A 144179-nucleotide genomic window follows, 5' to 3' on the forward strand; every position below is an offset into this window, starting at 1 on the left:
GGAAGGGAGCTAATCTCGTTTTCCTAATGGTTTGCTCTCGGGCTGGTTCATTGCACATTTGTTAGGGTGCTCTTACCTCCCTCTTTGTATTCTTTGCTCTCATTCCTCCCACAGCCTCACTGGCTGAGGTGGCAGGTCTGGTTTGCTGGCGGGTAGTTTGGATTGCCTGCTCTTTTTCCCCCCACCTGGAAAGCTCTGCATATGTGATTTCTCAGCCCTTATCCCAAAGCTGCGGGCAGTCAGCTGCTTGAGACATCTTGGTGATGATATAGTCCTCCCTGGTGCATACTGCTTCCTAAGGTCAACAGCCTAAGTCAGTCGGAAGGAACTATAAATAGCTGAAAATGCTGTAGCTAGTCATTCCCAAGTAGCTGGGCCATATGAGGAACCATGAGAGAATCATGAGACCTGATGTACAGCTCCAAGGATTGGAGCCTTGTGTGATTTTGGCAGCAGAAGAGCAATATATGGACACACAGTCACACACACTCATGCACACTAGACACTGTACGCATACAGTGACCATGCACTGCAGAACCTCATGGAAAAATAAAGTGCTAGTTATATATCTAGAGGATGACTGAATAGTGGTTTTGTGGAGGGACCTTGCAGGAGGAAGTCTTAATAATGCCAGGTCTGCAGAGAGATGCCATCTGTGGACAGACACAAGGGAAAAGGGTAATAGGGAAGGGCGCTTCTCTGGGGCTGGTGCTGTGTAGCCAGGAAGATGAGCACGGTGGCCTCTGGAGTTGCACAGCCCTGGCAGATCTCACCTTCTTCCTTACTAGCTGTGTGACCGTAGGCATATTACTTTCTGTCTGTGCTCATTAGTTTTTTCATTTCTAAAGTGTGGATGATGCTTACTGTAGAGAGTTGTTGAAGGGGTGAAGGAAGGTCATTCGTGCAGAAAAACCAACATCCCTCGCAGAGCTGGCAAGCACAACAGTGAGGTCAGTTCGCTCGTTACATTCCTGAAGCTCCTCTGGTTATGTGGTTAAGTTTGGCTCCAGAGCCCACTTGCCGTTCGGCTCCCGGGAAAGCTGTGACCTTGTGAATACAAGACCAGGTGGGGGACGCTGTCCCGGGGTCAGTTTAGGTCAGTGTTTTTCAGCTGCAGGTCGTGACCACTAGTGGCTCAAGAATCAGCTCTGTGGGCTAGAAGCAACATTAAAAAAGTAAAGAGTAGACGAGACTAGAAGCAAACAGAACCGATGAAGCACTAAGTAGGTCTGTGACGTGCGCGTGGGTGGTTGGGCTGCCAGGAGAAATGTGTTTCTTAAGGTTGTGGTCAAGAAGTAAAAACAAACAAGCAAAAATCATCTGGAGGATCAGAGATTTGTTTAGGGAGTTCTGAGTACCATGGGAGTTGAGGGCTTTTGAATGTGGAATTCCTGCTGAAGTCTTCATACCACTCGCAGTAGTTTTGGGGGTCTGTTGGGGAAATTACTTAATGTGACCTTTCTGGATAAAGTGGATGGAAATGCTAGCCTGGAATTCCCCATAAGTGCAGATGAATGAGGGCTACCTGTTGACCAGTTCCCTTTCTGTGCCTTAAAAAGTGCTAGTGTTGGTTCAGGGTAAGGAGGACGTGGGTGATATGGAGGCGGTGAGGCAGGTGGGGAGTGGGATGTAGCTGGACCATGGGGGGGTTGTGTGAGGTACAAGTGAGAGTTGTAGGGTTATGAGACTTCTTTCGCTTAACATGTAATCCTTGAATGTCTGCTGGGGACCAGGCCCTCACTTAGGCCTTAGGAATGCAGTTCAGTAGGTCAGGCATTGTTCTTGCCCTCACAGAGCATCTGGTGGTGGAAACAGAGAAGGACCTGCCAAAGAAGTTTACCCAGTGAGTCACAGTTTTCGCTTATCAAGGTTTAAGGTGTCCCTGGGCATAATATGGGATTGAAATAGCTTACTATTTGTGGTACATATATTGGCTATTTTGTTCTTTGTTCCTAGTTTCAAAGCTAGCTGAGAGGTAGAGGAATGAGGCATTTGTGTGTGTATGTGTGTGTGTGCGCACACACACCCATATATGTATACACACATATGTATCCATACACATACACAATGATGCTAACTTACGTTACTTTTTAAATTAACTTGGTCCTCAGTTTTTTCAATGAAAAAAGCTCACCCACCTCCAACAGTTGGAAAAACTCATTTCCAGAGGAGTCTTGGGCACCCCATTCTCTTAAGAGGCCAGCACTTGTAATTCCATTTACCAAAGATGCTTGTCATCTTTTTTTTTTAAGAATACGAATCATACTTTAATTGAATACAGTCCTTACTCTTGGGATTATACACATTCCATAGATATCAACCTATTTTGTGCTCTTGTCATTTCTTGCCCCTTGTAGAAAATACAGATAACAGAAAAGTATGTACCTGTAACTTATATACAAGGAAATTGTTGGTAAAAGCCTCCTTAGTTTATTTTTCCAAGTTATGGTGTGTGAGGAGAGGAACGGCCATGTTTTGACATGTTAATAATTTGCAGAGCCTGGAAATGATATGAACTATGTCCTTTTCCCAGAGTTAAGTCATTCTCTGCTTCCTGTAAGAAAAATACTGTGACCTTTCTTTCCTCCCTCAGGCTAGCTAGGATGACGCCAAGCTGTATAAAGCTCACAGAACCATTCTGGCTTCACTGTGCCTTGCTCCTGAAACAGAAGGGAGGCCACTGCTGAAAAAGGTTTAGAATGGAGGTGATGTGGCTTATGAAGTACTTTGGCATGAGGTCCTGAACCAGTATTGTGAAGGGTTTTATATATAGTGGTTTCCCACCCGCAATGATGTGTGTTGAAGAATTCTTTGGTGGTTTATTCAGACAACACATGCCCTTTCCGTTGCCATATCCTGGCATGTATCCTATATTCAGTAGTAAATGTATGTGGTTCAGAAAAGCCCCTCAGCTAGTTCTCATCCTGTTCCTCTCCTACCCCACCTACTGATACCCAAGGGTAATGCCCAACACGCTGCTCAAAGGGACCAAGAATGCATGTGACAAATACACACACCTTGTGTACTGGGAGCAAGAGCGTCCAGAAAAAGAATCATCAGCAGGCAGTTTCTCAGAATGCATCTTTCCTGCCCTTCCATGTCCTCTGGCATTCTTAAATGTGGTTTCCTGGACATCACCCCATCTGAGGGGAGGCAGAGAGCTCTTTGCCTGGGGAACACAGTATCCCAAAAGCTGGGTAAATAAAGCTACAAGCATGGGGCTGGAATGTTCTGTGCTCTTGTTGGCACTGTGCTGGAGCCCAGTGACACAATGTTGTCTCAGCCTGCTTGGTCAGGAACCCTGAGCAAATGAATCATCTGATTTAAAGGAAAATGGCAATTATTTTCAGCAAATTGCTAACTTAAAAGTATTTTCATCTCCTTTTTTAGATATGTCTCTTGTAAACAGCAAAGTTGGATTAAAAACCCCAACCATTTCAAATGTTTCTAAGTATGTGTGTATAGGGTATGTGTATGTATTAGTCACTATGTGTTTTTTATATAATGTATCTTTATTTTCTGCTATTTGTCCCTCTTGTTTTCTTCTCTGATTCTTGGCTTCACCTTGAAAAATTTTAACCTTTTCCTGTCAACTTGGTAGTAACATACTTTGTCCCTATTCCTATTAGTTCAACATACATACTTGCCAAAGCCTGAAATTAGTAAGTTTAACCTCCTTTTGACAATTCAAGTGCCTTAGAACATGTTTCATTCTGTTTATCTTGCTCCTGACTTAGGCTATAGCTGTAGATTTTAAGATGTTTCATTTAAATCCCTAAGACATTATTGTTTCATATAGTCAAGTTTTGTTTGCTCATACACACACACAAGTACTACTTTGATGGCTCTTTATTCTTTCATCTTTGAGAATTTCCTTTATGAAGGTATGTTAGAGCAAACTTTAAGTGTGTGTACAGTGGTCTGAAAATATCTCTATATAACCCTCATTCTTGGAAAATACTTTTAGTGGAATAGGGTTCTTTGTTGGCAATTATTTTGTTTTAGGACATTGCATTGTTTTCTGGCTTTCAGCTTCCATTGTTGAGGTTCAGTTGTCAGTGTCTTTCCTTAGAATTCGATCCTTTTTTTTCTGGCTACTTTTAAGATACTTTCATCGCTATTGTTGATTTGGAGTTTCACTGTATCTGGGTGTGGATTTTTAAATTTACCTTGCTTGGGATTCATCAAGCTCCTTAATCTTTAGGATGTTGCATCTTCAAGTTCAGGTAAGTCCTGAGCACTTTTATTTTGGAACACAGCCTCTATCCCATTTTCTCTTTCCTCTGCCTCTATAGCTGATTAGACACATAGGGTAGGTAGGCCCTTTGATGTTTCCATGTCGCTTTTGACTTTGTCCATGTTTTGTGCTGGATTCTGAAAAATTCCTTCTGATCTCTTTCCTTTGGTTCCTTCTACCGGTCTAATCTGTTTAATTTGTGTCTGTATTTTTTATTTCTCTAAGTATTTATTCCTTTTTCAAATCTGTTAGGTCATTAAAAAATTTTCCTATTCCTTGCAGATATTTTCAAGCCATTTTCTTTTCTAAAAACATGGTAAGTGTATTTTGTAATGTCTGACAATTTCCATACCTCAACCTTGTACGGGTCTTTTTTCTGCTACTCCCATTCCTGGTATCTTGTTTTCTTGTGTGATTAGTTATTTTGACTGTGAGTTGCTCATTTCCCTTAGAAAATTATTTGGGGAGTTCTTAAAGGCTTAGGATGAAAGAACATCATTTTAGAAAGGATTTACATTCTGTTAGGCATTTAGGAACTCTACTGGTCTGGTTTACTCTAAATGTATAGCTTGAGGCTTTTGTAACATGTAAGGGGTGGAATTTGGACTGCAAATGTAGGTAGCTTGCAATGGCCTCTTAGAAGAGATTTTTCTGAACTTGGTCTGCCCAGAGCTTTCCTTGCAGTGCCCTAGCAGCATGTCGATGGGTTTACTACTAGTTCATCCTCAAACTGAGTTGTAGCTCTTTGCAGGGCTTGCTTTATAGTGGAAGTATCTTTGATTTCATGTCCTGTCAGGTGCTAAAGACTGAAGTTCATAAACCCCAGGTTTGGTAAATGCAGGACAAAAGCTTGGTTCTCCCCCAACAGTCCCATATTCACTTGGATTTTGGCCTAGTAAGTTATTACTGTCCTATTAGTTTAATACTTAAAATAAGTTACACAATTAGTTTTTGCCATTTTTCAGTGGGAAGATGATCACGATAACTTAGCCAGCATTCACTGCAGGAAACAGAATCTTCTAGTTACAAAAATACAAATAATGGTTTTGTCAGATGTTTGGTGTCGCTGGTTCACACAGGAAGAGTCCTGATTTTCTTCTTGATCGCCCCACATCACATGGTCAGATTTCTGAATTTTATGTCCTAAGCTTGATTTCCATCTAAAAAAGGCATTTAAAATAACCACCCATTTTGGAATCTGCATCGGTGAAGTCTGTAGAAACATTACAAAGGAGACAGCAGGCCTAAGATGGAGTCCCTTGTGTTAAACCCCAACCTGCAAACCAAGAATGCCTAACATAACTGCAGTTCCCATCCCCAGGAATGTAACCTTTAACCAGTCAACCTAGATTTTCCTGGTCAGCACTAGTGAGGCTATCTGCTCAATCTTCCACTTCTCTTAGAAGGATAACTTTGCCTGAAACAATGCATTCTTTGGTAATACTTTCCTCTCTGACTTTACACCTTTTCCCTTTCTACAGCTTGGCAGTACTCCTACTGCTAAATGGGACGTTGTCCAACTCATGAACCATTGAAAAAAGCCAACGTCATCTTTAAATGTAGTTGAATTTTTATTTCACAACCCCTTGAGTTGAATTAAAATGGTATTTATTTACTTTTCATTGTTCCAAAGCAATTAAAGGTGATTAACATTAAAATCCCACTCTAAATTCAGAGAAGGAAGGTTATTTGGTAGAGACTGAGCATCCTGAATTCTGATCTCTGCTCTGCATTTTATCTAGAGTACTCATGTGGAGTCTGTGGAATAGACTTGCTACATGCAAAATAAACTTTTATTTGCAAACGAGAACCTTTCTATGAATAGTTTTCAGCAAATTCTCAGAAGTCTAAGACTCAAAGAGAATTATGAAGTAGTAAACTTTATACAAGGTAACCTTCCACAAATAATTTATCCTCTTTGTACCTTATTTTCCTAATCTCTATTTTGATGAGACACCTTACACTTCAGTTTACTGTTGAGACTTTTCAAAGACAGTAATAAGTGAACATGCTTTGAAAAAGCTATCCATTAAAAAAAAGTTTAGTAACTATATTTAACACTTATAAAATGTTTAGGGTATTAGCATTACAGAGAATACCAAGATACTATTGAAGTGGTTATCTTAATGACATTCAATCAACAAACATGTGAATGTCTACTGTGTGTTGAATGCAGGAGATAGAGATGAATAAAACACCATCCTCTACTGCCTTGTACAGGCTAAAGATCCACGGGTTTTAAGCTATTTTAGAAATACAGTCAATAATGGAGGCCAGAAGAATGGCATGTGGTGTGGAAATGGCAGAGGTGAGTCACTGAATGCTTCTTGGAGGTGTTATTGCCTAATCACCTAAAATGAGCTGGCTAAATCTAGGCATTCCTGGCTAAGGTGTAGCATAAGCAAAAGTGGAGAAACTGGAGAAAGTGGTGTAATGTGGGTATGTGTGCATAAGTTGTGTGTAAGGTAGAGCAAGTTGGTACTGCGAGCATAGGAAATAAAAAAGCAACACATGAGGCTATCTGCATAGCATGGGCCAGATCAAGGAGGATTTAATGGGTTAGGCTGGTTTCTGAGCATTAACCTATAGGCTAGAGAGCACCAAATGCTCTGAGCAGGGGACTGGAACTGAGGTAGGGCAGGGACATGGGACAAGCATCAATTAATTTTTCTTGCCTATGATGAAAATGCCAAGATATAAAAAGGCTATTAAGAACAGCAGGAACTCCATCTTAAGTCTACACTGCTTGATCTCTTAGAGGCTCACACGCCTCCTTGTTGCTACCTCCTGCTGACCTCCTGGTCTTTTCCCTTCATTCACAAACACTTTAGCACCTGATTTAGCTTTCCTCTGCACTGTTACCTTCTGTCATCTTCCTGGATGATTTTAATGTCCACCTGTCCAACCCACTTGTCCTTTCAGGTTTCTTATTGTTTTTGTCTATCATGATCTTCTTTACTCCATTTAGTCACTCAAGGTCACACCTTAGACTACACTGCATCACAGTGCTCTCAGATCACTAAACCAAGCATCCTTGCCTTGGACTAGCATTTTCTGTCCTTCCAAACCTGCTTGGTCAACAACTCCCCATACATCAGAGCTGTGATCAGACTGTCCGTTCAGCTATCTTTCCAATGCTTTTTAAATTCGCATCCTTACCTAGCCAGTTTGGATACTGTAGGACCACTATTTTAGCAACTTAATTATTACAATTATTATTCAATTGGCATCCCTTTATGAAATTTATCTGGCAAAACCTGGAACAGCTCCATTTTCTCTGTGCCCAGGCATCAGTGTGCCATTGGGGATGGTGAGGGAACACAAAAGGCAGATTTTTCCTGTAAGTTATCAATCACCAAATTGATACAAGCTGGGTCCTCCACATTGTTCTACAGTCCTGCTTTACCTCTGGTCACTTTATTCTCCACAATAACTCTTTTAAAGCCTCCATTTTCAAAACTCCAATCCCATATTGTCTCTGACTTCACAGAGAAAACCAAAGCCTGTGTATGTACCTACTCCTTTTTGTAAAATAAAAGCATCCCTCCAATCCATCTAAACTCCAGTCCCTTCACCAGCACTTTGGACCCCACCCTCTTCCGCCTTGTTATGACCCAGTACTGTCACTGATCTCTTTTGGCTCTTCACCTTCTGCCTCTTTCCTGTATCCTTTACAGAGATAAAATGGCAGTTAAAAAGGGAAAGGAAGACACGTTATTGCCTCAACCTCTCTTAACATCTAAAATTCAGAGTTGTCCAAGGTACTTCTGACATCTGCCTCCTCCACACAACCTGGAGAGGAATGCCTCTAAAATACCAGTTATTTCCAGGTGATTAAATCCAATCAATGTTTTTAATCCCTCAGTTCTTGCTTTCAGCAGCATTCCACACATGGGCAGAAAAACTCCCTTTGGCTTTCACTTTACTCCTCATGGTTTACCTTCCATCTCTTTAGCTACTGCTCTTCAGTCTCCTTTGCTCACCTTCGGCCATGTTACATAAGAGTTTCTGTGTGGCTTTGCCCTGGGTCCTCTTTTCTTTATACTCTATAGCAGAGATTGGCATATTTTTTTTAAAGGACCAAATAGTAAATTATTTTAAGACTTTGAAGGCTGTACTGAATTCTGCTGTTGTAGCATGAAAGCAGCTATAGACAATAATCAAATAATTGGGCATGGCTGTATTGCAATAAAACTTCACTGACAGAAACATGGTGGGCTGAATTTGGCTTAGAGTTTACCAGGCCATATTCTACACTCTCCCTAAAGAGTACCCTCTTTTCTATCTCCAGCCATCATCTGCACAACAAATTCACCTCTTGAGATCCTTCTGTCCCCAAATCTATATATCCATCTGCCTGATATCCACATGTAAATATCTCAAAGGCACCTCAGATCTTACCCTAGGAATTGTGCCCTTCTCCCTGCATCTGCTCTCTCCAGTATTCTTAGTAAGAGGCACTGCCGTTCACATAACTGCACAAGACAGAAAATAGAGGAGTTAACCTTGATGCCTCTTCCTCTCTCATTCTTTGATTCATTGAACTGGAGAATGCTAAGTTTGGTAATGCCATTATTTGAAGCACACAGTCAAATTTAACATTTTGCTAATAGAGCTAAAGCTTTATTTCCATGTTTATTACATGTTTATCTTTGATGTTGTATACATATTAGAATTGCATTAACATACAACTTGGGAGAAAAGCTGGACATTCTCCACTGAATGGGTAAAAAAGAATGTAGAACTATAAAATATTTGTTTAAGTGTGGATTCTAATTGTGGCAAACAGAACAATTAACTACCTTGCCATTTTTTTCTCTTTCTAGTTTCCCAAGATGGAGTTCATTATCTTTTTCATAACAGTTTATTTCAGGAAAGGAAATTAGGGATAATCATGAAAACCACTTTACTTTAACTATGGAGTACAAATAAAGAGTCTTAACACAGAACTCATATCTCCTATTTAAAACACATATACTTCATATTATGAATTGAGAGATTAACTGAGGTCAGCTGTAAATCTAGTGACTTATGCAAACCCTGCATGCCATCTGCCTTTGTCTGGAAGACTTACGCTGATTTAAGGGTGACAGCAGAGTTCTACTTGACATGTGTTAACCATTTGCTACTCAGAAAGGGGATGGCCAAATACTAAGTGCTTAGTGATGGAAATTCAGAGTTAATGAGTTCCAAGTGGCTAAGAGCTAACAGAAAGCATCTTTCCACAACCCCCTTTCCCATTGTACAGCCATGTCCAAATTTACAGACTTTTAGCATTAATAGAGCTCCTCTAGATACTCTGAAACTGCTTAAATTCACAGTACACAAAGAATATTGTCTGTAGAATTCCAATGTTTAAACAAAATCAAAATTATGGATGCTTATCAAAGTTGTTATTAATATAGTTTCTTTTAATTCTTTATAAACTCCTTAGCACATGTTGTGAAGAGGTGTGTTCTTGTTAATACTAATAATCTTTACTTAGATATATTTAAAAGAAAATCAATTACTTTTCACCAGGGATTACAGGATCAAAACTTACTAAAAGTGAATAATGCTTATGGTTTTCATTAAACAACTGTTTAAAATCTGCAAAAACATTTTTTAATGATGCTTATAAAAGATTTAATAAAGGCAGCTCAACTCTAAGATTATTCTGATAAATACTTTCTTATGTAACTGTTTAGGACAGATGAGTTATGGCTTTTCAATTTTTAAAATTTCACACTTATTGTCATGTTAAACCTTTTCTAAATCAATCCTTCACTATCAGATTCTTAAATGAGAAAAGAACAGACAAGAGAGACAAACTCCCTATCAACTTAGCCTACCCCTTCCCTGGAAATCAACATTTTCCTTAAAATTCAAGGCACACTCCTTTTCTTAGAACAGAGGCTGGCAAACTTTCTGTAAAGGGCCAGATAATAAACATTTCAGGCCATACGGCCACTATCACTACTCAGTTTCTATGGTTGTCCTGAGAAAGCAGCCATACACACAAAAAGTTTTTACAAAAAAAAAGAAAAGACCAGTCTGAATTTGGCCTGTGGGCCACTGTTGGCCACCGCCCATCTTAGAATAACAGACCTAAATATAATAGAATCATCTAAAAACAAAAAAACTTAGTCTCAAGTCTATGTGATGACTGACTCAGAATTTAGCAGTTAATCACTCCAGAACGTTTTGATGTTGAACACTCTGAACTCAGCCAACTTCTGCTTTTGGTTAAGATTCTCTACTCAGACTTGTATCATCATCCGTTTCACTGGGGATAATTTATCTTAATTTAAGAACTTGAGTATTTACTGAGAGATTCAATTTAAAATTAATAAATAATGTCCATACAATTTAATATTCAATTTAATTTTTAAAAAACTTAATGAAAAATATAACAGAATCAGAACATTTAAAATAAGCACACTCACTACCCATTCCAGTAATTCATTTAAGTCATATCAACTACAGAATAGGAAAAATAAATTCAGAAGTGTAATTACTTTAAAATACACTACTTCCACTTATGTCAGTATTTTACACTTATGTATATATTCTATAGTGGAAGCAGAAATTCTCTCTAAAAACATCTTCTCCTTAAAATCTTGAGGTGCATATTAGAGCCACCACAGGCAATATCTGACATACAAAAACTGCAGTTTCAGGCCTTTTAAATTTGGCTTTTCACTGGTACAATACAATGACCGATGTATATCATCACTGTACAGTGCCTAGACATTCCATTCCAGTAAGAACCGTTATTTTCTTTAATGTAGAATGATTAATACATTTTCTACAAGGGGCAGTGAGGTTAGTAATTCTATAGGGTATGTCCCGACATAATTTCCAAATTGTACAATAACACAAACAACTTTAAGGCCATGTTTTATTTGCTGATTAATGGACACAAGGCAATGTAATTTATTTTCAAGTGTTTTCTTGAAAGTCTGTACTCATAAAAATCAGGAAAAGTTGGAAAGACTGTTAAATCACTGAAACCTTGTATCTTACACAATCTTATTTGTACAAAAATACAAGTTAAATATAAACATAAAGCAATGATAATTTTATGCAAATCTGTTTTATGTGATCTTCAGTTATATATAAAAGTTTCTTGGTTTGATTGTGAAAATATCAATACCAGATTGAATTACTATCTATTGGCAAAGAGCCCTAAAAAGCTTACTTTACCATTAATCTTTTACATGGTTAACTGCATTTCCTATTTTGAGGTCACCTAAACACTGGAAAAAAAGAAAGAAAAGGGCAGTATGTCCATAAACCAACAAATAATTTGGCTGTCATGTATCATAAAACACAACCCCCACACACCTGTACAATAAACATTATGCATTACATACACACATGGGCGTACGTGTGCATGCATGTAAATGCATACACAAGCACGTACCCACAGCCAGTCATAAAACAAAGCCTAATGACGGGCTACTTCCAGTTCGATACTCAGCTTTGCATTTTTTCTTACTTCATCAAATGAATAATTTTTTGTCACCTTCCCATTCTTGAAAACAGTATGGAGAAGATCCTGTACAAATATAACAATACTAAAATTTAGTGGTTATATTAGATTATCAAGCAAAATTATGTAATGCTGTGTTGAATTCGACTAATACAGAAGTGTTGATGGTATCCTAATTAGGAAATGATTTTGCATACAAAGAATGCTGGTGGAGCAAGAAGACAGCAAGGCACTATCTAAAGTGGCTCTGCAGGAATAGTAATGATCTAAATATTACATTATTAAAATAGTTTTCCTTAAAGGACAAACATAAACGCCTAGCTGACTCTTTTTTTCATGTGGGAGATACCTGCTGTTTGATCACCCAGGAGAACTGTGCTGTGGCTGATAATCATGACAGTGCAGCACGAAAGGCTGCCACACTTCCTGGCTCCTAGCCAACAGACTCAGCACTGATTATACTTATCAACCCTGGAATTTAATAAATTTGCTAGTCACTGAGTTTTGGCCTTAAAAACAACCCCTAAAAAAATAAGAAATCAAACTCAAAACAGGAACAAAAACCAGTACTGATTTATTGACTAATGAAGTGACCGACTTAAAAGATTGTATATTAAAGTCACTGACCCTTGTAGTCCATTGGACCCATGCAAGGGTAACACGGATAAACTGAGAATGAGGACTATTCTCTCTCAGGTCTGGAACTACCCATCTCACTAGGGATATTATCTGCCTCTAATTTCTCTCTGAAAAATCCACTGAAGTAGTAATTCACTGTGCCTAAATTTTCCATCTAGTCTGAATATTAAGGTGTGTGACATTTTCTTTCATAAAGTTAAACATAATATATCAAGGAATGGTGGTTCCTATTCTTAATCAAAATGCCTAGGTGATTATAAATTCATTACTGCCTCAAAAATTCTTTAGTAGCATTCACATACTCATTAAATCAATGCCTTTTTCTTAGTCATAGTTAGGGCTATGTCTAAAGTTACTTTACTCCTTCTGGGATAAACTAATTGAGCAGTTTTGGTAGGTATTAAGAGTTAAATAAAGGCTACTCAAAGAACTCCCTCACAGGTTATATAAAGGGATCTAATTCCAAAGGTTTGCTTAAGAATTTGTTTATATTATATAGTTAATGAAAACTATATTTCATTCTGGTTCAAAGTCTTAATATAATAAAACATAAGCAGAATATATGATATGGTATAAAGAATCTAAAGTAATGCATTCGTGTGTTTATGCTAGTGTAAACTTTCTTCCTAGCATATTAACATTCACCAGTAGTTATCCCTCTAAAAATGAGGGTTCCCCCCCCCCAATCCAGTGGCTTAAAAAAACAGGCATTTGTACTTTTTGAGTTTATAAATATGTGTACTTTATAGTTAAAGACCATTAGATCATATGGATTACTTTAACAGTTTTGATAAATTTTTCTAGTTTGGTTGATTTAAACCAGAAAACTTGGTCAAGTCTAGGTTTCACCATTTCTGGGCTGTGCAACCTGAATCAAGTCATGCTGTTTTCACATCTCACAGTAAGGGAACATAATTTGCCTTTGTTAGCCCATAGAGTTGCTACATCAACCAAATGAGACCAATGAAAATCATCTAAGTGGATTATTAACTTTAAAAAACTGGAATTATTTTTAACAACATCTTAGAATTTGGATGGCCCTTCTTTTATCTATTATTGTAATTACCACAGTTTTACTCTAACATAAATAGCTACGAGAAGCCTAAGAGAGGCATACTTTAGATATTCTTAGCCATTCTTCAGAGATCACTCCTGCTGCTGGTCACTATGTGTAAAAACTTACTTTAAATATTTATAACATTAAGAACTAGTAAATAACATAAAAGCATCCTTTCTTAATTTGGAGAGCCAACCTACTGTTAAAAAAAAAATCAACATAGATACATACTGGACCGTATTCCTCTAGGTCTCCTTTTCCTTCTTCAATTGTAACAAAATTCCCTGCTGGTGTCCTATGTAAAGATAATCGGCCTTTTTTGGACCTTTTGTTGGGATCAGCAACTGGGTCCTTAAAGACATTAACCTGGAATCCAAATAAGAGAATCAGAGAAACAGAAGACTATCAAAAATGTTCACTCCCATTTTTTTAAAAAAGCTTATACATAATTTATATATAAATTTTAAATAAAGCACTTTATAGATATGACTAAACCAATTCGCATCTGGCTCTTAGAAATGTTTAGCCTGTTTAGGAGGACAAAATTTCCTGTTACGTACAAAACCCAAATTTGGATATCCTTTCAGAATACCCAATACTCCATTTTAACATGTGACCCTTAAGGTATCTCCTTTTATGTTATGAATTGCCTTTAAACTGATCTAAGTATGGCACATACATCCAACTGGGGAGTGGGGGATCAATGCCAGTTTCTCTTATGTAATCCAAGGCAAGGGAACTAGGATTTTACTAAGATAAAGGCTTTTCCTTTTGTTAATTTTCACTCTATTACCTGGTGCTGTCAGAAGCAAAAAAGACCTAGAGAACCTGAAGAGAGCAGAATGTTTGTTTCAGGATCAGAAAGGTAGGAGGCAAAACATAATAGAAGCAACTAGTGATGGTTATGGGAGAAGAAACAGATGAGTCAAACCCAGAACTCTCCAAAGACAGATGGAGGTGAAGTAAGCCAGGAACCAATCCAGGTGTTCTCAGGAGGCCTTAGTTATTTCCAATCCCGACCCTCCGATTCACAGACTCTCAAGAGCCTAAGAGCTGCGGGATTGTTATTTAGCTGCCTACCAGCTTGGATTCCCGTTGTAAGGCTACTAATCAACTCCAAACTCATAACCCACCTTCCTAAAACACTGTTTGACAGTGTTTACAATACTTGCTTATCTTTAATATATGATGGTTAGGTTAGCTGACATTCCTGGTTCAAGGACAGTCAACTTTTTAATTCAAAACATTTATATTTATGTATACTTAATATACTGATATATACAGTATACAATATAATATACAGTATATTTAATATACTAAAGCAGTGGGAAATGACTGGCCTACATTCTCTCCCCCTAGATTATCTCTCATTTTTCCTTTTTTGAGTCTTCTTTTTACTGCAACATCGTGTCATGTTATTAAACCTAATGTTTTTCTTTCCTTTTTTCTGAGTCAGTTAGTGATACCTGACAACATATTAGTAGCTCCCTCAGGATCATATTATTTATCTTTTGACTATTGCAGTCAGTAACTGCACTCTACCTAGATTCACAAAGAAGGTACCAAACAAATTGAACGACATACCCCAAGGCCATTGGTTACAACATAACTACACTTGAAGGAACAATTCAAGAGATCTCTTGTGAACTTCTGTAGCAAACCACCACCAGAACCAAAGGCAATATTTTCAAGACTCCATTTGTTTTGCTTCATGCCTTCTACAATCTAGAAGATCAAAAAATAAGATGCAAAAACTAAGTAATCTGCAAAAAGAAGAAGGTAATTTTCTAAGAGTTGTACTGATGAATAAACCATCCTAGAGTTGTTTAATAACAGTAAATAATGAGTTAAGAATAAGGCCTACACAAAGTTATATTCCACATTTTCTCTTTTAAAAGACGTACCCAACCCCAAAAGGAGCTTGAGGTGTAAGTGTGGAAAGAGGGGATTTCAGTCAAAGTCCTGAATTTGTGGTGTTGTCATGACTGTGGTTAGGATTGGGGGAATGAAAGAAATGAGAGGAAGTGAGGAAAAACAGGCTATAAATAACTAAGATTAGTTGAGTAAACTTCCCTCTCACTGACATTATTGCCCCAATGCCAGCAGCACAAGCAATGTGGCCTAGTAGTTGTGACCCAAACTATTTACCTCCAGGATGGCTCTAATCATCACTAACTCTCAATATATGTCATTACATGTCATCATGCATGTCATACGCAATGGCACATTTAATAATCAAAGGATGTTGGTGGCACAACAATGTAAAATACTCTCTCCTATTTAATAGCTAAGCACTGGCAGAGTCATTTTACTCTGGGCTGGTGCTCCAGTGCCATAAGCAAAATTATGAACAGACAGGGTGTTAACATTTATCGTTTAATCATTTTTGTGAGAGTGACTTTAAGCCAGCTAGAAAGACCTGTATGAACATACAGTTCTGGTAGCTAAGATTTCAAGAGACACATAATTTGAAAGTTACATTAATTTATTAAGCTACATTGTTAACCATGTAATTTGTGTTTCTTTTCACTAAGTAGAATTCATTTACCTAGCTCATCTTTCTTCTTCTTTAACATATTCAATCATTTTTATGATAGATGGTGGCAAAAGAAATTTGGTAACCATTCCTTTAATTTCATGAGAATAGTCAAAAGGACTAATTGTAAACAGAACTTTCAGAAGTGATTAGAAAACCATAATCAGGTTTGGTAACTTTATGTGAATCATTAACACAATTCACCATATACTTCCAAATACTAAGAGTCTCAAACTGACTTTCTATTTTCAACATTCCAAGGTAAAAACATATGAGCTCCAAGAACTTTCATCTTTAATAAACTCATGTTTAGAAATGCAGCTTGTTTTTTAAATCCCAACCATCTAATTCTCTTGCTGTGAGGAATCAAGATGGAAAGATACACAATTAGTGCTCCCTTAGGCTATACATACTAGTGTCTCATGTATTTATTATTATACCTGAACCCCAAAGTACCCAAGAGCCCTGAATGCAAATATACTTTTCAGTGAAGTAACTGTGAACAAAGTATAACTTTAATAGTGACAAAAACCTTACAAAATACTATAAAATTAATGCATGTCCCAAGAGTGAATTTCAAAATGGAAGAAGTGCACAGCGAACAATAGAAAACTGAAGGAAAAGAAAGGGGAACAGATGGAGGGGTGAGGTGGTTTTGATAAAATATAGAGAAAACAAGTGTCAGAACTTCACCTGATTTCAGTGAATTTTTCTGTTATTAAAATGACTTATACATACCAGAAGGAAATCTGACTAGACATACATTGACAAAATATCACTCTTAGACACCACTATTCATTTTCGTATTTTGTATCCTAGGGATGAGGGATGTACCTTAACTGAGAAGAGTCAAATTATGCTATAAATATTTAAGTATTTTTTTCCATCACAACCATACATTTGAATTATGTACTATAATCCACAAGTGCTTGTACGATATATAGATAAAGTACATTTATTTGTTCCTATCATTAAGATTTAAATAAAACCAATGTCTTCTAACAAGTCTCAGAATCAAATTTTTGAGGACTGCGGAAAATTTTGTAGAAAGGTAGAGAAAAGGGTTCCAGGAAAAGAACAGACAGCTAAAGAATAAGAAAAATGTTTACGGTATGTGGGACTTAACTTGAAAAGAAATTTTCTTGCCAATTTTGAGAATTTGATACCATTTTAATGTCATTAACAAACAACCCAAAGGGGGAGGTTTCAATGATAATCAAGATGACTGAATCCCTAACTGAGATACAAACACAAAGATAGACATTTCTGTGTTTTGTCCAACACAAAGAGATTTTTGCCTCTTTTCCTAGATAGGCATATTCATTTTGGTACACAAAAACCTAGAGTGGGGTTACACTATAAATTTCCTGATGTGTCACAAGAAAGACTGACTGTGTATAGCTGACAGTCCAAGAGTGAGACTGACAGTCCATGAGATGATTCAATTGTTTGAAAATGAACAGACTTCCCATTTCGTAAAATTAGGGCATCTAATTTAGTCTGTGTGTAAAGCAAAATTGCTATATGAATTCTTTCTCCTGCTTTTAAAAACTTCCTTGACCCACCTCTACTATGAAGAACGTAGGTATTACCCTTTCGGTAAACCAACACATCTGCATTAACAAAAACCATTCTCTGACCATTCTGTTTAAGGTTTCACCAATGCCAGTATCTATCTGTCTCAATATTGAACTTCTTGTTCACAGAGTTAAAAAAAAAACACAAAACCTCAAATTTTGGGCTGATTCTCAACTTTAAAAATGCATACGCATCCTTAAAATTTATTTTAAAAAAGAAAAAGAAAGTGGAACAGCTTTGGGTTTTAAAGGCAAGTTCAAATACCTGATTGAATAACCCAACCTTCAAGAGCAACAAGCTGATGGATTTTCTGAAATCGGTACAGCACCCTGCCCGTTTCTTCACTTGAAAGGGGATTGATTATGTTGTGTGAAGGTACCTGCTACACTGCCTAAAATGTAGGTAGGGGTGGGTAGTAGTTCTTAACTGATACCAAGGGAAAAAAAACCTTTAATTCACTCAAGCTAAGGAGATGATAGCAATTAAATATTTCATCTGAATTTCTATACTCTGGTCCTCCTCTTCCTCACTGCAGACTTTTATTCTATTCCTTCCTTCCTTTTCACATGAAAGCCCCTCATGTTCCAAAACCAAATGTCTTAGAAGGGTATGGGGGAGTTTCCAATTTTTCTAGTAAGGCAGTTAGGAAGAGTTGATAGAAGAAACCTCATTTTGTTATTGCAAGCGATCTACTCAGACACCTCATTTTGGTTTCTAAATGCTTATCAACACAGAAATACTTTTTGTTATTCACAATAATTCTTACTTTTAAACACATCTTTGGAAAACAAACTTTTATAATTTGGGTACTGACCCTTACTCTAACCACACCAAACTCTCTCAAACAGAAAAATCTTTGGCAACTTGTGTTATACAGTAGATACCATCTGAGACTGGTACACATTAAAATGTCAGTGGTTATAAGAGTAGACAGTCTACATTTGTTATATAAGATATTAGTTAAAATGAAATTATAGCTCTTTAGAAACTTATCTGGAAAACAAAAAAGGTTAAAGTTTAAAGAAAATATCATGTACTATTTGGCTAAATGTAACAATAACAGTGATGAGTCAATGCTTTAATTAGAAGAGGTGGCCAACCATTCTATAATCTTAGAAAAAGCACATATTAATACTATTCAAGTTTCACACTGTTAAAGCATAGCTATTCTAATAAAACTGAGACCTATTTGAGCAGTGTCAAGAGTTTTTGTTTCATATAGAAGGAATATTCCTTGACTGGCATTTTTTTGTTTCATAGTGACACTTCTTCAGGCTCATCATTCAGAGTGGTCCATGACAACTGGGAACAATAAGTGTGGTCTGCCTGGTGCTTCTACACTTTAAGTTACTATTGTTTATAAACTTTAGGAAATTAACAGAAAGGACATACATAATTTTAAACACAAAAAGAATCACAAATGTACTTAAATTATTAATGTGTTGTTTATCAAACTAGTAAAATGGAGCTTAATTATAAAGACCACCTTACTGGAACTTTAAATATAAAACACATACCTCTTGTAAGGTATTAATATCTACTCCATCTCCTTGAATAATTCTAAGATAAGGAGGCAGCAACTTGTAGCCCTGTGAGTTCTCAGTAACAGGGAACTTCTTACCTAAAATATCCAAAACCTGTATGGAAAAATACATACCCAACACAAAATAACCAAAACAGAAAAAAGTGTAAAAGTTTTCCAAAGTTAAAAAAGTATCAAAAAGTAATCCTATTACTTAAAAACTTTATAACAAAAGAGGCAACCATTTTAAGCCTTCTAAAATTTAGCCTCAATTATGTTTGATTATGTTAGAAACAAGCATGCTATCTTCTATCAAGTCAATCAATAAGCTTTTCCCTCATATCTTTCAAATTACACAGATTTGGAAAAAATCTTTAACATTAATAGATTAAAAGAGTAAATACACTATTTTAAGGATCATTTAACGAACTTAGGAGTACACTTATGATTTAGATTTATTCTGCATGTGCCAATAATTTGTTTCTTTTGGTTTTAATTATCTAACTCAAATATAACTCCCATTTTAATTACAAGTTCAGAGTAATTATGATACGCAATGCTGGAAATGAAGCACATATAACTCATAGTTTTCCTGAAGCTCTCTTCACTTAAACATGACACCCGTTTTAAAAGCCAAACTGCATAATATGCAAATCATCCCACTCATTATTAACAAGTAAAAGTTTTACATCAGCTGAAATACCTAAACCCTGATTTAAAATTTCTCAGAAAACTTGCTAAGAGATACAGGACCTACTGGACATATTTCCCCCCACAACAATCACTCGCTTTTCCTAAATAAATAAATTTAAAGATTTTAGTAATGAGAAAATTCCATACTGAGACTCAGTTTATTCAAAATTAGGTCTGTTCAATTTTATTAGGCAAGAGGAAAAACAAACCTATCGTTTGTTAAAACCAAATCTGTTAATATTTCAGGTTATGAAAAGAACTTCATATTGGCCTATTAGTTAATAGAACAGAAGACCTCCTTGATTCTATATCTCCTTTTCTTAAGGTGTAGTTTATTGCACTTCTTAGTGTTTTTCAAAGAAAGCAAACTAAGTCCCAACCACTGAAAAAAAGTAACCATGCTATACCGAGGATCAAAAAAAAATCTCTAAAGAATCACTACTTGAATTATTTTTATTCCTCATCACCTTGTACATACTTCTTTTACACTAAAAACTTCAAAGGTATAAAAATGATTTGTGATAAAACCAACCAACCACAAACTTGGAACCAAATCACAGAATTGGTTAAAATGGCAATGTTATTAATTTTGGAGGTAAGCAGAAAAAGTATCGGTACTTAACTGTCCATTTAACAGTTTTTAAGTAACTGTAATTCTGGGTATCATTTCTCTGTTATTAATGTGTGACCTTGGGCAAATCTATTACTCTCTCTGGGCTGCAACTCCACAATAAGGGGAGTGGTCTAGACCATTCTGAAATAGGTGTGCATGAATGAAATTACAAGTAGCACTGATGCAGCTTATCTACAGGCATTTTAATAATCATGTTATATATTAAAATTTACCTTTAATACAGTGTCAAGAGGATTTCCAGAATCAGGTCTGATTATTAGTGGTGCCGCTGTACTTCTTGATAGTATTAAATGTCTTAGATCTTCACCCCATATTTTCTCACAGGCATTAAAAATGTCGTAGCTATCGCTGACCACAGATACAGGCACTGAAGAAAACTGTGTTACTACATGTTCAAAAGCATCTTTTTCATGGTCTTTCCCCCAAGCTGTTACGGTACTAGTAAACAAAATGAAAAAACAGATTTACTTAGGCTGACACATTAGCTGTTTCTAAATTGTATCTCATGTTTTCTGTCAACACTGTCAACACTGCAGAGAAGGTGACTGATTTAGTTTAAAGAAAACACAATGTAAGGTTTGCTGAATGTTTGGGCCAAACCTCCCCTTGGACAATTTTTTTAAAGACTAGAATAGAAGCAATATTACTCCTCTTCAACAGTTATTTGAGATCTGAAGTCATATTCAACCAACTATAAACCAGCTTTTTTTGGTGGGGGTGGGGAGTGGGTTATTTCTGCAGCTACCCACTTAAGTCAGTGAGCTAAAGAGCACTTGCTGAATGCCAGGACATCAGAACACAGACATACTCCTCTATTTTGCTACGCAATCCAAGAACTTGGCTCCTTTCTGTGAATTTTTAAAACCATATACCAGTAATAGCAGGGACATATACTTTCTCTTTTTTACCTTTTGAAATGTTACACATTAAGGCAATTACTGAGGCAGTTATTTATATTATACCATACATACACATAGTCAACTCTTTACCTGATGAATCTTTAAATGGCCATTAACAGTCATTTATTTCATTTATAGATTATCCACCACTAATTAATATATGCCCATGGAATAAGAATTTTAATATTTAATTTGAGCAAAACATAATTAAGATGGGAAGCACAGTGTTGAGAGCTTCTATTAGGCAAGGATGGTTATAGTGATTTTTACAGTGTCCTCAATAATGGTTCGTCTTAATAGATTAATAATATATAAAGAGTACTTATTGGTTATATAAAATAAATCATTAAAAAAATTCTTAAATAGAATTTAATAATAAATTTGAAAATTGTTACTGTTTCCTCATGCCAAGCAACTTTCCTCCTCCCTATTTCTAGTCTTTGCCTCTACCCCATTTCCTATGTTAAATAATGGAAAAATAATCTAAACTCAGACTACCTATTCATTTATTTTTTCAAATGAAATATAAATATTTTAATGACATGTAATAATAATTTTGAAATTAAATGTTCATTCATTGACAGAGAAGTTTAATTGGTGGTACTGTAAAATAAATAAAATCTATATAATTTTTCCTTTTTCATAGATCCTTCAATAATGATCACTGCTCTTTCTTGATATGACATACCGTTTGATATTTGTTTAAATCATATTCACACACCAAGAACAGACACTCAAGATGCTTAAAGGTAAAACCTTAGACCTGGCACTCTAGTAGACGAAGTTTCCAGTATTTCTTTTTTCTATCTCAAGTGGATAATTCCTATATGAATTTTCCCTCTCTTCCTTTCAATGTGTCCCTCCTCACACACTTGCTTTTTTTTTTATTAAGGTATCACTGATATACAATCTTATGTTCAGAGTTCACATGAGCAACATTGTTTCTACATTCCCATTATCAAGCTCCACCACATTACAGTCACTGTCCATCAGCATAGTAAGAGTCTACAGTCACCTCTTCTCTTCTCTGTGCTATACTGCCTTCCCTGTGCGTCCCCCTACACTATGTGTGTTAATCATAATGCCCCTTAATCCTCTTATCCCTCCCTTCCTACCCATCCTCCCCAGTCCCTTTCCCTTTGTTAACTGTTAGTCCATTCTTCGGTTCTGAGTCTGCTGCTGTTTTGTTCTTTCAGCTTTTGCTTTGTTGTTATACACCACATATGAGTGAAATCATTTGGTACTCGTCTTTCTCCGCCTGGCTTATTCCACTGAGCATAATACCCTTAAGCTCCATCCATGTTCTTGCACATGATAAGATTTGTTTTCTTCTTATGGCTGAATAATATTCCATTGTGTATAGTACCACCTCTTCTTTATCCATTAATCTACTGATAGACACTTAGGTTCTTTCCATTTCTTGGCTATTGTAAACACTGCTGTGATAAACATAGGGGTGCATCTGTCTTTTTCAAACTGGGCTGCTGCATTCTTAGGGTAAATTCCTAGAAGTGGAATTGCTGGGTCAAATAGAATTTTATTTTTAGTTTTTTGAGGAACCTCCATATTGCTTTCCACAATGGTTGAACTAGTTTACATTCCCACCAGCAGTGTAGGAGGGCTCCCCTTTCTCCACATCCTCGCCAGCATTTGCTGTTTTTGTCTTTTGGATGTTGGCCATCCTAACTGGTGTGAGGTGATATCTCACTGCGGTTATAATTTTCATTTTTCTCATGATTAGCATGTAAAGCATCTTTTCATGTGCCTGTTGGCCATATGAATTTCTTCTTTGGAGAAGTATTTATTCAGATCCTTTTCCCTTTTTTTAAATCAGGTTATTTGCTTTTTGGTTGTTGAGGTGCGATAGCTTTGGATATATTTTGGATGTCAACCCCTTATTGGATATGTCATTTATAAATATATTCCACTATATTGTAGGATGCCTTTTTGTTCTACTGGTATCCTTTGCTGTACAGAAGCTTTTTAGTTTGACGTAGTCCTACTAGTTCATTTTTGCTTTTCTTTCCTTTGCCCGAGGAGGTATGTTCATGAAAAAGTTGCTCATGTTTATATTCAAGAGTTTTGCCTATGTTTTCTTCTGAGAGTTTTATGGTTTCATGACTTACACATTCAGGTCTTTGATCCATTTTGAGTTTACTTTTGTGTATGGAGTCAGACAGTAATCCAGTTTCATTCTCTTAAATGCAGCTGTCCAATTTTGCCAATACCAGCTGTAGGAGGCTACCATTTCCCCCTTGTAAATTCATGGCTCCTTTAGCATATATTAATTGGCCATATATGTGTGGGTTAATATCTGGGCTCTCTCTTTTGCTCCATTGATCTATGGGTCTGTTCTTGTGCCAGTACCAAATTGTCTTGATTACAGTGGCTTTGTAGTAGAGCTTGAAGTTGGGGAGCATAATCCCCCCCCCACTTTACTCTTCCTTCTCAGAATTGCTTTGGCTATTTGGGGTCTTTGGTATTTCCATATGAATTTTTGAACTATTTGTTCCAGTTCATTTAAGAATGCTGTTGGTAATTTGATAGGGATTGCATCGAATCTGTATATTGCTGTGGGCAGGATGGCCATTTTGACGATATTAATTCTTCCTAGCCAAGAGCATGGGATGAGTTCCCATTTGTTTGTGTCCTCTTTAATTTCTCTTAAGAGTGTCTTATAGTTTTCAAGGTATAGGTCTTTCACTTCCTTTGTTAGGTTTATTCCTAGGTATTTTCTTTTTGATGCAATTGTGAATGGCATTGTTTTTCTGATTTCTCTTTCTGTTAGTTCATTGCTAGTGTATAGGAAAGCCACAGATTTCTATGTTAATTTTGTATCCTGAAACTTTGCTGAATTCCGATATTAGTTTTAGTAGTATTGAAGTGAAGTCTTTAGGGCGTTTTTATGTACAATATTATGTCATCTGCAAATAGTGACAGTTTGACTTCTTTACCAATCTGGATTCCTTGTATTTCTTTGTTTTGTCTAATTGCCATGGCTAGGACCTCCAGTACTATGTTAAACAACAGTGGGGAGAGTGGGCATCCCTGTCTTGTTCTCGATCTCAGAGGAAAAGCTTTCAGCTTCTTGCTGTTCAGTATGATGTTGGTGTGGGTTTATCATATATGGCCTTTATTATGTTGAGGTACTTGCCCTCTATACCCATTTTGTTGAGAGTTTTTATCATGAATCGATGTTGAATTTTGTCGAATGCTTTTTCAGCATCTATGGAGATGATCATGTGGTTTTTGTCCTTTTTGTTGATGTGGTGGATGATGTTGATGGACTTTCGAATGTTGTTGCATCCCTGGGATGAATCCCACACTTGGTCATAGTGTATGATCCTCTTGATGTATTTTTGTATTTGGTTTGCTAATATTTTGTTGAGTATTTCTGCATCTATGTTCATCAGGGATATTGGTCTGTAGTTTTCTTTTTTGGTGGGGTCTTTGCCTGGTTTTCGTATTAGGGTGATATTGGCTTCATAGAATGAGTTTGGGAGTATTCCCTCCTCTTATTTTTTGGAAAACTTTAAGGAGAATGGGTATTATGTCTTCTCTATATGTCTAATAAAATTCCGAGGTAAATTCATCTGGCCCGGGGGGTTTTGTTCTTGGGTAGTTTTTTGATTACCACTTCAATTTCATTGTTGGTAATTGGTCTGTTTAGATTTTCTGTTTCTTCCTTGGTCAATCTTATAAGGTTGTATTTTTCTAGGAAGTTGTCCATTTTTTCTAGGTTTTCCAGCTTGTTGGCAATAGGTTTTCATAGTATTCTCCAATAATTCTTTGTATTTCTGTGGGGTCCGTCGTGATGTTTCCTTTCTCGTTTCCGATTCTGTTGATGTGTGTTGATTCTCTTTTTCTCTTAGTAAGTCTGGCTAGAGGCTTATCTATTTTGTTTATTTTCTTAAAGAACCAGCTCTTGGTTTCATTGATTTTTTCTACTGTTTTATTCTGCTCAATTTTATTTATTTCTTCTTTGATCTTTATTATGTCCTTCCTTCTGCTGACTTTAGGCCTCATTGGTTCTTCTTTTTCCAATTTCAATAATTGTGACTTTATTCATTTGGGGTTGTTCTTCCTTCTTTAAATATGCCTGGATTGCTATATACTTTCCTCTTAAGACTGCTTTTGCTGCATCCCACAGAAGTTGGGGCTTTGTGTTGTTGTTGTCATTTATTTCCATATATTGCTGGATCTCCATTTTAATTTGGTCGTTGATCCACTGACTATTTAGGAGCGTGTTGTTAAGCCTCCATGTGTTTGTGAGCCTTTTTGCTTTCTCTGTACAATTTATATCTAGTTTTATACCTTTGTGGTCCAAAAAGTTGGTTGGTAGGATTTCAATCTTTCTGAATTTACTGAGGCTCTTTTTGTGGCCTAGTATATGGTCTATTCTGGAGAACATTCCATGTGCACTTGAGAAGTATGTGTATCCTGTTGTTTTTGGGTGTAGAGTTCTATAGATGTCTATTAGGTCCATCTGTTCTAGTGTGTTGTTCAGTGCCTCTGTGTCCTTACTTATTTTCTGTCTGGTGGATCTATCCATTGGAGTGAGTAGTGTGTTGAAGTCTCCCAAAATGAATGCACTGCATTCTATTTCCTCTTTTAATTCTGTTAGTATTTGTTTCACATATGCTGGTGCTCTTGTATTGGGTGCATATATATTTATAATGGTTATATCCTCTTGTTGGACTGAGCCCTTTTATCATTATGTAGTGTCCTTCTTTATCTCGTTACTTTCTTTGTTTTGAAGTCTATTTTGTCTGATACAAGTCCTACAACACCTGCTTTTTTTTCCCTCTTGTTTGCATGAAATATCTTTTTCCATCTCTTGACTTTTAGTCTGTGCATGTCTTTGGGTTTGAGGTGACTCTCTTGTAAGCAGCATATAGATGGGTCTTGCTTTTTTATCCATTCTATTACTCTGTGTCTTTTGATTGGTGTATTCAAAATCATTTAGGGTGATTATTGAAAGATATGTACTCATTGCCATTGCAGGCTTAGGTTTGTGGTTACCAAAGGTTCAAGGTTAGCTTCTTTACTATCTTACTGTGTAACTTAACTCGCTTATTGAGCTATTATAACACTGTCTGATGTTTCTTTCTCTCTCTTCCTTTGTATTCCTCCTCCTTCATTCTTTATATGTTGGCTGTTTTATTTTGTGCTCTTTTGTGTTTCCTTTGACTGCTTTTGTGAGGAGTTGATTTTATTTTTTGCCTTTAGTTAGTATTTGGCTAGTCTGCTTTCTTTGCTGTGATTTTATTTTCTCTGTTGACATCTATTTAGCTTTAGGAGTGCTCCCATTTAGTGCAGTCCCTCTAAAATACCCTGTAGAAGTGGTTTGTGGGAGGGAAATTCCCTCAACTTTTGCTTGTCTGGGAATTGTTTAATCCCTCCTTCATATTTAAATGATAATCGTGCTGGATACAGTATCCTTGGTTAGAGGCCCTTCTGTTTCATTGCATTGAATGTATCATGCCATCCTCTTCTGGCCTGTAAGGTTTCTGTTGTGTTTTCCTTTGTAGGTGACCTTTTTCCTCTCTCTAGCTGCCTTTAAAACTGTCCTTGTCCTTGCTCTTTGCCATTTTAATGATTATGTGTCTTGATGTTGTCCTCCTTGGGTCCCTTCTATTGGGAGTTCTGTGTGCTTCTGTGGTCTGAGCGACTATTTCCTCCCTCAGTTTGGGGAATTTTTCAGCAATTATTTCTTCAAATACACTTTCTATCCCCTTTTCTCTCTCTTCTTCTGGTACCCCTGTATGCATTAGGTTTTTAAAACACATATATACATCTAAGTCCAAAATAAAAATACAATACTTCTAGAACCTTTATCTGTGATGACACCCTTGCTTTTTTCCCACTTTCACTATTTCTGAGTGTGAAAGTATTCAATAAGGCACTTCCAGTAACAGCAATGCTCGTAAACATTAGCTGCTTCTACTCTTTTCAAAGCCCCAACTCAGATCATCAAAATCTAGCAATTTTGTCTCTCAAGCCATTGCTCATGTTTATCTACTTCTTTCCATTCAGTCACTTAGTTCTGAACCTGATAATATCTCAAAACTGTTCAGTAGCTTCCTATAGTCTAACTTGTTTCTTTTTTTCAATTCATGATCTCCCATCAAAATGACCTTCCTAAAATACTTCTCTGATGACATCACTTCTTTGCTCAAAAACTTCAATGCCCACTTCCACTAAAAAATGGAATCGGATAACCTAGCATGATGTGCAGTTAAAATTCAATGTCAAAATCAATTTAGGGGCCTTTACTAATCTGTCTACCCTATATTCTCTGTAAAATCTGTTTCAGCCTTTATTCCCTACACATATTCACACTCTCATTCTTGTTCTTTCAGGGAAATGCTTGACATATGGTAGGCATGCATTTAATATTTACTCAGAGAACAAATGATCCCCCATTGTCTGTCTTTACATTTTACCATTCATTCAAGAGGTCAAGACTTCACATACCACCTACATACGTCTTTCTTGGTCCTGCCAGTGGAATATCATCCTTCCTTTCCTTCCCTTGTACCACTAGAATACTTCATAGCTCTTTTAAAGTGCTTCATCAATAAAGCAAAATGTTACTAGTGTATTGTTTATACTGAAGATATAAGTTTTTCTATATCTTTATGTTTCTGTAGCGCCCAGTACATTGCCTTGCATAAAAGCTCAGTTTTATACAACTCACCGATGGCTCTTGTACCCTGCGATATTCAAGTATGAACCTAACCCTTCCCAAACTGATTATAGTAAATAATTTTTGGTAAAAGCACCAGAAATAAGGTTTGGCATTAATTTATGAAACTCCACTAACTTTTAAAGTTGACTCTAGGACCAGAGCAGCAGCAGCCTGGATTATAACTGTCTGCCAGTTTAACTTGAGATGGCTTAGTGTTATCAGATAAGGAAGCATAACAAGAAACTGAATTCTACTCCTTCCATCAAAGGGCTCATTCGCTCTTCTACACTTGAAAGTACTGGGTCCAGGTGACAATTTCCAAGGCAAAGACAGGTGAGGTCATGTAGAAGAGCAGGGAAAGGTAAAGTGACCAGGTTTTATAGTGAATACTTCTAGACTTAACAAATAAAACCTATCTGCATATGGCAATAGAACAGTTGAAAAAGTCTTTAAAATAAAACCTATATGGCAATATAAGAGCTGAAAAAAGCTCTTAATTTTTTTTTTAGTATGGTTACAAGTTCTCTACTTTTATACAAAGTGTGAATACTGAATTCGTATTGCCTAAATTCTTAAGATGTACCATAGTATCTGGCTCCACAGTTAAATAAAACATCACTGAATTACAAGCACAGGAGTGAAAAAACTTAGTTCTACAAAACAAATGTTTAGATAACAGGAGGAAGAAGATAGAATTTTACCTGTGTTCTGCCGCTGGAACAGAATAACCTGCAATAGGATCTTTTGTTCCATAGTATTTTTTAATTAAAGCAATTCCTGCTACTGTGTCTGTGCCTTTGAAGTTAACCAAGTGAGCAGACCCTCCTATGCCAGCAGTCTGGAAAATAAATCATAAACCAAAATCCAAAATAGAGAAAGACCCATACTTGAGGTATAAAGCATAGCTCCCAAAGGAATTGTCTTTGAGAGATATTTAACTATTATAAGAAATTATAGTTCTTACGACAGATTCAGTTTTTCTTAAATATTTAAGGATTTAATGTTACCTGCTCAAAAGAAACCTATTTAATAGTGACCCACCCTCATTTCCCATCACTCTCTTTCCCTTACTCTGCCTTGTGCTTCTCTGTAGTATTATCTGATATCTGCTATATTTATTATATCTGTATGCCCATCCATCCAATGTATAAAGGTTAGGGACATTTGTTGAAGGCACTATTATACATACTTTGAACAAAGGCTGACACACAATAGGTACTTAACATGAATCTGTTGACTGAATCTCTGGAATTTCAAAATGTGGCCTATTTAGAACCAAACTCAAGTCCAGAAAGTTCCCAAAAAGTTTATAATGGCATTCTAACTAACAATCTGCATTTCATTAAATGAGGTTCCAAGGCAAACCTCATTTTCTTACCTCTTGAGTTTCTTACCTCTTGAGAAGAGACTCCTCTGTAGCCAAAGTCATGTAACTTGAATTCCAAACCATCTAAGTTACCAGAGGTTTCTAACAAATATTTGGCCAATATTTTCTTCTGTTCTCTAGAATTTGTGGCCACTGTAATCGGATACCAGGACTGAACAAGAATAGTCTGAATAATAAAATTAACCATAAGTATTAGTACATAAAATACTGAGTTCTTTTGGAGGAAAATCCTAGCTTTCTCTGGAGGTATGTCTTGGACTTCCATACTACTGGGAATACCAATTAGACAATTCAACTGTACAGCAGTTCAAAAGAGTTTTGCATCCCCAAGCTGTTATGATAATAGAAAACAAAATGAAAATACAGCAGATCTATTATCTGTTCCTGAATCATCTCACCTTTAGTATACTTTGCAGAGAAGGCAAGTGATTTAGCTTTATGAATGCACATCTTTTCTTTTTAGCAGCAAGAAAGTTTTGTTCTATTTCTTCATTGGAACAGAAGGTTAACTTTAGCTCAATATGCTCCTTCCTCAACCTCTTCATAAGTCTGAGACAGCTCTGCAGAACCCTCAGTCTTCTGAAACATGTTCTGAAATCTGACTTAAGGACTAAGGTTTTTTTCTAGCACCAATATTGAAATTGATAAAACAATTCAATAATTACAGTGGGTTTTAAAATACAGTGTATGGCTAAAATTAACAGTCAAAGAATGTTATTAAGAACTTCAGACATACACTGGGAGAGGGTATTGGAAGGAATACTATTTAGTACTATTATTAAAAATGTTTAAAATCAAAGATTGCCTGAAGAACACCTTCAAGTTTGTAAATAACAGGTTTTCTGAATTTGGTAACATTTATCATAAACAAGGGTAAACTTGTGTTGGGAATGGATAAGAGTAGAATTAACCTTCTCTAACCCCACACAAAAACCCACCAAGGATTCAAAGTTACTATGAAGAAGTCTCTTCTGGAGACCTTGTATTTAGAGTAAACAATTTTTTATAAAACAGGGTCTATCAGAAACTATAATAAGGGATTGTGTAAGACCATTAATTTTGTGTCTTGGGATAAAAATACCTATCTAGGACTGAAATTATTTAAAATAATATGTATTAGTAGAAAAGAAGGTAAATTTGCTGTTTTGTTTCCGGTGCTAACAAACAAAAACAAGGATCTATGTACCTTTTTCCCTTCAAATTCCAATGGACATTTTTGAAAAATTTTATGGTGTTTTAGTCAAATACACCAAAATAATTATTAAAACAGTTTCTTTTTCTCTTTTTAAGGCTCACATTTTTTTACTTTCTGAAGAAATTAAAGAAAAACACACATGAAGGAAGGGAGACTGGGAACTAGGTCTCTATGTACATAATATCCACTTTATAGAAATTCAAATGGACACAAAGGAAGAGGACTTATTGACTAAACCCTCAGTCAGGAAAAAAAAAAAAGGTGAAAAAGGTTACTGATAGATGACGACTTCCAAAATAATATTTTTCAGTTTAGGATCTTTTGGCATTGAAGGTAGAAAGGATAGGCTAGGTGATGTGATTAAGAATTCTACTCTTGTGTTTTTTTTATAGCATCCCTTCAAAACATTTCCAGTACAAACACTGTAACAACTGTACAAAACTAGTAAGATCCATTCTCTTTTTTTTAAGTTCACATTAACTCAAAGTTTCAGGACACAGCAGTAAACTATTTAAAATCTTTTAGATAATTGTACATTTTTCTTGAGACTATTAGCCTATTATTAGTTGATGGCCCATGAGGAGAAATTTTAAGAAAGTGTTACATTTCCTGTCAACTTAGCAAAAATGTATTTCAAACATATTCTTGTGACTAAGTTTTCTAAATTTTTTCTAGAGTTTGTAGACACCTCTCAGATACTAAGGTGGTATTTTTATAAGTCATTTTCTAGGATATTTCCTCGTTCACATAAAATCTAAGTGAAGCTGCTGATGAAAGGAAAATAAAAAACCTTGTAATAGAAACTAATAGTCTGTAATACCCTCCCCCCTTTGGTGCTTAGAAATTAAATAATAGACCAGCAAATTCTGAATGTATTTAGATAGAGATAGCACATGGTAGAGCCTAGGCCCTAAACTGATTATGTAAGGATGAAGAAAGCAGTTTTAAAAATGTGAACAGAATTCCTTTAGTCTAACTGGAACAGAATATTCATAAAACGTTGTTACTAAAGCTGCTGTTTTTCTGATTTTTTTCTATGATAACATACATTCAAGATTAAAACAAGATGGAAACCAACTGAGCTTTAACAGTAATTTTAATCATCTGATTTAGATAAAATCTCAGAACATTAAATTTCACTGGTAGGAACCTTAAAGATTTAGTGCAACCATCACTTCATAGATGAGGAAACTGAGGCCTGGAAAGGTTTAGTTTATTGTAGGAGATTACATAGTTTACCATCATTATCAATTTTTAAACTAGAATCCCAGTGGAATGGTTTTTACATCTTCAGTGAATGTTAACTAAGAATTAAAAACAAAATTAAACAATTCACCTCAATCCAATTTGTAAGCCAGTAGCACTCCGGATCTGTGTTTTCCACTGTGAAGAGAACATTTCCTCGGGGAATGACAGAGCCTTCCGGAACAGCTTTTATTTCTATTGGAAGATGCCCATCATATTTCTGGAAAAACAGTAATAAATTTATTCACTCAACAGATGATATGCAGTTAGAGTTTTAATAAGGTTCTTTTTTTAATTTTAAAGATGCTAAACTTACTGTCATAGAACTACAACTGGAGATTACAGTGCTAGTAATCTAGTCAGAATAAGCTAATCCTCCCGAAATAAAATTAGCTAAAATGATTAATAGTTTAGGCGCTGATATTAATTTTAAACTTTGTCAACATGCTTCTAAGAACATCTGTCACTAAAACATACAGATAATTTCAAACAGATCAAAACAAAAAAGTTGTTTATTTTCTTTCAAAAAGAAAAGGGTTTATTCCAACAGTATTCCAAGAACTCTATCCTTCTTCTAAATAATTCATTTTCTTAAAAGAAAGGCTAAAGGTTAAAAGATAAAAAAGAGGGACTGCTATTAAAGAACAAAACAGAAACAAAATAATAACAATAACGAAAAAAAGACAAGGAGAGAACAGATCTTCCTGCTGATAGAACCTTAAATAGGTTTTCTCTTTATTCAGGTAGTAGACCATTAAGTACACTTCCTAGAGCTTTGGCAATCAATATCCCCGTTCAACAATTTTCTCCAAACTAGGCTGAAATGATATATTTGCCACATGGTATGTTACTAGGTAATTAACGATGCCTCCCCTTTTTTAAAGTTAAAAGATGTAGCTAACTTTCAGAAGGCAAGTTTCAGAAATCCTCAGTTTATTTAGATGATTTGGGACAGATAACTAGATAATAGAAATATCTGTTTAATGTCAAGCACTGGAAGCCCCACGGTACAGCATAAAGAATACTGCCTTTAGAAGAGCCCCAGCCTGGATTCAAAAGCAGGTAGGAGACCCTGGGCAAATCACTCATTATCTCTAGGTATTAGACTCACTGCTTAAAAATTAGGTTAGACAAGATCATCTCTAGAGAACCTATAAATCCCTGACTCTCTGAACATAAAATCGAAAGATTTATCACCTTGGCCACTGGATATTATATTAATAAGCACAGCACCTAACTTATCTATTACCATTATGCTCACAACAAATCAAATGGGGTAAGTGCAGGAATTAGCCAACAGATTTTATTGACCTTACTGAAGATATGGGAAAACTACAGCACAGAATGCTTACCAGACTTCTTCAAAGATCCATTAAGTACCAAATAGTAAAACTCAATAAAACAATATAGGCATGAAAGTTAAACTATGTCTAAGTATTTTGTGTTTGGTAGTCTATGATGGAAAAGACATTCATTTTAAATAAATTCACTAACAACATGATAAGATGCCAAAAGATCCCATTCCCAACCTATCTTTGTAATAAAGAAAAACCAGTAGAGAACATTCAATTCTTATAATTCAATTCCCGTGTCTTCCAATGCCCCAAAGTTAAGTAATGGATCCAAACATGGTAGATATGAGTATTACAGCACAACAAAGAATAAAAGTCGCTTTCATGGACCTGTACCAAACCATTCTAACTCATCAGTAAGGGAAATTTAATAAAATTATTGTGTTATGACAGACTCACAGCATCTATTTTCTAAGATAATCTACAGTCAAGAAAATAGATATACATTTTGAAATTGCCAAGTAACGATGCCCTTTCCCAATCAAAGGGTATTTTTAAAGAAAGAATTAAGTCACCTTTCTGAAAAATTCTAGGTACTTAAATTATAATTCATTTATATTACAACAAATAACTTAGACCTGCTATAGATTCTAGATACAAATGATTGGCCGTGAGAAAAAAAAATTAAATGTTACCCTTAACTTTTCACAAGACTCTCTAAAATAGCCATTATATTTAGGTCATAGACAGAGAAGACTTATAATTATAGCTTAATCTCTATTCAAATTCCTTTGCAAGAAATTCTGAAATAAAAGCAAAACCAAAATAGATGAAAACATGAAACCATTTTTTACCTCAAGAATGTAGTTCCATCCCTTTTCATTAAAGACATTATCTTGGAAATGCTCTCTATACATCTCTTTGGCTTCCTGGATTTTCTCTTTGGTTACTACTTTACCTAAAAGGAGAAACATCTCCTGTTCACATTTCTAAAGTCATCAGGTGAACTGCTGAGTTATCATAGGATAAATGTCTCTAGCTATTCCATCCATCCTATGGATAAAAAATTAAGAACTGAGAGGTTAAATGATTCACCCAGAGTCAACAGCAGAACCAGAAAACGAATGTGCACTTCCACTCAAAGCGTAAATGTTAACTTCTTTTTGAAAAAGATTTGCAGAAATTATTACATGTATAGTATTAAAAAAAAAATCACAATAATAAATTAACTTCTAATTGGAAGATATTTTTCTATTTATATTAATTTATATATTCTACAAATTTGAGAGTAATAAGCCTTCAATACAAATGATTTTCTAGGTGAACCTTCTATTCATAAAGGTGTCTTCAGGGCTGATAATCCAGTAATTTTCACAATCACTAAATTTTTGACCCCCAAATACATGTTATTTAACTTTATCTGTAAAATGAGGATAGTGATAAGAGAGTACCTATTTTTGGGTGGTTATGAGGACTAAATGAGTTAAGACATATGACACACTTAGAATAATGTTGGCCTAAAATAGGCAATCAGTATTTTTTTGCTATAATTAACAATAAAGTAGTATTTTATAAAGTTTTTAAGCTGTAGAAGTGAAGTGTGACATCATTCTTTGGTAACTTTTTCTATATACGGTCACTAGTAAACTCATTTAAAATATCATGGATAATCTTGCTGCAAAGAAGTGCTCTTGCTGTCCAAGTAGGTTTTCAAGAATGTGACGTATCTGAACTGTTTGACATATCTGCATAAAATTTGACTTTGTCTGTATTTCGTCCTGAGATTATTTTTATTTGAAAGGTTAGACGAACTTCTCCAAAATGTGTAAAAACCTTGGGAATTGTTTTGCCCTAATCAGACTATTATAAACCAGCCAGAAATGGACTTTCAAATAAGAAAGTACAGAAATTACTTGGTGGACTTTTCTGCTTTAAAATACATTGGAAACTAAGTGCACAGTTACAGGCAGTTTTGAAAAACAGACCTTTAAGGTAAAACTACCTGACTAACCATATTCTAATTTTAATTGCAACTGCAATTCAAGATGAGTTCCCAGGTCAATAATGATCCCTTTATGTTGAATTAATGATTTATGTCTATTAACAAACCAGATTAACCTCAGAAAACTGACATTTCTCAACATACTCCCAAACTTAGTTTCAGAAAATCTTTCTCCTACTAACAACACCAAATACATATAGCAAATTTTAAGATGTAATGCACTCAACAAACTAAAAAATTCCAAAAGTGCTAATATAAAATAACTAAGTAAATATAAGACTATTCAAAAAGTTACTTCAAATCATAGAATATAACAATATAGGAAAAAAAATTATGATGTTACATAAAAGCAGTGTTTTAAATGTACTAGAAAAAATAATACCTTTTAAGTACTTATTAAGAATGTACTGCAACCCATAAAATACTGTTTCATCAAATTTCACCCTCCTGATTTTGGAGTCTTCTGTCTTCTTTTCACGGCATTCAAAATAGGAATAAACTTTGCTTGTGTTGGGTGGGTATTGTTTATAGTGAGTAACCTATGTGAAAGAGAAACACTTGAGTCAGAAAACACCAGATGAACGGAATATAAATCACACCAGAAAGGCCGTGATATTACTTAAAACCAGAGAAACTACTCTTATCTGCTATTGATCAGCTTCTTTTCTTGGCTATAAAGAAAAAAAATAAGTATCATACTTATTACAATACTTTTAATATTTCACTATCTTCAATTACAAATGACAGGAGAGTATTAAATTTTATAAACAGACTTAATTTAAGCAAGTACAAGGCCTCTTGGAATAAAAATACAAATCAGTTCGACTTGGGAACAGTCTTACTACAAGGAAAAAGAAAAAGAAAGAACTGAAAGCAGGATTTGGTCCTGTTACTTTCTAGATGTGGTATGTTTGATAAGTCAATAGTCAATGACTTCCCATGACTCTACTTCTTTATCTGTACAACGAGGCCGTGAGAATGATTCCCTTCTAGGCTTCATACTGACACTAGGAAAGCAGGAGTAGCAGTGGATGAAAGAAATCCTACCTTGTGGTTATTTTTCTCAAATTACCTCTAAATTGGAAATAAATGCCTATACAGTATACCATCAAATACTTATGCAGTTAAAATTATGAAGACGTATTATCACAAATTTTTCTTGCATAAATTTGGGTAAAAGTCACTGTTGAAAATGTTTTTTTTTTTAAGGAAAAAAGTGAGTATTCATTATAATTTGAATACTATTATATTTTAATGTGGTTAAAACATCTTACTAATAAAAAACAAGTGGAAGAATAATGTGTATTTGCTCAGTTGAAAGAGAAGGAATAATAATGCCTTACACCTTAAGGTAGGGTGGTGAATCGGAGAGATGGTGGAATAAATCTTTGCAGAGTCAATTATATGGATAGTCACTGTGAACATAAACCACTTTTCTTGTTTAGCTCTGATTTCGATTAGGAAAAACTGATGTTTTCTTTGGCAAATCTGAATCCTAGTAGAACTGGGCTTTACTAAAGAATCTTTGTAACTTAGTACAGAAACTATAAAATGAATATACTCTATAAAGAGAGAAAAAAAATTTACAGATGTTTATATTTTCTTTCCAACAGAAGCAACTTGGAACTCTATAAAAAATAGCAGGCTTATGCTGCTTACAGACAACTTTGCAGGTGCAATGTTTTTTAATATGTGGTCTAATTGACTAAGTCAGGCAACAGAATTGGAACTTTCAGTATTGCTCAGGTACAACAGATATCTACATACTACAAGGTACAGGGAAACCTCATCAAAACCTAGTATATACCAGTTTCTTTAGATTAGAAAGATGCCACCACTATGTTTAAGAAGATTCAAGTAGCAGCTAAGTGAATTAATACAAATCTAGAGTAATTAAATCTATTAGCCAATTCACTAAAATGCAAATATATATATGATACCATAATAATTACTACTTCAACTACTTAAGAAATTGATTAGAAAAAGATACGACCACCTAAAAATGTACTCAAGATGTATATAAAAATGAAAATGTCTAATTTACAATATAAAAAACTCCAATTCCTTTAGTGGGAATAAGCAACGAAGTAGCAGAAATATTCAACTATAATGAAGTAGAATTTGAATAAGTCTGGCTCACATCACACAAGTTTATAAAGTCACCTTCATAACTAACTTTCAGTTATTCTGACCTTTCAGTTCAGATACTTAATGGTGCATCTTTAAAAATTTACTTTTTCTGTACCAAATTTAAAGTATTAAAAGGCAAATGAATTATTGTCATCCGAGTAGACCACATCCTCAAAAACTGAATGGAAATGTCCCTGAACTATTTAATTCCATCTTGGTCTAAAAAGTATACTAAAAAGTTTCCATCATATAAATACAGTTCCTGTTCTGGACAATAATTAGATGTTTATAATTTTAAAACTTTACTTCAGCTGTGTTCTTTAATTACGATACTTAAAACTTTTGCATAAATATTCAGAATGCCTCCTCTGAAAACAAATATCACTAAAAACACAAAATTGTTTAGGCAGCTTAATTACAAATGAAGTACGATTTCTAAAATTTTCTGTGGAGAAACTTTAGAGAACCATTTTAGAATTTAGCTAAAGAATCTAAGTTGTCTAGGCAAACTCGCAGGCAATTATCCATGAAACACAATTTACTATTAAGTACCTACTAACACCCAATATGTTTATGGGAGAATAAAATAAACAAAAAATAATATACACACACACACACAAAAATACTGTCTGATTGTCTGATTTCTGCCTGGGCATCTCTAGATTTGCCTTAAGGTTGATTTGATGTCTTTCCAAGAGCTTTCCTCCCACAGTGAGATGACAGAGTTGACCACAGGCAACTACAACTACTGTGCTTCTCCAGTTATTATTATATGGATTACAGGATGTCCAGAGTGGAAGCAGGAACATCAGTGAAGAGGCCACTGCCAGACTAGATTAGGTGAGAACTGGCTTAACATCTTTTGTAAAGGAAAATTAGGCTGATAGGTTACATGTGGGGGATAGAGAGGCAAAGAAATTAAGAAAGGCACCTGGATTTTTGGCTTGAGCACCTGGGGGAATAATGGTGCAAGTATTACTGAGATGGAGAAGACCATGGAAGGAATGAGTAGGGAAATCAAGAGTTCTGTTTTAAAAATGTTACCTACTACTAACAAGAAGCTTCATAGTGTTCAAAAGTAAAGTGAATTCCAGAAAGAGAGCTCTTAAATCATTTTTTTACCATTGCTTTAATGCTTATCACTAGAGAAAATGGTTCTACAATAAATTTAAAATTATTTAGAAGATGAAAACAGCAAATTCCTCATTATATCCTAGACAAACCTAACCCCTAAAAATGTTTCCTATTCTGGCATGGCCTTCCTGCAGCTAATAGAGCACCGTCAGTACATAAATGTATGTGTAGTAAACATACAAACACAGGAAAATGTAGCTCTTTTAATAGAACTTAATTTCACAGTTAAGTGATTGATTTACTTCATGAAAAGATAAGCTTCTAAAAATTACAATCCCTGAGCTAAATATCCTTATCCTATGTATTACAGTTAAAAAGAAGTATGAGAAATACTTAAGTTTATATACTACGAAGTTGCAGAGAATCTTTCTCTTGACAACAAAGTCTAATTTCTTCTTGGGCATCTCTATATCTATCTCCCCGTGGGAAATTTATGATTTGATGTTTTTCCAAGAACTTTCCTTCCACAATGGGATCACAAAGTTGACCAAAGGCAACTACTACTAATGTACTTTCCTAGTTTAAATTATACCTTTAACTGTTTGCTAGGGAATAATCACAAGCCAACACTTTAACAATACCATGCAGATATAAAAGCATAATACCCAAGGTCACAGAGTAAGTTATATTTATCTGCTTAATATCTAAGGGCACTCAGAAGAGGATCCACTCAGCCTTACATTGGCTGACTCTCTCAAAGCTAATGTACTAGAAACAGTAAAAAACAGCTGATTCCTTCCCTCTTCTTTTCAATATTTAAGATTTCCCAAGCCCTGGAAAATCTTCTTTTGCTCCAGGAAATTACTCATCATTATTTGGCTTCTGAGGCACTAACTTAAAAAAATATGACTTAAAGATTTTTGGGTTAAATTTTGGGAAAGGGGAGAAATTATAAAATCATATACCTCTTCCCTCAAAACCTCCTGGTATGAGTTCCTGACAGCTTGTATTTTTGCCACACTTTAAGAGAGATTTCATCAACTGACAAAGAGGACACCAGCTGGCACTCTTGTTTTGCAATGTATTATAGTATATTATTGACCTAAATTAATCTTTCTTAAGTATATTCATGATTTATATGTAGGATTTTATTCCTGTTGCCCAAGTTTTTCCTGTAACTTACAATATAAAACTTACTAGAAAAACTGCATCAGAAGAATGCACAAGTAGTCTGACAAAAACTGCAACAGTATCCCAATCCTCACAGGCTCAGGCAGCCATGAAAGCCACTGTGACAATACCTAAGTGTCAGTTCAGTAGCAGTAAAAGCTAAACAACTATGCAAAATTGGAACAGCTCACAGGAAGGCACTGGATAGCTAATGTCCCAGGCAGGACTAACTTGCCCAGAAGATTCACATGTATCCCCAAATCTTTTCCTCAAAAAAAATCCCAAACTTTTAAGATTTGTTATTCTGCCATTAACAAGGGAGCAAAATCTTTCTAATCACCACATAAACAGTATGGCCTTTTATAACTTCTCTAAAATAAACTTTCACCCATCCTGGATTATAAGAGACATCTTTTGTCTTTTGTAATACCTGCTAGGTCTCCACTTAAACAAACGATGCAAATGCGCTGAGTTCTAGATGACCAGTTTACAAATGACCTTTTGGGAAGCAACCCACCACAGTTCATAAAGAATGTGTGATGTGGTTTTAACTTCCAAAAGCTTAGGGATTACTTTTGTGCACCATATACTATTTTTTTTCCAACTGCAGCTCAATTGACATCTTCCATTTAATCTGCTAATAGGTATAATGTTCAGAAATGTTAAAACCATTTTCTGCTGTAATTTTTTTTTTAACAATCATCTATAGAGAAGCAAGGAAAGAAAGAATGAACAGAAAACCCAGAAATTCCATTCCTAGGAATTTACCCTAAGAATGCAGGAGCTCAGTTTGAAAAAGACAGATGCACCCCTATGTTTATTGCAGCACTGTTTACAATAGCCAAGAAATGGAAGCAACCTAAGTGTCCATCAGTAGATGAATGGATAAAGAAGATGTGATACATTTACACAATGGAATATTATTCAGCCATAAGAAAACAAATTCTACCATTTGCAACAACATGGATGGAGCTAAAGGGTATTATGTTCAGTGAAATAAGCCAGGCAGAGAAAGACAAGTACCAGATGATTTCACTCATCTGTGGAGTATAAGAACAAAGCAAAAACTGAAGGAACAAAACAGCAGCAGACTCACAGAACCCAAGAATGGACTAAGTTACCAAAGGGAAAGGGACTGGGGAGGATGGGGTGGGAAGGGAGGGATAAGGGGGAAAAAGGGGCATTACTATTAGCACACATAATGTGGGGTGAGGGTGGGGTACAGGGAAGGCAGTATAAAACAGAGAAGACAAGTAGGAATTCTATAACATCTTACTATGCTGATGGACAGTGACTGTAATGGGGTATGTGATGGGGACTTGATAAAAGAGGAAGTCTAGGAACCATAATGTTGTTCATGTAATTGTACATTAATGATACCAAAAAAAAAAAAAGAATGGAACAGAAATGCATCTTTAAATGATCCCCAGTTATTTGGAAACTGATCAATGGCTATTACAGAGATAAGTGGGAAAACAAAGAAAGACCCATCCTTTATGAAAAAATCCTAAAAGCTTTTTAGCAAACCCAAATGCACCTTTCCCTTGTATGTACAATGTAAATACAACCCAGTAGCTGTATTTGCTATAAGCCATTTTGAAAATACAAATGATTAATACTTAATGTTAAGTGTCCTTTTTATTTGTAACAAGAACCCAAGATGAAAACAGAAGAAAACACCACATTTACCTGTTCCTTATTATACGTAAGTATGACATTACAGAAATGAATGACCCCTTCCCCAGCTTTAGGAAAAAGAAATCAACAACGAATCTAAAGCTACTAGTTCTCTACTTAAAACTGGCCAATAGTTTATAAGTGCTGTTAAGGATATGTAATAGTCCCACATAATTTCCAAATTTCATTACTTCTAACCTCAAGATTATCACTCTGTCTCTTCTTCACCTGAGAAGATAAAAAGGTAAAAATGGAATATAGGTTGTAAGAACCCTAAAAATGTAAAGAAAATGAAAAAGACTAAAATGTGAGTGTGGAATGCACAATTTAGTTTATTGTACTGCTACAAGCCATTGGTATAAAACATATTAACCTAATCAAATCCCCTTAAGTGGATTTTTTTGGGAGAAAATAAAAAATTATGCAAGACAAAAATCTAAGGTTTTATATTAGAAACGGGATAAAACAAACCCGTCTGACCTGAAAAGGAACAGGAATAAACTTATGTATAATAGAAACTAAGAACTAAAGGAACTTAAAGTTTTGTTTTTAAAAGACCAATCACCCTCCATTTACATTTCCCATTTTCAATCAAATCATAATTACATTTAAAAAATTGAAAATTATTTTAAAGATTTAGTTAAGAAAAAATATTTTAAAAATGTACTTAAGAAAAAACTACGAATGAGACCATTCTAAAATCACCATTAAAGATTCTCAATACACGATGATTGAACTGAGAACACCAGACAAGTTTTAAGGCCAAGTAAACTATACTTGATAATATGATGATTTTGCAATAGTGTGCCTTTCCAGTTTAAAATTCCATTTAAAAGGCCACTTACTGGTGAAACTTGGTTCTACTTTAAATTAATCACCCCTCTAAATGATAAGTAAACTTTTAAGCCAATTAGGAAGAACTGGACAAAATAGAATTTAAGTAAAATGAGGTTCTCCAAAATACTTTCTCAAAATGTTTAAGGAAAGAAACAAAAAGCAAAAGATCACAATAAAACCCAAAAACTGAGAGCAGTATACTTTCGCACTATATCCTAAACCCTGTTGCTCAAGGAAAAACTAAAATTTATTTTGCTCAAGTGGGGTTTCTGGTCTTTTCATCTTTTAAAGTGTCTTGGCTAACAAAACTTAACCAAGTATAGTCCAGTTTACTTCACATAATTTGGAAACTAGGAGAAAGAACATTTTTCACATTCTTCTCTAATTTTCCTTTACTAGTATAAGTTCCAAATAAAATTAATGGGGCAGTTATACTTGCAAGTGCCGTTAGGCATATTAACACAATGTTGCGACACTTCTCTCTTTACAACTTCTCCAAGGTTAAAAACTGTTCTTTTAACTCCTCGTGTTTCACTTTCCTTTTCTCAGACATCCTGTTGAGTCCCTAATGGAATACAGGCGGACCAGCCTCTGCAACAGAGGAGCATCACCAGAAGCAAAGGAGTTTGAAACGGGAGCCTAGGGGAGTGGGACGGGGGAATCCAGAACCGCTACCGAAGGCAGGTAAGTGTCCTCCGCATCCCGGCCACAGGCAGAAGGAAGCGGCTGCTGCTCCCGCACCCGTACGAGGACTTCGGCCACCCCATCCTCGGGAAGGGACCTACCTGCCCAACAAGGGCGGCAACACACCTAACTCAGCTCGGCGGGGAAAACCCCACTTCCCAAACCGTTCCTCCACAGGGAGCCCCGGAGGCCGTTATCTAACTGACCGGCTCCTCGAGCGAGCCCTCGCCCGGGCCCGCCCCGGCCCGGGGCCAAAACGCCACGCTCCTGGGAAAAGCGTGCGCTCAGCCGGTGACGCCCCAGCCGCACCGGCCGCGGGCCTGCAAGGCCCGCCCGAGCCCCGAGGGCCGAGCCCCGCAGCGGGCAGGCGGGAGACGCCGACTCGGCCCGCCTCAGCGCCCGCCGCACCCCCAAGCCCTGCATCTTGCAGCCCATTTCTCCACCCGCCTTCTCCCCACTGCGGCGCCAGCTTCACCTGCCCCCGTACCCACTCCGCCGCCGCGCCCGCGCCTTCCTCAGGTCACCCCGCGTCACGACCCCGGGCCGGCCGCCCCCCCGCCCCTCAGCCTCCCTCGTGCTCGCCCGGACGCGCCGCACCTGCCCCCGCCCCAAGCTTCTACCTTGTAGGAATCGGTGGCCAGGAGGATGTTGAACTCGGCCTGTGCCGCAGCATTCATCTCGGGCCGGAGAGTGGGGGCCGCGCGTAGCGGGCTGCCCAGCGCGGCTGCAAGGAAGAAAAATGAGCTTCACCGCGCTCCGTTGCTTAAGTCACCGCTTGGTGGGAGCGCGAGGGGGAGAGGAGGGAGAAACGGTGCGGAAGGAGGTGCCAGAGGAGGGGCAACCGTGACGCGGCGGCGGCTCGGGCGCTCTATCCTCGCGCGCTCTATCCTCGCGCGCTCTGTCTAGGGACTCCCGCGGCCTCCTCACCTCCCTACTCTCGCCTCCGCCCCCTCACCCCGGGGGGAACGCGAGGGGCGGGGTGCGGCCGCGCGTGCGCAGCGCGCAGGGGGCGGGGCTGACGAAGAGGACGTGAGGCACGCTCTCTCCCTCCCAGGCGCCCGCTCCGGGAAGCCGGCGGCGGCGGCGGCGGTGGTGGGGCGTTCCAAGCTCGTGATCCGAGTGCCCGCGTGGGTTTCATTTCCCGGCAGGGGCGGCGCGGCTCCGGGAAGGGGCATTGCCAGCCTCGCCCCTCCTATGATTAACGGGTTTTCCCGCCCCGCTGGGACCTTGCCGCCCTACCCAGCCCTGGCCCGTTTTCCGAGTCTTCCTAAAAGTCACGCCACCCGGTCGGGTGCCGGGGAGCCTCCCTCTTCCCGGCTCCGCGTCCCCGTCGCGTCCCCTTGACTCACCTTTGTCTCCGGCTTGGATTAAGGATCGAGCCTTTCGCGTCCATCCCTCGCCCTCCTACTCTTCCTTACCCTCGTAAAAAAATCCGAAGCCAGGGGCCCCTTTAATTGAACGGACTGACTGCTTTCCTCAGGCACTGCGACTGAGCTCTTGGATCCTTAGAGGAATGTTTGACTCCAGGAGAAAATAGGCGGGGAAACTCCCGGAAGGGTGGGAGTTGAATTCCGTTCTCACAGATTAGGAGAACAAGACCTACTTGACACTTAATATTGCCAAGAAGTAAACAGGCCAAGTCTGACAGGGTGCAAAACTGACTTGTCTTAATAGTCGTTAAATCTTCGGACACAAGTTGACAACTTCAAGTAAAAAAGTGAAATGTCGGATGACTTCACTCAAATGCACATCATCTCGCGCACTTCTCATATGTAATTGCATTTCTCCGTAAAATTAAGATTCCCATTGTCCACATGATCAATAGCTGCTTTTTTTTTTTTTAATTTTAAGATTATTGCAAGATACAAGTAACCAGGAGAAAAGCAGTTTAACGAAAACTGGTACAGGAATTTTTATAGACTCCTTCAAGTTAGTGGAAGTCTTTCTTTATCTGGGGGTTCGGCGGGAAGGGGTGGGGGTGACTGAATTGAGAGGGATTCAGCACAAGAAAACGGAGACCTCTTCAATTAAAAGCAACTTCCGGTCAGTCTGTCTTGGAGTCCGTACAGATACTTGACAGTCGTCTCCATCTACAGATAGATTCAATACAGGCAAAATTCATGGTAGCAGGGAGATATCTACACACTTACCAAGGTAGTAAATGATACTAAACAGTTTAAAACAAAAGGGGATTTTTTTTTTGGTTGACCCTCCCTGTGTTTACTGGGAAACATTACTTTTAAAAATATTTAAATAAGTAAATTATTTACAATTTTTTTATTTGGGGATGTTTTTGTTACATAAGCTCAAACAGTGCAGTTCAAAGAAGGAAAATGATTCCTTTTGCCCTCTTAATTTGGTGTTTTCTTCATTTAAAATTTCCATAATCGACTTTACTTAGATGACAAATTCTTTTTGCTTAGCTTCCTGGAATCCATGTATGTATAACTGATCATTGTCCTATGCTTCTGTATGCAGAAAAAAAAAAGGATTTGAATTGCAAAGTGGGCTTTGGTTTTGGTAGCATTTTTTTTTAAAAGCAAAATGAAATTTGATCCTGCAATCTTTTTGAGTTGAATTTGCAGTTTAAAGTGAAAATATTTAATATCAGTGCAAGTAAAATGTTCATATTGAACTGACATTGCTAATTAAATACAGAACAGTCATCAGGTCTGCACATACATTAGTGACTTAAGCCCTCAGCAATCTCCAGAAGCAAAGAGGAAAATGAAGCCAAGTTATCAATAGAAAGTCACCAGTTGCCTAAGATAGATTAGGCATGTTCAATATGTAACTACATGCTTAAACAGAACCAATTTTGGATAAATCCATGTTTAGAACTATGCAATTATCACCAGATATGAAGTCAAAGTTTCATTTTGAAATGGCCCCTTGAATATTTAACGGTTAGCATGTAAAAAGTCTGAGAAACTGTTTCTCATAGGTTCCCACAACGTGACAAATAATAACTAATACAGAGACCCAAAAGGACCCCCTTTATCCAAAGCCCTGGATTAATCTACCATTCCTACCAAACAGCCAGGCAAAGCAGGGTGAATTGGGCATCCAGCAACTTGTTTACATCCCTCGGAATGCTATGAAAGGCTGGTGACTAATATATTAGTCAGGCCAAGTAGGTATTACTGTACCACTCCTGTTCCATAGACCATTCCAGACAGCCTTTGTTATACTGTTTTTCAAAGTTGCCACAGATATTTTAATCCAACCTAATTTCACCTCAGTAAAAAACACTGGAAAAGTAGGTATAGGACTTGCCTATCTGCAACTCCGGCCAGTGGGTTTACCCATCACCCTTCATAATTTCCTCCTCTAACCTTACCAAGCAGCAAAAACTGTCACAAGACAAATGTAAAAGAGAAACTTTTTAATTAAGTGTAGATCTTTTTCTTATTCGAACTTTCATGGCCCTTTGGGGACCTCCCAGAGTTCTAATTTCCTACAAGACTCCATCTACAGTAAGATAGGGGTCCTCATGGCTCTGCGTTGTCAGTGCTACCCAACCTCAAGTTCTCTTTAATGATTCAGTCAGCTGAGTCAACCACCCAGAAACAAACAACTGAATCATCCTAAAAGTACAGAATAGAGCAACTGTAACCCACATACAGGAAGCATTAGTGTACACACATGGATGGTCACAGATATTCCACTGCAAAATGTCCTTGTACACTTTCTGTAAGGTCCTTGTGGTCTGACTGCTATGCTCTCCTAACCGACTGTTTGCCTGGATGATGCTAAGTTGCCATCTACCTGATGTTAAGCTCTCTTCAAATCTCATATTCTGCAGAAAGTATTCCCAATCTAAGTATGTTGCATGGTGAGTCTCAATTTTCCCATCTTAGTTAAATATTGTGTTTTTGTTTTCTATTATACCCAAACTTTTTTTTGCTAGTTCCAACCAAATAAAATGGGGAATAAAGGTAGAAAGTGAAAAGAGGTTTGAATTCATCTTTAAAACTAGGGTAAATGTATACATGTTATGATACTATGTGTGGGGATTTGGGTATCATAATTATTGAAAAATTTTCCTCATGGTTCCTTTGAGATTCAATGGCCAAAATTAATGACAGAGAATGAGACTGTTACAAAACACTGTCAAAATCTTTAAATGCAGTGTCTTCCTAAGTGAGACTTGCTTACCATTGATGGCATATGAGATGCATATCAGTGGTATCCAGATAAGCATTTAAAATTTTCCAATAATTACGTATTATTTTTAATGGATTTTAGAAAAATACAGCTAGCACATACAACTTGATTTTTCTTGGGAATTATTAATTAGGATAAGGTCAGCATAGGTGGGCACTCAGACAGGTGAATCTTACGATTTTTCCTTGCCTTTCTTAACATACAGCTGTTTTCATATCCTCGATGTAAAACTAGTTTTCTTGAAGCAGCTAAGCATGAAAGGGTATAAACTGTATGATTTCAGTTACATGGAACTCTTGGAAGGCAAAACCACTGTGAAAGAAAGCAGATAGATGATGTCAGGGGCTGGGGTTAAGGGGAAGCAGATTGACTACAAAGGGGCTCATATGAGGACACTTTTCAGGGTGATGGAAATGATATATGTAGTAGTGATTGTACTATTATATACATTTGTCATGCTTACAATTGGTGAATTTTGTTGTATTTTAATTATATCCTAATAAAACTGAACTTAAAAATACTGGTTTTGTTGAAATTATTTTGAAGATCCACCACCCATTCTGTTTTCTTATGTTCCATTCCCACATTTTATTGTTCCCATCTCCCTTTACATGATTTGGAGATGAGTACCATTTACAGTCCTCAGAGAAAAGATAGTTGTTGAAGCTGCTGAACATTTATAGAACCCCAATGCCAAAAGGAGTTTCCTGTTATTAAATAGGAAGTAGAAAAAGGAATCCCAATGTGATTCAATTCAATAGCAATGTATAAACACCTGGTACACACATAGCACCGTAAAAGAAGCACTGGAGGACTTCAAGAGGAAATGTTTTATTTTTCCTGTTTTTTTTTCTAAAGTAGCCATGAAGTGACTGGGATCTGGAACAGGGTGGGGGTTGGGGAGACAAAACAATATAGGTAGTTATTTATTCTCCCCAGTAAATTTGGCCTTGTATGGTGAGAGAAATAGAAAGTTGTGTGTGGATATAACCCTTAATTGCAGGAACCATCAGGGCCTGAATAAAGATCAACCAGTGCCCCCACCCAGTATCCATGGCCCTGGCTTTTTCTATACCAAGAAGGCTCTACCTCTATGTGTGCGATGTTCAATTGCAGCCTTGCATTCTTTGGTCAGTACCTCCTGCCTTTCTAAATTCACTCACTCTCCTCCTAATCTTGCTCTTGGGACCTGTGTCCATCAGGCAGCATTTGCCCACATGACTTTCCCTTCTTCCTATCTAGAACTAGCCTAGATTGCATCCATTCCTAATCAACATCACCTCTGGCTCTTTTGTTCCCTAAATGGTCCCCAGATCCTTACCTCTTTTTGCTATAAAACTATCTAGTGTACTGAGCCCAAAAGGAAACATCTCACAACCAGGAATTTGCCATCCACAGCAGGACATGCAATGCTGTCTGGGAATCTTCTTTATTCCTGCTATTCAGTGTTCTTTTCCATTTTGCTCAGCAGTTTGAAATGTTTACCTCTCTCCTCAGACTCCATACCTTCAAATAACTCCCTCCCTCTCAGCAGATGAAGAGTTCTCTATGTCCACAAAGAAAGCCATGGCTGTCAATGGGAACTCCCTAAACCATAACAGCTAGGGAGCAAAGGTCTGTCTTATTTAGGTGTCTATGAGCCAAGTGCAGCATCAGCACATAGCAGGGGCTTAGTAAATATCGACTGCATCAATGGCAGAGCAACTTCTATCACCAAACAAGTAGGATGGGCCTCATGGCTGATTGTGCTACTGGCCAGTCATCGTCCCTCTTGCCAGTCCCGCTTTATTGAGCTCAGGATCATGGGAGTTGCTTTAGCCATGAAATGTGCACTGAGGGGATGGGCATCACTTACCAGTAGGAGTTTGTGAGCTCATGCATCGTTTGCCATCCTCTCTTTACTTCTGCCACAAAGACTGTAGTGTCCAGATAGGGGCTGATGCACATGCTGAAATCCTGAAATGTAGATAACACAGAATTAAATCAGAGCCTACTGGCACTGGACGTATAGTGGGAGAAAAAGAGAAAGTGAGATACCATTCTTGATGTAAGCTGTGAAGATTCTGTAGGTTGTCAGCACAGCATAACCAGGTTTGTCCTGACAGATAGGGGCCTCCACACGTTTCTTTTTCTCTGGGTTCAGGGAAATATGTGCCCCTTGTTCTGCCCAGGTTAATCTCTCTCAGTCTCTCGGGTCATCACCATCAGCCATCACCCCTTCTCCCTACTGAAACTTCAACACTCCCCCTTTCTGCTGATTGTCCCTTGGCAGATTCTAAGTCTGGGGAGAGGAAATCCTGGGGCAAAATACCTCTTAAAACCGAAATCAGTCAAAGGGAGAAACAAAGTTTAAAATTCATGTATTGCTTACAAACTGCAGTCCCAGGCATTCTCTCTTTCCTGCTCCTGCAGAAGCAAAACCGGCCTCCCCTCACCTCTCAAGTACAGATAAGCCCTCAGTTGCCCAGGTAATTACCCATTGATATGGAGAAGAACTTCTCTCTACCCCTTAGGATATGCAAATGTATCAAAGCCATATTTCTTTCCACCTCTGGATGCCTATTGATATGCAGATGTACTAAAGCCAAGTGAGATATTCTGGAAATATTACACAGATAGACACATCTGAATGTCTCCCATTCCAAAGAACAAAACCGAAAAGGTCAAATTCCTTTCTCAGTATCACAATCTCTCCTTTTCCAAAGCAAAAGGGGTCCACCTCCCGTCTCTGCTTTCTTTCCTCATTTTACCTACTTCAGTTTGTATGGGACTGTCACTTTTAAGCTGGCAGACCCAATATTTCATATATATTGGCTAGTAACACCAGAAAAAGAAAAGTTTCTTGTCTTTTCTTTCTTTACCCATTATCCCTCTTGTTTTTCCCTCTTGTTTCACCAGAGGGAGAGCATTTTCTCCAAAGGAAGTCTAAACCTATTATTCCACAGTTCTATCTACCATGGAATTTGGCCATAGGACCCAGAAGAAACCACTTGTTACCTACTTCAAAATTTATCTGGGCCTGGACTAAGTACCTCCTTCTTTCCCAATGGTGAATTGCCTCTTCACCTATAGCACCTGTTAAACAGAGGCTAGGGGACATTATGGATTCCATCTTTGTACCGGGGTGTTAATTATACTATCCTGGGGCCCACTCTGAGTCCCAAAGAGCTTTGCCCCATTTTTCATAGGAGATCAAGAGGCTGCTCATGCAAAGGGATCCCTGTGGCCACTCTGAAATCCAGAATTCTAGATTTGGGCACATGGACTTGATTCCCCACAGATGCTTCACACTATGAGCTGCATGTAAGGAAACTGATCTGCTCTTCAAATTCATCCAAACTCAGTAAGAATGAATATGAGCACTACCCTGAAAAGTGAGCATGTCTGTATATCCTATTTAATTAAAATAATCCCATTTAATTACAGCCCATGACTCTTGCCAAGAGTCTTTTTAAATGATCTGTTCTGTTAAACTATGCTTATGATACTATAAACACTCACAGAATAAGTCATTGTTCTAGTTTTTGTTTCTCCAAGTCTTACCAACCTTGTGAAATAATCCAGAGTTTGTGAAACAAACAAAATGGTTTAGATTTACAGTCTTCTTTTCTTCCAAATTATCCCAGCTCCTCCCTTTCCAAGGTTTCTAAGAGACTAATTTCAATGTACTAATTACTCTTGGGTTTTGGGGTCTTTTTTCTGATGCACGGTAGGTCCTTCTGCAGGCACATGTCTGATAGTTGTGCTCATGTGATGACCTTGTACTTTGTAAATTGTGATGCTCCTCAAGGCTCTTCGCTCCCTAGTGATTATAGCTCTTAATACACCCTACAAAACAACTCTGGCTGTTATATAGTTCTCTCATCTCAGATACTTCGGACAACTTGCCCAGGGCCCACCTAGAGGATATCTGAATGGTACCACCCTGTTTAAAAAAAAGAAGTTCTCCCCTCACTTCTCTCAGGATGCTTTTGGTTGCAGATAATGCAATTGCTATTAAAGGTGGTTTAAGTCATAGGGGTTTAATTTCTTCCACAACAGGAAGTCTTGAGGTACTTTTTCTAGGGTGGGTTCAGTAACTCAAAAATATCAAGATTCCTGGCTCTTTCCCCCTTTTCTGCCTCTGTTATCCTCAATGACTGCCATGGCTCTAAACATCATGACCTCACATAGCACCTTGCAGAAGCAAGAAAGAGAAAGTGGGTTTTGTTTTGAGTGCATCTCTCTTTTTATTAGATGTGAAAACCTTTCCCAGGAGCCCCCAGCATATTTTTCTTGGGCCCTCGTGGCCAGAGTTGGAAGTATGCCCACACCCCAGCTGCAAGGGAGGATGAAAAAGTGAGGATGCTGGCATACTCAGTTTCTGAAATGGGAGAGTACCACCAGCAAGGAAGAAGGCATTACGAATGGCTGCCTCAGGGGTCTCCTGTCTCAGACTGAATTCATTGTCTATCTGTATGAAGGAATCTGCCCCTAGAGTTGGCCTCTTGTATCTCCTTCATTGTTAGGAGGTAATAATCTCACCATTTCAGGTAGTTCGCAAAGTCCTTTTCACAGTTTCTTCCATAGCCCAAGGCAGTCTTAATGCAAATAGAACTCATAGTGGCCTTCTTGGTACCCCAGAATCAACTACAAGATATGTAGATCTGAGTCCTATCCCTTCTCCCACCCACTCCCTGGTTTTGCTACTTTAAAGCAACAGAAGGCCATGTTTACTCCTTATACAGGCTAAGAAAAATGTGTGTGGGCTAGCAAAACTCTTTATACATTTTTCCAGAGCTGTCATTAATATCTCTGAGGAGCAATCGCAAAATGATGGCTTATTCTCATATATATATTTACTCAACTATTCTCATTACTTAACAATCTTAAATCATGTGCCCATTGTATCATTACACTGAATCCAGCATGCTATTGGTTCTCATATTGCCAATAATAGTTTTTAGTTACTGTAAGTCCAGGGAGAGGAAATCCCTCTAAAAACCAAAATCAGTCGAAGGGAGAAATAATGTTTAAAATCCGTTTATTGCTTACAAACTACAGTCCTGGACCTTCTCTCTTTCCTGCTCCAGCAGAAGCAAGACCAGCCCTCCCCTTCACCTACAAACTGCAGTCCAGAGCCATCTCTCTCCTCTGTTCTGGAAGAAGCAAGACAGCAAGCAAGCCAGCCCTCTCCCCTTCACCTCTCAGGTTCAGACAAGCCCTCTGTTGCCTAGGTAATTACCCATTGATACGGAGATGAACTTCTCTCCAAGCGTGAGGAAAGATGCAAATGCCCTAAAGCCATACTTCTCTCCACCCTTGAGTATCTGTATCAACTTCAGTTTGTATGGGACTGTCACTTTTAAGCTGGCAGACCCAATATTTCATATATATTGGCTAGTAACACCAGAACCTGCAGATGTACTAAAGCCCGGGGAGACATTCTGGAAATATTACAATTTTACCCACAGTTACCGTCTAGATACTTTTAAGTGTGTTAATGCTTAGACTTAAAGTTAGGGTGAGCTTCTGTTCAACAAATTGTCATCACTATCAACCCAAAGGATTTATTAAGCACTTAATTCCGTGTAGAACTATTTTTAACTGGTATATAAACAAAACAATGCAACACCCTTTGCCTAGAGGCTTAATATTAAACATATGAAAAGTAATGGACAGAATTAAATATTCATAATTTTCACTGACAAAAAGGGAAGCCAAACTCAGGTTGGGCTCAAAGAGACTTCAGAAAGACCATTATTCAATTCTGTTAATGTTTCATGAGCTCAAGATCTTGTTGGACTTTGTGGGGGCCCGGCCTACGGCCAAGGCTGACCCCCACTCTAGCTGGACAACGCCCTAAAGATGGCGCCTGCTTCCTGCTCACCACCCTTTCCCCTCTTCCCTGTTGGGGATTGGCCCAGCAGACTTCCGTACCTGTGCACAGCTCGTGCTGCCTGCTTAGAGTGGCACGTGACACCTATCCGCTTAAAGGTCACGCATGATACTGTCCCGGATTCGTTGGGTGACTGAATATAAGGGAGCCCGCCGGGAGGGAGGAGAGCTGCCCGACAACTGCTGTAACCGCCGTGAGAGATTAGACAATAAAGCCTAGAGAAGAATCAAGACCTTGGGTGTGTTGCTTCGGTCCCTGAAGGGTCGCGACAGACTTAATAGGGATGGATACAATAAAATCTCTTCCTTCTTAACAATCTTAATGTGGAAACCCAAGAATTAGTTTTTCCTCCAGAAAGGACTTCTCATGTCTGATCAGAAACAGCATCTTAGCCTTGCTCTGCTGACATCTCATCTTGAGCCTCTGCTCACTAGCTGCCTCCCGGAGCCCAGGCTATAGAAGTTGCAGCTCCCTTTGGTGCGATGGTCCCTATGAAGGCAGAGAAGCATCGGACAAGCTGAACCTCTTTTAAAGCCATGCTTCTTGTTAGAACACAACAGCCCACATGAAATCTGGTATTACAATGCAGTTAGACTTAATGGCTATAATAGAAACCAAAAACAATGTCCTAAATGATATAAATTTACCTCCTCTGAGAATAAGCAGTACAGAGATTATGTAATGGTTCAGGAATCCATGCGATTTTGCTTCTTGCTAAACCAGCCCTGATGAGAGGCTTTGATCTTGCGGTCTAAATTGGCTGCTCCAACTCTGGTCACTAACTTTGCCTCAATATGGCTCCTGTATGTGGGACAGACTAAAGGGAAGTGAATAAGTGTGTGGAAACCAGCTAAGGGACCATGTAGTCCATATGAGAGATAACAGTGGCTTGGACTAAGATGGCAGAAGTGGAAAGAGAAAGAAATGTGCAGATTTGAAATACTGGAAGTAGAGGTAACAGGACATGTTGAGAAATAATGAGACAGGGACTGTGGGTATAGTCAGAGTAGGGAGAGGGCCTGGGGGTGGGGGAAGCAAGGCGGAATATTTACAGTCAGAGCAATGTAACAATGGGCAAAGAAGTCCCCATTTAAACTCTGTTAAGCATTATGCAAAGTCAAGGTCACACTAATTCTCTAGGGAAAGATACCTAAGAATATAGACATCTTCAGTGAGATCAGTTAAAGGTCAAAAGGCCAGGAGCAACTTGACCTGGAATGTTTTGAGTGTTTTGCAAGGGTAACAGCATAACCAATGACTCTGCTGTCAGCCCTAGCAATCAGACTATGACCCAGCCCACCTTGAGGACAGGGCAGGTGATGCAAGTCCACACCCCTAAGTTTTTTCATGTTCTCAAAAAATCCTCAACTGCCTATAAAACCCCCTAGACAACACACTACTATGGGCTCTCTTGTCTCCTCCTGGCATGAGCCAGGAGCTCTATTCTCTTACTTTATTTCTAAATAAAAGCCTGTACTTTGCTCTCCTACCTTGAGTGTTTGTGAAGCTCATTCTTCAGCTTTGTGAACAAGAACCCTGGCATCAATAAGATGTGCGTGGAAGAGGGGGGGACGTTCATGAGGGGTAGAAGATCTTAGGCTTTGGCTTGAACCACTGGGTAGTTCCATTAAATGAGCTGTGGCCAGCTTCAGAAAGAGAGAAGTAGGAGATCAAATTATGAGTTCACTTTGGGCAGTTTAAGCTTGAGATTTTTATTAGATAATTCTGAGATTACCTGCTTGCCTACTGAGCTTTTGACTAGTATCTGGATTTCTCCTTCCTATGTTCTGGTGCCTAAATTGATACCTGTTCCCAAATGCTTCCATACTTAGGAGTAAACTTATGTCTGTATCCATTTTTCAGTTTTGTTTCTAGAATTTTCTGGCCATTTGCTTTCAGACCAGTCTTTGCAGATTTTAGTTTCCCCAGGTCCATTCTGCCTGGTGCTCGTTTCCCATCCTTAGAATGAGCTCTGATCTGGTGTAGTCACAGGAGACCTTGGGACAGAGTCTACACAAATCAGTCTGTTTGGAATAGACAAATCATTTTTTCAAATGAAACAGGATCTTGGAAGTTTTTGTCTTGCATAATTTTCATCTTTCAGTGTTGTCCATTCACTGGGTATAAACAAAGAAATAAAATACATTTTTAGAAAATAGCCAAACACCAAATATTAGTAAGTTTAACATTTACTATTGATATTTCTTTAGTTTGAGAATAGATATCTATTGCAAATAAAGAGAGAAGCCAAAGAGAAGCTACTATACTCTCCATGTGGAAAATACCTTAAGGGTTTCTCCATGGTCCTAGAGTTGGCCCAGAAATAGTTCCATCAGGTTGCTCAAAGCTGATCAAGCTATAGAGAACTGTGAAACACTCACTAATTGACAAGCAACAGATTGGTCTCTTTGGGGAAAAATTAGTAAGTTGCCATATGAAATAAACCTGACTTGATAATGTGGTCTGTTATCTGTACAGCAAATTCCCTCTGAAAACGAGGTTACATATAAATAATTTGCTTCAAGATACAGAATAATACATAGAGTATTAGATTCACTCAATAGCACCATGAGATATCTCCATTAAACCTTCCATGTCTGGGAAATTAGCTTGCTTTATGCTGGGGAAAATTCTGTCAAGATTTGGGCTGTTGGTCTTCTAGAATCAAAGTACCTTCCTCTTGGATAGTAGTGGAAAACAGTGACAAATTCTACAGGTACCATTTCAATATGCCAGGCAAGTTACAATACAGTTAGAGGTGGAGCAGTTTCATTTTACATTAGTGACATTTGAGCTATGTCTTTTTGACATTGGGATTGATCATTTTCCAATTCTACCAACAACACATTTGTAAGCTGTCTCCTCATCTTTTGGTGTTATGATTACTTGGCTTTCTGTTTTCACTTTCAAAGATGATCATTTCCTTATTTTATGCCCACATTCTGGATATTCTAGTACAGTCCTTCTTGTGCCAACAATATTCAAGTTTTAAGAATGACTTTAAAGTTGTGTGCCAGAACCATTACATTTATAAGAACTCACAAGGTTCTTCACAATTCAACCTAATTATTGATGTGTGTGAATCCACTGGAATGTGATGACTTACATAATTTGGGGGGGCATAAAGGCTCCATGGGCCCTGAATTTTAGTTAGTATATGGATATGTGTTAAAAATTAAAGAGGAAAAAAATGTATATAGATCATATTTATGTATTCCAATTATTTTTACACATTTCAAAGAAATTTGCATTATTTTTGACCTTGTGACAAAAGCTGTGTTAGCAGACATAAAAGATTATGCAATAAATTTGATAATAAAATTTGATAATTTGTGTATGACTTATAAAGTATTTTTAGCTAAACAAGTATTGAACACACAAGTTATCATGAATATTTATAGAATTCAGAAGAACAGGGTAAAAAAATGTAAGTTGATTTTTTTGTTTAGGTTTGCTATGAATTTGCTTTTTAAACATGAATGGGTGTTGACTTTTCTAAAATACTATTTCGGTACTGAAATGTCCACATGGCTTTTCTCTAAGATTTCAGTACAAGAAATTACACTGAATGATTTCCTAATATTGAACTGAATTTGTTTACCAGAAATAAACCCTACTTCTTCACGTTGTATAATTCTTTAATATACTGCTCTATTTAATTTAATATTATACTTAGGACTTCCACAGGTATGCTCAGGAAGTACTAGCCTAGAGTTTTTTTTTCTTTTTTATGCTATATCCTTGCTTGGTTTTAATATCAGATTTTTACTAGTCTCAAAGAATGAATCGAGAAGTTCTGCGTCTTTTCTTATGTTCTGAAAAAGTTTGTGCAACAGAACAGTTTTTTGTTAGAATTCTGTGAACAGAATTGGCCTGATAAATTTCTTTCATTTCTTTCTTTCTAATGACTTTTTTATTTTTGAGGTTTTCAAATACATACAAAAGTAAAGAGTATGACACAATGTAACTTGATGCACCCATCACCCTGTTTCAACAATGGTCAATTCAGAGTCAATCTTGTGAAACTTATTATTTTAAATATTTTGAAGCAAATCCTAGGTACTATGTATACCATATACTCAAACATGGATCTTTAAGGATAAATACTCTTCATTAAAACATTTCCACAATACTATTTTCAAACAAAAATAATAACCCATAATATAATCAAACCCATGCTCAATTTTCCAACTGTCTCATAAATCATATTTTACTATTTGTTTGAATCACAAATGAGGCCCACATATAGCAAATGGCTGATATATTTTTCAATTCTGTTTTAATCTATGGATTTTTCTCCTACATGTATTTTTTCCTTGTGATTTACTTGTTGAGGAAATTAGGTTATCATGTAGTTTCCTTCAGTCTGAATCAGTGTTATCCAATAAAACTTAAATGAGAGTTTACAGGTGTAGCATTAAATTTCCTAGCAGCCACAATAACAATAAATGTAAACAGAGATAGGTAAAATATATCTAAATAATTTGTTTTATTTAATGTAATATATATATATATATTCAAGACATTATCATTTCAACATGTAATCAATGTAAAAATTACTGAGATATTTTACATTCCTTCTCTGGATACAAATCCAGTGTATATTTTACAACACATCTTCACTTTGATTAGCCACATTTCAGGTGTTCAGTTGCCACATGTGGCTGGTGGCTACAGTATTGGACACCATAGGTCTGGATTTTGCTTGGGAAACTCCTGTGGTATAGTTTTACACCTTCCTCTAAACTCTGTATTTATTGTAAATTAGTAGCTCCTGTCAGTTTAGAGGCTTGATTCCTAGACAGTTTATTATTTATTTTTGCAAGACAACCTATGAGGTGATATATTCTCCATCAGGAGGCACATCTGTCTACTTGTCACTCCTTTTGTGATGTTGGCAGCCATTGATACTTAATGTTTAAATCTATTAATTCATCTGGAGTTATCCAGTGGTGATAATAAGATATTACTCTTTTCCATCTATTAGCAGCGATATGTCTGTAACAGAAAAACTTCACCTCATTAACTATTTGGATATCTGGATATATAGTCTATATAAGAAAAGCAAAATAAATTATTCCTTTTTATTTAGTTTACAAAATAATGAGTTGACCTTCTAATAGCCTTCAAATTAGATAAATTAATTTTATTATTATCTATTCTAGTTATCCATTGGTATATTAAAAAATCACCCTTGAACTTAAATACTCTGTTTCTGGGGTCAGGAATTTGAAAGGACTTAGCTGTATGCTTTCGGTTCAGGGTCTCTATTGCAGCCAGACAGAGGCTGGAGCTGATCTCGTGGGGGCACTGGTGCAACTGAGGGCTGGCTGGGCATTTCCCTCTTTTCTTGTAGTCTCAGGGCCTTCCCATGTGGATACTCTACATGAGCTAGTCTGGGCTGCTCCCAATGTGTCAACCTTAAGGCAGCCAGGTTGCCTACATAGTGGCTCAAGACTTCCAGAGTTAATTTTTTTGCCTTTTATGACCTAGCCTTGGGAGTCTCACACTATTACTTCCATCCTCCTTTCCCTCGTATCCCTCCTATCCCTGATAGAGTGGCTATCAGCCTTCCAGTCATATATTATCTATCTATTGCTGTATAGTGGTATCACCACTACTTTAACAGCACAAACATAATATGCATCTGTTACCTCCCAGTTTTGTAGGTCAGAAGTCTGGGTGTGGCTTAGCCATGTCCTCAGCTTCATGGCCTCACAAGCTATAATGAAGGAATTGGCCAGCGTTTCAGTTTTACAGGAGGTGTGACTGAGGAAGACTCCACCTTCAAGCTCCCATGGCTATTGGCAGCAGTCCGTTTTCATGGACTACTGCACAGAGGATTTTAGTTTTTTGCTGATTACTGGCTGGAGGCCATCCTTATTCCTTGTCCCATGGACCTTCCCAGTATGGCTGCTAGCTTCCTCTAAGCCAGCAAGGGAGAGAGAGTCTCCTAACAAGATGGGCTATAATCTTGTGGAATATGATCAGGGACATACAATCCTCTCCATCTTGGTCACCTTTGCCGTATTCTATTAGTTGGAAGAGCAAGCCTCAAGAAATGGGGGCCACACAGGGCACTTCAGCTTTCTTTCAGTTTTCAAAATATGCCATGATCTGTTCTGTCTCAGGCAGTGGAAAATGCCTCTGCTGTCCACTGCTCTGTATGGAGCAGGGAAACCCAGGCTGAAAGGGGAGGGACCCTCTGGTCCAGCTCTTTTGATTGCAGTTGTTCATATTCTTGCCTAATTGTGCTCCTTGTATGTGTGGATCCTTAGCTTGAGGGAGGGAGCAGCAAACTATGGTCCTCAGGCCAAATCCACCCTGCAGCCTGCTTTTGTAAATACAGTGTTATTGGAACACAGTTATGTTCACTCACTTACATATCTATCGCTGCCTTCACCCTGCAATGGCACAGTTGAGTAATTGCTACAGGGACTGCACGACTCACAGAACCTAAAATCGGGGATAGAACTCAACTGAGAAAAGAGAAATACCTACAGTGCAATTAAGGAGATGCTCCTTTTTTTTAAGGCTGACCCTGTATTCACATGACCTGAGCATGAGCATCTTCTTAAATTTTGCTCACCAGTCACTTCTCTAGACTTATTCTATTCCCCGCCTGCCTAAAACACCTACTATGTGGACCTTAATAGAAACTGTTCCCCTGGTTTAGAGTATCTCTGAAATCATTTGTATTTCTGGGATTGTCATCTCCTGCATATGATACAAACCATATTTTCTACTTTCTGCTTTGTCAATCCGATCATACATGCTGTTTATTTTGTGATTCATTAAATTTTTAGGTACTTTTTTTTTTCTATGAATTTTGGGTAGGAGGAGAGTTAGATATATTTTATGGAGAAATCTAATGACAATTTAGTCTAATATGTAGCATTTTAATATAAATGTTATTCTTCCCTTGTTCCAGTTTTTTCAGTTTTCATATAAAATCTATTATTGAGAGGTCTATCTTTTCAGATAAAAATCTGACAGTGTTACAGAGGACCTGGCATACAGTACATATCCTTTCCCAATCACCTTTTGGTCCAGTTCCTAAAAGGCTCATAAATATGTCACTGGGAATTTTATTCATATTGATTTTTTCCTCCTCTGACTCTTTTATGCTTATTACATTATTACATTATTAATATCTTTCTTTACCTATTACTGCCTGCATTGCAAACAAAACACCATTACTGACTTGTTTATTTATTTAGCTTCTACTTTGTGCCAAGTGCTGTGTTAATTGCTAGGGCGACAGTGTTAATGGAAAAACCAATGCTGTTTCTGTGTTCATGGCATCTACAGTCTAGCTAGGGAGACAGAGATTGATCTAATATTGAATGAGGAAACCATGGTAAGTCATGTGAAAGAAAGATACAAGAAGCTTTAATGTCTAAAAGATGGTCTTGACCTGGGCTGGTAGTACTGGGAATGCTTCCCTGAGAAAGTGATGTTTGAGTTGAAATCTGCAGGAGTTGGAATTAATTAGGTCAATTTGGGGAGAAAGAAAAAGTATTTGGGAGAGATGGAACATTTTATGCAAATGCCCTGAGGGAGGACTGAGTATGTGTACTTGGAACTAGAGGAAGACCCAAAGTGATCAGAGGTCTGATAGTCACTCCCATAAGGGAAAGTATTGAGAAACAAAGCTGAAAAGAGCAGGCAGGGGTCACATTAATACATAGTGTGAATTTTGGTTCTAATCTTTAGAGCAATTGGAATTGATTGATAGACTTTGAAGCTGGGAAATGATATGATCATATGTAGATTAAATTAAACAAAAAGCAGCTTCCAAGAAAGTGGAAAATTGGATGGAGGATATGAGGTGACTAGTTAGGAGGCTGTTGTAATGGTTCAGATGAGAGTTGGAGGTAGATTGGGCTATGGTGGTAAGAGAGGAGATAAAGGGAAATGGATCGATTCAAGAGATATTCAGAAGGTAACATGAACAACTGTCATAGTTTGGATATGGGGAATGAGCAAGTGGTGGTTGGCAAGGATGACTCCCAAGCTTCTGGCTTCTTCAGCTGAGTGGATTTTGGTGCCATTTACTGAAATACAAAGCACCGTAGGTGAACTAAATTGGGGGAATAGATCATGTGCTCCATTTGGAACTCGCTGGACTTCCTGGACCTGGATGTTTGTTTTCTTCACCAGGTTAGGGAAGTTTTCAGCCATTGTTTCTTCCAATAATTTTTCTGCCCCTTTCTCTCTCTCCCTCTTCTCCTTTTGGGACCCCTGTAATACAAATGTTAATCCATTTGATGTTGTACTATTAGCCCCTTAAGCTACCTTCACTGTTTCTCATTCTTTTTTATTGTTGTTGCTCTGACTGGGTGAGTTCTGCCATCTTCAAGTTCACTGATCCTTTCTTCTGCCTCATCTAATCTGCTATTGAACCTTTATAATGTTTTTTTTTCAAGTTAGTTATTGTATTCCACAGCTCTGTGACTTCTGTTTGATACTTTCTTATATTTTTCTATCTTTTCCTTGAAGTTCTGTGTTTGGCTATTCTTCTCCTGAGTTTGGTGAGCTTCTCCTGAGTTTGGTGAGCATTTTTATGACCACTACTTTGAACTCTTTATCAGGTAAATTATTTATCTCTGTTTCAAAAATTTTTTTTCTATGATTTTCTCTTGTTCTTTTGTTTGGAACACATTCCTCTGTTCCTTCATTTTATTTGACTCCCTGTGTTGGTTTCTATACATCAGATGAAACAGCCACCTCTCCCAGTCTTGAAGGGTTGGCCTTGTGTAGGAGCTGAACATTATTGTTCAATCCTCTCCTAGCTCTTGGTTGTCTCTCAAACCTTTGTGACTGTCCAAGAAATCTATTTTACTTTTACTAGATCCCAGTAGTTGAGGATGTGCTAAGTGTCCCAAAAGGGAGGATCTCAGTCAGCACCTAGATTCAGGCTGACTGGAAGCCAGACCCTCAAGCAGTAGCTTTTAAAGAATGCAAATATATACAGTCCTGTGGGACTGCAATCTTAAGTTCCTTTGGCCACCAGAGCCAGTTGAGCTGGATGTGTTCCCTGGGGCTCCAGATAAATGTATAAGCTCCTTTTCTGGGAGACACTGTCAAACTGTAGCAAGGCAGAGGCAGATCACAAAGGTAGCACCCCTGCCCTGCTACATTCCCTGAGAGCAGCTCTATAGCCTCTATATGTGTGCCAACCCTGAAGCCTGCCTCCAAGGCTGAAGCTCCAGGACAAGCAAGTAGGTCTGTCACAGAAAGCCTGGGGGTGTTTTAGCCTGCTGTTTGTACAGAGCCCTGTGAGTGGTAGCTTGCCGAAAACTGCCTCTCCAATTGCTACAGTCCTAGGGGACCCAGCAACACCCACCGCTGCCAACCCCCTTCCATCAGAACCAAGCAACGAAGGGGTGTTTGCTAGGTGGCAGCCACAACAACTAGGGCACCAGATATAAAAACTGGGATACCAGATGTGGATAAGAGCCCCCTTCTGAGAGATGCTGGTGCTCTGGAGCATGGCATGAGGACAGTACCCATCCTCCAAGGTCTCAGGAAAGGTTTACAGTCAGCTCTTCGATGTGTGTTTAATTAGAAGTATGCCCATTAGGCAACAGCTATCATGTTAAGCTAATAGGCTCTTTCACAAAAGGTCTGAGCTCCTGGGTCTGTCACCTCTTGCTGTGCCATGGGGATGGTAGCCATTTAAGAACTCTTTCTCTGTTGGTTACAGTCCTGTGGGATACAGGAACGTAAGACCAGCTGACCAGAACCAGGGGTGGAGATGTGTCCCTTGGCAGCAGCCATAAAAATCAGAGCACCAAAGAAAGGTAAAAGTTGCTTTCTGAAAATATCTGTGAACTGGAATGAGGCACAGGAGAGTGCAAAGACTGCATCCACAGGCTTCTGCTCCCTGTGTAGAACTCCACAGGCCCTTAGAAAGGCGCCAGATGGGAAGCCTGACCCCTGGGGCAAATAGGCCTCTTCCTCAGAAAGACTGGGGGTATGTTCCGGTCTGCGCAGTATGCTGGGAGTGGTGGCCTGCCAAGAACCTTCTCTCTGGTTGGTTGTTATAGTCCTATGGGTCCCAGGAATGCAAGTGACCAGCTTCTAGAACCAGGCAATCAAGAAACATCCCCTGGGCAGCAGCTGCTAAAACTAGGTCACCAGATGTAAAAACTGGGGCCCCAGACAGGTATGGAAGCTCCCCTCCAGGAGATACTTGTGCTCTGCAGCATGGCAGAGGGAGAGCATGAAGATAGTGCCTACTGCCAAGAGTGAGGCAGAGAGAGAGCTCAAATATGGCACCAGTCAAAAAAAGAAAAGAAAAAAATAGAACGGAAAAAAAAAGACAAAACACATGGCACTCACTCGCTTTCTCAAGGCAGAGATAGAGCAGGAAATATGGTACCCATCAACCTCTTTCCCCAGAGAATATTCTAGGAGGCCCCTGCCCCTCAGACCAACACTTGAACATTAGCAAATGAGTCTCTTTCACATAATGTATGGGCACTTTTCTAAGGGCTGCTTCTGTGCTCGGCACTGGCAGGTGGTGAATCTATGCATGGGCCCTTCAAGAGCTGTTCCTCAGTCCACCACAGCCCCATGGGTCTCGTGGGTGTGAGCCCCATTGTTCTTCAAACCCAGATGTTTTCAGGATTTGGCTTTCAGGTACCAGACTTAAAAGCTGGGGTGCCTGAAGTGGGGAAAACTTTTCACTTCTCAGGGAGAAGCTCCAGCTTTTGAGTTCCCTCCCAGTTGTGTGTGATCACATTCAGGGTGGGGTTTAAGCTGAGACTGTATCTCAGCCTTTTCTTCCAGCCTTAAGGCGGTTTCCCTTTCATTTGCCTGCTGTGAATGGGGGTTGCTTTGGCAGTTTTTTTCCCCAGACGAAATTGTTTAACATATAGTTATAGATTCAGTGTTTGTCCTTGGGAGGAGGTGAGTTCAGGATCTTCCTATGCTGCCATCTAGAACTCCAGGTAATCAATTTGGGATGTGTGAGTGTGAAGTGCCTCTGAAACAGGCAAACATTTTATGTAGCTGTCTTGGTCCAGAGCTCATAAGGAAAGGTCCAGGAGAGGAGCACATTAAGATACACGGTGTTCAGGCTGTGGGTGTCTGGAGCTGCCTAAGGAGGTCGCCTAGACAGCCTACCATGGAGCCTTGAGGAACTCATAGGAGTGTAGAAGAGGATGAGCCCACAAAGATGATGAAGGAATGGCAGCCACAGATGAATGAGGGAAACCAGAAGAGCACAGTATCATGAAGAAGGAGAAGATGGTTTCTCTAAAAAGAAAAGGGATTGGCCATCAATGTGGCTACTGAATTAAGATGAGGACCAAAATATTTATTGAATCCAGTGAAAAGAAAATTACTAGTGATCCTTATGAAAGTAGTTTCATTGTTTGGTAAGGGAAGAATCCAGATGGGAATATGCTGAGAAATTGGTGAGAGGTGAGGAAATGGTGTTGAAAAATAAGAAATCTCTTTAATGAGTTTGGTGGTGAAGGGAAGTCTCCAGAAAGAGAAGGGAATTTAAATTCTTTTCTTTTTCTTTCCTTTTCTTGCTTTCATTCTTTAATTTTAATATGAAAAAAATGAGCATATTTAAAGGGGCTAGAGCGATCCAGAAGAGACCAATATTTTAAAGATCCTGGAGAGAAAAGAAATAATAAAAAACTCAATGTTCCTAAAACAGGATAGTGTGGGACCCAGAACACAGTGAGCTTTGTGAAGTCACTGACCTCTCAGAGTCTCTTGTCTTTTCAACACTTAGGCCAGTTACTAATCAGGTGGGAGTATGTTGATGACCTTTTTGTTTATTGTTTTTGGCTCAGTGAATAATAATGAAATGAAGTAGGGCCATTTAGGTAATTTGTTCTTTACATCATTTTTCTACCATTATGTACACAGCATTTCCCTTTTTAAAATACATTTGTGGCATGTGCTTTTTGGGGGATGAGGCCCTTCCTATGGAGGACTATTTGCCAATGTTGTTTTATATCTCCCTTAGCTCTCTTTGTGGGATTCAGTGTTTTTCCTGAAGTCTAGTTCAGATTGCAGGTAAATGGGGAAGAGGAGGTACAAGCAGTACTTGCTTTTCATCATCACTGCTGGCCCACATGGCACTACCAGTAGTTCATGTCTCTCTTATCCTGCAGGCAGTGGTTCCTGCCAAGGTCTAACTGGTGAAAACCATCAGCATGTAAGCAATTGTGAGACAGGGACCATGGGCTTAGACAGAGTAGGGTGAGGGCTTCCGGAAAAGGAAGGCAAGATATTTACAGTCAAAGCAATGTAACAATGTGAAGTCCCTATTGAAACTCTGTGTTCAGCATTATGCAAAGTCAAGGTCACACTAATTCTCTAGCATAAAGATACTAGACTAGGAATGTAGTCATCTTCAGTGAGATCAGTTAAAGGTCAAAAGGCCAGGAGCAACTTGGCCTGGAATGTTTGAGTGTTCCCCAAGGATATCTCATCATAACCTGTGACTTCACTGTAAACAGCCCTAGCAAACAGACAATAACCCAGCCCACCTTGAGGGCAGGGTAGGTAGTGCAAGTCCACACCCTAAGCCCTCAATTCCCCAAAAACTTCAACTGCCTATAAATCCCCTAGACAATGCAACACCCTGGGCTCTCTTGTTCCCTCCTGGCATGAGCCAGGAGCTCTTTCCTCTCACTTTATTTCTAAATAAAAACCTGTACCTTGCTCTCCTACCTTGAGTGTTTGTGAAGCTCATTCTTTGGGTTCATGAACAAGAACCCCAGCATCAGTTGGAGTAATACAGATGACAGCCAAGAGTTTATCTTACCTCAACATGATTAAAGATATGGTTTTCAGAATATATTACATCTAAAGATGTGTTAATCTATAACTTAAAGTTGGTATCCCACCTTTTATCAGCCAGCAAGAAATCTAAAGGCCCATTCCACATTAGCCAGATAAGCCATTCCAGAATTAAGTAGAAAAATTCAGCACATGAAAAGGTATCACACTTTTATCTTTTTTTGCACATTATTATTTAGTGATAAAATTCAGCTAAACAAGTGTGAAAAACTAAAAAGAAGACAGTGTGAGAGAAAATAAAAAATAAAACTAACCCAGCAATACAATTACTTACACTTCTCATAATTATTTTTTACAAAATAAATCTCAGAGTGACATTTGTTCAGCATGCCTAGAAAGCAATAATCCAAATTAAAATGGGAAGTCAGTATTCTTCAAGAAAAATGGAATGATGTCCATGTAATAGCTAGAATGAGCAAGAAGCTGAAATCCATTCATAATATGGAGAAGGGAGGTATTGCTTCTAAGAAAACTTAAAAGCAATCAGAAATACTAGAAAAACAAAAGGCTATACAAGAAAGTCAAAGTCCAAATACACAATCTAAAACGTGCTTTTCAATAAGTAATGGAGAAGAAGAAAGAAGAATCCATTTGACCTTGACTCCAGAACATTCCTTGCAGTACAGGGGTTCTGATGGTGGTACTATACAGAAGAAAGGCACACTTGTTTGTGACTATGCTTCTTCTTACAAAAGACCACTGCTTCTGAAGGGCAGCTCATCCCTTTGGCCACAGCTCTCCCTGGAAATTCTGTCACTTCTTCCCTTGTCATTTCTGGCTTAGAGATTGCCAACCATGGGGACTCACCACCTCTTGCTGTTTTCTCTTAATCCACAAGATTCTTTTAAACTCTTCAGTCACCTGCTTTGAGAGATCTGCTAGTAACACCAAGAGAGAGAGAGAGACAATACTTTATAAATTCCATCTAAGTTCCACCCAGTGATGATTGCAGGCCAGGAAGTAAGTGTGAGACGAGGTGACAGACATGAACCTTCTCTGTCTGTCACTCCCATGTACATGTGCCTCTCATAGTGTGCTTGTCTTGTGCCAAGTATCATTCTAGTGCTTGTTTGTTAGGTACCAATGGCTCCTAGTGCAAACATAATTGAGCTTAAGTGAATACTTTAAGCTGAAGTGAATAAACAGAAACCAATTCCTACAGCTACTATTAACTCATTTAGAACTGCTGTGCAAGTTACTAAAAAGCTTCTCTCCTGCATCTTGACAAACAGATCAAGCTAGATCTGTCTCTATCACCCTTCTGGAGACCCTGTGGGAACAAGGCACAGTCTCTACCACCATGTGCAGGGGCCTGCCTATCTGTATGCTGAAGGAAAAGCTAGTTATGCTGGACTTACAAAAAACTATTCTGTCTTGAGCCTCTAAAGGCTCATGAAACAGAATGCTCAACTTTCAAAACCCCCAAACCACAGCATAACCTTCTTTCTAATGTTACAAGTATCTATTTCTGCCTTCTTTTTTGGACATAGTCTTTTTTTTTTGCGTTTAGGACAAGGTTTATTTCAAATAAAAATAATAATAAGAATTGTAACTGCTATTTATTGAACATTTATTATGTATAAGGCACTGTGGCAAACATTCTACAAAAATTATCTAATTTGCTCATTATACCAATGCTTTGAGATGGGGATTACTCTACAAGTACAGAGAGATTAGATATTTTGTCCTGAATTACATATCTAGCAAGTTGTACAGAGGAATTTAAAGTTGGAACCCTCTGACTGGAGCTCCTCTACACCCGAGTCCCCCTGGTTGCTACAGGATCACTCATTACAGTGATGAGCAAGTTCCCCAGACCTTCAATAAGAAATAAAACAATGGCGTAGGTTGTAAAGCATGTCATAAAAATCACTTGATTTTGGCTAATTGCATCATAGAACATCTGCAGAGTTAGAAAAAAAGTTTTGCAAATAGTATCTAATGAGATAATTGGAAACATAGCACTTATAATTTTGTATGAGTTGAAAGTGCAGGAAGTACACACAAAAATTGAGAAGTGCCTTTGGTCTGTGCTATATTCCCTTCCTTCCATTCCCTCAGGGAAACATTAACATCTCCTCTGTATTTCCTTAAAGAATGGTTTACCCACAGGATTCTTGAAATTCTATCCTGGAGGCTAATTAACTGGAGGCTTTCCTTATTTGACTCTTAACTCTCCTTGATAAGCACAACTCTGACGTTTGGAAACCTAACTGTGCAACCTCCACTAAAGATAGGCTGGGCCCATGCACTCAGGAAACAGGATGCCTTAAATTGAAAGAGTCCAACATATTATGTTACTCTTTTCTTGTAATTTCTCTTTCTCCAGACTTTCTTTTTCTAGTCTTAAAAAGTTCCTTAAACTTGCTACTCAGTTATGTTTTTTGCTGCTTCTGAAATCCTTGTTCACTTCTTCAAAAATAAAATTAGAACCATACTCCGAGGGTTTTTCCCTAATCTTTTGTCTGTAATTAAGTCATTTTAAGTCAGCAGTTTCTTGTATAAATTCCCATATCCTGACTTGACTTCTGGGAACAAGCTCTTTATATATATATTTTTTCCCTCTCTCTTGAATTTTCTCCTATTTTTCAAATCATAGATTGTTTCTGTCACATGTTCATTTGTTTTTTCAACTTCTTTGTTCTACTCTTTCAGATCTTTCATTATTTTGCCCATTTGGTTGGCAAGATTAAGTAGCCCATTTATGTTTCTCATTTTCTGTATAATCCAAACTAAAGAAAGTATTGATTTTTAAGTCCAATTTCCTTTCCCTCTTTCTCTTCTTCCCTCAAGGTTGGATTCTTGGCTGTTGGCTTATAAAACCCTTGTTTCTTCCCTCATTTGTAAACAGTCGTTATCAGATTGACCTGGGGGATTTTCCCAAATAAATATAGCTGACCTTCCCATTTCTTCTACACTTATCCTACTATTCCAGGATTGTTTGGGATGGTAGGGGCAAAGAGAGCAGACATGTTGTTTGACAAAGCTTCACATGTGATTTTACTGCTGTGACCTTCTACTCTCCAATCTTGCCTCTGATTGAGATCCTCCAATCTAGAAGCTTCTACTTCCTGGGTCAGAAATAGATACATTTGTTTAAGGCAGTATCCTGTCGGTTGATGAATAGGCCATCAGTTTAGTGTAAACATTGAGTAGAGTGCTTGGGGAGGGGGGCAAGATGTGAGTGGTACATGAAAGGGATCAGAAGCACCTTTTCCATCTGCTGCAGAGTAATTTGCTTGTTTAAGCAAGGGTTAGGGTTGAGCCAATACTCATTTTATTGTAATTAAGAGCAATTCTACATATATAATGGAACTTAGTTATATTGTGATTGAAGAACTTAAAAAAAATTACTGTTCTGAATTTGTATCAGACCAAGCCTGTAGTTTACATAGAGTCTGCCCCAAGTTCTCCAAGAATTGAAAGTCTCCCGAGTCCAAAGAAAAATCTGAAACAAGTATTCTTCAACTAATATCTAGAGGTTATCTACCGGTTTTGCTGACTTGGATTCAAGGCCTTGGATAGAAGATGGACATTGCCCATCGCCAGGGAAACTGAAGGAATTAAGGTCTACACCTGATGAGGAATCAAATCAACTGCACCCTCGAAGAGCAGGAACAACTTGCTCTTTTCATTTGATAAAGAGATGCAACAAATAGGAAGACAAAAAACCCCACATTAACTGATTTGTCTGACAATAATTCAGACTGTGAAATTGATGACCAAGATTTAAACAAGATACTGTATTGATTATAATTGAGACATCACTTGACCTTAGAAAGCATTCTGGATGAGATCAATCATGCTCCAAGTCTTGGGCAAAAATTACATCTGTGCTTGCTAAAGTTATTAATGATGATGGCCTATATAATTATGAATAGGATTTATGCATAGGAAAGAATGAAAACAAACATACCATCTTAAAGAAATTGACAGGCAATTCATATGAAAATTTATAAAATCTAGAATAACTAAAATAATCTTGGGAAGAACAAATTTGAAGGACTCACACTTCCTAGTTTTAAAATTTAGCACAAAGCTGCAGTAATAAAAACACTGTGATACCAGCATAAAGACAGACATTTAGATCAGTGAAATACAATTGAGAATCCAGGAATAAACCATGTGGTCAGCTGATTTTTCAAAAGGATGCCAACACTACTCTTTGGGAAAAGAATAGTCTTTTCAACAAATGATGCTGAGACAACTGGATAGCCATGTGCAAGAGAATGAAATTAAACCCTTACCTCATGCCATATAAAATAATTAACTCAAAATGGATTAAACACTCAAATGTAAGAGCCTAAAACTATAAAGCTCTTAGAAAAAAATCATAGGCATAAATCTTTGTGAACTTGGATTAGGCAGCTGTTTTATGTGACATCAAAAGCACAAGTGACAATAGAAAAAATAGTATATTGGAGTTTATCAAGCATTATAACTTTTTTTTCAAGGGACACCATCGAGAAAGTGAAAAGACAACCCATAGAAGGGAGAAAATATTTGCAAATCATGTATCTGATGACAGACTTGTATCTAGAATGCGTAAAGACTCCTACAACTAACAAAAGGACAAATAATCCAATTAAAAAATGGGCAAAGAATATAAATAGGTATTTCTCAAAAGAAGATATACAAATGGCTAAGAGCACACGAAAAGATGCTTGAATTATTAGGCACCAGGGAAATGAAGATAAAAACCACAGTGGGATATTACTTCATAACACTAGTATGGCTGTAATCAAAATGACAGACAGTAGCAAGTGTTGCCAAGGATGGGGAGAATTTGGGACCCTCATATCCTGTTGGTAGAGGTGTAAAATAGTGTAACCACTTTGGAAAATAATCTAGCAGTTTCTCAAAAGATAAGGTAGTTATCATTATGGCTCAGCAATTCCAATATTAGGTATATACCTAAGAGAAATGAAAACACATCCAAACAAAAACTTATGCATGAATGTTCATAGAAGCATTTGGAAAAGTTAAAATAACTCAAATGCTTATCAGTACAAATGGATAAGTAAGATGTGGTATATCCACATAATGGAATATAATTTCCAGAAAAAGGAAAGACATAAAAACATAGGGTTGTTGGGATTAAAGATGGCTGTGTGAGAGGTGAGACAGAGACCTCCTCTGAAAACCACATATAGTAAAAAAATAATTTAATACAACTAATCCTGAAAGAGCAACAGGAAAGAAGGCTACAGCAGACTGCATACACCTGGAGAAAGGAACAGACCTCATGAAACAGGATAATGTACCAAAGCTGTGACCTGGTGGGGACCAAGCCCCTCCCCTACCGCAGCTCACCAGCAGGAGGAAGAGAAACAGCCGGGAGGGAGTGGAGATCTGGGACAGCTGAACACCTAGCCCTGGAGATCTGCTCTGGGAGCGTGGAACCCTACATTGCATGGTGCTCCTGTGATTTAGTGCAGTTGGAGAGCTAAGACAGGTGGAATACCTGGAGAGATGGAGATTCCAGCTGCTTGTGGAAAATAGGGATTCATATCTGGCTGATCTCTGTGGGAAGTCTGAGAGACTTCCTAACAGCAAGAGGGCTGCTAAAGGGGCAAGGATTGCACACAGCTTACTGCTCAGGAGAAAGGAGAGGCAGACAAAATTGTCCAGGTGCACTCTATCCAGCAGGTTGGGAGCTTAAATGATCTTCAGGCACTCCATCCCCCTGGCTGGCTATGCAGCTCCAAGGCCCCCCATCATGATATGCACCCTGCTCTGTGTTCCTCCCAGCTAGCCTGCACCTGGCTCAGGCTTGCAAAGTGGCAACTCCTGCCCTGGCATCAGGCCAGCCAGAGGGAAGCCCCGCCTACAGCAGCTACAAACACAAAGCATTCTCTGGCAACAAGATATGAAAATCTTGGCTTGTCTTTCACTCGAGCTAGTGGGCTCTGTCTCTTTCTTATTTCTGTCTTCTCTGTAATCAGAAAAATCTTGCTTTAAAAAAAAACACTACCAAATACGGATTAAGAACTCCTGAAGTTTATGAGGAGAATTTTCTGTTTCATTTCTCCCTACACTTGTCCTCACCAGGGCTGAAGGAAAGTCCTTGAGTGGGTTTGAAGGCAGGTTGGACTTAGAAGAGGGTTTTACCCCTGAGTTGTTGCCTGGGTCCATTTTGTGTAACCATAGCTCATCTACCTTCTTTTCTGTTATTGCTTCTTCCTTCTAGGAACTATCCCTTGTTCCTGCTTTTCTATATGGTTAGTTTGGGCATGGCCATGTTAGTTCAAATGTAGTTTAGCCCTGGCACCAATGTATTGGCCCAGGGGTGGACACTAGATCCACTCTGAGCCAAGAGTTCCTTTCCAGGGAATTTAGACCTGGTCTGAAATTCAAGTCAGTTTCTTTCCAGATGGCTGAAATTACCAGTAATATGGAAAACTCAGACTCTTTGGGCTACGTATACGATTATGCAGATGGAAGAAATAGGGCAGATGGTCCAAAGGGAGAGAGGAAAGAAAGAAACAGTGACAAGATGGAGTGCTGTTGACAGTGGTCCCATCCCTGCCGCAGCTCTGTTGCCCTGCCTTGCTATGATGCATCTTCATCCTCTTCTGGTGTAAGCTCTCTTGGGTTCCTGTTCTATTCCTCTCAGCCAGAGTCTAACAGACACAAAGGGTGTAACAGCAATGGCCAGCCTGGATGAAGCTTTGAGATCCAGCCCAATTCTCTGCAGCATTTATCCCCTCTGCCAGTTAGAAGTTTATACTCCTTTAAAACCATACCTCAGATCATGTTTTTAAACTGCAATATTTACCTGAAATGACTTTCTCTCATAAAGGTTGTATTACAGTAAACTATGATTGACACTTTGCATATGTGGCAGGAAAATGTTGAGATTTTAAATTTATATTTGTGTCTCTATGTATTTCCCCTTTCCCTGTTTAAAACCTTCAGCTGTATTGAGAACAGTTAGTCTCCTGACTCTTATGTGTGCAAAATCCTGAGTCCCTAAAGAAGGTGATGCTTAGTGCTTCTGGAGAAATTCATCAAAGCTGAGCAGAAACTCCTCACCACACCCCAAGGAATCCAGCAGCAGAGGAAAAGCCTGTGGGAGGTGGCAAGACTCCAGGAAAAAAATGTGAAAATGGTATGTCTGGGCAGACAGGCAGTCAAAGACAGCTTTGCTGAGACTTTCATATTCCAGAGAGGCAATGAACTGTCAGAGAGATGCCTGTGCCCAGTGATGTCAGGAAGGAGGATGGAGGAAGGCTGAACGCACAGGGGCCATGAGGGCAGAAGTGGGCATCTCAGCCCTGACCTGTGGGGCCATACTGACACCACAATTACAGATGTCTCAGGAGACACGTGTGGAGACAGACGACTGGAGGACAAGACACCACCATCCCCACCACCCCACCCAATGCCTTCGCTCCTCTGATGCCTCCTGGAACTTAAGACAGACCTTGGGAAATGGAGATTCTATACTGACTAAGAGTAAATTTCTGCAAGCCAGAAAGGGAAATTAAGGACAGAAAAATAAAGCCATATTTTGTGCTCACTTGAGTTTCTGGACTGAGCTTCATATATGGATCCCTAGTACTACATTACTTTACTGTATTTCTATTCCAAACAATGTATTCTCAAAGACAACTATATTCAGTTAAAATCTACTAAATACTCTAAGCAACTGTTGTTTTTCTGTACAAAAACACTTCCATTGTATACCAAGCATTGTGCTAAGGATTTAAAATTCATGATTACATTCAATATTTATAATAACCTTAAAAGGTAGAAATTCTCATTATTAGTATTTTATAAATGGAAAAAGCGAGTCATTGAGAGGATAAAAAACTTGCCTCTTGAGGTATCATAAAGGAATCCAACCTATTTGTGGTGATTGTTTCTTTCAAGGGACTATTTAGGTGGGAGATCCATGCAAGAATAAGAATTCTCTAGGGATTTTAGGAACAATCAAGTTCCTGAGTGATCAACGGGTACAATAGGGACAAGTTATCTTGTTTAGTAATACAGTACTCTTTCCACACTACTGTATTGTCCCTTATTTCCTCCAGAAGAGATTTCTTTTTTAAAAAACACTCCTGGGTGGGTTCATATTATATAACTATACAGTATATGAAGCCAAGATAATCATTAAGTAGCTTTTATAAATTGTTCATTAGCATGGAAAAGCATTCATTGAGGGCCAATTTGGACCAGAAATTGTTTCAGACATTTGGGTTAACAGTGGCATCCTCTCCTTCAAAGTTAGCTATAGTGAAGTTGTTAAAAGGGTTGTCAGATGATCTAGATTTAATTTCTCAAGCACTAGCCATTAAGTCAGAAAACCCCATCTTTCAGAACTTGACCACCAAAAATCTATTCAGCACATCACTGCCTTGGACAAGATACCAATATCCTGCTTCTATTGGTGGCACAGTCAAGTTCTTGAGTGCTTAAGGGGTGCAATGGAACAAATGATCTTGTTCTCAATATAGTACTCTTTCCACATTACCACATTTTCCTTTATTTCCTCCAGAAGAGATTTCTTTCTTTAAAGAAAACTCTTTGGAGGGTTCTTACTGCATGAGATGACACAAAGCACAGAATGGAGATTTATACTATTCAATATAGGTATTTGGTTCAACCACAACAAAATACCAGTATTGTCAGGGGTCTCCAGAGAAAAAGAACCAATAAGAATATAGTTCTACCTTCTTCCCTCTGTCTATCTGAGACTGATTTTAAGGAAGTGACTCATGCAATTGTAGCATATGGCAAGTTTGAAATCCATAGTGCACATTGGCAGTCTAGGAATTCAGGTAGGAGCTGATAGAACTTTTGAGTCCCAAATATACAGGAAAGACTATGCAGATTGGAAACTCAAGCATGCTATCTATGTTGCAGTCTTGAGACCAAATCCCTTCTCTGAAAACCTCAGACTTTGCCTTAAGGCCTTCAGCTGATTGGGTGAGGCCCAACTACGTAACGGGAGGGTAATCTGCTGTACTCAGAGTTTAGTGGTTTAAATGCTAATCACTTCTGAAAAATTCCTTCATAGCAACATCTAGACTGGTATTTGACCAGGCCACAACCATCACTGACTTATGAAGCCTTAAAGACTCCCCTAGTTCAGGGCTTCATCAAAGACAGACTGCATGGATTTTTAAGTGTTCCACCCAAAAAGTTTCCATGGTCAACATTTTTTCTGCTTGAACAACGTCAAACTTATTTGCTTATTAAAATCCTTTTGTATGCTCAATATATTGGGAATCCCCAAAGTAGGGACCAGGGTTTCAGTGATATCTGGCTTATGTAATCACATACTCTTTTTTTTTTTTTGAGAGGGCATCTCTCATATTTATTGACCAAATGGTTGTTAACAACAATAAAATTCAGTATAGGGGGGGTCAATGCTCAATGTACAATCATTAATCCATCTCAAGCCTAACTCTCGTCAGTCTCCAATCTTCTGAAGCATAACGAACAAGTTCTTACATGGTGAACGAATTCTTACATAGTGAATAAATTCTTACATGGTGAACAGTACAAGGGCATTCATCACAGAAACTTTCGGTTTTGATCACGCATTATGAACTATAAACAATCAGGTCAAATATGAATATTCATTTGATTTTTATACTTGATTTATATGTTGATCCCACATTTCTCCCTTTATTATTATTATTATTTTTATTTTTAATAAAATGCTGAAGTGGTAGGTAGATGCAAGATAAAGGTAGAAAACATAGTTTAGTGTTGTAGGAGAGCAATTGTAGATGATCAGGTGTGTGCCTGTAGATTATCACATACTCTTTTTTTATGTGTAAGTCATCTCTCTGAACCAGTGTTTCTTGATGCAGACACACTGAGCAAGATGAATCTTTTGTGCAGTTGAGGAAACTGAGGCACAGAAGGGTAAAGGGCCATGGGTCACAGAAAGGTGGTGGTAATGCTGACTCCATTGCCAAATACAAAATATAAAAAGCTGGTGGTAAGTGTTGAGGGTTGGGGCCATTCCTAGGGAGGTGTTTGACTTGGGGCAGGCAACTGTGATTGATTCCCTATCTCTCCACTATTTCCACAGAGCTGCACTGAGGCCTGATTAATGGATACATGGCAGATGGTTACATGGTAGGAAAAGCAGCCCAGCAGGCTTTGTTGTGATGATAGCTGTGTGTGCAGAGTATCAGCTGATTAAACTGAAGGGCCTCCACCCATAAGATGGCAAACTCACCCCTCACCCTCCCCTAATCCCAGCACCTAGCCAATAGCCACCAGGCCCGTAGAGGTGACACCTCAATCAGCTCATGTCCCTTCCTATATAACCCATAAAAAACCTAATAAAGCGGAATTCTCCGGTGAATTGCTGCTGTGTGTCGCTCCTTTCCTTTCATTGGTGCCGAAACCCAGGAGATGAGACACCCCAACTGGGCACCGTCTTCCCCCCGACACCAGCAGCAGCTTGCCCTCGTCCTCTTTTTCCGGCGCTGGTTCATCACACTCACCACTCCTCTCTGGCCTTTGGGTAAGTTTTCCCCTGGAGTGGGCCGCTCTTCCCCGAGCTATCGCAGCGGCAAGGACCTGATGCTTGGGGATGAGGAGGGAACTCTCCCCGCCTCAGGCCTTCACAGCTGTGGTGGACCCTCAGGCCCCTCCTCCAACAGCCATAAATGAGGTGACTCCTTTGCGGATGAGAACGCCCCCTTTTTTCCCCCCTCCTCCTTCTGTTCCATCCGCCGAAAATTCATAGTACTAGGTTCCTTGTGACTCCAGCACTCTGCCTTCTTAGAGAAGTCTGGGTAATGCCCACACTTCCTAAGAAATTCCGACTCGTATACGAGTTTCCGCAGACCACCAAGGATCATCGGGGACGCCCTTTGTCTCCTTGCCATCTGCTCCCAGTCCGAGGATCTCCATTCATCTTCCCCTGTTTGTCTCCTTCTCTGTTCTTTAGCCATGGGAGCCTCCTCATCCCTCCCTAAGGATTCACTTCTTAAATGCCTGCTCAAGTATCTAGCCACCCTCTCCCTGACACCTGATATAAAACCAAAACTTCTCCGTAAATACTTCTCCCAAAATTGGCGGACATACCCCCTAGACAGTAACAACCAATGGCCTGCAGGGGGAACTCTTGATCCTAACATCACTCGCGATCTCTTTAACTACTGCCAGCGCCTGAAAAAATGGAAGGAGATTCCCTATATCGAAGCTTTCCGCCTCCTCCTCCCCTCCACCAAGTTCTCCTAGCCTGCAAGCCATCTCTCCTGCAGAAGCCTCCAGCCCACCCCTTCCCCCTCCTCTCCTACAACAGCCCCTCCCCCTTCCTCCACCACCACCGCCGCCCCGCAGAAGCCTCCCATTCACTCCCTTCCCCTTCTTCTCCTACAACAGCCCTCCTCCCTTCCTCCCCCACCATCTCCTCCCCCATCTCACCTCCTCTGCCTTCGTCCCCCTCCCCTGCCCCTCCCCTGCAGATTGAGCCTGAGCCTTTCAGCCCCCCTTTAACTAGGTCCTGGGGGCCTCCTCCGTCTTTGCCCTCATCACCTGTTTCTCCCCCACAGACTGAGCCAGAACCCTTCAGTCCCCCTCAGATTCAGTCCCGAGGGCCTCCCAAAATTATCGCCCCCCTCCAGGACGTAGCTTAGACAGACTCACTCAAGCCCTATTACAGTATACCAGCCTTGACCCAAAAACACCTGACGGAAGACATGTCCTTATGACATACTTCCTAGCTCAAAGCTACCCCGACATTAAAGCTAAACTCAAAAAGTTAGAACAGGGCCCCGCTACCCCACAGACTGAGATCCTAACAGTGGCGTTTAAAGTCTTCCATAACCAGGAGGAGGAGAAAGAACACTGTAAACAAAAGGCTGATCAGGTCAATTTCCAAATGTTGGCCCAGCTGATAAAACCATAATCTGGGCGCCCCTCTACAAACAAGTCCCCCCCAGGAGCTTGTTTCAAGTGCAGACAAGAACGACAATTGTTAAGGGCATGCCCCTCCCCCAGATCTCCTACCACCCCATGCCCCAGATGCCACAAAAAGGGCCACTAGGGGTCTGATTGCCCAGCCACCTGAAGGGGAAGCTGGACGAACAACCCCCATCCTAAGCCCGCCGTAGTGGGGCTGGCAGAAGATTGACGGGGCCCGGGGGGCTTCTCTCCTGACCATTTCCATCACCAAACAGGAGCCCAGTGTTACTTTAATAGTAGACGGTCGCCCCATCTCCTTCCTCCTAGATACAGGAGTCACCTTCTCAGTCTTGCAAGAATACCGGGGCCCTACCATGCCTGCCATTACTCCTATAGTCGGGGTAGGAGGTAAACAGATTTTTCCCATTAAAACCCCCCCTTTTATGCACAATCCAAGACAATCACATACCTTTCTCCTACTCCTTCCTGGTTATGCCCCAGTGTCCCATCCCTTTACTAGGATGGGACATCCTTTCTCTCCTCCATGTTTCCATAACTATATCCACTCCCACAGCCCCCAGTACTCCCTTTCTGATGGCCCTCATAGCCGACGACCCCCCTCTACCCAATGAAAGCTCTGGTTCTGCCCTCATACATCCTGTAAATCCCAAAGTTTGGGACATTACAAGCCCCTCCGTGGCTCTATGTCCTCCTGCCTCTATCAAATTACGTGACCCCTCTCAGTATATCTGTCAGGCCCAATACCCCCTAACCACTTCAGCCCCCATAGGCCTCCAACCCATCATTCAAGATCTCTTAAACAAAAATTACCTCAGACTCACTCACTCCCTGTTTAATACCCCCATATTAGCCATTAAAAAAAAAACAAGCCAATGGATCTTTCTGCTTTGTCCAAGACCTTCGCCTCATCAACATGGCCATTGTCCCTATCCATCCCTTAGTTCCAAATCCATACACACTTTTATCGCAGATCCCTGCCTCAGCATCCCACTTCTCAGTCCTAGATTTCAAGGACGCATTTTTTCTATCCCTCTGGACCCCTCCTCCCGAGGTTTTTTTCGCCTTCACCTGGACGGACCGGACCCATACACAAGACATTCTGAACAACTCACTTAGACAGTTTTGCCACAAGGCTTCCGAGATAGTCCCCATATTTTTGGACAGGTCCTAGCTCAGGACCTCAAACAGTTTCATCATGATCACCCCGAGTCCACCTTATTACAATACATGGACGATCTTCTACTCTGCAGTCCCTTGTGGGAACAGTCTCAACTTGACACTGCCTCCCTACTTAACCTTCTAGCGTCCAGAAGTTACCGGGTATCCCCTGTCAAAGCTCAAATCTCTTCCCCTTCTGTCACTTACCTCGGATTCCTTCTATCTCAACAAAGAAAGTCCATTATCTTAGACAGAAAATGGCTCCTCTTTGACCTGCCCGTTCCCAAAACCAAGACAGAAATCTTTCCTTTCTAGGCCTGGCTGGGTATTTTAGAGCGTGGATCCCTAACTTCTCCCTGTTAGCAAGACCCTTATACGACCTCAGCAAGGGCCCCCCTGAAGAACCATTATCATCCACACCCCAACACTCCTTCATTAAGCTCTGTCAAGCCCTTGTGGAAGCCCCAGCTCTCCATCTTCCTGATTTGTCGAAGCCCTTCTCATTATACATTCATGAGAGGTCCAGTCAAGCTCTAGGAGTCCTAGGCCAATATTATGGCCCATCCTTTGCCCCAGTAGCTTATCTCTCCAAGCAATTAGACCCCACAGTTTGGGGATGGGCCCCCTGCCTATGGTCATTAGCCGCTGGACAGCTCTTGCAGAAGGAAGCTCATAAACTAACATTCGGGGCGCCCCTTACCATTCTGTCCCCACATCACCTAAAAGATCTCTTAACCTACAAAAGTTTACAGACTCTCCCTCCTTCCAGACTCCTGACCTTACTGTCCTCTTTCCTCCAAAATCCAGACATTTCTTTCCTCCCCTGCCAGCCCCTGAATCCGGCCACTCTTCTTCCTCTACCCTACTCTCCTCATACTCCCTCGCATGATTGCCTGGAAGCCCTTCACAACTTCCTTCTGTGCCACTCCACTATCTCCGAAGGAGCCCTCTCACACTCTGACTTCATCTGGTTTACTAATGGGTCCTCCTTTAAACATGAGGGCACCCACTATGCAGGATACGCAGTAGTCTCCTTTGAAGACATCATTGAGGCACGAGCCCTACCCTCTGGTACAACCAATCAACAGGCTGAACTCATTGCAGCCACCAGAGCTTGCACTCTGGCCCGGGACACGTCTCTCACACTGTACACTGACTCCAAATACGTATTCCACATTCTCTTGTCTCAAGCGGCAGTATGGAAAGAACGAGGCCTCCTCACCACAAAAGGAAATTCCATAACTAATTCAGCCTTAATTACTAAACTTCTAGAGGCTTCACAACTCCCACACCAACTAGGCATAGTCCACTGCAAATCACATCAAAAGGATAACTCCCCCATTGCAAGAGGTAACAACAAAGCCGACAGAGTAGCCCGGTCAGTCGCCCTATCAGAAGACACACCAGACAACAATCCATCTGCCCTTGCGGTTTTAGCCTTATCACAAGACACCCTCTGTTCCCAGGACAAAGAGTCTCTCTTCTGCTTCTTACATGATCTGTTCCATCCCAGCCCCCAATCCTTGATCCATTTTTTACAATCCTTTTTTTTCTCTCTCTCCTGAAGACAAAACCCTACTTAACCAAATCACCCCTTGAAACTCTGCATCTCCCATTCACCCCCTTTGCCATCCATACCCGAATCATGACTTTTTCCTCCTTTACTGCTCTCTCGCTTTTTCCCCTCATTCCTATTGTCTTCCCCGCCACCCCAGCCTCCTTTGTATGGCGATTCAAAGTCAGACAGACTTACACACAGCATCAAACAAAAGTTACTGCCCTAATTGCCACATCAGACTGCCCTCTGAAAGGTTGCTCTGAGCCTTTATACCTCCACTTTCCTCCCTCCACTGAAGTGTTCACTAGCAGCTACCCTTATTCTCCCTACCTCTGCTTCCTCTATGACCAAAAACAAGCCTATTGCAGGTGATGGCCAGACACCTACTGGGGATGTCCCTACTGGTCTTGCACCATTCACTACATGGGTAACTCCCAGTACCCACAGTATTACTCCTCCAACCGTTTCATGAAATATCCCAACGGCTCATTCTCCTTATCAATCCCAGATCCCTGGAACTCTCAATGGGCTGCCGGAGTCACAGCCTCAGTTTACTAAGGGGGGCCCTCGACCCCCCACGGTGCCCTTCATATCTCTCGAAAGTATGTTCCCTCTCATTCCCAGATCTCTCAAGTTGCATCAGATAGCAGACATTCCAAAAAAGTCATTATCCAAACTCTCGACGGCGCCTCTTCATCTTCTTATCCCCGCCCCTCTTCCAATTTCTCCTACTCTTGGTTACAACTCATTCAGGACACCACCATCTTTCTCAACCACACCCTTAACACCGCCAATTGTTTCTTGTGCGCATCACTACAGCGCCCACTGCTGGCCGCCGTGCCCCTTAATATTTCCAACTACTCCTTCCATGCAGAAGGACAACCCCTCCACCCCCTGGCAGACATACCCCTATGGGAACCAGAATACGCAGATAATCTCACCATCCACAACTGTGTAGGCCCAACTCCACCCCCCTCCAGCGCACTTCACTGCCTCTCTATCTATACCCCTACCTCCGGCTCTAAGACTTTTACGCAACCGGGACACTTCTTTTAGTGTAATGGCAATCTTTTCAACTCACTGCCTCCCAACTCCAGCACACCCTGCATTCTCGTCCCCCTAATCCCACAGTTTACACTTTACAGCATGGCAGAATTCCTTGAGCTCCAACTTCTCTTGCCCTCGTGCACAAAAAGGGCTGCTTTCCTTCCCATCATAGTCGGTATCTCTTTGACCACCTCAGCCGTTGAGGCAGGATTTTCTGGGGAAGCCTTGGGTCACTCTCTATGGGCAATTAGAGATCTCAATGCCAAACTTGAGAGAGCCCTGACATCCGCTGCTGATTCCCTGGCCTCTCTCCAAAGACAGGTCACTTCGCTCGCTAAGGTCACCCTTCAAAACCAGCGGGCCTTAGATCTGCTTACAGCCGAAAAGGGCGGCACCTGCGTCTCCCTTCGAGAAGAGTGCTGCTATTACATCAAAGAATCCGGCATTGTAGAAACTAACATTACCAAACTCACCGACCTTGCCTCCAGTCTCCACTCTGCTTCCAATTCCAACCCATTCTCTTCAATACTAACAAACCCCTTCCTCACCTGGCTCTGGCCCATTGCAGGCCCCATAATAATCATTCTTCTCGCCTGTCTCTTCTTACCCTGCATAATAAAGTTCATCAAAATCCTAAGTCAGAAAAATCTCTAATCAAACTTTCAACCAGCTTTTACTCAGGAACTACCAGCTTTTAGCCACAGAAGATCCCTCACCCTCACGTAACCTCCTCACCACATGTTGAGATGGACCCCTCTCTCCGCTGGAAACTGTTCCTAGAAACAATAGCCGCAGACGCCTAGCATCTGGCACCCGTATCCTCTTGGCACCACCATTAGAATGAACAAGTCCTCGACCTATGGTTACAGGGAACCTTCATTGATTTCCAACCTGAAACAGTTCACATCTACTCATCCTTACTGTCGGGAGTCCTATCAACCCTTTCCTCCCAGTCCTCAAGCCCTCACTCCCTTCTATGCCCCTGTTCAGCAAGAAGCAGTCAGAGAGAAAGCAACGTCCACAACCCCATAGAGAAGAAAGGGGGGAATGAAGGGCCCCCACCCATAAGATGGCGAACTCACCTCTCACCCCCCTCTAATCCCAGCCCCTAGCCAATAGCCACCAGCCCCATAGAAGTGACACCTCAATCAGCTAATGCCCCTTCCTATATAACCCAGCACCTTTCCCTAATAAAGTGGAATTCTCTGGTGAATTGCTGCTGTGTGCTGCTCCTTTCCTTTCAAGAACCCTCTCCTTTTCTCTCTGCAGTCAACTTCTCTAGTGACAGACCAGTTGCCTGCAAGGGGTGATGGGAGGAGGAGCTGAGGGGGTCAGTCTTGGGGTTTTAGGCAATTGCCTCCATTTGCCATACTTTGAAGATAAAGATGGTAGGAATTTCCATCTAGTTGAAAAAAATGATAAGAAAGGTTATGAATCAATGATGGCATGTCACCCAAAGAGGAAGCTATCAGAGTTAAAATTAAGAGGATAGAATGTCTCCAAAAGCCCTTTCCAATGAAAGTATGTTGATTCTTTTTCCTTGGGCAGAGATTATGTTATAAATTCAAATTTGTTATCTATATATATACACACACATACATACACACACACATACACACACACACACATATATATGCAACTATATATATATGTAACTCCCCAGTGTGTGAATTTCTTAGATTCTTTATTTCTACATTAAAGCTTCCTGTGAACCTGTGAACTCTTTGGTGATTCCATATCAGAAAACATCAATAACCCTTTTCATACTTTCTTTTATGATAGAAACATCACATATAGTTAACAGTATCTAATTTAATATGTCATGTATCCTAACACTCTCAAAGAAAAAAAAACATAGAAAAGAATGGAGACACTTACTAAAACCATAAAGTTATCCCACAGAGTCAGACTAGTGATATTAACAGTCTGAACATGGTTTGTGGTAGTTCTTTAGAAACTAATCTTGAAAATTAGGATATAATAATCTATGCATCCCCCTTTTCTCTTTTTGATTGTTCTGGGCCCATGATTTGCCCCCATATCCTCTTATTCTCCTTAAGTTTCTCTCTAAGGGTTAAGAAGGTTTACATGTTTAATATCCATAAATCAGTTCTTGTTGGGGTTCTCACCCCTATATCCTATCTGTGTTGACTGTGGTTCCTGAAAAATGCAGTACAACAGGCACTGCAGGCAGAGGCACTTTCTTTAAACCTGATGTCTTCAGTTGGGTTTCCTTGCAGCAGGGCCTGTGGCAAAGATTCTGCACAAGTGGTTTGTTGAGGAAGTGATCTCTGGTGAACTCTCACTGTAAGAGGATGAGGAAAGGTAGCATAGAGGAGGAGCTAAATAGGATATGACTTCAGCTGAAGTTGGCCTCATTCTGATCCCATGGAGAAACTCTGGAGCAAGAATGGTACCACAAAATTGTCAAACATTGAGGCTGGGGGGCTTTTTGTATCCCTGTATCAGTTAGTGGCTGCAGGCCCCCTTGGGGAAAGTGTAACCACCCAGTCATTTCTGGGAGGGAGGCATCATAGCAGATCCTTTGAGAAGGACACAGCAGCTGGGGGAATGGTGCATCAGTCCAGTACAGGGGAGGTGGGACTATCACTAAGAATGTCTATTACACCTAGGCAGACTTACTGTCTTGAACCCCTGCTTCCCTTCCTATTCTGCTGACCTTAGCTTAGCCACCTAGAAAGAACCATAAAGGCATCATGTATTATACTCCCCTCAGTTTAGAAAGAAGATCCATCTCTTGGCATTCAGCATCTTCTTGTTCCCTGAACTTGGTAATAACCCACACGTCAACTAGTGTTCCAAACTTTGAATCCCAAAGTTTACCCTCATGTCATCAGGCCTTGAAACCCTTTCATCTTCTCTAGGTCTATCAGCTCTTTCCACTGGCAAGAGTTTCTATTCACCATCTAGTCTTGGTCCTGGTAGGGCAGTGTATTAGTTATCCAATGCTGTGTAATAAATTACCCCAAAACTTTAGACAACAATAAAGATTTACTTTTCTTAGGGTTTCAGTGGGCCTGGCTGGGTTTTTGGCTTAGGGTATTTTTTTTTTTTTGCTTTTGATGAGTTTTATTCAGATGTCCACAGGGGCTGCCATCATTTGAAAGCTTGACTGGGAATTGAGTATTGCTTTAAAGGTGGCCTGTCACATGGCTGGCAAGTTGGTGCTGGCTATTGGTGGGAGGCCTCCATTACTGCCCATGCTCTCTTCACAGGGCTCTTTGAATGTCCTCATGGCATGGCAGCTGACTTCCCCAGAAGGAGTACTCCCAGAGAGCAAGGCAGAGCCAGTGACTTTCACGGCCTGTCCTCAGACGTCCCACACTGTCATCTTCATCAATAGCTCTGATTCCGGGTGGGAGGAGATTGCACAGAGTGTAAATACAAAGGCAAAGGTCCTGGAGGGTCACCCTGGAGGCTGACTCCAATGGTAGTGATTTCTTATATTCTTTCTCCATATTTTCCTGCCTTCCTCCTGCCTGCTTGGCAAGAGTAGTGGCTCCTTATGTCTCTACCCATGATTTATTCATTGTGTATCCTCCATTATTTCTCAAAACTCTTACTTGAATTGAGTCACATAAGATGTGGAACTGAAAGTTTATTCAAATTAATCAATGTTAGCAGTTTCTAAGCTTTCAGAGCTACAAGCATTGCAGGAGTTGGTGCCAATGCCACACTCTCCTTATCTCTAATCTTCATGATTATATGATCTTCCATTATGCCTCATCACTTCTTCTTGGAGAGTCCTCATTTATAAAGCATGTCTGTTCTCCTGTAGCTACACTTCTGTTCTCTCCCTGGGTCTTCTACCATCCACTCTAGTGCTTGTCTACTTAACCACAAAGATTCCAAAATTAAATCTCCTTCCCTCAAGGCAGCAATGCTGAGATTTGGCTGTATTTGAGCTTGAGCTGGAATTGCAAAATTTGGCAGCTTGGCAGGTGAAAGATAGAAATGCACATTAGAGGGGCCCAGTCTCTGAAGAAACCAAGGCTTTTGACCAAAAGCTACCATCTGCAATGTCAGGTGTCAAGGGAGAGTGATAACTGCTTTCACGGGGCTTGGATGTCATAGTTTTCCATTTTGACTATAGACAGAAGCACTGTACAAAGGTTAAGGAGGCTCTCTGCTTACCCACATGGGGTTTGAGACATTAATGAGAATTTGGCTAAGCCTGACCTCTCTGCCGTCTGTGGCTCTCATTCTCTTCCTACCTCTGTGATGCTTTTCATCTGCTCTAGGACAAAAAAACTGTTCCATTGACACAGGCAAGATACCTCTGTCAGCTGTCTTACAAAGTATATGTCATTGGTCACTAGAGGATATAGAGGGTATATATTCTTTCTATGGTTCAAAACCTCAACTACAGATCACAAATATTTTAGGTTTTGCAGGGGTCACATATGGTCTCTGTCACATACTCTTCTTTGCTTTTGTTTGTTTACAACTCTTTCAAAATGTAAAAACCAATCTTAGCTCTTGAGAGATGTACAAACACAGGCCTCTGGCAGGTTTTGGCCCATGAACTGTAGTTTTCCAACTCCTGCTATGTCAAACAACTTACAAATGTAGCAATAATGGCTCCAACAAAATTGAAAAAAAAAATTAAATACAGGTCACAGCCATTTGAGAAGTACTGATTACTTTAAACAGCTATTAGAATCTCAAAATAAACTGCAAACAACTTGCTAAAAACAGGCACATTCAGAGAAAAGGGCCAGGAAATGAGTTACTTAATAGCCAAACTTATCACCCCAAACAGGAAGTCACATAGTTGGTAAAATGTAACAATGTGATTACCTACAACTAATGTAAATAAAATGCTAGGACAAGATGCAGTATAAGAAATTGAAAGGGTTCCATGTTGTCAGTGTGATGTTGAAGTATTGATGACATGTTAGACATCTTGAAGAGGTTCTGTGAAGTAAACAGAAAACCACAGTTTCTCTATCTAGACTGATGACTCAGCAGATTTCACCAAAAAATGCCATGCTGCAGCATTGGTAAGACTTGCAAGTAATTGTGAAATTCAAGAACATAAAGAATTGCCTACAAGAAGCAAAGGCCAACATATAATTAGTGTTTGGTCCCCATATCTACAAACAAAGAGTCTGCCTTGGGAGAAGAGTATTGATTTCCATACCGATGGTGCCTTATCAATGGTTGGTTTTATGAGAGCATTTGCATTTTGTTGAAAGAAAAATTTCTTCACATTGTCCTAACACATTGCCTTTTTTACAGAGAAGTGCTTTTATCAAATACTCTCAGAAAATATGAAAGAAAATTTTGGATGATGCTACAAAATAGCTAACTTTGATATACAAAGACTAATTAATGAGAATATTTCAGAAATGTGGGACTACCTGGGCAAAGATGACATAGATATCTTGCTATATACATAGAAATTTGGTGACTTACCAGACGTTTGTTTTCAACAGGGTTCTTGAGCTGAAAGATGAAATTTAGAAGTACTTTCAAGATAATATTGGCCAGATTTTGCTAAGTGCTTTGAAGATGAACAATGCCTGCAGAAAGAGGATACTTGGCTTCTCACACACACTTTTCATCATGTGAACTAGTTGAGCAAGTTTCTGTAACTTGAGAAAGCGTTTTGACTTCAAGTGACAAGATTCTTGAATTTAAAAGATAACTGAGAGGGATTCCTGATGTAGGTGATGATGGAATAAGACTCCTGTGCAGCAAACAACTATAAAACTGGAACACAAAGCAAAAAGCAGTGACCTGAAGGCACTGGAGAGAGAATACATGCAGGTAGACACTGGTGAGCAAAAAATACTTGAATGAGGGATGCTGTATAAAGGAAGCTCGCTGTATCTGTGACTTTTAGTCTGGGTGCATGGCCAGTGCATGGTGAGAAGGTGTTAGTAGAAAGTCCTGAGTCTGTCTGATAGGGGACTCCCCAGGTGATGAAGAGAGGAAGAATCCTAGAAGAGAAAGTGACAGGAAGAAATTTCCAAATTTTATCAGTTTTTCTAACTAATTCCTGAACCACAGATGCATGAAAGAGACTCAAAGCATCTTAGTTAAAGACAGATGATCTAAACTGAGATTGGAGTTGCCACACAAGAAACAGAGTTGCATAAGCAAAAGAAAACCACTTGTTAGAGAAAAACAACAAAATGAAGAATTTACACAACTTATTATTCACAAAGTCCAGGATAAATCCAAAATTTCCCAACATAAAAGGAACCAAGCAAATGGAACACTTCCTCAGGAGAGAAGAAAATCAATTGAGTGTGAACTTGAGATAAACTAGATATTAGAGGTAGCAGGCAAAGAATTTTAAGCAGCTATTAATAATGACTCTCAACAAAACATGAACTCAATAAATGAAAAAAGAAAGAGAAAATTTCAGAAGAAAAATTAAAAAATACAAAACCTGATGGAAATTCTAGGACTGAAAAATACAATACCTGAAATTTAAAAATCACTGAATGAACTTAGCAGCTGAATGTAGATGAAAGAGTAAGTGAACTCAAAGCTCAATAGTAATTTTCCAATGTAAAGAACAGAGAGCTAATAGAGGGCCTGGGAAAGTTCTTGTTCCCAACAGCCAGAGTGGAAAATCTCACTATTTATGTAGAATCAGCTAAGATGTTTGCCTCAGTGGTCAAAAGAAAATTAGTCCTAGACTTAAACACTGCTATAGTTCCACCTAAGAAAGCTTGAAAGCATCTCCTGAAAGGATCAAACTGTTGCCAAATAATTGAACTGTGTCTAAGGACAAAGAGCAAGAATATATATAGGAACACAGGTTAAATCAGCTAAATTTAACAATGCCTGGCATACAATAAAATATTACCAGGAGTATTAATTTTATATTATTGCACAGACAATTACCACAGACTTTCTGGCTTAAGACAACACCCATTTATTGTCTCAAAGGTCTATAGTCCAGAAGTCCAGGCAAGGCTCAACAGGGTCCTCTACTCAGTGTCTTCCAAGTTTGTAATCAAGGTGTTGGTCAGATCTCATCTGAGGCTCAGTGTCCTCTTTCAAGCTCATTGACTATTCACAGAAGTCATTTCCTTGTGGCTGTAGAACTCACAGAGATGGTCTCTTCTTCAAGGCCACCAGAAACACATTTCTCTGATTTCTTCTGTCTCTGCTTTAAGGATTCCTTGTTAACTTCACACCTAAATTTGCAAGACTCACCAAAGACAATTCATCTCTTCAACTGATTTGGGATTTAAATTTCATCTGCAAAATTTCATCTTTCTTTTGTTATATACTATAATAAAATCATGAGCGGAATATCCCATCATCAAGGCTAAGGAATTATAGGAGAGCATTGGTTCACTGGGATCATCTTATAATTGTGCCAGCTATACTAGGCATGAAAAACAACAGAAAAATATGACATACAATGATGAGAAAATTCAATGGGTTAAAATTAAGTTAGAAAGAATACAGATGATAGAATAGCACACAGGGATATTTAAACAGTTATTATAGCTATATTCTGTAAGCTCAAGAAGCTAGAGGAAAGATCAAATATGTTAAATAAGATATAAAAAGATACAAATGTAGCTTCATGGGATGAAAATAACAATGACTGAGATAAAAAGTGCACTGGATGGAATTAACAGCAGATTAGATGTTCTAGAGGTAAAGAATAGTAAATTTAAGGATAAATCTTTATAAATAATACAAAGTAAAAAACACAGAGAAGAAAGAATAAACAGAAATGGCAAAACTTTAGCAGACCTAATATCTCTGTAATTGGAGTCCCCAAATTTATGAGGGGGAGCAGGATAGAAAAAATATTTGAAGGAATATGGTTAAATATTTTCAAAATTTGATGAATACTATAAACTCATGGACCCAAGAAGCTCCATGATTCTCAAACATAAGAAACATGAAGGAATTACATCAAGGCACTTCAAATCAGATTGCCCAATCCAGTGATAAAACCTTAAACCATATAGAGCAAAAGACTCTGTTTTTTGTTAGTTCTCAAAAATTATAGGAGAACAAGAGTAAAAATGACAACAGATGTTTTGGAAATAATGCATGAAAGAAGACAATGGAGCAACAGTTTTAAAGTACTGAAGAAAAAAACCCTGACAGGCTAGACTTCTGTACTTGGAAAAAATATCCTCCAGAAATAAAGGCAAAATTAAGACTTTGCTTCAGACATACAAAAGGAGAAAGAATTGATCAACAGCACTTCACTAGAAGATATTTTAAAGGAAGTCCTTCAGGCAGAAAGATAGGAATACCAAATGGAAATCTAGACCCCAAAACCAGGAACACTAGAAATGGTAACTAGGTGAATAAGTAATAAAGACTTTTCATTATTAAATTTGTCTAAAATACCATTGACTTCTGAAAGCAAAAATAATAAAAGTGGATCATAAGGCTTATGATATATATAAAAAAATGTGTGACAATAACAGGAATGCCAAAAGAAGAGAAATAGAAACTCTTGTAAGGTTCTTATATTATGCATGAAGTGGTAATATATCCCTTGAAGGCAGATGTGGAAAGAAGTTAAATATGGATACTATAAACTCTTAAGCAACAATAACAAAAATTAATACAAGTAATTTTCCATAGTAACCCAACAATGGAGATAAATGAGTCATAAAAACACTTGATTGAAAAGAATTAGAAAAATTAGAAAAAGGAAAAAAGAGCAGATGGGGAAAGTTGAAAATAAGTAGCAAATCATATCAGTCATATCAATCAACCCAATCATATCAATACTCAAATTAAATGTAAATATTTAAACACTTTAATTAAAAGGTTGACATTGCCAGATTTGATATAAAAGCAAGATCCATCTCCATCTATATGCTTCCTGAAGGAAACCCACGTTAGGCATAAAAATATAAATCGGTTATAAGATGGGATTAGATATGCCATACTAAAATTACTTAAATTTAAGCTAGACTAACTATATTAAAATCAAAATAGATTTCCAAGAAACGAGTAGTGCTGGAGATAAAGAGGGTCTTTTCATAATGATAAAGGGGTCATCAAGAAGACGTAATGATTGTGAACGCTTGTGTATCCCAATATAGAGATTTTAAAAAGTGTAAAGCAAAAACTAATAGAACTGAAAGGAGCAGTGAACTAATCTACAACAGCAAGAGATTTCAGAATCCTCTCCAAAAGAACTGACAGGACACTAATGCCCAATGTCCCAATTGCCTATTACATAAAATATATATATATATATATAATATGTATACACCCAACAACAACAGATTATACATTCTTTTCAAGTGCACAAAAAACATTTATCAAGGCAAAACATATTAAAGGCCATGAAAAAGTTTTCATAAGTTCAAAATGATTTAAATATTACTAAATATACACTCTCACCACACTGGAATTAAATTGGAAATCAATAGAGAGCTATGTGGAAAAAACCAAAATATTTGGAAACTGACACAGTACCTAAATAACTCCTGGGTTAAAGGAGAAATCAAAAGGGAAATTTGAACTGAATTTTGAACAAAAGTATTTTGAACTGAATAAAAATGAAAATGCAACATATCAAATTTGTGGGTTGCGTCTAAACAGAATTTATGTGAAAGTTATGGAACCAAACACCTATATTAAAAAAGGAAAAAATGATCAAATCATTTCAACTTGCATCTTAAGAAATTAGAAGAGGAGCAAATTAAACCTTAAGTGAGCAGAAGAAAGAAAATTTAAAAATTAGAGTGTTAATGATTTAGAAAACAGGAAAACAATATAGGCAATGAAACCAAAAGCATGTTCTTAGAGAGATCACAAACCAGTAAACTTCTAGACAGACTGATTAGAAAAAAAAAGAAGATACAAATCACCAATATTGGGAATTAAAGTGGTTGATGTAGCTATAAATACTATAGTCAGTACATAAATAAAAAGGAGCTATTTCTATGTCAATATATTTGACAAGTAGATGAAATAGACAAATTCTGACAGCCACAAACTACCAAAGCTAATTTAAAGAAATAAGAAATTTGAATACCCCTCTGTATGTTAAAGAAATTGGATTGTAGTTAAAATATTCCAACACAGAAAATGTGAAAACCACATGGCTTTACTGGTGAATTCTACTAAACATTTAATGAAGAAATAATATCAATTGTATACAAACTTTTCCAGGAAAATGAAGAGGAGAGAATTACTCCCAACTGATTTGTTGAGACTAGCGTAATAAAATCAGATAGAGACATCACAAGGAAAAGAAAACTACAGACCAATATCTGTCATGAGATAGATGCAAACATTCTAAATTTTACAAACGCAGGAATATATTAACAGGGTAATGCATTATGAGCAGTGAGGTTTATCCTAGAAATGCAAGATTGGTTTAACTTTACAAAATCAATCGGTGTAATTCTTTATATTAACAGACAGAAAATGATCATCATGATCATACGGTATAGATAGAGAACAAACATTTGGCAAAATTAAAACTCCATTCCTGTAAAAATCTTAACAAAAATAGGTATTATAAGCAGACTCCCCCAGCCTGCTTAAAGAGCATCTATGAAAAAGCTACAGCTAACATCATACTGAATGATGAAAGACTGAATGCTTTCCTTCTAAAATCAGGAATAAGGCAAAGATAACCATTTTCTCCATTGTTATTTGACATTGTCCTGGAGGTTCTAGATCTGGCAAATGGGGTAGCAGAAGAAAGAGAATGGAGGGAGAGAGAATATAGCATTATGCTGTGGGTACAGGTGATCACCACAGTTGGGGTGGAATCTGGGGATATGTGAGTTTTCCTTGGGGCTTTCCAGAGGAACCTGTGCTTGCAAGGGGAACCTACCAAACAATGGGACTTCCTGTGTAATGTCCCACAGGATAAGGATTCAGACTACTCTTAACTGGGTGTTAAAGAGTGTAAGCCCTGAAGAACTTGAAAACATCTAGACAACATTTGTATATACCAACTTACTGTTCTTACTTGAGGATAAAGTTATTATGATCAAGGTATTTGTTTTTATTTCCTTACAAACTGAGGCTAATCCCTTGAGTACAGCAGATGCTCACTACATATTTGCTGCATGAATGAATGAATATATAAACAGCAACACAGACTTTCAACAAAGACAAATGCTGTTATTTTAGAACATTTTGTAGCTGGGATGATTTCCATGTTCCTCTGTTGGCTATACCACAGAATATTTTCTCTACCTTTGGCATTAAAAATTACTGACATAATATGTATGACCAACAACATCTAATATCTGAATGGCTTCAGAAGGCTGATCTCAAAAGGACAGGCTCAAGACCAGTCCAATGTATTCAAGAAAAGCAGAGCAAGAGAAATAATTTTGTTTAATTAAGGAAGCTTTCACTGGAAAGAATGTTTTACTAAGGCATGACATTGCCAGTCTTAGGCATAAATTCCCAGTTCCTAGAACAGTGCCTAGAATAAATAAATATTCACTAAATATTTTTGGAATGAATAAGTGGTTGTCCACTAAGTTAACAGGATGAAGATTTGTTGATTTGCAGCCATTAATCCAAAATTTGTTTTCTCATTGCTCTACATGTATCTCACAAGATAAATCTTAATGCTGTAAGAGAGATTTTCAAAGCTAACCTTCCATCCGGCAGGGCTGGTAGAAGTGGGGAAGAGGAAATTTTGTTGAAATACAATTGGGCGGTCTTCAAATTAAAAAATTATTACAAAGATACTACACATTTTAATAAGAATTCAAACATAATAAAATTACCTAAAGTAAAAGGTAAAAGAAAGGTTGTGGGTGTTAAGATTTTGGGGGAATTATTGCAAAAGTAATACATACCTATTGTAAAAATCCAAATGCCATAGAATTACATTTCTTACATTTCTATGTAAGAAGGTGAATGGTTCCCTTCTCCATTTTTAGTCTGTTTCCTTGAGAAATCACTGTACTGGTTTGGAATGTATTTTAGGATTTCCTTCATGCTCAATCATCACTGCAATAATAATTTTTAAAATGAGTCATGCAATTAAAAAATATATATACTTTGAATATCTTTCCATATCAATATGTGCAGATCAAATGCATTATTTTAATGGCTGGTTGATAATGCCTTGTGCAAATACTCCATACTCTATTTAAACTATTCCTACAGATGGACATGCCCTTTGTTTTTTGGTGTTATCCAGTATACTTTATGAAACATTCTGACATATACATATATTTAAATAACTTTGTGTGTATTATGTAGGATAAGTTTTAGAGTGGAAAGATGGATTCAGATAGAAACAAGACAAAGGTAAGCTCTGTAAGTGAAAGGCAGACAGTTGCCCACATGCTGACTGTCTGTCAGAGAGGGTCTTGGTCACTGCAAAGAAGGAAACAGAACTGTTCACAAAATTCACTGTGTCCTTAAAGAGAGATGTTGAAAGGAAAAGGCATCTTTGGGAAGAATCAGTGGAATAAACACCAAAGAGCTGCAAAGCTCAGTCAGCTCAGGTGAGTCTGTTATAAAGACCTGTTACAATGAGAGCAGCCTTGGCTGATTTCTTTTCTTCCTGGAACAGATGAGTTTTCTGGCAAGAGCCTGGGCCAGGGGCTGAAGTGTTGGAGGTCTCTGCTATCCCCCAGTGTCTATGCTGTTGCAGCTTTAGAGCCACACAGCTTTCCTGCAAAAATGGAGGCCTGAGAAGTGTGGAGGAGGATGAACAAAGATGGAAGTGAATCAGACTGCTGAGTAGTAGCTGGTCATAGGAGTGTGTGCCCAACTTGCCAATATCAAAAATAATAATAGTGAGGCCTGACCATGGGCCAGGTTCTGTGCTATATACTTTTCATAAATGATCATATTTAACTCACACCACACCTCCAGCAGGAGGTGTCATTATGGCCATTTTATAGATGAGGAACTAGAGGAACCGAAAAGTTAAGAACTTTGCCTATGGTCACGCAGCGAGGAAGTGGGAAATCTGGGCTTCGAATCCAGGCCTGGCACAGAAGTCAGACTAAGTGCATTCTGAATGAGATGGTGAGCCCCGCAGGCTAGGAAAGGACAGGAGCTGTGACTGTGTGAGGGCTGTGGAGGAACTCCAGCAACTTGGTAACAGCAGGAAGTCCGAGATCCTCACAGAGTAAGAGCAGGTGTCCGGGGTATGCCTGCCCAGATACTGGGAGTCTAAAATGGTGCCACCCAAACTCTCATCACCTGTCAGGAGCCAGGATCTGTGGGCCCAGGGAACAGATCGGGCTTGCTTTTCCATCCATGAAGAGAAAGACAGGGTTTGCCCTTAGATTGCCCTTCCTTCTCCTGCTCTGCCCATTGGGATCCTGAAGGGTGTACACTTTCAAGGGTTCATGACCAGACTACCATCTGTCTGGGGATGACCAAGCATTCCTCTGTGTGTGCCCACAGGAAGACCTGATGGTCTTTTAAAATGTTGCCGCCCTGTTGTTCATTTCTTAAAGGGAACGTCTATGCCAAATCCTTCTTGATAGTTTGCTAAAAATTACAATTCCCAACAAGGAGACAGTGGCAGGATGGTGTTTTGCTTTCTAGCTACAATAAAATGCATACCCCCTAAATTTCTTCTGTCTTGGAAATAATGGAATTGTAATGGAATTAGAAGAATTACTGATTTTTAATGCCACTAAGGCAAAATGCAGTGTGTGACCGTAACATACAGCGTGTCACCCTAGCGCAGCTTTGCTAATTTAAAAGAAAGAAGAATGTTAATCTAACATTTTTATTTTGATGATTTACTCATTCATTTCACAAGGGCTTAGTGGGTGAGAGCCACGCCCTTTGCTAAGTGCTGCAGATAAAGAGATGAGTCTTAACTGCCCTAAACTTCACACAAAAGATTTGGCAAGACTGTAGACTCGTTTGGCGAGGTGATTGGGCAATCTACAGGATCAAGCTGTGCTTTGTTTTCGCTCCCTCTGCTCTGTAGTCACAGGGACTAAGAATTTCTTTTTGCACAAAGTCCCTAGTTTCAGTCCAAGTCATAAACCTGTAGCTTAGTCATTTAAGTTTGCCATTCCCTTTCTTTAAAAGAGAATTTTCTTTCTTTCAGCCTTTAAAGGGAAGAATCCTATCATCCTGACATTTCTCGTGTTCTTCAAACCATTTTATGGTGGCAGCAATTCAGTTTTCCAAGAGCCATGCCTGCAGTGGGTACTTGATAACCACAGATATAAACTGAATTAGCCGACCCTCTCCTGGCAGCACAGGCTGCCAGTTAGCCAGCTCTAGTTAGGGATGAAATCTACAGCGGTTGCCAACAAGTAAGACCCATAGCCAATCTCAGCTCCTACATGTTTGTTGGTGGCAAACCATGCCTGGAACCAAGTCTCTTCATCTGGGTTCTTGGTTGCAAAAAAACAGAACCAAACTCTGGTTAATTTAAAAAGAAAAAGGCTACTGTAGTCAGACATTTGGGAGCTCCCAGAGCTCATGAGCAGACCAGAGAACTGGGTTTAGGAAGTGGGTAGGAATGGAGGCTAGGCAGCTTAGATAAGCAGAATATGCTCCTAATGCAAACATAGGCACAACCACCATCCTCCCTGGGTCCCGGACACCACTGCACCCCGCACAAATCCTAAACCTCCCCTCCTTCTTGTATCCTTCAGACTCAGTTTCAGGCAGGAGCAGCTGAGTGGTCAAATCTAGGTCTAGCAGCCAAGCCCTAGCTTCCAGGGGCAGAGAGAACACATAATGGACCTTCATCAAGACTTGCACAGTGGCAGTTTCTTCAACATCTAAGTTCAGATACAGCCAAAAAATGATAAATTTTCTCAAGAGTTAATAAGACAGGGAGCAATATGATGCAAATCAATTTTAGAAAGCAACTTGGATTATGGATTATAACAACGTGAGACCAGATGTGGATGGATAGGCAGTTTCTTTTGAGCCCAGCATGATGGGACCTGATGGCTTACTAGTTGGGAAAAGAGAGTGAGAGAAGGAGAGAGTGTGGCTAAGACAGCTCTCAGGTTTCTGGCCAGGATGACTAGGTGATTGGCTATGCTGTTGATCTCATGAAATGCCAAGAAGCGGGGCTGGATCCTAGGTCCCTCCTCCAGGAAGGGAAGTATGGTGTAGCAGTTAAGTAATTGTGAATATCATCTTCTTGGGCTCAACTCTTAGCTGACCACTTCCCAGCACTATGATTTTAGATGTAGAACTTAACCAGTCCATGCTTGTTTTCTTATCTCAAAGTGGGAAAGTAATGCTGTTTGACTCAAAGAGCAGTTGGTTGCCAGGTCAAATGAGCATATATATGTAAAGTGCTTGGAACAGTGCCTGACACTAAGTGCTCCATAAATATCAGTTACCATTGTTAGCAATTATTAAGCCAGTGCTCACTCCAATTAATCCAATGAGTTCAGTGGGTTTTCTATACACCTATGAAAGGATTGATCTGGAAAAAAAAACCCAGACTGGTTTTTATTGCCTTTAGGGTCTACTGGTCACACTGTCCACCATGGAGAGATATAAACCAGCCTGACAGCCACTTACAGCCTATGCAGGTTAGACAGAGAAGCAGCTTTGGTGAAGACAGTGTCTGAGAGCATGTAGATCAGAAGCCAAGGAAATGATTTCTGCAGATCTGACAGCATCTTCTACATATTCTAATTTCACTTTGAGAAACTGAAAAAAAAAAAAACCTACAAGCCCCTTATGCCAAGGGAATAACACAGCATTGTAAGAAACCTCCAAGCTGGCATGAGCAAGTCAAATGGGTTTCTTACATAACAAGACCTCTGGCATCTCACCCAGAGGTTGGATCCTGGCCAGTTCCTCTATCTCCTAGAAAAAAGTCCTGAGGTATTTAGACAGCTGGGTCTGACCCCTAGGGCATGGGGCAATGTACACGTTAAGGCACTGGGAGGCTGGTTCTAATCTGGTTTAGAGAGACTCTGGAATATATGAGATGGGATGCAAGTGAAAAGCAAATGCTTGAGATCTGTGGTGTTTTCAACTGTATCAGGGCATGCTTGGGGGAGTTCTGGGTCTAGGCCTAATCTAGATCCAATTGAACCTTCAGAACTCACAAATCTCCAGGAGTTCCTGAAGTGTCTTCAGATCTGTATCAGATCTTAAAGGTTGGAACTACCCCCAAGAGCTTTTACCAATGCTCACAATCAAGAGAAACTGGGTGTAGTACTTTCACCCACATTTGACAGGCTTGCATGGTACAGCAGGTCTAAACCTCCTAAAGGAAGGAAGAATGCAGGGCCAAGAGAGATAAAGATCAGCTTTCAAGTTGGAAAATAAATATCCTTCTCTGCCAGACTAATGTAAAAACAAACTAAAAATTTACCAAAGCTTTCAACACCAACATTCCATTCATTTTTCATTCTGAACTGCTGGGATAATCACACAACACTCAGACTGCACACAAGGCCTGGATGGAAAGAGCTAATCAGTTCTATATATGAGCATATATATGTAAAGTGATCTTTCTAATTTTCTGAATTCTCTTACTCAGGCAAAACTAGCTTTGAGAGTAGATGGATCTCCATCTCGGGTATATGATTTAAAATATTTTAATGATTTTTATGCTAGGAAAATTAATTTATCAAGATAATGCTATTTTTTTTGATATTACAATGAAAAAGGGAGACAGAAAGTTTTCGACAAAATTCAACATCCATTCATGATAAAAACTCTCAACAAAATGGGCACAGAGGGCAAGTACCTCAACATAATAAAGGCCATATATGACAAACCCACAGCCAACATCATACTTAACAGTGAGAAGCTGAAAGCTTTTCCTTTAAGATTGGGAACAAGACAAGGATGTCCCTCTTTTATTTAGCATAGTTCTGGAGGTCCTAGCAATGACAATCAGACAACACAAAGAAGTAAAAGGCATCCAGATTGGCAAGGAAGTTAAACTGTCACTGTATGCAGATGATGTGATATTGTACATAAAAAACCCTAAAGAATCCACTCCAAAACTATGAGATCTAATATCTGAATTCAGCAAAGTTGGAGGATATAAAATCAATACACAGAAATCTGTTGCATTTCTATACACTAACGATGAACTAGCAAAAAGAGAAATCAGGAAAACAATTCCATTCACAGTTGCATCAAAAAGAATAAAATACCTAGGAATAAACCTAACCAAAGAAGTGAAAGACCTACTCTGAAAAGTATAAGACACTAATGAGAGAAATTAAAGAAGATACCAATAAATGGAAACACATCTGGTGCTCATGGATAGGAAGAATTAATATTGTCAAAATGACCATCCTGCCTAAAGCAATCTACAGATTCAATGCAATTCTTATCAAAATACCAACAACATTTTTCAACGAACTAGAGCAAATCGTTCTAAAATTCATATGGAACCACAAAAGACCCCAAATAGCCAAAACAATCCTGAGCAGGAAGAATAAAGCAGGGGGATTATGCTCCCCAACTTCAAGCTCTACTACAAAGCCATGATAATCAAGACAATCTGGTACTGACACAAGAACAAACCCATAGAACAATGTAACAGATTAGAGAGGCCAGACATAAACCCAAGCATATATGGTCAATTAGGAGCCATGGATGTACAATGGAGGAAATAACAGCCTCTTCAACAACTGGTGTTGGCAAAACTGGACAGCTACAAGCAAGAGAATGAAACTGGATCACTGTCTAACACTACACAAAAGTAAGCTCAAAATGGATCAAAGATCTGAATGTATGTCATGAAACCATAAAACTCTTAGAAGAAAACATAGGCAAAACTCTCTTGAATATAAACACAAGCAACTTTTTCCTGAACGCATCTCCTCAGGTAAGGGAACAAAATAAAAAATGAACAGATGGGACTACATCAAGCTAAAAAGCTTCTGTACAGCAAAGAACATCAGTAGAACAAGAAAGCATCCTACAGTATGGAGAATATATTCATAAATGAGATATCTAATAAGGGGTTAACATCCAAAATATATAAAGAACTCACACACCTCAACACCCAAAAAGCAAATAACCCTATTAAAAAATGGGCAGAGGATATGAACAGACACTTCTCCCAAGAAGAAATTCAGATGGCCAGCAAGCACATAAAAAGATGCTCCACATCACTAATCATCAGAGAAATGAAAATTAAAACCACAGTGAGATATCACCTCACACCAATTAGGATGGCCAACATAGAAAAGACTAGTAACAACAAATGCTGGCGAGGATGTGGAGAAAGAGGAACCCTCCTACACTGCTGGTGGGAATGTAAGCTAGTTTAACCATTGTGGAAAGCAATATGGAGTTTCCTCAAAAAACTAAAAACAGAAATACCATTTGACCCAGGAATTCCACTCCTAGGAATTTACCCAAAGAAAACTTCTCAGATTCAAAAAGACATATGCACTCCTATGTTTATCACAGCACTATTTACAATAGCCAAGATATGGAAGCAACCTAAGTGTCCTTCAGTAGATGAATGGATAAAGAAGAGGTGGTACATATACACAATGGAATACTATTCAGCCATAAGAAAGAAACAAATCCTACTATTCACAACAACATGGATAGAGCTGGAGGGTATTATGCTCAGTGAAATAGGTCAGGCAGAGAAGACAGATAACAAAATGATTTTCCTCATTTGTGGAGTATAACAATGAAGCAAAACTGAAGGAACAAAATAGTAGCAGACTCACAAACTCAAGAAGGAACTAATAGTTACCAAAGGGGAGGGTGGGGGAGGGCGGGTGGGGAGGGAGGGAGTAGGGGATTGTGGGGTATCATGATTGGTGCACATGGTATGTGTCGGGTCACGGGGAAGGCAGTATAGCTCAGAGAAGATGAACAGGGACTCAGTGGCATCTTATTACACTAATGGACAGTGACTGCAATGGGGTATGGGAAGGACTTGATAATAAGGGTGAATGTAATAACCACATTGTTTTTCTTGTGAAACCTTCGTAAGAGTGTATATCAATGATACATTAATAAAAAGAAAAGAAAAAGGGAGACAGAATTTGAGCCTCATAGAGCCTCATATCAAGAGGATAAATACTCCATGAGTTTTTCCTCAAAATTTTTGTGGAAGAAGTCTTCTTGAACAGGTAGGATATTTCTACTGTAAAAATGAAGATCACTACTACTTATTATCAGGTATTCCCTTTGGCACTTTGTAAGTATTATTTCTAATTTTCATAATAAACCTGCCAGGTAGATATTATTGCTCCATTACAGAGATGAGGAAAGTTGGGTTTGGTAAGATTACTTTGGCTAGAAAGGGGCAGGCTTGCTACTGCAAAGCACCAACTCTTTTCATTGGACCTTGAGGTCTCTCCCCAAAGAAAGGAAATTATCCTAGAGTGAGGGTGTCTTCTAGTTTTAGGTAATCCAGAGCAGACCCAGACCTTCAGGAGAAACTTGATCCAACCCTTTGCCAAATGGTAGGTATTTCTGAGATAGAATCACACTTCCTTTAAGGATCAAGGGCTTGTGTTTTTCTCTATTTCGTTTCCTTGTTGCTTCAGTGCAATCAATCAGAGCAGGTCAACATGGAAGCCCCTGTAATTTGTTAGTAGGTCTTGGGAAAATGCTGTTAAGAGCAATACCCTGGTCCCCAGCCCTTGTCCTGAAGGTTCCTTTGAAAAAAGCTCCAAGAGAGTCTGGTCCCCATCAGGGGTGGTTCCTGCAACTACTAGTTTTTCTTTTTCACTTTGTGCAAAAGAGCTAACTCACTCACCAACCAGCCTCCATCCCCTTCCCACTTGGGCCTATCAACAGATACACTCCTGGAGGACAGACTCCACACAGGCATACCTAGCTAGAGGGCAGTTCGGTTCCAGGCCACCATAATAGAATGAATCAAATGATTTTTTTGCTTCCCAGGGCATGTAAAAATTTTGTTTATACTATATGTAGTCTATATGTAGTCTATTAAATGTACAACAGGATTATGTCTAAAAAAATATATATATATGTATACATTATTTTAATATTGCTAAAAAATGCTAACCATCATCTGAGCTTTAAGTAAGTCAAAGTCAATACTTTTGCTGTTGGAGGGTCTTGCCTCAACGTTGATGGTTTTCCTGAAGGTCAGGGTGGCTGTGACCATTTCTTAAAATAAGGCTACAATGATGTTTGCTGCACTGACTGACTCTTATTTTCACCATTTGTCTCTAGCATGTGATATTGTTTGACAGCATTTTATCCACAGTAGAACTTCTTTCAAAATTGAAACTAATCCTATCAAACCTTGCTACTGCTTTATCAACTAAGTTTATGGCATATTCTAAATCCTTTGCTGTCATTTCAACAATCTTCACAGCATCTTCACCAGGAGAAGTTTCTATCTCAAGAAACCACTCTCTTTGTTCATCTGTGGGAGGTGGCTCCTCATCTGATCAAGTGTTACCATGAGATGCAGCAATTCAGTCACATCTTCAGACCCCACTTCTAATTCTAGTTCTCTTGCCCCTTTCACCACATCAGGAGTTACTTCCTCCACTGTAGTCTTGAACCCTTCCAAGTCATCCATGGGGGTAGGAATCAAGTTCTTCCAAATTCCCATTAATGTTGTTATTTTGACCTCTTTCCATGAATCATGAATGCTCCTAATGGTGTCTAGAATGGTGAATCCTTTCCGAAAGGTTTCTGATTTACTTTGCCCAGATCCATCAGAAGAATCACCATCTATGGCCTTACAAAATGTATTTCTTCAATAAGAAGACTTGAAAGTCAAACTTACTCCTTGATCTGTGGGCTGCAGAAGGAATGTTTTGTTGGCAGACATGAAAACATTCATCTAATTGTATATTTCCATCAGGTGTATTGCCAATGAGCAGTAATCTTTTGAACAGCAACTTTTTTCCCGAGCATTAGATTTCAACAATGGTCTTAAAATATTTAGTAAACCATGTTGTAAACAGATGTGCTATCCATGTGTTGTTCCATTTACAGAGTGCAGGCAGAGTATATTTAACACAATTCTTAAGGGCTCTAGGATTTTTGGAGTGGTAAATGAGCACTGGCTTCACTTTAAAGTCACTGGTTGCATTAGCCCCTAATAAGAGAGTCAGCCTGTTCTTTGAAGGTTTGAAGCCAGGCATTGACTTCTCCCCTCTAGCTATGAAAATCCTAGATGACTTAGAGCTTCTGGATAACTTGCTGCAGCTTCTACATCAGCACTTGCTACTTCCCCTTGTACTTTTATGTTCTGGAGATAGTTTCTTCCCTTAAACCTGATGAATCAGCCTTTGCTAGTTTCAAACTTTGGCTTCTGCAGTTTTCACAGAATTGAAGAAGCAGGGCCTTGCTATGGATTAGGCTCTGCTTACAGGAGTCTGTGGCTGGTTTGATTTCCTATCCAGACCACTAAAACTTTCTTCATAACATCAGTGAGGCTCTTTCACTTTCTTTTCATTTACGTGGTCACTGGAGGAGCACTTCTCATTTTCTTCAATTATTTTTCTTTGGCATTCACACCTTGGCTCACTGTTTAGCAGAAGAGGTCTAGCTTTCAGCTTATCTCAGCTTTCAACATGCCTTCCTCACTGAGCTTAATCATGTCCAGCTTTCGATTTAAAGTCAGAGATATGTGACTCTTCCTTTCACTCGAATGCTTAGAGGCCACTGGAGGGTTATTAAGTGGCCTCATTTCAATATTGTGTCTAGGGAACAGGGAGGCCCAAGGAGAGGGGGAGAGATGGGGGATGGCTGGTTGGTGGAGCAGTCATACACACACATTTATCAATAAAGTTTGTGATCTTATATGGGTGTGGTTTATGGTGCTCCCAAATAATTACAATAGTAACATCAAAGACCACTGACCACAGGTCACCATAACAAATAAAACAATAAGGAGAAAGTTTGAAATATTGCAAGAATTACCAAAGTGTCACACAGGAACACAAAGTGAGAAAACTTTGTTGGGAAAATGGCAGCAATAGATTTGCATGATGCAGGGTTATGACAAACCTTCAATTTGTAAAGAATACAAAACCTGCAAAATGCAATACAGCAACATGCAATAAAATGAGGTGTGCCCATCTGACTTATCTTCATATTCCTATACAACACTTCCCAGAAGCCTGCTGGCAGCTGAAGACCTGTAGACGTCTATTGACCCAACAGGTGGATATGAAGCAAGACGCTACAGGCTCAAGGAGAGGAGGGCACCAAAAATCATATTTCCTTGTTGTCAAGAAACTGATGTTCCAATGGGGTGATACAAAGCCATCAGAAAAAAAATTCAGCTAGTTATTTGCACTGGGGATCTTAGTTATTTGTATGGTGAAGACCACAAGCGTAGCAGGGAGCACTCCAGCTAGAGTCCTCTAGGACGTTTCATGCAAGAGGAGAAAGCTGGAGGACGCATAGAATTGGGGTGGGTGGGAGGACATGGTGGATGAGCGAATCACATGTGAAAAGCAGAGGATGGGCAGAGGAGAGGTAGGGCAGAGGAGAGGCAGGTAGTGGGGCAAAGCACCTTTCTGCATTACTGCTGCTCTCTTCCCTTCAGCACTCCTCACTGCATCTAAACGAGGGGGCCTGGCCCCAAGTCTCCTGTATTCCCCTGTTATTGTACAAGAGCCCCAGTGACGTGGCGGTGAGGCGTGGGGAGGGGAGCATGCTACAGTCCTATGACCTGGGCTTAGCTCTGTCCTGAGCCCCTGTCTCCGGGCCGTGCCCTTCATCAGTACTCCTCAGCCTTCTTCTCCCTAGGTGAGGCAGGACGGCTAGAGTGGTTTGGAGCTGGGTGTTTCCTTTCACTAGGTTGCTTAGGCTCCAGGAAAGCCCCAGTTGATTAAATTCTGGAAGACCGTTTCCCTGAGTGTGGACCTTACTGAGGGCAGAGTGCCCTGGCATATTCCAACACGCTGCCTTCCCCCCTACTCCCGCCTCTACCAGAAATTGGAAGCCCCTGGGGAATTTTCTCCCATCTTAACTTTGAGAGCCTAGGAGTGCTACTGGGAGGTTAAACTCACAAAAATAGGGGAGACTCCCTTACGACTGGCTCCCTGAAGAGTTTTTCATTCTCCATCGGGTGCACACTGAGCCTCCAGTGGTGCTCCATTACAGTTTAGGATTTCCTACCCGGCACTGCTTCCCACAGAGGCTCCTGCTCAGGTGCTCGGTGACTCGCACCTGCCTGGGCCCGGTCTCTAAAATTGGGAGCAGGAGTTTTCCCTGTGATTTCAAGTCTCTGTTGGATTGGAGAAGAGTTGCTGAGTTTTTGTTTGTTGAACATTTTTGTTGCTGTGAGTACTGGAGCGACAGCTTCCAAGCTGCTCGCATGCCGGGCATGATCATATGTCCCCAAAGCAGCATTTCCCCAGGGAGTTCTGCAAGGCAGGGGTTGGACAGAGTTCTACAGAATGTTAGTAGTGCTCAACAACAGGAGGGTATAAATAGCTTTGAGAAACACTGGGTCCTTCTCAGTACGTCTTATCAGTACCTTTTTTCCACTAATATACATTTGATTCTACTTTATGGAACTAGAGATTGTACTGTTTCCTAAGTTGATAGGATGATGAAGTTCTCTTGGGGGAAAAGTATTTCATAAGACGGTGTTTCTCAGAACTTGGGAAATGCTGCTTAAAGTCTTACTCAATACCTTGCGAGCAATTGCCCTATCCTTGTGGGCATCGTTAGCATCATCAGTACTTCTTATGTTCATTCATCTGTTATCTGAAAGGTGGTATGATAGCTCTGGTGGGTAGATACTGTTTGGGACATGGTGCCTCTTAGAGCTTTGAGTTTGGCATAGAAGGTGAGAAACAAGGATACCAAAATAACACTAATTCTAGAGACTTCAAAGAAAGAGTCTCCTTCAACATTTCTGCTATTTACAGAAAATGAATTAAATTAAACCTGGAGAGCTAAAACTGATATTTTTTTGAAAAAATGAAAGCTGTTCACCTCCCATATTTCACTGAGTGCCAAGTTGGCTTCAAGAGTGAAAAAGGCTTTTGGATCAGATTTTTGGCAGGACTTCAGAATGTCAGCCTGCATAAAACTGACCATGACTTGCCATCTTGTTGACTGATCTGTGCCCATTGTAACATCTGCTTACTATGTTTCTAAGGGTCCCTGTGGGAAGAATTTGCAGGTGGAAACTAAGGGCTGGGTGGACTCACTCCAAAAGCTTATTCTTAGCACACGTTAGGGCTTAGCAGAGGGGTGAAGGGCAGGATTTGTGGCACCATTCACCCATCAGCCTAACTTCTGGATGGGACCTTTTCTGGCTAAAGGATGTATATTCCAGAGTATAACTTTAGCTTCTAGTTATTGACAATATAAGAAAATAAGAGCTGCTTCAGAACCAGGCACAAGTATTAAGAAACAAAAATTGGCAATGAGTAATGAGCACATCAATTGTTGTGAAGAGAAGTGATCTTATATTCAGGCAGGCAGCTCAGTGCACCCTGAGAGGGCTTAAAAGATGCTGGCCCAGGTCTTTTCCCTGCCCGGCTCCTTCACTCAGATGCAGTTGTGCCTGAAATCCACCCTTAGGCAGGCTTTTGACTGGCTTATGCAGTTCTTAGGAAATCACCTTTGTTAAAAGGCAAATACCTACAGAGGGGAAGATAGGATTTTATATTACAGTCTTTGCATGGCTATTATCAAATGGCAACTTCTTGGGATAAAAGGAATAATAGGCACATCACTTTATATCTTATTCCTCAGCTTCCTTATTCATAAAGTAACAAGGAGTGCATTAAGAAATGTCTGTTATGTTCCCTCTTTATGACTCACTACCACTCCCAGAATTAAGCCACTATGAGGACACTGGTAACTCAGGGGAAAGGGAGGGGAATACTATAATACATTATGTTATATAATACTATAATATATAGTGTTCATTGAGGTTCTCCAGAGAAGCAAAACAGAGGGAGAGTTTGACTGAGATTGACTGATTGGTTGATTGATTTAAGGAATTGACTCAGTGATTGTGGAAGCTAGACAGTCCAAAAACCTGCAAGGCAGGCAGGCAGGCTGGAGACCCAGTGGAGAGCTGCTATTGTAGCTCAAGTCTGAAGACAGCCTGGGGGCAGAATCCCCTCTTCTGTGGGCTACCTCAGTCTGTTTTCTCTAAAGTCCTTCAGCTGATCGGATGAGACCTCCCTACATTATGGAGAATGATCTGCTTTATTCAAAGTCTACTGATTTATATGTTAATCTCATCTAAAAAAGTACTTTATACAGCAATATCCAGTCTGATGTTTGACCAAATATCTGGATACCATAGCCTAGCTAAGCTGACACATAAATTAACCATCACACATGTATGTGTGTGTACTGAGTAGTAGAATAACATATAATTCTTATAGTGGGTTTTGGCCAAGAGGTTGAAAGCCTCTTTGAGTCCACAAAACCATTCTTAACCCTGCTTCTAAGATAGTACTATTCCCACCATAAAAAAGGACACCATACCCCCAAATCCAAAGGTGTGCTGCACCACACCCTGGCTCTTCTCTCACCAAGGAAGACCTAGACACTCTGCAAAGCCTGCTGCTTGAAGTCATCTCAGACCTCCCTGCTGCTCATTTTGCTATATAGGCACAATACTTCCTGTTTCTGGCTTCAGAGCTGCTGATTCCCACCTCAGGGCCTTTGGATTTGGTCCTCCCTCTACATGGAAGGCTCTTCCCCCAGGTCTTCAGAGTGCGGACCCTTCCCATCTCTCAGATCTCCACCCAACTATTACTATCTCCTCAGAGAGGTCTTCCTTGGTTGTTCCATTTAAAGCACTCCCTGCCCCCTACACATACCACTAAATATTCCCCAACTACCCTCTATTGTACTACACAACTTTATTGTCTCCATTGCTTTTATGATTATCTGAAATATTTTGTTTATTTTTTACCGTTCTTCCCCAGTACAAAGCTCCAAGTCTTTCCTGCTCTCCTTTTGTCCTTAGTGTCTAGAGTTGTGCTGGCACACACAGTCTCCAAGAATGGTTAGAAGATGACTGAATGGTTATACAGTAGACATTTGTCCATGATTTGGTTCCCCATCTTCTGGACCTTCTTTCTGTTTTAGGGAACTGCCACTTTATAAATCTTGATGGGAGAAAGCAGTTGGTGATTCTCACTTCCTGGCCTTCCTCTGTAGTGAGGCATGGACATGTGACCTTGCTCAGCTAACCAGGCACACCCTCCCTGGAAACAGCATGACAGGCAGGTGCTGCAGATGATTCACATGCTGGTGCAAGTGCCCTCCCTGGATGGGTTCTGTGGTCTGATTAGCTTTTGCTCTGTTTGTAACAAATTTCCCACACTCCTGCCGTCCTCTGAGTCCAGTTGTCCAGTCTCTCAGCGATTCTGTGAGCTTCCAGATATCCTTTTCATAGAGTCCTGTCTGCTCAGCTCAGAGTGGTTTCTTGTGCTCACCCCTCTGGTCTTCCCCCTTCTTCCATCTGCCCCATCTTCTGTCTCATTACTCCCCTGACTAGATTTTACACTCACCAGGCAGTTATCTCATTCTAAAAGGAATGAAGGCCTCTGTGGTGTACTCTTGCTATATACGTATTACCAGCAAGGGTGGAAAGGACTGAAGAATTATCATGTGAATCAGGGTCTATCACTGGAACTTCTTTGACTTATCAGTTGATGAGTTTAATTATAAGCCTTTGAGTTGGTCGACATTTACTGAGGGATCACTATTTGTAACACCCTGCTTGGTATATTTAGGACTCTTCATAGGTGCAACACATATGGTTTAACCTCAAGAAACCTCCATAAAGTAAAGGAAGAGAAAAATATCACACAACTGTTTTTTAAGAAAAGGTGGCAGATTGCACTTGCTAAAGATGGCCATAACAATGTCTTGTATATGCTCTTCTACAATATTGTCTTGCTAAATCCCATCAAGACTTGGACTCCCTAGAACATGGATGGGCCCTGTGAACACTTCGACCATTAAAATAAAGCATAAGTGGTGCTGGGCCAACTCCAGGCATAGTGCGTAACTGGCCTGAAAGCTTCTGCTTCCCACCTCTTAGAAGCCAGCCTCTATTTAAGAAATAGGACACATTGGTACCCCATGCTATGGGAAGCCCAAGCCGGGGCAGAGGCCTCAGAGGAAGAGGTACTGTGTGGAGGGATGGAGAAGGAGAGAGGGAGGAAGGACAGAGAGAGAGAAAGAGGGCAGGAGGCCATCCAGGATGCCAGGCTCATGAGTGAGGGAGCTGCTGTCAGGGTGGACCCCCAGCCTCATCTGCTGCAGGTGATGCTGTGGGGATCACAGACTAAGCACCTTGCTGAACCCTTGTGTGCTGAAGGGGAAAATCACCCCACCTCTGGTATTAGGGAGGCAAAGATACCACATGCCTTTGCAAAGGTGAGGCTGCAGGAACATGTTCTGGGTCGTGAGCTCCCTTTGGGGAGGTCCATGTTGATAAAACAGCAAAGGAAGCCGCTTTAGGGGAACCTGAGCTGATCTCAGTTTTGAAGACCTCAAAATAAGGGAGTAGAGAGCAAAAAGCCACTGTTACACAGTGTTTCTCCAAGGCCTCATTAGTTCACAAGGAAAATGCAGTGTCTGAAAGCCTGAAAGCTCATAACAAGGCTGTCACAGAATCTGTGAAGAAGAGACTTGTGTGTGCCTAGGCTAATGGAATAAAATGGGGAAAGAAGGGTTTTAATTATTGCAGCACTGAATCATGATGATCCAGAGTGAATGGACATTTACCATAGTTCATCTGTGGGGTAGTGAAGGAGATTCTTTGCAAAACAGCTGGATGGCAGAGAGACCTGTCTGGCTCTAGCTGGCTGATCCTGCAGGGTAGTTCCAAGCTATGGGCCTCTTGCACAGGCACCAACTATCTGACTTGTGTCTGGACACACACTGCCATCAGCTTTTTTGACAAACAATCAGAATGACAAAAACACTCTTGATACTTGGAACTGCTCACATTTTAATTAATTTGTCACAGGATAAATATGTTGACTGTGTGCTCTGATGTATCAAGTCCTGATGTATCTCTTGGGATGAAGGAAACACAAATTTTCTCATCTGACAGAGAAGAGCAACTCCTCAGTAAGAAGCAAAGAAAGGCTACAGTGGAGGACTGAGCACTTCTCATAGTGTCCTGGAAGAACATTTGGGTGTAACAGAGGCTTTTTAAAAATTACAGATTTCTTCTAGAATCTCCCACGAAGGAGAAAGGCAGCCCCTGACATCCAGGAGCTGAGTAGCACTCACAGCTGGACCTTGTTCTCCTGCTGAACACAAATAATTTCACAGAACATCAATATGAGACAAGGCCACTCTTACCTTGATGGACCATGGCAGAAAGTCCGTTTTGTAATCACATCTTAACAAGACAGAACCTGATTGTTGTTCAAGTCACGATACGCCAAGCAACGCCCTCTGCTGGCGAATGGGAGTGACTGCTGCTCTTGACCAGTTACCTCGCTAGGCTCACTCTAGTCTGTTCTCCTGCTAGGTTAGATTTATTGAGATACTGTACTCGTTTCCTCGGACTGCTATAATTAACTACCACAAGCTGGATGGCTTAAAATGGCCAGCATTTACTCTCTCACAGTTCTGGAATCTTGAAGTCTGGAGTCAAGGTGCTAGCAGGACTGGCTCCCTCTGAAGCGTCTGAGGGAGAATCCGTTCCATGCCTACATTTTAGCTTCTGGTGGCTGCTGGTAATCCTTGGCATTCTTTGGCTTGTAGATGTACCACTCTAGCGTCTGCTTCCATCTTCACAGCACCTTCTCCCCTTAGCTTTATCTTTGTCTTTGTCTTTTCTTCTTATAAGGACTCTTGTCATTGGATTTAAGGCCCATTTGGTTAATCTGGGATGATCCCATGTCTAGAAATTTTACTTAATTACATATGAAAAACTCTTTTTCCAGTACCCCACAGGTACTGGGGATTAAGAATTGGCCTTATCTGGCAGGGGGTATGGGGACAACTCAATATAGATCCTCAACAAGAACTACCCCAGCTTCCTGACAGCATCCAATCTAGAGCAAAGCCTCACTTCCTTAAACCATCTCTAAAACACGTAACACAGGCTCAAATCTTACAAGTCTTTTCTAATACCCTCCTATTGAGGTGGCCCACAATTCACTGTGGTGTGTTCTCCCAATTTGTTCACCTAGAGGAGGGTTCCTGCTGGTCTTTGGCTGACTCCCTAATACTTAACAGTCATACAGCATCCTGATGTGACAGGCACCCAGCCAATGCTCAGATACAAGAATTCATGGATCTTTGCAGCAACTCAATGAGTAGGTGCTATCAATGCTCACTTTACAGGTGAGAAAACCGAGGCTTAGGAACATTAGTATCTAATTAGTCAGGGTCCTCTGGAGAAACAGAACCAAAAGGAGAGAGAAAGAGAGGAAGTGGGGGGCAGGGGGGAGATTTTTTATTTATTATAAGGAATTGGCTCATATGATCAAGAAGGTTGATAATTCCAAGATCTGCATTTGTTAAGCTGGAGAGTCAGGAGAGCCAATGGTTTGGGTTTAGACTGAAGGGCAGCAGGCTTGAGACCCAAAAAAAAGCCAATGTTTCAGTTTGAATCCAAAAAATAGAAGTAAAGTTGATACCTCTCCCCCATTCTAAGGCAGCCAGGTGTGAAAAGGCCTCCTTTACTCAGAGGAGGGTCAGCCACTGTGTTCTGTTGAGGCCTTCAACTGATTGGATGAGGCCCACCCACATTAGGGAGGACAATCTGGGTTACTCTTCTTACTGATTTAAATGTTAATTTCATCTAAAAACACTCTCATAGAAACAGCCAGAATAATCCTTGACCAAATATCTGGACATCTTGTGGCCCAGTAAAACTGAGTCGTATAATTGACCATCATAACATCTTTTCCAAGATCCTGCATCTGGTAATCGGTGGAGTCTGAATTAAAACCTGGGGCTGCCTACCTCTACCATAATGCTCCATAATTATCTCCCTTTTCACAGGTGGGCTTCTTCCAGAGACAATATACAATGGAGCTGATGCTAATTCTCACTAATCTGGAATTGAATTACATATGGTCTCATGTTTTTGCTGTTGTTTCATGTGTGATTTTTCTCACCTCTCCCATTAGATTGTAAGGAATTTGGGAACAAAGTCTATGTTTTAGGCTCAAATAACAGCTAATATTATTAAATACTTATTATGGACCAGGTACACTACATGTAGTTATACATATAATGCTCACAACAATACTATAAGGTAGCTACACTCTATTCTCCCCATTTTACAGATGATAAGACTGCAGTCCAGATACGACCTACCTGTGCAAGGTTACAGGGGAAGTTTGAACCCAGGTAATCTGGCCCCAGAGCTTGTGCTCTTAACCTCCCTCTGCTATGCTTCTTAAATCCTTTCCCTTCAGGTGGTCCCATTGTCAGTATCATCTCAGTGGGTGGATAGGTACCCACGGACTCTCTCTAGGGAGCTGGTTTCACGGAATAAGAGCTGGGAGGCTGAACGGCTTAGAGGTGCTGGACCAGCTGTGTTGAGTTCCCTCTGCAGTACACCTGTGGTCTGACCAGCGCTGCTCTCTGGGGCTCCCTTGCCCAATCTCTTGCTCCTCCAGTGGCCTCAGCTCAAGAATATGCTGAGAATGTTCTGGGAAGCCATGGTTGAGAGGGCCCTGCAGCCCTCCCTCTGGAGAGATGCTCAGGCTCTCTTCACCTGCCTGCATCCTGGTGCCAAGGCTGGGCTTTGAGAATGCAAAGTCACCTTACTAAGCATCAGCTGGCTCCTGCTATTACAAGACACTGTCCCAGCAGCTGCTGCACAAACAGGTTCTCTGCAGAAAGGGGGAGCTGCAGGTGCACCCTGAGGCTGGCATAGTGCCTGGGTATGGGTGATCAGGCCTGGCCATACCTTGCCTCTCTGGGGCTACTGGAACAAATGCTAAATGAGCACCCCAGGGAGCCCCAGGGAGCTCTCCCCCATTCCTGGCACACTCACCTCCTCCTTACCTGAATGAGCAGGTCATGTTTAAACTATTCTAAAGTTGAATTATTTCTTAAGTATTCCAGGAAGCCTTAAATTATCTGGATGTAGTCAAAATCAGAATGAGCCTATAGATGTCAGAGGAAGGTGCCTCCCCTTGGTGCCCCTAGAGTACCTATGGTCCTGTTACAGCACTGTCACTAAATCACCATCTTCTTTCTCAATGGCTAGACCATGAATCTTTAAGAGCAGAACCACATTTTATTGATCTTTGTGTTCCCAGCACCTGGTACAGGGCCTGCAACATAGGAGTCACTGAGGAACTCTTTCTGAATGATGAAATCTATAGATTTTCTCCTGATTGTTTATCCTATCACCATCATGGAAAAATGGTGCTATACAGGGATGACCATCTGACAAGAAGGCAGGAGGCTCGTGGCTTGTCCAAGCTCTGGGGTTAGCCAGCTACGTAACCTTGGCAATGTAAGTTTACTTCCAGGACCCAGATTTTTTTTTTTTTATCTGAACGAACAAGGTTGAATTTGAGAAACTCTAACTTCCCTCCTAATACAGGGGCCGTCCTCCTAGCTTGGAAGTCCTCTCCTAAACCTCTGCAAGTGAAATGCTCAGCATAGACATGATGTCACAGGAATATGGTCCCCACTGCACCTGAATTTGTTACCTAAAAGTGATGGCATGGGCGCAGACACCTTGCGTGGCCCATGCTCTAGAGCTGACACCCAGAGGGAGTGGTTGGAAAGGGGGTGGGCGTGGGGGTAGTGGCTTTTCAGAGCCCCTGGGGATGTGGGACTGAAATTGGGACTTCTCTCTTCTCATCATGGTATCTGCTGCCAATATGCCCACATTACAGACCTTGCCTAGAGATCCCAGCCCTCTCCTGCTGCTAATCTCTGTGATCCTGCTGTCAGAATGTGACTCAGGCTCCTCACCTCAGGCTGCATGTTTGGGAAAAACATCCTTCTTACAGAGACTCTCAGAGGAAAGGAAGGACATAACTCTTTGATCTTGATCACTAAGGAAGAATTTGTCTTGGGATCTCTGAGATCTTGAGAGAAAAAAAACCCTGTACTTACAAAGCTTTCTTTGTTTGATGTATTGTAAACAGGGACAAATATTCCCCTTGTGAAGACACTACAGCGGATATTTGGTTATTAAAAGGAAACACAAGTATTCTAGAATGCAGAAATTCAGCCCCTGCCTTTCTGTGGAATGGAGGCCCACAGCCAGGTGTGGTTGGGGGCACTGGGAACCTACCCGCACTCAGGCTGGTGGAGGGCACAGCAGGAGGCCGGACTGGGCAGCTAGAGGCCCATCTGGCTGGTTTGTTCAAAGCCCTTCTCTTTACAATATTCTAGGCTGATTAACTCAGACACTGGAAAGGATGCTTAATTTATTGCCTTCTAGTTCACTGGCTGGTTAGGGACCCTGAGGCAAGGCCAACCTTGCCTGAAAGGAGAGGACATTTCAGTTGCTAATCATGCTGGGGCATGCCAGAAGGGGCTGGAAAAGGAGGACTTGGGGAACATTGAAGCTGGGATTACAAGGCAACTATTCCATGCAAAGAGAACTGGAGGCCTCTTTTTCTCTCTCTGATACTGAGTTTAGGTCTGGTGAAGTGGGCTAAAGTTGGGCCGGGTGGTGAAAGGAGAGGTCATACAGGGAGAGGGGGACCTGTGAATTTTACAATTCCTCATTTTTAATACCAGTTTTGACTTTCTCAGAGTTGTAATTCCTGTTTGTTATTTCCAAAGGTTTATTAAAGTCTTGTTACTCACTGAAGCTTGGGGTGTGCTGTGATCAAAACATGAGTTCACTGGTCCAAGAGGGATGGGCAGCTAAGTGAATGGGGTCTGTGGAGGAATGTAGGATAAAGGTATGGATTGCCTGAACACTGGAGGCGCAATGAAAAGTTGCACACTAATGAGGCCGCTGTCAGAGATATCCTGGCTCCCCCAGTTTTGAGACAGGAATGGTGGGTGTAGTCAGAGCAGGGTGAGGGCCTCTGGGAAAAGCAGGGTGGAATATTAGTCAAAGCAATGTAACAATGGGCAAAGAAGTCCCCATTGAAATTCTATTAAGCATTATGCAAAGTCAAGGTCACACTGATTCTCTAGGGAAAGATACTTAAGACTATAGACATCTTCAGTGAGATCAGTTAAAGGTCAAAAGGCCAGAAGTAACTTGGTCTGGAATGTTTGAGTGTTCTGCAAGGGTATCAGTATAACCCATGACTCTGCTGTCAGCCCTGGCAATCAGGCTATGACCCAGCCCACCTTGAGGACAGGGCAGGTGATGCAAGTCCATACCCCTATGTTTTTTCATGTTCTCAAAAAATCCTCAACTGCCTATAAAACCCCCTAGACAACGCACCACTACGGGCTCTCTTGTCCCCTCCTGGTGTGAGCCAGGAGCTCTATTCTCTCACTTTATTTCTAAATAAAAGTCTGTACTTTGCTCTCCTACCTTGAGTGTTTGTGAAGCTCATTCTTCAGCTTCATGAACAAGAACCCTGGCATCAGTAGCCTGGAGAAGAAGGGGGCCTCAAAGAGGGAGGCCAGGACCTGCTACATTTATACTAGTGGGGACACTGAGTCTGCAAAAAATTGGATTGGTTATACTTAGTAGTTTCTCCTTTTCCTAGAATAACAAAAAGCAAAGGGCCCTATCCTTGGTGTGAAGAGAGGGGTTCTGAGGGAAAGATGCAACAGTGTGGGTAAAATTGTAGCATTTCCAGAATATATCTTTAAAAGCCTGGTTTTAGTGCTTTTGCATATCCTCAGGGGTGGAGAGAAGTTCATCACCTTGTCAAATGGTACTTACCTGGGCAACTGAGGGTGTGTCTGAACCTGAGAAGTCAAGGGGAGGGGGCTGGTTTTGCTTGCTGGCTTCTTCTGGAGCAGAGAGAGATGGCCCTGGATTGCAGTTTGTAAGTAATAAATGGATTTTAAACTTAAGTTCTCTCTTTGACTGATTTCAGTTTTTAGAGGTATTTTGCCCCAGGATTTTCTCTCCCCAGACTTACAAACAGCCATAGTGAGGACAATGACAGCAGGGAGAAAGGACATGTAGAGAAACTGCCCACATGTTTGTTGTTGTTTTTTGTTCGTTTTTGTTTCGAGCAGCAAAATGTGGCAGAGGGAGCATCAGAGACAAGCGTCTTGTCCATACTTTGCCACAAGTGGGGCGCAGTCAGTCATTTCTCTAGACTTCAGTTTCTGCAGAGTGACTGACTTTGTTGCTCAGGATGCTTCCTGTGTCCTCTGCAAGCAAATTTGCCACCATCGTGCAGTGGGTTGACGTTCCTCCTCTCTAGTCTTTCCTTCTTAGATCTTACCAGGCCTCTGCTTGGAGCAACTCTGATCATAGTGTCTATTGGTCAAAATAGGCAAGTGCCTTTAGGGAGGCTCCTCAGTCTGGTTACCCAAATCCAGATTTTATGGCATAGGGAAAAAGGCACTTGAAAGGGCTTCCCCAAGATGGCAGTAGTCTCAACAGTTACAACAGTGGGAATGGTGAGCTTCTCCTTTTTGGATGCCTGCTCCCATTTTGGAAGAAAACCATTTGCATATTAGAACCTCGGTTAAATGCTATTGACATATCTGAACTACCCATCTCTTAAGTTCACCTTGTATCCCCAGTGACAATGTTAGCCTGGCACACGTGGGCACTTCATGTATGTGTGTTGGCTAAATGAGACAATGAAAACCACAAATGGTTATGGGGATCATATTTCCAAGTCAATCATCAAACCATGTTATCTGAAAAGGGTTTTTCACTGCTTTGCTCGTGTGAGGCAGTTTAAGAGATGTCATCCAGATGCTGAAACATGGGAATTTGGAGACCATTTTGGAGGTTTCTGGGGACTGGGCAGAAGTTTACAGATCAATAGCATCCTTAAGAAAATGCATAATCACCACATAGTACTTTAATGTTCTCTCTGCCCAAATATATCTTGCTACCATCCTCAAAGCATGGCCCCAGGTAAAAGCCTATAGCAAGGGAGAATTACCCTCAGTGTTCTCAATTTCCTCTTGAATTCTCCCTCCCCAGAGGCTGGTGGCTTTACTGTCTCCCAGGCCATCCAGGACCTCTCTACTGGTCACTCTACTTTCCCGACACTGGCCTAGGCTCTGGCCTTTCCTGACATCCCTCCTTGCTTTTTTCCCTCAGCTGATCTGAAAGGCATTCACCCTGTTCTAATGCTGCCTGTGGTTCTCTTTAAGTTTCTGTGGTCTTTGTCTAAAAGAGACCGAAGAGAGAGAAATCCCTATACCTCATCAAACCAATTTAGAGCCCGACAAATAACCTCTGGAGACCTTGGGACAGCTAAATACTTTACCCCACCTTGGAACCTAACCATATGCTCTGACCTACCATTGAGCCCACACTTAGTCTGTCATTTCATTCTTTATTTTATGAGATGTCTGCATCTTTCCAGAGAAGCCTGGAGAATCTGCTGAAGACAAATGGTTGTTTCCTGCCTGTAGTAATACGAGGTGTCTGGAAGAGCTTTTGAATAGGTTTGAGGGTGGAGAGCTGCCTTGGCAAGGGTTCAGGCCCCAGGGAAGAGGGCCAGAAGAATTTTTTTACTCTTATGAAAACCTGTGCATCTCATCTCTCCATAATATACCTTGATGGATGAACTGGCATCCTGCTGCAGGGTTTCAGGTAAATGTTGGCAGGTCTGGTGGGGCAAGATCTGGAAAAGCAGAGTAGGGTGTCATGGTTAAGAGCAATGACTTGGTAATTGACTGTCTAGCTTCAGATTCAGGCCCAGCCACAGAAAAGCTGAGTGCCCTAAGAGAGGCTGCCTAATCTCCTTAATCTGGGTTTTCTCCTCTGTAAAATACCTATCACCTATAGCTAAAGTCACTACAGTTACTAAACAAAAAATACTTAAAGTGGTTTTTAGTTATGATATGTAACCACCTGCTATTGCTGTCCTCAGCAATCCTTGGGTCTGTGCTTTTCCAGAATATTTACATGATCCTATGACACAAAATCCCCCAATGGGTTCCAGTCAATGCCCCAGGGCTTATGGGTTAAAAGGGGAATCAGCTCCTATTCAGCTGGACACCTAAGAGGTAGGCCTAATTCAAAATTCATTCATACCCAAGGAGGATGCTGAGTGGGACCAAGGATACTGGCACCTGATGGGCTCTAGCATCAGCTCCGACTCTACGTTGTCCATTCTCATCAGGAGGCATGTATTGGAGTGGCTACCACTATGCTTGGGGTCTGGGCCCTTTCCAGGTTCAAGGGCTATACTTCCTCTCGCCTAATATGAAAGTGAAAAGCCTACAGCCCTTCACATTGTGAGTGCCCTGATCTTCAACAGGTGAGCCCAGGCGGGCAGCTTGGTGGAGCTCCTAATTTATGGACGCTGTGCAGATGCAAGTTATAAGACCTCCCAATCATTTCAGTGTCATGTGCCCTCTAAAAGCCCCTGAAATTCATAGAGAGAAAACAACCCTTTTAAGTTGGTCAGCAGATGAAGATAAGCCATCAAAACTGAGCTGAAATCCTTGCTAGTTTTACATATTTAGAGATTAAAACGCAATTTTCTTCAAATAATGACTAGATCTCCCATTTATCAGTTCTACTATCATATCTCATTTTAGGAAGCTTATTCCATTAATTTGGCAAGGGAAAAAGCAGCTGTAAGAACTACTGAAGGTAAAAGGTGAAATTTCTTGTCAGGCTCGTCTCTGATAGAAATGTCAGTGTCTTATCAAATGAATTATCTAATAATAGTTATTAAGAATGTCTTTGGTTAGACAAACAAAACCATACCCATCAAAACACTTGAGGTCAGGATGAAAAGGAAAAATAAATGCTAGAAAAATCAGGCAGTGCAACCTGGGCAGCCCAGGCACCCTCAGCTGCTCGGCCAGGTGAGGGTAGCTCACGCAGAGCCAGCTTGGCCAGTGGAAGTGGCAGAAGGGGCACAGAAGGATGGCATGCCAGCCTGCAAGAACCTGAGCCAGGGCAATGTGAAGGAGCTTACACTCACTGAGAAACTGTGTTTAAAAAGACACTCAGAGAATACAAAGGCAAATCTCATGCCTCTAATCTGCTTGTTCAGCAACCTCGCACCTCCTGTATCATAGATTAAACAAACAACTAATCACATGGCCTTAAAAATATGCAATGTCTGCTAATGAGCAGACAACATCACAGGGACTTCAGCCAACCTGCATGTCGTTTTCAGCGATTTAATCCTCATACCAACCCTATGGGGTGTGGTGGCGAGCCAAATGAGGTCATTTAAAAAGCTGGCATAGGCCTGATTTAGTCTTACTCTCCATCTTCATGGCTGGCAGAGGGCAAGTCTTGAGCTCACAACCTAAGGCAGCACTGACCTCGCCCACACAGTACTGCTCCGATGGGAAGAGTCCCTGAGCTTTGGGACATGCATGGGGTGGGTGTCAGGACAGCCTTGACTAGAAGGTACAGGAGGAGGAGGCCAGGCCAGCAGTGGGGCAGTGGAAGGATTCCAGGCAGAGGAAGTAGCAAATAGGTAAGGGTTAGAAATGAGAGCGAATGGCCCTCTGGGGAGACAGCTGATGAGCTGAGTGTCACATAGTTGGCAGGTACTGGAGCTGAGTCTTGTCCACCAATGAGGCTTTGATTGCATTTAGACTTCCAACTTGCAAAAAAGCCACTTTATGCGACTCAAGCTCACTGTAGACAACTGTGGCAGGGACAGTGCAATTAGGAAGAGCTATTATCAAGTATCTGAAGCTGCAGTGAGGATTTTTTATATTATATAAAACAAAGGAACGAGCTCTGGGCAGGAAAGAATGGCCCAACTCTTTAATATAATAATATACATAATAAAAATAAGAGTAATGATAAACCTCCATAATTTCTTGGAACATTCCTTTATTTTTGAAAGGATTAGTAACAGGTTCAATTTATGAAGTTTTCCTATCTCCTTCACTAGACTTTTTTACTAAAATTATATCTAAAATGTTTATCTAAAATGCTGTTCTATCTTTCTGTCCAGATATGTTTTAGATAGATTTAAAAAGGCTCTCTAATAAAACTTAATAAGCATTTCCTTTCTGTTTACACTGAGAGACATATTATACTCAAACAAGTAGTTTTTGAGCACTGCTGTGGACCAGGCAGTGTTTTAGATACCGGGGATGCACCAGCGACCAGAGTACCTGCTCTTGGGGAGCTTATATTCTAGTTGGGGGACAGATTATATACTAACCAGCCACTAAATCACATTTCATTTGGGACTGGTGTTATGAAGAAAGTAAAGCAAAGTGGGGTAGAGGGAGAAAGGGAGGTGCAATTTGTGGAAAGGTCAGGGAACCCTCTCTGAATATGGTGGCTCGGATTAGGGTGGCAGTAGTGAAAGTCATGAGCAGTGGGAAGATTCTTGAAGTATTTCTAATGCAGAGCCTGTAGATTTGTGGATGATTGGAAGAGGTCCACAACAGAGCTGACTCTTAGATGGGGGTAAGAAAGTGACACACAGCTAATGAGAGTTCTAGACCAGAAGACAAAGGTCTGGGGTGGGGTTGGGTGTGACACTGGGTCTGATCAGGGAACATACAGGGATGTGAGGATGACAGTTGGGATGATGGCGATGGCCTGGGACTGCTGGGCTGCTTGTGTTGACCAAGGTAGTCAGGGATGTGGGGCAGGACAGGTGTGTTGTTGACGGTCTCCCGAGCAGGTTGTGGTATGTTGTTAAATGATTGTAGAGGATGACAGGAAAACTCCCAGGAGCACACAGGGACCCCATCTCAATTGCACCAAGGGGGTGTCAATTTTGGTGGAGGGGTGGTGGCTGAGCAAACCAAGCTCTATGGATGCTTTCTGGCACCTGAGCTATCACTAGGATATGAGGACCCCCAGACAAATACCTTGTGTTGGGTTCCTATTTATATAAAAAATTGATTAAAAAGTGCTTCACAGAATTCATGGGTCAATGGGAGGTACAGAGATTTATTCATGAAGATTTAGAATTACGGGCAGCGAAGTGGTATTTATATATTTTTGAATTTTCCAATCAGAGCATGTGATGATTTATCGCAGTGGCTAGGAGCTATCTTCCCATTCAGGTCCAGGTCCTGGACCTGATGCTCTTCATCTTCTTTCTTGTCTCACTTGCTCTTCCTGGATAATCTCCCACCACAAAGAAAAGGTAGTAACACACTTACCACTTATAATGCCATGGCCCTTTGGATCCTTGAAACAGTTCCCTAATACCATCTATTTAAAGCTGGCTATGTCCTAACTCGTGGTGTGGCACCATCCATCATGTCCCCCATGAAGGCTGGCTTCCAGGCACTCTCACTGGGTTTCACTGATTATGACCACAGAAGCAAGCCTTAACCTGAGTGTGCAGGAAAATGAGGGCTGACTTGTCTTTTTGGTCATGTTGAATTTATGTTTTGGAATTTTGTAATGTACACATAGAAAAGCACACCTCATACAAATTCTCTTGAGCTCTTTAGGCTATAATTATTCCATTCCTAGAATATAATCTCATTCAGTGTTGGCTGCACGCTGACTTTCACATGGCAGTCAGTGAAGAGAACAGGCCCATGGTCCATGGCCAGAGCAACTAGAGAAGTTCCATTAGTCAATGTATGGAATCTCCAATATTTTCCCTCACAGGTTAGGACAGACCTGGGAGATCATAAGGTCATGGTATCAGTTGGAAGCAGAGAGGGTATCAATCAGAAGGGCCCTGAGCAATGGTCTCAAAAACCCTCGGGGTGATAGGCATGGCTGCCCACAGAGCTGTGTTGTGAGACAGGCGGTAGAGCCTACAAGGCTTTGGTGTGAGCCTGGGTGTTAGCAACAGAGGGATCACAAGGTAAAGATGCTGGCAGCTGCCCCTGCTGCCTTCAGGGACTGCAGACTGGAAGCAGCACTGTGGCCAGAGCAGAAGAGGGCAAGGTCAGAGCAGTGGGCTCACCTGGGTGGCTCAAGCCCATGGGTTAGCATGGAGAGTTGGTAGCCCAGAGGTCTGCACTTGTCCTCTGTCTGACATGAAGGGAAACCACCCCAAATCAGCATGTCAGTACCAGTCTGGTGGTCCAAAATTCTCTCTTGTCTGCAGAGTGATCAGCTCACCTAGCCACCCACCTGGCACATACTTTGGTAACAGGACCCCCACAAACCTACATGTGCAAGTCCTGGCTTTACCAGGCATCTGATTTACCCCAAACAGGGAGGTATTTTAGAGTGCTGGAGGGCAACTGATGAGGAGGAGCAAAAACCAGGCTCTTATTACCTGGTTCCTAACCTGGTGTGGGGACCCCACCTGGATGCAGCCATGGGCGGGAGACCTCTATTCCAAAGTGTGTCCCCCTTTTCCTGTTCTCCTCTGTGCTTGCCCAGGTCTAAGGTGATATGTCTGCCACCACAGCTCAGAACCTAGCAAAACCAAATTTAATTTTACTTTAGACTTTGTGCCAAAGTTATGAGCAAATCAGACCTTTGTCTTTAGGTCATAAATATCTTTCCACACTCTTATCAGCACAGAGAAGGTACTTACAGCAAAGTACCCAGCTAACCCAAGTGGTTTACATCTCAGTCTCTTTTTTTTTTTTTTTTTTTTTGAGAGGGCATCTCTCATATTTATTGATCAAATGGTTGTTAACAACAATAAAATTCAGTATAGGGGGGTCAACGCTCAATGTACAATCATTAATCCATCTCAAGCCTAATTCTCGTCAGTCTCCAATCTTCTGAAGCATAACGAACAAGTTCTTACATGGTGAACGAATTCTTACATAGTGAATAAATTCTTACATGGTGAACAGTACAAGGGCAGTCATCACAGAAACTTTCGGTTTTGATCATGCAATATGACCTATAAACAATCAGGTCAAATATGAATATTCGTTTGATTTTTGTGCTTGATCTATATGTTGATCCCACATTTCTCCTACTATTATTATTATTTTTATTTTTAATAAAATGCTGAAGTGGTAGGTAGATGCAAGATAAGGGTAGAAAACATAGTTTAGTGCTGTAAGAGGGCAAATGTAGATGATCAGATGATCAGGTGTGTGCCTATGGACTAAGTATTAATCCAGGCTAGACAATGGCAGCAAGACATCCACGGATGCAGAAGATTTCTCTCAAAGCAGGGGGGTGAGGTTCTGAGCCTCACCTCTGTTGATCCCCAAATTCTCACCTGATGGCCCCCCTGCGACTGTGCCTGTCTTAGGTTGTTCCTCCCTTGAGGAATCTTACCCGTCTCTGGCTAACCAGTCATCTTCCGGGGCCATACAGGGAAATGTAAAGTTGGTAAGTGAGAGAGAAGCCATATTGTTTGCAAAGGTTAGCTTTTTACTTCTTTGCAGATTTATGCCCTGTGGCTTCTATGCCCAGCACTTGTCTCGAGGTATCTTTACCACCTGGAGGAATTATGATACTCGGTAAATTCGATATGAGGCACGAATTCTATTTAAGGGTTGTAATTAGGAAGGAAGAAGAAAAGCTATAGATGTAGCATACGAAGGAAGCTTGGGAGGATTGATTATTTCTTTGACATATCTTCTTGTATAGTACCTTAAGTATGTATAGGTTTTAAACTACTAACTAATTTGCACACATATATTAACATAATAGGAATACGGTGACATAAACAAAGCAAATCTATAATTACCATCCATCTCCAGTGAAGCCAAGAAAACCATTTAGGCACCCTAGGCATTTGTGAAAATTTATCTATGATATGATGGATATTGTCCAACTGTACTTGAACCATCAGACAAATTAAAGCAGCCCATTTCTGGGATCTGTTCACATCCCATATGTTCTTTTAACCATAGATAGTCTATAGTCATGAGATTTTGGAGTGCTACAACTTGCACCCCTCCCAACTCCTGGTTGAGTTCCAACAGTACAGATCCGGTCAAATTCGTTGTCTCACTGTATGCACATGCCAGCCTAGACATCTCCCTCCTCATTCTTATGGCAAGTCCAGGAGATGGTGGGCTGGATGCAGCCACAACCGCAGCATCGTCTGGATCCCTGTGGAGGCTTTTTGATGATCATCCCCCGGCACAAGTCCTCCAGAGAGTGCTGATGCCGGAAGCTCCTCCTCATATCGTATCTTAGTTCATTTTCTGGGTATCCAAGCTAGGCCTTGATCTCCTGCATAGAAACAAACAGACCCTTTGCCCACACTTTGACATGCCCTCTATACCACTGTGCAGAACTCATTGGAGGTCAGCACACAGTAACTGCTTTTTTTTTTTTTTTTTTTAAATTAAGAGAAAGGAATATTATCAGAAAAGAGTACCTCCATAGCTGATCATCTGACACCCTTTAAGTGATCAACATTAAGGATATTTAAAGCATGCATTGATCTTTGATTTACCAATAGTTTTATCCTGTTAAGGAGTAATCCCCCTTTTCCTTCTTTCTTTCTTTCTTTTTTTTTTTTTTTTTTTTTTTTAAATTTTTAATCTACACTTACATGAAGAATACTATGTTTACTATGCTCTCCCCTATATCAGGTCCCCCCTAACAACCACATTACGGTTACTGTCCATCAGCTTAGCAAAATGTTGTAGAGTCACTATTTGTCCTCTCTGTGTTGTGCAGCCCACCCTCCCCTTGCTCCCTCCTCCCCATGCATGCTAATCTTAATAACCCCCTTTTTCTTCCCTCCCCTTATCCCTCCCTGCCCACCCATCCTCCCCAGTTCCTTTCCCTTTGGTACCTGTTAGTCCATTTTTAGGTTCTGTAATTCCACTGCTGTTTTGTTCCTTCAGTTTTTCCTTTGTTCCTATACTCCTCAGATGAGTGACATCATTTGGTATTTCTCTTTCTCCGCTTGGCTTATTTCACTGAGCATAATACTCTCCAGCTCCATCCATGTTGCTGCAAATGGTTGGATTTTTCCACTTCTTATGGCTGAGTAGTATTCCATTGTGTATATGTACCACATCTTCTTTATCCATTCATCTACCGATGGACATTTAGGTTGCTTCCAATTCTTGGCTATTGTAAATAGTGCTGCGATAAACATAGGGGTGCATCTGTCTTTCTCAAACTTGATTGCTGCGTTCTTAGGGTAAATTCCTAGGAGTGGGATTCCTGGGTCAAAAGGTAGGTCTGTTTTGAGCATTTTGATGAACCTCCAAACTGCTTTCCACAATGGTTGAACTAATTTACATTCCCACCAGCAGTGTAGGAGGGTTCCCCTTTCTCCACAGCCTCGCCAACATTTGTTGTTGTTTGTCTTTTGGATGGCAGCTATCCTTACTGGTGTGAGGTGATACCTCATTGTAGTTTTAATTTGCATTTCTCTGATAATTAGCGATGTGGAGCATCTTTTCATGTGTCTCTTGGCCATCTGTATTTCTTTTTTGGAGAACTGTCTGTTCAGTTCCTCTGCCCATTTTTTAATTGGGTTATTTGTTTTTTGTTTGTTGAGGCGTGTGAGCTCTTTATATATTCTGGACGTCAAGCCTTTATCGGATCTATCATTTTCAAATATATTCTCCCATACTGTAGGGTTCCTTTTTGTTCTATTGATGGTGTCTTTCGCTGTACAGAAGCTTTTCAGCTTAATGTAGTCCCACTTGCTCATTTTTGCTGTTGTTTTCCTTGCCTGGGGAGATATGTTCAAGAAGAGATCACTCATGTTTATGTCTAAGAGGTTTTTGCCTATGTTTTTTTCCAAGAGTTTAATGGTTTCATGCCTTACATTCAGGTCTTTGATCCATTTTGAGTTTACCTTTGTATATGGGGTTAGACAATGGTCCAGTTTCATTCTCCTACATGTAGCTGTCCAGTTTTGCCAGCACCATCTGTTGAAGAGACTGTCATTTCCCCATTGTATGTCCATGGCTCCTTTATCAAATATTAATTGACCATATATGTTTGGGTTAATTTCTGGGGTCTCTAATCTGTTCCACTGGTCTGTGGCTCTGTTCTTGTGCCAGTACCAAATTGTCTTGATTACTATGGCTTTGTAGTAGAGCTTGAAGTTGGGGAGTGAGATCCCCCCTACTTTATTCTTCTTTTTCAGGATTGCTTTGGCTATTCGGGGTCTTTGGTGTTTCCATATGAATTTTTGCATTATTTGTTCCAATTCATTGAAGAATGTTGCTGGTAATTTGAGAGGGATTGCATCAAATCTGTGTATTGCTTTGGGCAGAATGGCCATTTTGACGATATTAATTCTTCCTAGCCATGAGCATGGGATGAGTTTCCATTTATTAGTGTCCCCTTTAATTTCTCTTAAGAGTGACTTGTAGTTTTCAGAGTATAAGTCTTTCACTTCCTTGGTTAGGTTTATTCCTAGGTATTTTATTCTTTTTGATGCAATGGTGAATGGAATTGTTTTCCTGATTTCTCTTTCTATTGATTCGTTGTTAGTGTATAGGAAAGCTACAGATTTCTGTGTGTTAATTTTGTATCCTGCAACTTTGCTGTATTCCGATATCAGTTCTAGTAGTTTTGGAGTGGAGTCTTTAGGGTTTTTTATGTACAGTATCATATCATCTGCAAATAGTGACAGTTTAACTTCTTCTTTACCAATCTGGATTCCTTGTATTTCTTTGTTTTGTCTGATTGCCGTGGCTAGGACCTCCAGTACTATGTTAAATAACAGTGGGGAGAGTGGGCATCCCTGTCTGGTTCCCGATCTCAGTGGAAATGCTTTCAGCTTCTCGCTGTTCAGTATAATGCTGGCTGTGGGTTTATCATATATGGCCTTTATTATGTTGAGGTACTTGCCCTCTTTTCCCATTTTGCTGAGAGTTTTTATCATGAATGGATGTTGAATTTTGTCAAATGCTTTTTCAGCATCTATGGAGATGATCATGTGGTTTTTGTCTTTCTTTTTGTTGATGTGGTGGATGATGTTGATGGATTTTCGAATGTTGTACCATCCTTGCATCCCTGGGATGAACCCCACTTGGTCATGGTGTATGATCCTTTTGATATACTGTTGAATTCTGTTTGCTAATATTTTATTGAGTATTTTTGCATCTACATTCATCAGGGATATTGGTCTGTAATTTTCTTTTTTGTTGGGGTCTTTTCCTGGTTTTGGTATTAGGGTGATGTTGGCTTCATAGAATGAGTTTGGGAGTATTCCCTCTTCTTCTATTTTGTGGAACACTTTAAGGAGAATGGGTATTATGTCTTCTCTGTGTGTCTGATAAAATTCCGAGGTAAATCCGTCCGGCCCCGGGGTTTTGTTCTTGGGTAGTTTTTTGATTACTGTTTCAATTTCTTTGCTTGTAATTGGTTTGTTTAACTTTTGTGTTTCTTCCTTGGTCAGTCTTGGGAGGTTGTATTTTTCTAGGAAGTTGTCCATTTCTTCTAGGTTTTCCAGCTTGTTGGCATATAGGTTTTCATAGTAGTCTTTAATAATTCTTTGTATTTCTGTGGAGTCTGTCGTGATTTTTCCATTCTCATTTCTGATTATGTTGATTTGTGTTGACTCTCTTTTTCTCTTAATAAGTTGGGCTAGAGGCTTATCTATTTTGTTTATTTTCTCAAAGAACCAGCTCTTGGTTTCGTTGATTTTTGCTATTGTTTTATTCTTCTCAATTTTGTTTATTTCTTCTCTGATCTTTATTATGTCCCTCCTTCTGCTGACTTTAGGCCTCATTTGTTGTTCTTTTTCCAGTTTTAATAATTGTGATGTTAGACTATTCATTTGGGATTGTTCTTCCTTCTTCAAGTGTGCCTGGATTGCTATATACTTTCCTCTTAAGACTGCTTTCGCTGCATCCCACAAAAGTTGGGGCTTAGTGTTGTTGTTGTCATTTGTTTCTATATATTCCTTGATCTCTATTTTGATTTGTTCATTGATCCATTGATTATTTAGTAGCATGTTGTTAAGCCTCCATGTGTTTGTGAGCCTTTTTGTTTTCTTTGTAGAATTTATTTCTACTTTCATACCTTTGTGGTCTGAAAAATTGGTTGGTAGAATTTCAATATTTTGGAATTTACTGAGGCTCTTTTTGTGAGCTAGTATGTGGTCTATTCTGGAGAATGTTCCATGTGCACTTGAGAAGAATGTATATCCTGTTGCTTTTGGATGTAGAGTTCTATAGATGTCTATTAGGTCCATCTGTTCTAGTGTGTTGTTCAGTGCCTGTGTGTCTTTACTTATTTTCTGCCCGGTGGATCTATCCTTTGGGGTGAGTGGTGTGTTGAAGTCTCCTACAATGAATGCATTGCAGTCTATTTCCCTCTTTAGTTCTGTTAGTATTTGCTTCACATATGCTGGTGCTCCTGTATTGGGTGCATATATATTTAGAATGGTTATATCCTCTTGTTGGACTGAGCCCTTTATCATTATGTAGTGGCCTTCTTTATCTCTTGTTACTTTCTTTGTTTTGAAGTCTATTTTGTCTGATATTAGTACTGCAACCCCTGCTTTCTTCTCACTGTTGTTTGCCTGAAATATGTTTTTCCATCCCTTGACTTTTAGTCTATGCTTATCTTTGGGTTTAAGGTGAGTTTCTTGTAAGCAGCATATAGATGGGTCTTGCTTTTTTATCCATTCTATTACTCTATGTCTTTTGATTGGTGCATTAAGTCCATTTACATTTAGGGTGACTATTGAAAGATATGTACTTATTGCCATTGCAGGCTTTAGATTCGTGGTTACCAAAGGTTCAAGGTTAGCTTCTTTAGTATCTTACTGCCTAACTTAGCTCGCTTATTGAGCTGTTATATACACTGTCTGGAGATTCTTTTCTTCTCTCCCTTCTTATTCCTCCTCCTCCCTTCTTCATATGTTGTGTGTTTTGTTCTGTGCTCTTTTTAGGGGTGCTCCCATCTAGAGCAGTCCCTGTAGGATGCCCTGTAGAGGTGGTTTGTGGGAAGCAAATTCCCTCAGCTTTTGCTTGTCTGGGAATTGTTTGATCCCACCATCATATTTAAATGATAGTCGTGCTGGATACAGTATCCTTGGTTCAAGGCCCTTCTGTTTCATTGCATTAAGTATATCATGCCATTCTCTTCTGGCCTGTAGGGTTTCTGTTGAGAAGTCTGATGTTAGCCTGATTGGTTTTCCTTTATAGGTGACCTTTTTCTCTCTAGCTGCCTTTAAAACTCTTTCCTTGTCCTTGATCCTTGCCATTTTAATTATTATGTGTCTTGGTGTTGTCCTCCTTGGATCCTTTCTGTTGGGGGTTCTGTATAATTCCATGGTCTGTTCGATTATTTCCTCCCCCAGTTTGGGGAAGTTTTCAGCAATTATTTCTTCAAAGACACTTTCTATCCCTTTTCCTCTTTCTTCCTCTTCTGGTATCCCTATAATACGAATGTTTTTCCTTTTGTATTGGTCACATATTTCTCTTAGTGTTGTTTCATTCCTGGAGATCCTTTTATCTCTCTCTATGTCAGCTTCTATACGTTCCTGTTCTCTGGCTTCTATTCCTTCAATGGCCTCTTGCATCTTATCCATTCTGCTTATAAATCCTTCCAGGGATTGTTTCACTTCTGTGATCTCTTTCCTGACATCTGTGATCTCCTTCCGGACTTCATCCCACTGCTCTTGCATTTTTCTCTGCATCTCATCCCACTGCTCTTGCATTTTTCTCTGCATCTCATCCCATTGCTCTTGCATTTTTTTCTGCATCTCTGTCAGCATGTTCATGATTTTTATTTTGAATTCTTTTTCAGGAGGACTAGTTAGGTCTGTCTCCTTCTCAGGTGTTGTCTCTGTGATCTTTGTCTGCCTGTAGTTTTGCCTTTTCATGGTGATAGGGATAGTTTGCAGAGCTGGTACAAGTGACCGCTGGAAGAGCTTCCCTTCTTGTTGGTTTGTGGCCTTTTCCTGGGAGAATAGCGACCTCTAGTGGCTTGTGCGGGGCAGCTGTGCGCAGACAGGGCTTCTGCTTCCTGCCCAGTTGCTTTGGGGTTTATCTCCGCTGTTGCTGTGGGCTTGGCCTGGCTGGGGCTGTTCCTCCAAAATGGTGGAGCCCCGTTGGATGGGGAGCGGCCAGGAGGCTATTTATCTCCGTAAGGGGCCTCTGTGCTCCCTGCTGCCCAGGGGGTTAGAGTGCCCAGAGATCCCCAGATTCCCTGCCTCTGGTCTAAGTGACCTGTCCTGCCCCTTTAAGACTTCCAAAAAGCACTCTCCAAACCAAAACAACAAGCAACAATGAGAGAGGGAACAGAGAGAATGGGAGAAAAAAAAAAAAAAAAAAGGAAAAAGCAAGCGATTTTTTTTTTTTTTTTTTTTTGTCCTCAGGTGCCGGTCCCAGGCACTCGCTCTCTGGTCCTGCTGCCCTGTCTCCCTAGCACCAGGTTCCCTGTCCTTTCAAGGCTTCCAAAAAGCACCCACCCACCGGTCCCGCAGGGAAGGAACGCTCGATATTCTTTGTCCTCAGGCACTGGTCCCAGACACCCGCTCACCAGTCCCGCCGCCCTGCCTCCCTAGCACCGGGGTCCCTGTCCCTTCAAGGCTTCCAAAAAGCACTCGCCAAAAAGAGAGAAAAAAAGGGGAAAAACACGCGATTTCTTCCGTCCTCAGGTGCCGGTCTCAGGCACCCACCCACCGGTCCCACAGGGAAAAACGCGGGATATTCTTTGTCCTCAGGTGCCGGTCCCAGGCACCTGCTCACCAGTCCCACCGCCCTGCCTCCCTAGCACCGGGGTCCCTGTCCCTTTTAGGCTTCCAAAAAGCACTTGCAGAAAAGAGAAAAAAAAAGGGGAAAAACACGCGATTTCCTCTGTCCTCAAGTGCCAGTCTCAGGCACCCGCCCACCGGTCCCGCAGTGAAAAACGTGGGATATTCTTTGTCCTCAGGCGCCGGTCCCAGGCACCCGCTCACCAGTCCCGCCACCCTGCCTCCCTAGCACTGGGGTCCCCGTCCCTTCAAGGCTTCCAAAAAGCGCTCGCCAAAAAGAGAAAAAAAAAAAAAAAAAGGGGAAAAACGCGCGACCTCCTCCGTCCTCAGGCACCGGTCTCAGGCACCCGCCCGCCGGTCCCGCAGGGAGAAACGCGGGGTGTTCTTTGTCCTCCAGCGCCGTTCCCAGGCACCTGCTCACCGGTCCCGCCGCCCTGCCTCCCCAGGAACGGGGGCCCGTCCCTCTAAGGCGTCCAAAAAGCGCTCGCCAAAAAAAAAAAAAAAAACCGCTCCGGTTTCTCTCCACCCGCCGGGAGCCGGGGGGAGGGGCGCTCGGGTCCCGCCGGGCCGGGGCTTGTATCTTACCCCCTTCGCAAGGCGCTGGTTCCTTGCAGGTGTGGATGTGGTCTGGATGTTGTCCTGTGTCCTGTGGTCTCTATTTTAGGAAGATTTTTCTTTGTTATATTTTCATAGCTCTATGTGTTTTTGGGAGGAGATTTCCACTGCTCTACTCACACCGCCATCCTGGCTCCGCCCCCCTCAGTCTCTTTTTAATTAATGCTGATTACCTTTTGAAAAAGGGGGACTTATATTTTTGATATCATATTTTTCTTTCCCAAAGTAGGGGCTTACTTACACTATTCTTACTTACACTTACTTACAGGCTAGAATGCAGATCTCTTGATATTAAGCTAAGGTCACCCACATTTGTGTGCTAAGTAGAGTTGACCCTCGAACAATGTGGGGATTAGGGGTGCTGACCCCTGTGCAGTTGAAAATTTGTGTATCATTTGACTCTCCAAATGTTAACTCATAACAGCCTATTGTGGACAGAAAATCTTACTGATAACGTGAACAGTTATTTAACACATACTTTCTATGTTATATGTATTATATGTTGTATTCTTTTATTTTTCCTCTAGTTTTATCGAGATATAATTGACATACATCACTGTGTAAGTTTCAGGTATACAGCAGAGTGGTTTGATTTACATATGTTGTGGAATGATTACTGCAAAGTTCCATTAGTATCTATCATCTCATATATTTATATATAATTAAAAAGCAAAAAAAATTCCTGTGTTGACAATTGTTAGGGTTTAATCTCTCAACAACTTGAATATGTATCATAAAGCAGTATTAACTATAGTCATCATGCTGTACATGACATACATGTCCTTATTTATCTTGTAACTGGAAGTTTGAGGATCCTCCAGACTGTTCCCATAGTGCTGTATCAATTAACAATCCCATCAACAGTGCACAAGGGATCCCTGTTCACCACATCCCTTCTAGAATTTATAATCTTTTGTCATTTTGACAGTGGCCATCCTAACAGTCATGAGGTAATATCTCATTGTGGTTTTGATTAGCATTCCCTAATGACTAGGGACATTGAGCATCTTTGCATGTACCTGTTGGCCTTTTGTGTAAGTTCTTTGGAAATATGTCTTTTCAGTTCTTTTGCCCACTTTTTAATTGGATCATTTGTATTTTGCTATTGAGTTGTAGAAGTTCTTTATATATTGTGCATATTAACCCTTTATCAGATACATGGTTTGAAATATTTCTTTCCATTCCATAGATAGTCATATCCAAGACAATCGCTGCTAAGATCCATGTCCAAGATCACTTTTCCTTAATTTTCTTCTAGGAGTTTCAAGGTTTCAGGTCTCACATTTTAAATCTAATCCATTTCAAGTTAATATTTGTGAGTTGTCTAAGATATGCATTTAGTTTCATTCTTTCACATGTGAATACCCAATTTTCCCAGAACCATTTTACTGCAGACACTCCATTGAGTATTCTTGACTACTTTGACAATTAGTTCACTGTGTATGGCTAGTATTATTTCTGGGCCCTTCATTCTGTTCCATTGATCTATTTGTTTTTATGCCAGTACCATACTGTTTGATTATTATAATAGTATAGCTCGAAGTCAGAAAGTGTGACTTGGGAGTATTCCCTCTTGAACTTTTTGGAAGAGTTTGAGAATTTGTATTAATTCTTCTTTCAGTATTTGTTCAATTTCACTAATAAAGCTATCAAATTATGGGCTTTTCTTCACTGGGACATTTTTGATTACTTATTCATTCTTCTTTCTATAAATTGTTCTATTCATATTTTCTATTTCTTCATGATTCAGTTTTAAAAAAATCAAATGTTTCAAGGAATTGATTCATTTTATCTAGGTTTTTTTCTAGTTTGTGGTATGTAGTTGTCATAGTAGCCTCTTACAATTCTTTGTGTATCTGTGGTAGCAGTTATGTCTCCTTTTTCATTCATAATGTTGATTTGGGTTCTTTGTTTTCCCCTCTGTTAGTCTAGCTAAAGGTTTATCAAGTCTATCTTTTCAAAGAACCAACTCTTAACGTGCCTAATCTTTTCTACTGTTTTCCTGTTCTCTATTTCCTTTATTTCTTCTCTAATCTTTACTATTTCTTCCTTTCTTCCAAATTTGGACTCTGTTCTTTTTCTAGTTCTTTGAGGCATAGAGTTACATTGTTTGGGATCATTCTGGCTTATTGTAGGTGTTTAATGTCATGAACTTTCCTTTTAGAACTGCTTTTGATACATCCCATAAGCTTTGGCATATTGTGTTTCCATTTTCTTTTATCCCAACATACTTTTTTATTTACATGCTTTATTCTTATCATAAAGCTAGAGAAAAGAAAATATTAAGGAAATCATAAGAGAAAACATATTTACTGTACTGCACTGAATTTATTGGGAAAAAATCCCCAGATAAGTAGTCCTGGGCAGGTCAAATTCATGTTGTTCAAGGGTCAGTTGCACTGGATGGAAGCCATGGGCAAAAGGTAGGAGGGAACTGAAGCCCCACTTCACCTCTGGCACAGCCAGTTCTGAAGGCCCAGAGAGCTCTCCTGGGCCATCCTTGTGGCTGAGCAGCTTTGCTGGGAGCCCTTCCCGGGTTTAGAAACTTTGGTTTATTTCACAGCCTTATACTTTGCTCCTCTCCCACCTTTACTTGCTCCTGGGCAGACTCCCAGTGTACACTTTCAGGGAAAGAGAGCATACTCAGGAAATTTTATTGGGAAAAATCAATTTTCTAAATTAAACAAGTCCCCGTAAACACATACTACAATGTCTATAATGTTTTATCTTGTGGTTCATCTTCAGCAGTGGCTATTCCTCAAAGACATTCAGGCAATCTTTGCCTTCCACACAGTTTTTACATGGTCTCCCCACTATCATATGTTGGTGCTCCAGGACTTTGATCAGAGCATTTATATATGAGCTGACAAGCAAATGTTAAGCCATTTTATGGTGGTTCTGTTTGTCTCCTAAAATTCAATTTTTGGCCATCATTATTTGAGGGTGTTTATCCAGTTATTTGAATGTTAATAGCGTTTTGCTTTTATTATTTTCTCAGAATGAATGGAAGGTGGCAAATGAATGTGTCAATACCAGTGATATTTCAGTTAGGAAGGTGGGAGGCAGGTAATTTCAACCACCATTCAGAGGCTTCATGGACAAATGATTGACTGTGAGTTTGGTTGTAGAGGAAAAGAACCAAGAGAGACCACAGATGGCACTGACTGAGGATGGGCAGTGGTCCAAATGCACAGAGGAGTACAAGGCTGTAGAGACACAGCTTTCTGCTGGCCCCTTTCAGAGAAGATGAGGGCTGCCATTCCACCCTCTCTTAGAAGCCATCTTAAGAAAACTTACCTGACACCATTAAATAGAATTTCTACCAGCTAAACCATACCCCAGCTCTCAAGAAGTCTCTTCTCTAGACTGAGATAACTGGCAACTAAGGTAAGAAATTATTTCAAAGCATATATTATCTATATTTGATGTTTGTTGTTTTTAATGTATTAAATAATATGTATACATTGCATATTCAAGAAAATAATGATGTCTTTAATGACCATATAGATTTTATAATGCTCTGAGCTCCCTAGAGGCAGAGCCCACTGTATACCTGCTGTTTGACCTTCACACACTTGACTTGCAAATGCATTTGCAGGAATTCATTACATACAATTGTAAGGGGTTTTGATATACAAGATTTATTGGGGGATGTCTCTCCCGTTAAGAACACTGTGATGTTCTTTTGCAAAAGGATGTTCCCTCTTATAATGCAAATGTTGAGTCTGTTTTCTGTATGTTTTCATAAATAAGTGAAACAAATGCCCTTCCATATCAAGGTAACTTGCTCACTGGCTTTCAGGCCGGTAACTCTAGCCTGGAGACATTTAAAAAGCAACAAGCCTCTGAACACTCCCAACCGCTGACAGTTATGGGCCCAACCATGTGCTAAGGATACTGTCACCATGAGTCAAGTGACCATTTTAGATTGAAGAAAGAATCAAGAGGATGCTGTTTAATATTCGCAGAAGAAGTGGAGGCAGCTACTCCCATCCCCATGGCTTGCCTTCCCTGGAGTTTCAGGCTTGAACAAAATCAAACCTTTAAAAAAGTGCTCAGTTGACCTTCTAAGTGGATCAAGTACAGATTCCTTTGCCAATAGTGCTGTCCTTACCCTTCTCAAATATTTTATCGTGGAGTCTCTCCCAGCATCATGCATAGAATATTCCAGAGCTTATGGTTACCTAATTTTTAGATAGCTCTAAAAATATGGATTTCTAAATATCTTTTCTTAAATAGTTTATGTTTTGAGTCCCTGGCCAAATGATTAGAGTTATCGAAGTAAAAGTCTTTAGTATAAAGCTATTTATCTTACTTGGATTTTGATGAAAATTAAAGCATTAATTTAAAAATCTAAACATTTAATAATTGCATCCACTTGGTTTTCTGGGTTAGATTGTGTTTGAAAGTACTTGGTGCCTGTTGGACCAGATTCCCAGTGGAAGCAGAAGGAATTTCCACAGTAAACAATGCAACAGAAACATTACCAAAGATGGTGATAAGTAGAGTTTAAGTAAGGGCTCAGAAATTACAGAGGGTGCAACATGTCTCTAACATGTGAAAACAGTTTTGAAAATATACTAATATAAATGCACAAGAAAGAAAATCCTGGAAGGATATATAAGTAAATTGTTAGTGGTGGTTATAGCTGGCTTGTGGGGTGATGGGTTTTATTTCATTTTCTGTCTTTCCCAATATTTCCATAATAAAAATGTGTTTGCAAGCAAAAACAAACAATAGTTTTAAACATGAAAAGAAAAAATTTTGCTGTGGGAAGCTAATACTGTTATGGCCTTGCCATTTTTCTGGCTCTCAGTAGTTCTTGAATTGAAATAGGTGGAGTAGAGGCTTAAAGAATGAAGGATTTTAAACCTTGAATTATTCCATCAACACTGTAATAGTCCCACTTTGCATTTCATCTTCGAAGATTGAATGCTTTCTTTATACCTAATAATAGAGCTTAAATGAGTCCAATAAAAGAGTCACTAAATAGCTCAAGTCCCAAACCTTAAAAATACCTTCCTAACATGAAATCTTTGAAATTTATTTTAAGAAAACAGAGCCAACACTAAGGTGGAGGTGCATATGTTCAGACGTAATTAGGTATTTGTAAATATTTATATAAAATACATATTGAAGCCAAACTTCCCATTTTAAAACGTTAATGAATTGGTTAATTAATTGTGAGGAAATGGTTGTGACCTAAGGTGAACTTTTTGCGACACTTGTCTGGTGAATGAGAAGATATGAGTTAGTATTCTTAACATTGTTTTTTTTTTTTTGCTGTCTGTGAATGCAGTCAAGTTGCTTTTTAACCCAGTTTTTTTCAGTTTGATTTTCTGTAAAGCAAGGTTGCCTTTCTGGCAGAGCCCATGGGAAAGAGCTTGATAGTGAGTGCAAATTTCCTTTGTGTCTGGGACTACTGGATCATTTTAAACTGTTATGCTAGTTCACACTGGGCCTTCACAAATTTAGTAAAATTTTAGCTGACTCCTTGATTTTACTCTGACCATCTCATCCTACCTTGCCAAAGGTAAAGGAGTCCATGTGTCCTACTTCTCCTAGGAGAGCTCTTACTCTCTAAAATTCAGTTTACTTGGCTTTCTTATGACCTCAGTTTTTGATGGAGTCAGGAAAAGTTATGATTCTATAAACTGCCCAGTTTTTTCCTTATTAGTGTGGGAGCAAATTTGTCTTGAAGCTTTCTACATCCTAATTCTTAAGTGGAAGCAGAACCAAGATCTTTTCCACCCTGTCTCTTATAGTTGGAATCTAGAAAAAAATGATGTTACCAATTCTGCAAGACTCTGGAATTCTGAAAACTCTCTATTCACTTTCATTTTTGCCTTTCATTTCTTTCCTGAACTCTTATCTTTCTTGTAATACCTGGCTAAGATAGCCAATATACACTATTTACATTCTATTGTCTAACATCTTCCCGAAGAATTTCTGGCATACTATGCTCTAGTACCCTAAGTTATTACAGGTAGAAGTTTTAGAAAAGGCTTTTCTACTGCATAACATGCATGAACTATATTTCATCTCCAATATCTGTTTCTTCACTACTTTCCAGTGAAGAAAATGCTAAGAAAATGCCTAAGGTGTTTCTTATGCAGTATCCATGAGGAACTGATTTCTGGTCAGGGTAAATTATGCTATGCTGTGTAAATCTCAGTAGTTTAACACAGAGGGATTGTCTTGTTCATGAAGTTAAATGTATATTGGGTATCCCTTTTCTGTCTGATAGCCACACATTTGGGACACATGACCTCCAAAGTTGTATCAAGAGAAGGATGGAAGAAGCACACCGACTTTTAACCACATTGGCCTGAAAGCGATCCTCGTCACTTCTGCTCATAGTCCACTGGCCAGAATTACTCATGGCTACAATCTAAAAGCAACACTGCTAGGAAATGGGAGAAAATGGACATTTCGTGAGCACTACCTCTGTTACTCTGTACTCTGTCATTCCAATATACAATCAAAAAGGAAACAAGACTGTCTTTTCTCTTTACATATTTGAAATAGAGTTAACAAATATATTTTGGATAGTAGCATTGTCTAATAATGCACAAAGCAAGGGTCAGGCTGCCTGAGACTGGTCACTAGCTTCTGCCCTCCTCCCCCCAAGTTTATCATAAGGCTCAGATGAAAGTAACTCTGGAAGACACTTGAGCTCATATAGCTCCTCCATGCCTGGAAATCACTACAGATCACTTTCAGGCCTAGAGAGCATAGATAATCAGAGGGGACATCAGATTGCACACACCAGTGTGGTGTGCTGCCGTTTATAGTTGAGAGCTATTCTGACGAGTATCCATCCTAATGAGTTAGTGCCAAGGCCTTGTGATTATTCATTATAAGGACTATCACTCTTGCTTATGATTCAAATATACCAGATCACCTTTAGCTCCTGCTGGTGCATAGTGTTTTGTTTTTGTTTGCAGGAAACACCAGTCCAAACCAAGCAGCCTTAAAAATAATCTAAGTATTTATGCTATGTTTCCTTGAAAAAGCAGCTCAGAAGGCTTGCTTAGAGTACATTCCCTGAAACTTTCTAAACATCTTCTTTAAGCATCTTTTCCTCATCTAGGATTTTTCACTCATAGCAATGGTCAAAATTTCCTTTCTCTCTGTCCCTGCACAGTCTTTCTATGAGGTGGCTTTGTGAGTTCATATCCTTTTCCTGTCTTGCCTCCTCCCCATCTGTACACCTTACATGTGGCCCTCTGTGTGGCACAAGCCATGATCCCACTTGAACTGCTTTAGCAGTACTTGGAAATCTGGCGAATATATTCATTAGTCACTATTTTATTTAAGGCAATACCAATTCTTCCATCAATGATACTCAAATTTTCATCATGAGAGAAGAATGAGAAGACACAACTCTCAAGATACTGACATTTTGCCACAAGCAGAAGCGGAGGAGCTGGCTTGCCACATTGTACCAGGTTTTCAGAATCAGGGTGTTTTTATCTCAGTCACTGCTGATGAAACCCTCTGTAAGAGCAGAATCTGCCAATTTCATCACAAATGTGTGTGAATGACAGATTTTCCATGCCTCAGACATTAACAAACTGCAGATGGTAAATAGTTGTTTCCTTTAAAAAGTAGATTTCTCAGTCTGTTAAAATACAAATGGCCCCCAGAGAATACAGCTCCTTGCCAATGCAGGCTTGCCAAAGTCTTTGTTCTCAAATAATCTTAAATATAACTGCCTTTTGAGAATTTATATTCTGGGAATAAGCAACATGGAATGCTTGGGCAATCAGACTGATTTTTGTCCACAATGCTGTCATAATTTCTAAGAGAAAAATAGGACCAATCCTGATAGGAATTGACCTTCTCAAATAGGTGGCTTAGAGTTGCAATCCTTTCACCTCTTAATAGATAGGTGATTAGACAGAAAGACAGACAATTACATAATGGATGAAGGGGATAAGAGAAAATGGAGCAGAAAGTGACATCACATAGGACCACAGCTTGGAGGTGATGGGGGGCTGATGTACCTGTGTGAAAGGAAAGAATGACAAGGAGAGAAATAGTAGGTAAATTGCTTTAGAAGCTGGGAAGAACAGCTTGGGGAAAATGGCTTGCCTGTGTGTCTTGATGAGAGGAAGACTTGAACTAAGGTCAGGATAGAGACGGTCTACAAGCACTGAGAACTCCAAAGGAAAACAGTTCAGCTTGATCCCAAGGACGGAGACTGGAAAGGATTCTGTTTTCTTGAGGATCTTTTACTGTGAGGGACTGCTTGCTCACAGTCACATAGTTGGAGCATGGCAGAGCCAGGCATTGAACTCTGGTCCTTCAGATCCCAGAGTTTCTGCCTTCATTACACCAGATGGCTACATATTAAATTAAGAGGTAAGGACTGTAAGAAGAAGAAGACAAAGAAAGAGGAGAGAAGAGAGAGGGAGCGGGAGGAGAGGATGGAAAGAGAGAAAATGAAAATGAAAACCAATAAAGGGTGGTGGTGGTGAGGATTCCAAGATGTCATACAAACAGAAACAGATCACCAGCATGAACCCATGACTTTTAACATAGATTTGAAATATAGATATGTTTATAAATACATATATTTAGAATCAAATGCCCCAATATCGATGAGCACTTCCTGTGCCCAAATCTTTATTTTTCCATTTTCCACTAAAGGAACTAGTGATCTGGGAGGAAATGGGCAATTCTGGGTGAGGGCAGGGAAAGGTACAAGATGAGTCTACAGCATCTTGTTGTTCCAAATAGAACGAAAGTGCTCAAAAAATGAGGACATGTCTAGGGTGCAGAAGTCAGCTCAAATGGGCTTCCACTAGCTAAACCAAGGACAATTTGAGCAAATAATAATAATGGCGAATAATAAAAAAAAATAATAGCGGATTATAATTCGTAGCACAAAATAAGAATCCATAAATCCACACATATATAAATACATAATTTTAAAAATAAATAAATGGTAGAGACTGGGAGGCTCCTTCTTACTAATATGGAAAGAATGACAGAAATTGAAAATCACCATTTGGCCAAAGACCACAATAATGACTGTTTCACATAAGAATCAGTGATGGATGCTAATATTAGTGGGTGAAAATGTGATGAGATACAGGACACCCTCAGTGTCAAAGTGTCTGCCAACACCGCACCTATTTAATTACCAAGGGGAAAACAGTGTTAAGGGAGGGCAGCATTGTAACCAAGAGACCACAGTTGACATCATCAGCAGTGGGATAAAGTCAAATTTCATGGCCTACCATGTGATGCACTGAGATACAACATCCCTTCTTGAAAATTTCTGCCCAAATTCACCACATGAATTTAATCCCGAGGAAACATCAGACAAATCCAAACCGAGGGACCTTCTAGAAAGTAACTTTGGTCAATTACAAGTGTTTTAAGGTCATGAAAGATGAAGAAGGATGAAGAACTGTTTCAGATCAAAGGAACCAAAGAGACACAAGAACTAAATGCAGTCCACCATGTTGGGTTGGGTCCCAGGCCAGAAAAAGGACATTGATTTGGCAAAATTTCATAAGGTCTGCAGATTAGTAGTCCTATACTAACACTAATTTTCTGATTCAGCTAATTGTACTATGCTTAAGTGAGATTTAACAGTTGGGGAATCTTGGTGAAAGAGATACAGGAATTCCTTGTACTATTTTCACAGTTCTTTTTAGTACGTATGACATTCTTTTAAAATTTAAAGTTAGACATTTAAAAAATTACTTTAAATGACACAAGTGATGTTTCCTCTGTTGGCCCCGTGGTGCCCAATCCAGAGCCATCCAGGGTGGGAGAAACTAACAGGCTCCTCGGATGGAGGTTGAGTCACAGAATGTAGAGCTCTAGGTGATTCACAGTTCATCCAGGTCCTTGGCAGTCAGAGCATAATCCATGGACCAGCAGAGGCAGCGGTATTACCTGGAATTTACTGAAAAATGCAGGCTCCCAGGCCTCTGCCACCTCCTGTTCCTATTATTTTTACTGTTACCAGCTCAGAATCTGTATTTAACAGGATCTCTGGGTGATTTATATGTACATTAAATGTTGAAATTCCCTGATCTATATCAGTGGTTGCCTATTGAGATCATCTGGGAAGTTAAGTGAATTCCTGAAGCCTAAGCCTCTAGAGATACTGATCTAATTGAAGAAATGGGGACTCTGAGGCTAAGGGGTGAGAGTGAAGGATGTAAAGGTATTATTCAAAGGTATTCATCTCTTCATTGACAACTATTTTTGAGCCCCTATTATGGCCAGGCAGTCTTCATAACCTTGAGGACACAGCAGTGAGTCATACCAACTCCTTGCTTTCATGAATTCACCTTCTGGGTGGGGAGATGGAAGGCAAACACATAAATAAAACACATACCTTATGTTAATTAATCAATTCAAGACTGTGATAAGAACTAGAAAGAAAAGTAAACCGGGCAATGGAATAGAGAATGATGGAGGTCAAGGCAGGGAAGGCCTCTTTGATCGGTCACATCTGAATGAAGGGAAGGAGGTAAGAATGTCCCAGTCAGAGGGTATAGCAAGTGAGATGGGAACACTGTGGGTGGCGGTAAGGATGGCAAGAAGGCCAGCATGCCTGAACTGGGAAGATGGGGAAGCAGAGTGAGAGAAAATTTCTCAGAGATACCATTGCAAGGCTTCAGAGGCTGAGATAAGGAATTTGATTTTTGTTCAAGCACACTGGGAAACTATCAGAAAGTTTTAAATGGGGGAAAAGTTATCTGATACACATTTTAAAGATATCTCTGGAACCTAAGTGGAAAACTGATGGTAGAAGTACCAGGGCAGGGGTGAGAAGCCAAGTAGAGGCTGCGGTGTAGGTGAGAAATGACAGTGGGGATGGAAGAAATAATTAGATTTGGGATCTACTGGAGATGGCTAGTAGAAAATGCTGCCACACTGAATTCAGGATATGAGAGAAAGAGCAAAGTCACATATGACTCCCAGGTTTTGACATCAGTGGCATGGTGAATGGTGGTATCCAGGACTAAGATGAGTCTCCCTAACATTACTCCAACTGAAGGGCCTCACTTATCTGTAGAAAGAGAACCAACCAATGAACCCCTGCTCTGGAGCCACTCCCAGTTGTATCTTTACTATTGTCTACAAATGAAATTCCCACATCCTTTTGCCCTGATGAGATGCTAGCCCCTAACCTCTTCTCCAGTAGGAGTCTGGACGGAGCTGGCCAGACCTGGATGAAGAGAAGGCATCCATATGTGAGAAGGAGAACTGAGGGGCCATAGGACCCATTCCTCTTCTTCTTCCCAGTGACTGAGTGGCACTTCTTTTTTTGAAAGACATTGTGAACAACAAATGGCGATGAATAAGCACAGGTGAACTGAGATTAATCCAATGATCAAATGACACTTCCAAAAAAATTCAGACATATTTTGTGCTATGCATAATTATTGTGCAACATGGTGGATTGACAAACATCACAGATTTCTGTAGTTAGGGTTGCTTTCATACAGTCAAGCTGACCAGTTATAGAATTAGTTCTGGCTTGAGGTCTGAGATCCCAGAAATAGACTAATGATAAAGATATTATTACTTAGTAAGTATCTCCTAAGCACCAGGTACTAACTTCTTGCTTTGCACATTTTGTCTAATGATTAGAACTTTTCAAGGAAATTTTTATGTATACCATCCTATTTTATGTATAAAGAAGCTGAGGCTTAGATAAAATCAGCATTGTTTCCTAAAGGCTGTTGGACCACAGATAACAGACTCATGACCTCCTACTAGGTAACTTTGAGCTACTCTGACCAAAAGAATCCAGTGGAATTGGGATGATTCTGCAGAGGGAACATGACAGCTGGATCTCTCTTGAAGAAGATGTACATAGACAATTGGTCACATAGTAATTTCATGTTGGGGGCCCTGGGCATGCAGGACCCACTTATCTCACCCCTAAACTCTCCTACTTCTGAAAAGATGAATATATATGGGGCCTTTCCTTTCTTCCATGTTGTTTGTGATCCACTGAGTCATCCAGTCCACAACCTCTTTACCCCTTAAGTCCTTCATTCAGAGGTCTGGTAAGACCATCTAACACTGAGAAAACCCAAGTGTATTGATTATGAGGAGAGAAAGAAGAGTATTTAGCAGTAAGCAGGGGTGCCCACCCTCTCAGAGCATTTGGAGATTTCCCATGATTCTGAGCACCAGGATGGGAAGTCATGGCTAAGCCCCAAACAAAGGGCAATGGGAAATCTCTCTGACTAGCCTTCAATGCTGATGTATCAAGAGCAAAGCTGGGAGATTTGAGCACTGAGTTTTACAGTGAGTGTCTGTGTAAAGAGGACATGACAGGAGAGCAGTTTCTACCAGCCATGAAGGAGACTAGAGTTGTTCCATGATGGAGAAGTGGGTCCAAGGAATTAAAGAATGATATTCTGGTGATGAGACAAAAGTAGAATGAGTTTTGCACCCTCAGCCCCTGGAGATGGGTAATGTTAAATGATAGAGGCTGAAATATAAATCTCAGGCTAGTTGAGTCCAAGGACATCTGGACTCGTGCTTGAATTTGGTCCTTTGTGTGAGGTGAAGTGTGTCCTCAAACAAGCTATGTTGATGTCCTAACTCCTGGTTTCCATGAATGTGATCTTATTTGGAAATAGGGTCTTTGCAGATGTATCAAGTCAAAATGAGGTCATACTGGTTAGGTCATTGTAATCTGTTAGTTGATGTCCTTATAAGAAAAGGGAAATTTGAGTACAGAGACACACAAGGAGAACAAACACCATGTGATGATGGGTGTGGCGACAGCTGCAAGTCAAAGAATGCCAAGGGTTGCTGGCAGTCACCAGAAGCTAGGAGAGCCACATAGAACAGATCCTATCTCAGAGCCTCCAGAAGGAACCAGCCTTGCTGATACCTTGATTTTGGACTTCTACCTTCCAGAACTATGAAACATAATTTTGTTGTTTTAAGTTACACAGTGTGCATGATTTGTTATGGACACCCTAGGAAACTAATTCGCTCCTGCTATATCCAGCACAATGTGATAGAAGACCACTAGTGGGGAAATGTTTCTACACTGGATTAATGGGCCAGTGGGGAACATAGAAGACATACAGGGTCTCTTTGTGACCTTGTAATGGATATAGCAAGTGATGAAGGGACCTCATCAGTGGGAAGCTTCAGAGGTTAGTAGGGTCTATTGTGTTTGCAAATGTTTTCTACTGTATAGGTTACCTTTTCATTCTATTGTTTCCTTTGCTGGGCAGAAGCTTTTTACTTTCATATAGTCCCACTTGTAAATTTTTGCTTTTGTTGCCTATGCCTTTGGTGTCATATCCAAGAAATCACTGTAAAAACCAGTATCAAGAAGATTTTCCCTTATATTTTCTTCTAGGAGTTTTACAATTTCAGGTTTTATATTTAAGTCTTTAATCTATTTGGGGATGATTTTTGTATAGTTTAAGATCAGGGTCCAATTCTTTTGCATATGCATATCAGTTTTCCCAACACCATTCTGGGTATCTATCCAAAAGACTGAAATCAGGATCTCAGAGAGATATTTGCACTTCTATGTTCATTCTAGCATTATTCTCAATAGTTAAAAGGTAGAAACAATGTCCAACAACAATGAAAGGATTACAATATGTGGTATATACATACAATGGAATATTATTTAGCATTAAAATAAGGAAACCCTGCTACATGTGACAACATTATGAACCTTGAGGACATTATTATGTTAGATACAACAAATCTGTCACAGAGGGACAAACACCACATGATACCATTATATAAAGTATCAAAATAGTCAGACATAGAGAAACAGAGAATAGAGTTGTCATTGTCAGGGTCTGGGGGATGCTGGAAATGGGAATTCACTATTCAACAGGTATAAAGTTTCAGTTATGCAAGATGACTAAGTTCTAGGGATCTTCTGTATAACATGT

General features: G+C 39.9%; 1 protein-coding gene and 2 long non-coding RNA genes across 6 annotated transcripts in view; 2 read left to right on the forward strand and 1 right to left on the reverse strand.

The window, feature by feature from the left end:
• Positions 1-10579: 10579 nt before the first annotated feature.
• Positions 10580-44157, reverse strand: NAMPT (nicotinamide phosphoribosyltransferase). 4 transcript variants are annotated; one of them, XM_017679882.3, is made up of 12 exons: positions 44003-44157; positions 43274-43377; positions 35464-35620; positions 33934-34037; positions 31879-32007; positions 29355-29513; positions 28662-28798; positions 20583-20808; positions 19039-19158; positions 14992-15132; positions 13639-13773; positions 10580-11777 (listed from the first exon to the last, which is right to left on the reverse strand). In XM_017679882.3, exons 2-12 carry the CDS (start codon positions 43328-43330, stop codon positions 11667-11669), a joined length of 1476 nt encoding a protein of 491 aa, XP_017535371.1. In that variant the 5' UTR covers positions 43331-43377; positions 44003-44157; the 3' UTR covers positions 10580-11666. The 4 variants fall into 4 exon arrangements, with proteins under 4 accessions (XP_017535371.1, XP_017535387.1, XP_073095108.1 ...); XM_017679898.3 differs by lacking the exon at positions 43274-43377 and having other exon boundaries at positions 44003-44132; XM_073239007.1 differs by lacking the exons at positions 33934-34037; positions 35464-35620.
• On the forward strand, positions 42526-89537 carry LOC140849938 (uncharacterized). Its single transcript, XR_012132376.1, has 2 exons — positions 42526-42653; positions 86650-89537. It is a non-coding gene; the product is annotated as an uncharacterized lncRNA (long non-coding RNA).
• Positions 89538-143011: 53474 nt separating this feature from the next.
• The window catches only part of LOC140849939 (uncharacterized), an 8709-nt gene continuing 7541 nt past the window's right edge, over positions 143012-144179 (forward strand). The window contains exon 1 of the long non-coding RNA XR_012132377.1: positions 143012-143417. This is a non-coding gene — a long non-coding RNA (uncharacterized lncRNA). The remainder of the gene's footprint in view (positions 143418-144179) is intronic.

Source organism: Manis javanica, chromosome 6 (genome assembly GCF_040802235.1).
Source record: "Manis javanica isolate MJ-LG chromosome 6, MJ_LKY, whole genome shotgun sequence".
NCBI lineage: Eukaryota > Metazoa > Chordata > Mammalia > Pholidota > Manidae > Manis > Manis javanica.

Bases quoted from the DNA above. Each gene is read 5' to 3' on its own strand.
- NAMPT (XM_017679882.3), bottom strand. From the start codon at position 43,330: ATGAATGCTGCGGCACAGGCCGAGTTCAACATCCTCCTGGCCACCGAT. The intron at 28,799-29,354 runs GTAAGAAACTCA...TTTATTTTCCAG, and splicing joins GAGGAGTCTCTTCTCAAGAG to ACTGCTGGCATAGGAGGGTC. The intron at 11,778-13,638 runs GTATGTATCTAT...ATATTTGTACAG, and splicing joins ACCTAGAGGAATACGGTCCA to GATCTTCTCCATACTGTTTT.